The sequence below is a fragment of the Phascolarctos cinereus genome, unplaced genomic scaffold (assembly GCF_003287225.1).
Source record: "Phascolarctos cinereus isolate Bilbo 61053 unplaced genomic scaffold, phaCin_HiC Scaffold_726;HRSCAF=1367, whole genome shotgun sequence".
Classification (NCBI taxonomy): Eukaryota; Metazoa; Chordata; class Mammalia; order Diprotodontia; family Phascolarctidae; genus Phascolarctos; species Phascolarctos cinereus.
The window spans coordinates 412,504,596-412,609,969 of NW_027556098.1; the positions used below are offsets into that span (position 1 = coordinate 412,504,596).

Here is a 105,374-nt window from a genome sequence, read left to right on the forward strand (position 1 = left end):
CCAACCCACGCTTCTGTTGCTCACACGGCATAGAGTCATATGCGGTAAATAGCTTGGCCGCTGCGTTCCAGAGCCAAATCGAAAAGGCGCAAAAAGCAGGAGAGTGCCGCAACATTTTTTATGAACCAAATGAAACTAAATGAGGGAAAGAGGAAAAACATCTACGAATGTGCGGAATCGGACAGGCAGACAGATGGCCGCTGTCAGGGTCCTCCCACACCTCCCTTCCCGTTTCTCTGCATCTACAGCATCCGAATTCTCACTTTCAAGTGACGGGAACAAGTCAGCCTTTGTTAAGGCTTAATTTTAAAATGTCCAGAGAGAGGGAAGGTGCTCAGGAGTACTCAAATACATGAGAAGTGGAAAGGGGGGGTCCTGGAAGGGAAAAAAGGGAAAACCGTGTCGAATATGCGAGGTCGGATGGATAGATCGGCGGCCGGAGGATCCCTTCGGCGTTGAAACGGTGAGCCCCGCCCCATTTCGTGCTCACTCTTCACAACAAGCGCTGCATTCAGGGCTGGCTGGCCTTTTGACGCGACCGTGGAGCAGATTGACTTCGATTGGAGACGGCGGAAGCTGGGGACCTTCATACCGGGTAAACACGAGGGCAGAAAAATGGCGAAAGTGATGGAGCGAACAGGCACGTGCGAGAGGAGGCACGAGCCCCGCCCCCACGGGTGCCAAGCTTTTCGCCAGCGACGCCCAGCCCACCTCGCAGATAAAAGACTTAAAAAAAAAAATCATCGGTCCTCAAGGGCAGTCGTTCTTACCTTGAGGAATCGAGGCAGTCTCGGGTAGTTATTGAAAAGAAAAAGGGCGGCTTGGAGGGACGTGCGATTCCCGACAGGCCGCCGTAGATCTGCTTCCTTAAAGCCACATCACACCATGCTCTCCGCCCCCACCCACCCCGCAGTGCCTCTGATTGCGCTGCACCGCTTTCCTCTTCCTGAAGACATCCTCAGAGGTCTATCGTCCCCCGCCTCCCACCCAGCTCCTCCAGACCCCCTCCTCCTAGAAGCCCGCCCTGATCTCTCTTCCCTTCCCTTCTTCCAGCGCTTAGCCCAGTGGCTGGGCACATACTAGGCGCTTGATAAATGTTTACTGAATGAGTGAATAGGATTGCTGCCTTCCCATTCTTGGGGGAAACAATGAGATCCGTGGTGACCCTGCAAAGAATCAGGCAGTTTCCACGAGCGGCTAGGGAGGGGTTTATTGGTGGTGCCCTCCCCAGATGACCCTCGGTGAAGTCCAGGACCCCGAACGTTTGTGGCTGGCCTGGGAAGGTAGATGGATCCCAGCTCGCTCTCCCGAGCGCTCAGTCCAGTCACAGCATCCTTTTCGCACCAGCTGGACAAGGCTCCCCGCTGGTCCCCACCAGTATCTGAGCCACGGGCCACGGGGGCGCTGCTGTCCCTGCGCTTTGGGTTGGGCCACTCCCTCCCCAGTCCTAGGCTAGGCTGGCTGTCCAAGTCCTGGGGGCTGCCTGGAGAGGGAGGGCTCACAGCTGGAAGGAGTAGGAGATGATGTCAGCACAGCGGAGCAGGGCCTCGCCCTGCACCCCAAGGGGCGTCTGCAACTGGGACACGTGGAAGTTGGCCACATCGAGGTCGGTAGCCCCGAAGTGGGCGTCCACTTGGACGCGCTCGTGCAGGGTAAAGTGCACCGGTCGCCCCACCATGGCGAGGATGCTTCGGAGGTAGCGCTCCCGCAGGGCAGCCCGGGCCTGCTGCTCAGCCACCTCCTCGGCAGAGCCAGCCCCGTCCCGGCCCCGGGCAGCACTGAAACCCCGGCTGGTGCCATCTGGACCCCGGGGAAGGCGGATCACCGGGACAGGAATTGGGATCTGCCTGTCTTCGCCTGGGAGGGGGAAGAAGAAAGAGATGTCAGGGAGGGGAAATGCCAGGTTGTTATACACCCTTCACCTCGGCTCAGCGGAGAGCCCCTCTCCACATGAGAGAGCTTGGACCAGTCTAGTGATGGGTGAAAGGAGCCCGGAAGAAAACTGAGGCCTGGGCTGCTGACTGCTGGTGATCCTGGGCGAGCCCCTTCTAGCCCTCACTGCCTCTCTGGGCACCGGGGGGGGGAGGGGGGGCGGCACGGGGCGCCTGGACCAAGGCTTCTCTAGGCTCTCTCTCAGGTCTGAAATTCTCTGCCAGAATTCTATTTGTGAAGTCCTTAGCACAATGCCCCCCCCACCCAGGAGGCACTTCATAAAAGCTTGTTCCCCAGCCCCCTCCCCTTGATGGACCACAAACTCCAAGGTTCCATGGTGTGATCTGTAGTTAGCCAACAAGTTCGGGAAATTCCTCCTAAGTTCCAGGTGTCGGGGAGATGGGCAAGAGTGAAGAGGTTCCTTGGAACTTACATTGTCTAAGGGAGACTCCGTCAGGCATACAAAATGCAAACCATTCAGAACTGTCGCCCATAAGTAACTGAAGCAAAGGCTTTATACCCAGTGACATATCGGGGCCCACACCCCAAAGAGATGAAGGCAGGAGGAAGAGGACCCATCCCACAAGCACAAAAAATACATACAGCACCTCTTCTAGTAGTGGCCAAAAAAACAGGAAACTAAGGGAATGGGGGCAGGTGCCCACTTAAGGAGAAATGGCTAGATGGATTGGTAGGAAAAATTATGCCACGACTGGCACCTAGGTGGTGCAGTGAGTCCGGAGTCAGGAAGACGGGTGCAAATCCAGCCTCAGACAGCTGTGTGGCCCTGGGTTAAATGACTTTACCTCTGTTTGCCTCAGTCTCTTCAACTATAAAATGGGGATAATAAACAGGGTTTATTATCTCTCAGGGTTGATGTGAAGATCAAATGAGTTAATAGTTGTGAAGAGCTTGCCCAATGCCTGGCATATGGCAGGTTCTTAATAAATGCTTGTTTCCCTTCCCCATAGAAAAGGAAGAAACAATTTCAGACAAAACTGGGAAGCCCCGTATGAACAGAGAGAGAGCAGGCCCAGAAGAACAACTTCTACTGGACAGCATTATAGGGAGGGAAGAACACTCTGGCATCCTTCCAGGGCTTCTGCTGGATTTGGCCCCGGGGGCTCCAAGCCCCGGGGATTTCTGAGGAGGAGGATTCCTGGAATGTGTAATTAAAGGACAGCCAGAAGGAAGAGGAAGCAGCAGTGGCCAAGGCAGATTCAGCTCACTCCCCTTTGTGACCAGCGACTGCGCTGTTAGTGAAGCTCCTCTGGTCCTCCCCTGGAAGGAGGGCCCAAACGGTCATGGGGGTGAAGGCTTTCCTTACCGATAAAAGAAGCCCTCAGATGGCATCTGAAGTCCCTTTCTGCTCTGGGTATGGGACCCCAGGACCTTTGAGGGCCAGCAGGGCACAGTGAGCTGGCCTCCCAGCCAGAAAAACCCAGGATACCTACTGGAGGGGTGGCCCTAAATAAGTCACTTAACCTGATTCCACTTAGTTGGAATCTCCAAGTTATCCTACTTAGAGCTCACTCATACCTGTTGGTTTGCAGGTGATGCCCCCCATTAGACTGGGAGTCCCCTGAGGGCAGAGCCCAGCACTTAGCAGGTGCTTAATAAATAAGCACCTAAGTAAGTTAGGGCCCTGAGCAGAGAGGGCTGCCAAGCTACACTGGTCGATGGAGCTTCCTCATCCAGGGGTTCTTTAAGAAATGATTGCTCTAGTACCCATCCCTATCAGCATAATACCAGAAGGACTCTCATGGAGTGTCCCGAGGATCTCTGCTTGCTGTAGACTTCTAACCCTGATCTGGATGAAGGACCAGATAGCTTACACTAACTACAGGGGGAAGAGAGTCAGGTATCCCACTAGGCTGCCTAAGGATGGGAGAACCAGCCTGGCTCAGAAACAGCAGGGGAAAGTCTGTCTGAATCAGCAGTAGGTTTGGGCCTGGGAGTGGCCAGTGAAGTTCCAGGATAAGATAAGAAGGGAGGGAGGAGTAAACGAAGGGAGGGGAGGAGAAGGGAAAAAAGAGAAACTGGGAGATGAGAAGGTGGAGGAAGAGAGGGGAGAGAAAAAAGATCTGGTGTTTCTAGTGGCCTGCAAGCTCAGAGGGAGCAGTGTAATATGACAGCCACAATGTCCTCTGCTCTGGGTAGGCCACAGGGGGAGCACCATGTGCAGTTCTGGGCCCCAGGACTGAAGACCAAAGTATCAAATTTAAAATTTCAAGTATGGCCGGAAAAAGACAGATCTTTAGACCCCTCTAGGAATGTAAAGGGCTGCTGACAGCGGCTCAAGGCCTGAGGCTCACAGGCACCATTCTATCTCTCCCTTTCAAGGAGGCTCACGGCCAGGGCCCTGAATATAAATTGAAGACAGCAGCTAGGCAGCGAAGTGGATGGAGCACCAGCTCTGGAATCAGGAGGATCTGGGTTCCAGTGTAGCCTCAGACACTCAGACACTGTGTGACCCCGGTGAGTCACTTAACCTCAAAAAAAACCCCACAAATGGAAGGCTACTGGGGCAAGGTAGGCTATGGGGGCATCTCTGAGTTTGGGAAAGTGATTTCTGCTCTCACTTGAACCTCATAACAAGTCCAGGAGGTATACACCATTGCTATCCTCATTTGCAGATGGGGAAATGAGAGTGAGGTAGGATTTGAAACCAGGCCCTCCCCCCAATGCAAGGCAGCTGATGGAAACATGAGCTCAGATCCAGACTCAGATACTGGGTGATGCTGGACAAGTCACTTAACCTGTCTCCCTCAGTTTCCTCAACTGGGGATCATAACAGAACCTCCCTCGAAGAGCTGCAACAAGGATCCAAGTATGTTTGTAAAAAGGGCTTGGCACAGTGCTCACAGTGCCCGGCATACAGGAGGTGCCATAAAAATGCTTCTGCCCTTCCCTTCCCCAACTGGGCTCCCAGTCCAGTGCCCGTCGGCATGCTAGCTGCCGCCAGGGGGAAGATGTTGCCGGTTCCCCCTGCTTGAACACTCTCCAGGCGGGCAGGACCGCCCCCAGAGGCCTGCCCTTGAGAAACCCAGGGCTGTGCCCGCCTCAGGGAGGCGGCTGGCTGGGCACTAAAGGGAGGAGCCCACTGGTCAGTCGGGCTGGGATGAGAACGGGCCCCCAGGGCCCCAGCCTGCAAAGGGAGCTCCGCTCCAGGTCAAGGGATAAAGAGTTTCTCCGATCTAGATACAGGTGAGAAGCCTTTCTGTGAGAAGCAGGTCAAGTGAAGGCCTTCTCCCAAAATGAGAAGTTTGAACTTGGTGATCTGAACTCTCCCTTCTGGGCCTGAGCCCCCAGGGCCCCCCAACCAAAAGGTCATCTAGTCACCCCTCTCTCCTCTTTTTTTTTTTTTAACAGATGAGGAAACTGAGGCCCTGAGGTTATAAAAGTCAGAGTTTAAGGCTCAACATGGGACTCAAGACGGCAAATCCTAATGTCTTGTTTTTCTCTCCCTCCCTTCACCAGGGAACCCAATTCAGCCTGAAGTGTTGGATCAGTCTGTTGACTAGTCTAGGAATTCTCGGAATCTGCTTCAGTGTCTTCGGAGGACCAGAGCTCAAGGTCACAATGGGGGAGGGGGCAAGGAGTCCACTGGGAAGGGGTGGGGCAGTCCTGAACCTAGCAGGAAGAAGCCCTGCATTTGAAGCCAGAGGGATCTGGATTCAAATCCCAGCTCGGGCACTAATACCTTTGAGAATTTCTAAACCAATAGTTTCACCTCTAGTTCAGCCCTGAGGGTCTTGTCCAATGCTAACTAAATTCTATGACCTTGAGAATATCAAACTCCGTCTATTAGAACCCCAGTATTCAGAATGGGGAAGATCCTTGGGGCTGATCCAGTCTCTAGGATTGGCTGCAGGCACAGTATAAGAAGAGTCCCACACATGTGTGATCATGGACTTACACGTAGTAGGTGCTTAATACATACTAAAGGCAGGGGCAGCTAGGTGGTGCAGTGGATAGAGCACCGGCCCTTAAGTCAGGAGGACCTGAGTTCAAATCCGGCCTCAGACCAAGCACTTGACATTTACTAGCTGTGTGACACTGGGCAAGTCACTTAACCCCAATTGCCTAAAAAAAAAAATATATGTGTGTGTGTGTGTGTGTGTGTGTGTGTGTGTGTGTATATGTATGTATGTATGTATATGTATACACACACACACACACACACACACACACACTAAAAGCAGTATGGAATCAGGAAGGCTCGAGTTCAAATGTGACCTCTGCCACTTACTACCTGTGTGACCTTGGGCCAGTCACGTCACCCTGTTTGCCTCGGTTTCCTCATCTGTAAAATGGTAAACTAATTCCAGTATCTCTGCCAAGAAAAATCCCAATGGGGTCACAGAGAAGCGGACATGACTGAATACCACCACCAATAAATACTACAGGGCTGACTGACAAGCCCCTTCCTCTCTCTGGGCCTGGTGTCTCCATCCTCAAAGCGGGTGTACAATGCTTACTTCCTAAGGCTCCTGGGAGCTTATCAGGAAACTACTTAACGTGAGCCCCCACGAGGTACATCCCTCTAGATGCAGCCCATGATCATCAAGGAAACGGTGAGGGGAAATGACTGACGTGTAGCCCAGACAAATGGGGCTCCCAGGGAGTCCAGGTGCTGAATAAGAGTTCATGGACTTGAACTGGGCCAAGAGACTTGGGTTTGGAGGCAGAAGAATAAAAACAAAACTGACAGGGATGGATGAGAAGACCTCCAGGACCCCTTTCAGCCCCCTGGTACAGTATCCTAGGATAAAAGCACGAAAACACATTGATTAAGCATTTACTAGGAGTCCCGAGGAGGCAACTAATCGAGAATCCTCAGGGAGGGCCGACTGGATCGCCAGACCCTAAGGAAGTGGCGGGTGGGCTGGGCCAGGCACTGTGAAAGGGCCACCACAGGCCGCAAGGCAAGTCTGCTGCACTCAGCCCTGCATGTATAGCCCCCCCAGTTGAGTAGATTACCTCCATTTGTAATCTCAAGATCCTCTGTGTCCTTGGCTAAGTCCTTTCCCCACCAAACCAAGGACCTTCCTCTGGCCTCACTCACTTCTTTCCCCAGTTCTGCAGATGACCCCCAGGTTTGGGCCTGGCCTCTCTCTTCTCCTGGCGATCACAGATGACTCCCAGTCCAAGCTTCTTTCCTGAGCTCCAGGCCCAAGGCACCACACCACGAATAACCACTTAGTAAGCACCCACTGTGTGCCGGGCACTGTGCTAAGCGCTTAACAAAAACGATCCCACTTTCCAGAGTGAAGCGTGATTTTTTGGGGTTTTCTTTATTTTTCTCACCTTTTTTTCCAACATGGCTAATACAGAAATGTTTTGCATGATTCCACATGTATAATTGATATCACATTACTGGGGCAAGAGGAAGAAAGAGAATTCAGAATTCTAAGAAAAGAATGTTAAAAAGAAATGTTTATTTTAAAAAATAAATAGAACTCTAAAAAAAATCCCATTTGATACCTATGAGATATTTCTATTTCATTAGTGTCCTCCTCCCCCAAACGCTGGCATTTTTTGTCGAGGGCGCTCTCATCCTTCCAAGCTGCCCCCACCCCCGTATCCATACCCACTCCCAGAAGGAGACCACCTAGTTCAGGACTTCATGAAGTGAGATCCCCCAAGAGGTGGTGAATTCTATAGGATTCAAACTAAGATTCCTTTTGCCTGTGGCCCCGATCCCCACCATTTAACCTCCAGCTTACTTCAATAGCCTATCTGAAATAGTCCCTCCTCTTCTCCCATCCACCCTCCACACAACGACCAAAATACGTCTACAACCCAAGAGGGCCTGCTGCCACTCCCTCCCTGAGGAAGATGCAGTGGCTCCGTATGGCCCCTGGGATTCAATGGCAAACGGAGATTTTGTATTTTACGACCATCATAACTGACCGACCCTAAGTTTCCAGCTTTGTTCCAGGTTACACCTTGTTTTCCCGTTAGCATGAATGATGAATCCTTTGAGGCGGTCACACATATTCAAATTCTTGTGACTGGAAGCTATAATTATGTAAACTACAGTCACTGGTTCCAGCCCAAGGGAGCTATGGAGCGTGAATTCAAACACTACAAGCACTTCAGGGGGATTCATGACTTGCACTAATTTGGAGCTGGCTGCACTGGAAGCAGCTAGAGAGGCGGCTCAGTGGATAGAGAACTGGGCCTGGGATCAAAAGAAGTGAGCTCAAGTCCTTCCTCAGACTCTTGCTAGTTGTGTGACCCTGGGCAAGTCATCTCGCCTATCTGCCTCAGTTTCCTCATCTGTAAAATGGGGGCCATAACAACACCTACAAACATCCCAAGGATTGCTGTGGGACAAAATGTGAAAATAACTGTAAAGCACTTAGCACAGTGTCTGGCTCGTTGTAATTGCCATATAAAAGTTATTCTTATTACACAACTCTTAAACTGCTCTGTAAATGCCGGCTTACTCCCCTTCAAATGCTCGAGGTTCCAACCATGCCAGCCTACACGTTGGTCCCCCAACCTGGGGTTCTACTGCCCCAGCTGGAAGGCACCTCTCATCTCATAGAAGCCAGATGCAGGAAACCTGCCCAGAAGGGGGAGCTCCTTGAACCCCCTTTTCCTCCTCCTACACTCAGCAAATAAGTAACTACTTATTTTATCTGTAAGTGGAAACTTGAATTTATCAATTCCTTTAGGATTTACAAATGACAAACATTGTCTCAAGTTGCATCTCACTCACCCCTTCCCCCAACCCTTTTCATGGGTTTAGAGTTGGGATCCCAGGCAGGGCCAGCCCCACCCCCTCTTTTTTTTTTTTAAACAAATTCAGTCTGTTAAAAAGCATTTATTAAGTCCCTGTTATGTCCTAGGCACTGTGCTAAGTGCTAGGGATAAAACAGAAGGCAAAAGACAGTCCCTGCCCTCAAGGAGCTCACAGTCTAAGAGAGGAGACATCAGTAACAGCTGTGTACAAACAGGAGAGAGACCAGACAAACTGGAGATAAGATTAAGGGGAATATGGAAAGGCCTCCTGTGGAAAGTGGGATTTTAGTTGGGACCTGAAGGAAGCCAGGAGGTCAGTGGGCAGAGCAGAGAAGGGACAAGCATGGGGGACAGCCAGAGAGAATGCCCAGAGCCCAGATGGAGGGTCTTGCTCCTGGAACAGTCAAAAGGCCAGTGTCCTTGTATTGAGGAGGATATTTTGGGGAGTAAATTGTAAGAAGACTGGAAAGTTAGGAGGGGGCCAGGTGATGAAGGGCTTTGAATGCCAACCAGAATATTCTGTATTTGATACCAGAGGCGACAGAAAGTCAAGGGAATTTACTAAGTAGGGGGTGACATGATCAGGCCTGCATTTTAGGAAAATCTCTTTGGTGGCAGAATAAAGGATGGACAGGAGTGGGGAGAGACCTGGGGCAGGTAAATCCCCCCCAGTGGCTATTGCAGCAATCCAGGCAGGAGGTGATGAAGACCTGGACCCAGGTGGGGGAAGCCTCAGAGGAGAGAAGGACACTATGCAGGAGGAGATGAAATCCACAAGAGATGCTGCAGAGGTGAAATTGATGGGGGGGGGAGTCCAGGATGGAGGTACCCTGTCCAGTAACAGGGAAGATGGGGGGGGGTTAGGGTGAAAGATCATGAGGTCCGTTTGGGACATATTGAGTTCAAGATGTCTGAAAGGCAGCTGGAGATGTTAGACTGGAGGTCAGCAGAGAGGTTGGCTTAGGAAAGGCAGACTTGGGCATCACCAGCATAGAGATGGTAATAAATCCGTGGGTGCTGAGCTCAGCCAGTGAAGTGGATTGGAGGGAAGGAAGAGGATCCAGGACAGAACCCCGAGGGACAGCTGGGAGGCATGGCCTTGCTGAGGACCACAGGAAACAGAGATGGAGCAGTCAGAGAGGCAGGAGAACAGAAGGGGGAGGATGTCATGGAGGAGAGCATCCAAAGCTGCAGACAGGGTAAACTGAGGCAGAGAGGCTAAGTAAAATGTACCTAAAGGTCCCACAAGGCATAGGAAGGTGAGGGGTGCTGGAGAGGTTTACAGTCTGTATTTCTGGAGTAAACTTCCCGTTGGCAGGGATTGCTTCCTTCTTGGTACTTGGGTGCCAAGCGCCTGGCCCTGATTTGGGGTCCAGCCCTCAGAATGCAATCCCAGAGCTCCCTTCCACTCTCTTAATTCAGTTTGCAACAGAATGAAGAGGAGCCTTAGAAAGTAGACAGCAGAAATCACAATGTCTCTAATTAAAAGAGTCCGTTTGGGGCTCTCTGACTTTGAAGCCACCCTCCATCTGGCCCAGGGCCAGGCCTCTCCCCACTCCACTCCATCAGCAGACTGCTACATGACACTGTGGACCGAGAAGTGGGAAGACCTGAGTTCAAATCCAGCCTCAGACATTTACTAGCTGGGCAAGTCACTTCCCCTGTTTGCCTCAGTTTCCTCATCTGTAAAATGAGGGGTGATAATTACATCAACCTTTTAGAGTGGTTGTGACAATCAAATGAGATTTGTAAAGAACTCTCCATGGTAGGCATTCTATAAACCCTTATTCCCTTCCCCCACTCAGCTTCGGCAATTTTCTTCAATTTCAGGTCTAACCCCGTCAGGTCACCTCCCCTTCTCAATAAATTCCAGCAGCTCCAAGAAAAGGATGCTTTATCTCTGGCCTCCGGGCATTTTCCCTGGCTTAAATCTCTTTCCTCCCCTCGGCTGTTCATTTTAGCACCTGTTTATCCGGGCCCTGAATTTTTGTGCTTGCTGGTTCCCTCCCCCTTTAAACTGGGAGCTCCTTTGGAAGGCTGGGACTGGCTTGGGGGAAGCGGGGAAGAGGCTCTTTTGGGGCCTTCCTTTGTTATCTCCAGGCTTAGCACAGTGTCCAGGACACAGCGCTTAATAAATGCTTATTAACTGACACAAGCTCGGCATAACGCATGCAAAGTTAGACTGAACATCTCTCGGCCCCTTTCTTTGCTTGATAAGGAAACTGAGGCTCAGAGAAGGAAGACGCACACGATTAGTCGGTAAAGCAATAAGCATGAATTAATCACCTGCTGTGTGCGAGGGGCCGATAAAACTTCAGGAAAAAACAAAAGGAAACCCACCCCGCCCTCTAGGAACTCCCGGTCCAGGGGCAGGGCGTGTCTACTCTCTCCCAGTGTCCCTCCGGGGGAGAAGACAATCCCGGGGGTCGGAAAGGACCTCCGTGAAGCCCTCCTCCCCACCCTCTTTCTCTCCCGCTCCCGGGGCTCACCGGCGGGCTGCGGCGCTTCTCTCCGATAGCCGGCCATTCGACTCTTGGCGGTGGGCTCGGGGCCGGGCAGCTCCTTCTCGGGCATGGTCCCGGGCCACGGGCCTGGCGGGCGAGCGCACCAAGGCTCAGAACCCAAGCCAGGATTGAACGTTCGCTCCCGCGACGCTCCAAACCGCGTGCGCCTGCGCCGTCCGGGGAAGCCCGCCGGCCCGCGTGCGCCTGCGCCTGCGCCTGCGCCTGCGCCTGCGCCGTGCGGAGAAGCTCGCCGGGACGCGCGCGGGCAGTGGAGAACGTGCGCGCGCGCGCGCACTCCGGCGCCTCGGGCACCGCGCGCCCCGGGGCGGAGGGCGTGGGTTTGAGTGCGGGCGGACGGCAGAGCCCGGCGCCCTTATGGAGCGCTGTACCCTCGGCCCGCCCGGTGCCCGTCCGGCTTGGCTCCCGGCGGCGCGCCCTCCAAGCCCCTACCGCCCTCGGCCGCATGTCCTGTGCGCATCCCGTGGTCTGGACGCGGGCTCCCCTGCCCACCCCAGGCTCCCGGATGGCGGGGGTCACTTAGCCCAGGGCCTGGCGCCCACAGGCGCTTCACGAACGCTCCTAGTCGCAACCTGAACCTCCCAGCCGCCTCGGGCGAGCGGCGTCCCTCTCAGCCCCGCTTTACAGAAAGGGAAATTGAGGCGCAGAGGGGACGTGGGGCTGGCCAAGGGTCCCCCTAGAAGCCTCCGCCCTATGGGGGCGGGGCCTGAGAGCCGACAGGGGGCCCCTCCCCCATGGCCCTGGTCGCCGGGCAGCCGCCCGCCTGGTCCCCCACGGGGGGGGCGGGTCGCCGGCTCGGCCCCGCCCTGACTCCGCCCCGGGGGCGGGGCAGGCGCCCGCCGCCGGCCCCCACGTGTGGCCGTCCCGCCCCGCCAGGTGGCCAGGCCGGGTCACTTCACCTGCAGCGTCTCTCTCGGCCTCGCGGCGGTGGCGGCGGCGGCTCCGGCTGCGCGTCCAGCTCCGGCGTGCCCCATGTCCCGGAGGAAGCTGGGCAGCGTGCCCCGCCGGGGGCCCCGGTCCGACGAGGCCGAGCCGCGGACCCTCGACGAGCCCGATGGCCCGGGCGGCTCCGCGGCCTCGCCGGCTTCCTCCTCGTCGTCCTCGTCCTCCTCGTCCGCGCCGCCCCCGCCCCAGCTCCGGCCGGACGGCCCCGACGGCGGCCCAGCCCCGGCGTGCGCCACGTCCCGGAGGAAGCTGGGCAGCGCGCCCCGCCGGGGGCCCGGGGACCGGGCCGAGGACGACGTCCGGCCCCAAGCGCCCGATGGCCGGGGCGGCCCCGCAGCCTCGCCGGCCTCCTCCTCGTCCTTGTCGTCGTCGTCGTCGTCGTCGTCGCCGCCGTCCTCCTTGTCCGTGCCGCCCCGGGCCGCCCCGGATTTCCCCGACGCGGGCAGAGCCGGCGAGTGGCCCCCCGGCCGGCCGGGCTCCGGGTGCGCGCGGGCCCTCCGCGCCCCCCGGCCGGCGGCCCCGGGCGCCTCTTCCCCACAGCCCTCCGGAGCTGCCCCGACCTGCTGACGTGCGGCCGCTGCCTGCTCACCTTCCCGCTGAACCAGATCGTGGCCTTCATCGAGCACAAGCGGGGCCGCTGTCAGAGGCCCGCCTGGGGCCGGCGCCCCGACCCAGACGGGGACACGGGTGAGTGGGGGGCTGGGCGCGCCCCGGACTTCCCCTTTCGGCCTTGGCCCACACTTGGCCGCAAGGCGGGGGGGGGGGGGGAGGTGTCTGGGTGGCCCGGACTTGTGGGGAAGAGGGAGGGAGGGCGGGGGCGGGCGGCGGCGAGTCCCGCCCCGGCTGCCTGGGTTTCACTTCTCCGTGGGCCCCTGGGTCGGCCAGGTGCTGGCCTGGGGGAGGGGCTGGGCCGGCTTCCTGGACGGCCCCAGCCCACCCCACCCTACCCTGTTTTCTCGGCCTGGTGGGCTGAAAGAGGGGACCAACGGCCGCCCGGGGGAGGGAGGGAGGAGTGGATGCACACAGGGCAAGGGGAGCTCCTCTTGGAAACTCCCTCTCAGCGGCTTGGGAACCCCCTGGCTGGGCCGGGGCTTGGCACCGTCCCCCCCCCCCCGCCCCCACCCGGGGATGTCAGTTGAGTCAAGGCCCACCAAGTCCTCTGGCACACGCCCTTCCAAGAGCTGGGACCCGAGACCTTGGTGGCACCCAGTGCTTAGACCAGGATTGGAAATCAGGGCCTGCCACTGTTACAGTGAACTGTGCAAACAGCCCATTTTGCAGACGGGCCCACGAGCACTTCTATTAACAGTCTGCTCCTGCCTCTTCATCCAGGCTCCCGGGAGCCCTCGGCCTTCTCCTGCAGCAGCTGTGGCAGCTGGTTCATGGGTGCCTGGGCCCTCCTCCGCCATGCCCAGGAGAGCCACGGCCTAGCCATCTACCAGAGCCGGCCAAGCCCAGCCGAAGATGGAGAAGCCCCCCCACCGGCGGCAGCACCTTCCATCCGGACCCGGAGTCATGCTTGTGACTTCTGTGGCAAAGGCTTTCGCTCCCACAGCAACCTGACGGTGCACCGGCGCACCCACACCGGGGAGCGGCCCTACCACTGCCCCCGTTGTCCCTATTCCTGTGCCCAGAGCAGCAAGCTGACCCGCCACCTGCGTACTCACCAGCGGGCAGGGCCTGGCTCTGCCCCAGCCCCACCAGAGCCAGCCGACTATGCTGCTGCCCCCTCAGACCTGGTCCCACCCCCAGGGCCTAGCAGCGGCAGCAGTGAGGAAGGGGGTGGTCGAGAACCTGGCTCTCCTGGGGCTCCGCCAGCTGGCCCCGGGGAGGATGCAGGGGGAGGGGGCCGAGGGAGCCTGGGCCGGCGGAGGGGAGACACCTGTGAGTTCTGTGGCAAAGTCTTCAGAAACAGCAGCAACCTGACGGTCCATCGGCGCTCCCACACTGGGGAGAGGCCCTATGCCTGCCCCCTCTGCCCCTATGCCTGTGCACAGAGCAGCAAGCTGACCCGCCACCTGCGTACCCACGGTCCAGCCCCTGGCCCACCCCCTTTCCAGTGCCCCCACTGCTTCGTGCCCTTTGGCCTCCGAGCAACCCTGGACAAACACCTCAAGAGACAACATGGGGAGCTGGGAAACGGGCCTGGGCATGAGGCTGACCCCCAACCCCCACTCCATCCATGACTCAACTTGTTTTTATTTTTTGGTAATAAACATTTCTAGTTTTTGAAATAGACAGGCTCTTTGCTTTCTTATGGCAACTTAGTGAAGAAAGGTGGGATAGGGACAGTTCCTCCCACCCCCCCCCAAGAAACAGTGGCTGGCCAGACCGGTTTGGGGGGGGGGGAGGGCCAAAAAGAGCTCCCACCACCACTGCCGCTGCTGCCCAGGGCAGGGCCAGGCTGGCACAGAAAGTGGTGGGCCCGGTTCCGGCGTGGGCGAGGCTTGGGCAAGAGAAGAGGGAAGGGGCCTGGGCCTGCAAGGGCCCCCAGGGCAGAGGTCCCCCTTGCTCTCCACTAGATGTTATGGGGCCATGATTAAGGAGGCCCCGTCTCTGCCTCTCCCCAGACAAAAGACTGGGGGACCCAGGTGACCAGGCTCATCTGAGCCTAATATAGTAGTGGTAAGGATGACTCGGAGAGACATCTCCCCAGGGCCAGGCTAGCCCCAGCCTGTCATCCCAACATGCACTGGCAGAAATGGAGACAGTGCAGGGGCCCTCCAGGTTCCAGCTCAGGCCATTTTAGGATGGGTGCCTCCATGGGAATATGGCCAGATTCCTGGGCGTGCACAAGTGTCCCTGTTTTGGGAGGATACCCGACAACCTGAGCCTCTGCCCAGGCCTGGAGCAGCACCTGCCCAAGCCCAGAGAAGGGTAAACAGGCAGGCTCTCCCTGCCAAACACTGCTCTGGGCTGTGCCCACCCCAGCACAGATCCGCGTGCCTGCCGGGCCACAGCTCCCCAACATGCAGGCGCTGACCAGCCCCAGCACAAAAAGGCCACTGGAAAAAGTTCCAGGCCTTGGGCTCCAATTCTGGCTTTGTTACTCTCCTCTCTGCCTCAGTTTCCACTGGATCCCAAAATCTTCTGCCCTGCCTCATTTCTGGCCCCATCCTCATGTCTCAATGTCATTCCCCCCCTTTCTCCCCCCACCCTCCAACACACAGAACAGGCCATAGGAGGAATATTAAATACTCTTCTAATTTATTCCACAAACAAGTGGTAAAACCAGCAGCACTGACCCTGGACAGGGTCCAGCCCCTCCCCAATTCCCACCCCCCAATCCCACTAGTGGCGGTAATGAGGGCTTCGAGAACGGGACCGTGAGCGCCTAGGACAGAGGAAAAGAGACAGGACTTGAGTAGCACGGTGGGAGAACCCCAGGGACCCACTGGGGATGGGAGAGGGGGACAGGAGGGAGCCAAGAGCTGGCTACACTCGGGACAGGTCATGGCCCCGGGGCCACCCAGCGGGAGCTGAATGTTCGCCCAGCGGCCTTACCTCCGTGATGAGCTGTATTCACGACCTGGAAAGGAAGGCAGAGAGAATGGGTTGGGTGGGGGAGGGTGAGCTGAGTCCCCATCCACTGAGAAGCTGCTCCCCTCCCCCACCAGGCTCAGCCAAGGCACTCACTGTATCGGGGGGACGGGGACCGGCTCTGTCTGCTATACTGACGCTCCCACTCCTCTCTCTCCTTCTCTCTCCGCTCCCGTTCCCTAAAGGAGAAAGGAGGGGACAAAGGTGGGGGAACAGGCCTGGTATGAGGCTGGGGGGCAAGGCACTTGGAAGGGGGCAGTCTCGGGGGGGGGGAGACATGGGGAGGGAGCAGTCTAGGGGGGAGGGGGCAGGCTGGCCAGAAGGAGAAGCCAGGCAGAGAGAAGGGGAGGCCTTACTTCATGCGGATCTTGCGGGCCATGGCACGCAGTTCATCCTCTCGCTCCTGAAACACAGATCCCTCTCAGAGGGAGGCACCTGCCCGCCTGCCCATCACAAGCCTCACAGACCCCTGCCAAATGCAGGAGATCCCTCTCCCCAGCATCTTAGGGTTGCCACTCTGGAGGCAACCTTCACCCTCCGTGACCAACCACTGGCCACGTCCCCCCTTTCAGGAGAAACCCCCTTCCCATTTCCTGTTCTCTCAGCCCTGCCCACCCTGCCTCGATGGCCTGCCCTTGTTTCTCCCCAGCCCCAACGCCAGTCCCTGCCCTGGTGGGCACTGCCTCATCACTGCCGCTCCCTTCCAAGCACCGTCCAAAGAGCCCCTTCCGGGTGAGGCCTTCACCAACTGCCTCCCAACGGGACAGCTTTAGCATAGCCTTGGAGGCACACACGCTACGCCCCAGCCCTCCCTGTTCCTTCGCTGTCTGGGTAGTCCCAGTGCTTGGCAAACAGCAGGCGCTCCATAAATGCACTCTGCCTTCTCCCCCGAGGGTCCCGCGCCCAGGGGTCCTCACCTGCCGCTCATGCTCCTGTTGGATCATCTTCTCCTGCGCCGCCTTCTTATCCGCCTTGACTGTGGGAACAAAGGGGCACAGGGAGGGCCAGGGTTAGCGGCCAGCAGCCGGCGGCCACGGGCCAGCCTCCCCTCCCGCCAGGGACCTCACTCACACTGTCTGTTGAGCGCCTTCTGCATCCTCAGCTTCAGCTTCTCTTGGGGGGTCAGCTTGGGCTGTGGGAAAATGAGAGAGGGGAGGGGTGGTGGGTGCTCAGACCTCGTCCTCCAACCTCATCACAGAGCTCCTGGCTTTTGAAGGACGTAGGAGGAGAAGGGGAGGGGAGGCCCTCAGGAGAGGTGACCACCCGAGTGGGGCCAGGGCCCAAGTGTCTGCACCACCCTTTGTCCTAGAGGCGCTCACACTGCATGGGACCACCCCCAGCAACCCCTGGATTCCTGCCCTGGGGGTGCCCCCTCTTAGCCCCACCCCCCAAATGCCCTACCCCCACCCCATCCCCACTGTAGGCGCTTGGCTCTGGGTGGTGCCGCCGCTGGGAATTAGACGGGCGAGTTCCAAATTCTTACTGACTTTGGCAGCTCCTGTCTCTTTACCCGAAGCTGTGTCGGCCCTAGGTGGAGGGGGAAAGAAAGGGTGCAGGGTTGGCTTTGTCTAGGAGGCCCCTCTAGGGACCCCTGCACCCACCCCCACCTGCCACCTGCCTCACTTTTTCAACTTCTCCCCAACAGCCGGGGACGCCGCCGGCCTCATCAGCTTCTCCCTCAGGGGCGATGGGGAGTGGGTACGGCTTCGGCTACGGCTGCGGCTGCGGCTGCGTGGGCTGCGGCTGCGGCTGCGGCTGCGGCTGCGGCTGCGGCTGCGGCTGCGGGACAAGCTGGGGGACCAGCTACTGCGGCTACTGCTCCGATGACGAGGGGCCCGGACCCCTCGGCGGTAGCGTTCCCCCGACCGGGAGCGACTCCTGAGGGAGACAAATGCCTGGGATGCCACAGGGACCTGGCCTCGATTGGGCACCCCAGGCCCACCTGCCCACATCCCAAAGGTTTCCAGAGAAAATCGTTTCTGACCCGAAGGTCTGTCCAGCCAAAGCCCTTGCCCCAGGGCCCAGTTCCATCCTCGCCTCCAGGTGACTGACTAGCCGTCTTAGTGCCTTGTGCCTTTGTTCTTGGTAAGTATCTCAATGAAATCGATTTCCCTTGTAATCCTAGACATCTCACCACGACTGTGAGAAGGGTCAGAGGCTTCCCCAGACTCACTGCCCAAGGGGCCCACCACACAACAAAGTGTTTGAGGACAGTGCTCTCCTTGTGCAGCTGGGAACGTGAACATTATTCCTCATCCTGTGACTTGATATCATCAAATCACAAGCTGGTGAGCTGGAAGAGAGCTGAGAAAAGACCCCCTGGCCCAGCCCTGCCAAAGCCCAGAGGAGGCATCACTTGAGGGCCTACAAACAGGAGCTGTCTGGGCAGCAGGTGCTCGGCCTCCAAAGCCCACCTGTCTATTCCCTAGGCCACAAAGTCCCCTCCCGCTGTGACACTAGGACACCTCCTCCCATTCCCTGAGGCCTCTTCACCCCCAGCATGCCCAGCCCCCTACACCAAGAGCACATGTGTATGCGCACAAAACCAGCCCCAAGCCTTTCTGGACTCATCCAGTGCAGACAGGAACGCGAAGCTCCCGTTCGCACACCTGACCAGGGATTACCCACCTTGGCCGGAAGGCCGCCAGAGAGCGAGCCTGCTCCCCTCACACAACCCTCATCCTTAGGAATTGAGCGTGGCCTGGGGGACAGAGCACTGAGCCTGGCATCCAGAAGACCAAAGTTCAAATCCTGCCTTAGACATCTGCTAGCTGTGTGACGATCACCTGCCTCAGTTTCCTCATCTATAAACCAGAGGTCCTAAGAGCCCCTCTTTCCCATAACAGAGCCAAGTGCCCCCTCCCCCAGCACCTCTGACACCCCTGGTCTGGCTGCCCGTGGGGGATGCATCCTTCCCAAAGGTCTGACGCAAGCAGAGGGCAGCGGAGACACAATCCTCCCAGGCTGCCATGCTGCACGCCTCCGAGCTGCTCAAGATCGCCAACACCTGCCCTCCAGCTCAAGAGACCCTGCCTGTCCCGAGCTCTTGGGGCCCTGATGGGCAGTGGACCACACGCATGGACACAAACGCACACACACATGCATGTGCACAACACACACACATGCCGCAAGGCAGTCACACATGTCCACATTTATATATACACACACACACACTAATAAACGTAACTCACATGCATGTGTGGCCGTGCACATGTAGCCATGAAGCACAGACATATATGTGCAGTGTGCGTGTATACACACGACACGTGCACACACATATCAACACATATACCAATGCAGTCTTGCGCGCGCGCACGCACACACACACACCCCTACACCTTCAGCCAGGGTCAGTGATCAAAACGTCCCCCAGTAAAGGCCCAGGATGGCTGCCCAGAGACCAAACCCCTAGGCAAGACTTTTTGTGCCAGGTCCCCTCAAGAGCCCAGATTCCTGCACCTTAATGGCAGCAGCCTTTCCACTCTGGCAGCCTGCCTCCGGGAGACTGTCACGAGATATGGGGGACATCATCCCTGTGTGGGATGACCCTTCCACGAAGGCGCTAGCTGCCTGAAGGCACCCAAGAGCTGGAGGGACTTGCACAGGGTCACATGGTTACTGGTATCAGCAGGATTTGAACACAGGTCCTCTTGACTCCAAACCCAGCCCCCCATCTACTGTGCTACACTAGAGACTGGTCTAGCGACCAAGTCAAAAAGGAAACAAGGCTAGTCTGGCATGAGCCTCCCTCACGTGACGACCACTAACATTTCTACATGTTCATTAACCACCCCTTTAATAACTGATTCTATAAACTGTTGCCAAGAATCCATGGAAAATTCTCGGGCCCGTAGCCTGAAGACTCCCCCTACCTTCTCTGGAAATGGGGCCCCACAGCTCTTGGCCTGGTGGCCTCACTCCCTGTCTACTCCTTTTGGCCATGATCTTCCCCCACTGCCCCTCTGGAAATCCCAGCATGGATCAGACTGATGCAGCACAAGTCTCTCTCACAAGAACACAAGCTAAGAGGTCACCCAGGAGCAAGCCCAGGGTGAGAACTAAGGCTCGTCCTCTCTACTACAGCCCAAACACTGCCTTCTTCCATCCTAACTCAGACCCTGGCCATCTATCCCTTGCAACTGGGCCCTCAAAGGCAGTAAGGACATGCCTCAGAGACCGAGGGCCCTCAGGGCACTGTCCCATTTTGCAGATGAGGAATCAGGCCCAGAGGTAGGAAGAGAGGTGTCAAAGCCAGGACGTGAACATGGGTCATCACCCTCCCTGTCTGAGGTGCCACAGCTCTGGGCAGGCCCTCCCCAGGCTCAGGGCCTGGCTCACATGGCTCCCTACCTCAAGTGCCCTCCCCCTCCAGGAGTGGCCCTCGTTCACTACTCAGGCCTCAAATGGCTCTGCCACCGGACAGTGCTTTCTCTGGTTTCCTTTCCTTCTCAGACCCTCATCTATCCCCCCCAACAGTTTCTCTGGGATCCTAATCTCAGTTGCACCCTTGCTCTGGGTCTTTGAGGCTCCAAAGCCTCCAGAAGCCAGTGATTTCTCTCCTTTTCCTCTCAACTGTCCTGGGTCGCTCTTCCCCAGAGGATGGCCTCCCTTCTCTGCATCACCTTGCCTGCCCTGAGCCAAGGTTTTTGCCAAGCACAGAGATCCACCTATACACCCTTCTGGTTCAGACCAATTGCCCCCAAAGCAAGCTCAGCCCTGCCCTGTCTGAGACATCTCTGAGGCATGGCCCGAGACCCCCTGCTCAGAAGCACACCGCCGCCCCCCCCACCCCCGCCTGAATGTCACACAAGAACTACACTGTTAGGGCCTTGGTCTCTCTCCTCTCTCACCAGGGCAGAGATAGGATCTGCACCTGGGGCCTCCGTTGGGTCTCTGTGAATACATGAGGCTTAGTAAAGGAATCTGGCCGCACAATGACCCAAATGAGCAATCAGTCCTGTGGTCCTCAGCCCAAACTTGGAGCTGGCTGCCTGAAAATGAGCCAGCCTGCCTGACCCCCACCCCCACCCCGCCACCCAGAGAAGCCCATACCTGGATCGCCGCCGAGCCCCATAGCCACGGCGGGCAGGGGAGCGGGAGTAGCGGCGCCCATCTCGCGAGCCGCCTCCAGAATGCCGCCGGCCTCGACTCCGGGGAGCGTGAGTAGCGGCGGGAGCGTGAATGGGAGCGGGAGCGCACGTGTCGGCCTTGCCGGTAGTGGCCGCCCCGGCGAGAGCGGGAGCTTGACCGTGAGCTGGAGGTGGAAGTGCTGGAGGTGCTGGAGGAAGAGGAGCTGGAGCGGCGGCTGTGGGAGACGGAGCAGAGGGGAGGGACGGGCGCGGTCACTGACAGAGTGGCGGCCAGGGAGGCGGGGGGAGCTGGGGAAGAGCAGCCCTGTCCCCACCCACCGCGGCAGGGGCAGGGGCACAGGCACACAGACAGCGGGACACGGCAAAGGTCGGGCGAGAGTGAACGTTACCGACCGGGAGCCGGCGTTACGACCTGGCGCAGGGCCGCTGCCTGGCTGCGGGGCCACTGGGGGCTGGCCGGCCCGAGGCTTCCCCGGCGCAGCCCCCGCACCGGCGGCGGCTGCTGCTGCCGCTGCCGCCTCCTCATCACTGCCCCCAAAGCTGGTGATGAAGGTGATCTTCTCCTCTCGGCCTGGCGTTGGTGACCGGGAGCGGGAGCGAGATTCGGAGCTCGACTCGGAAGGCGACCTGGGGAGCCGGGGTTGGGGGAAGAAGGGGGCAGCCGGATGAGAAAGAGCTCATTAAGGACTCACCAAAGGGGCCCCAGGGCCCTCCGAGAACAAGCCCAACCCCGAGGCTGAAGATAACTGCATCTTCCCAAGACCTCAGGGCAGCCCCGGCCAAGCCCGGTGCGGAGGGCCTGTGGCCTCCTAGGACTCACCGCTTGTAAGGGTCGTAGGTGGGACTGTCTCTGCGTGCGTAGCTGCAGAGGGAGAACGGGGAGGGGACCGTGAGCCAAACATGCCAAGACCAGTCCCCCAGGCAACCACCCCCCCATGGGAAGGTACCGTGGGACACTGCAGACCCCAGCATTCTCTCCCTTCTGTTGCCTTGCCCAGACCCTGGGGGCTCCAAGATCACAGGGTCCTCTCCTAGACCCCCTGCCCTTGCTCAGGACATGAGACCCCTAATGAGCAGAGTCAAACCAGGGTCTTCAGACTGGCGCTCTGTGGCCCCCACCTAGCCCTTCTCTAGGGTCCAGCCCCAGCCCCATCAGCCCAGGAGGGATCCTGTCCCTCATCAGATCCTATGCACACACCCAGCCCAGGAAGGCACTGGAGGGGTGGGGGGCGGTCTGACACCCAACCACAATGACAGACGGCAGGGGCCCACCTTGGGGGGCTGATCTTACGGCCCTTCAGCCTCTTCTCCCGGAATTCCCTCCTTTGTCGCCGGGATCGGCGGCCCTGGGAGGAAGGCAAGTTTGAAGGGGCGGGGCCTGGGCCCCTCCCCATCAGCCCCACTCCTGCTGCAGCCGGGACCCCCTCCCTCACCGAATACATGGCCTTCTCCTCCTCCAGGGCCTTGGCGTGTTTGATGGCCTCAGCCTCCTCTTTGTCCTTCCGCAGCATCCTAGGAAAGGAGGAGGGCACGGGGGTTATGGGCAGGGCCCCCACTCACTGGGGTCTACACATGTGGCTCAGACACAGGGGAGGTCTGGCCACAGCCAGGAGAGGGGCTGCACGGGTCCAACGACATTCATTCTTCAGATGGGAACTGAGGGCGGCCCAGAGAGAGGCGAGCCACTGGCCTGAGGACACAGCGAGAGGAGGCAGTAACAGGACTGGAACCTCCTGGCACCACACGCCTACACTGCGGGCCCCTGTTCCGCATGTCCTCCTCCAAGGCAGCCTCCGCGCTCAGCATCCCAGGGGCCTTAACCGCCCAGGGCCCAAAGCTCCTTCAGAGCCCCCGTACCAGACAACCCCCGCGGTACAAAGATGAACCCGGGGAGGGGTGGAAGGGAGAGGCCGTAAGCCAGCTTCTCAGCCCAGCCGCACAGAAGGTGAGATGGGAGCCCACCCTCCGGGCTGCGGCCAAGACTGTCTGGGTTCTCGACCGCCTCATTCGGCTGAAGAAACTGAGGCCAGAGGGGCTAGGTCACCCAGAACAGGGGCTGAACCCAGTCCTTGGCTCCTTCCGCCTCCCCCCTGGCCCTCCACCCAGCCTCCTCTCCCTCTCCAATCCTCACAGCTCCAGAAGGACATGGGCTGTGGCTCATCAAAATGAGGGGTGGCTGGACCCTGGCGACCCGCCTCTGGCTACCAGGGAGGGGCTCTCACAGAAAAGGGAAGGGACTTCCCCAAAATGACCCGGACAAGACTGGCCTGGGGGAAGGCCTGGGAGCAGAGCATCACAAGGCCGACAGGTCAGCCTGGGGACACAGGGTCCTAAGATCACAGGTGTGGAGCTAGAAGGGACCGCTGGATCCTCAGCCACTTTCTAGATGCCTCCGGAGGGAGGCAGGGCACGGACCCGCTCTGATGGGGAGGTCCTCCCAGGCAGCTGGACAGCCAAGGGCAGAGGTCTGGGTCACTGGGTACAAGGTCACGGAGGGTCACGGCCAAGGCCACTGCAGAGCAGCTGCAGTAAGGCTAGAAATTACCCTGACCCTCGTTTTACAGACAAGGAGGCTCAGACCCAGAAGGAAGCAGCTCATCCAAGACCACAAAGGCGGGCATCTGGACCCGGTCCTTCCGCTGCCTCCAAAGCCAGGGTCCTTTCCTTAGCCCTTCGTGCCTCCGGGAGAGCTGCCAAGCCATCCCTGCGGGGGCCGTGTGCCTGAAGAACAGGCTAACCAGGCCCCTATGGCAAGGGGGGAGGAGGAGAGGGGAAGAGGGAAAAGGGGGAGGGGAAGAGTAAGGGGAGGGGGAAGGAGCGAAGGAGGCAAGGGACAGCAACAGGCTTCCGGGGCTCCTCTCTGTCCTCCCACCCCAGGCCTCACCTCACAAAGTCCCCGTCTGCCATGCCGTAGGTCGTGGCCTGCTTATTCAGATCGGCCACCTGCTCTTGGTTCAGCTCATCCACGTCCACTTCCACATCTGTGCCCAGAGAGTGCCCATCAGGGGGGAAGGGGGAGAGAGAGGCAGGAGAGGACAGGAAAGCCCGGGCCAAAGGGATGGCGGGAACGGCCAGAGGCGACGGAGAAGGCAGAAGGCAGGGCCACAGCGGCTGCCCCGGAGAGGGGACGGTGCCAAGGGGGCAGGGCTCCAGGGGCTCACATCAAAGCCGAGCGTCTGCAAGAGAGCCTGCCCGGGTCCCCCAGAACGGCCCGCCCGCAACGGCACAGGAATCCTGGTGTTCCTGCTGGATACGTGTGCGCGCGCCGAGAGCGTGCTGCGCGTACACGCATCTACACACGTATGCTGCGTGTGCGCTACACGTACGTCTATCTGCACGTGCACGTTCCAGGCGTGAGCAGCGCGTTACATGCACGGGGAGGCGCGTGAGAGCCCTGCCCTGCAGGTGGGGGGCCCGGCGCAGAAGAGGCCTTCGCCACTGACGGCAAGGCCCCCGGCGGGAAGGACGCGGCAGGGCAGACCCACCGATGTCAGGGATGACCTCGTCCTCATCCGAGTTGCTCTCCTCCTCCCCGGGCGACTCCTCGTCCTCGGGCTTCTCCAGCGCCTTCTCCACCTCAGCCACAGTGCTGTCCTCGTAGGTGTAGCCGATGGACGCCTTCTTCTCCGCCAGCCTGGGCCGTGCAGCGGAAGTGAGGCCCATCAGCCCCCCGCCCCCAGCCCGGCCCCGAACCCCGAGCCCCCTGCCTGCTCGCACTCACTTTTTCTTCTCTTCCTCGTTGGGTTTCTGCAGGCCCCCGTAGAGCTCGTCGATGTAGATCTGGTACAGACACTGCTCTTCAGAGACTGAGGCCGAGCGGGACAGAAGCGTGCCAGGCGTGACGGCCAAGGCAGAGGAAACACTGGGCGTGAGGGGGACGGTGGGGAAGGGGGGGGCCCTTGGACCCTCCCCCGGCCCCTCCCCCAGCCCCTCCCGGCCACTCACTGCCAGCAAAGTCGTTCTGCACCAAGCCTCGGTACCGCTCGTAGTTGCACTTGCGCTCATCAGACTCCTGCTCTGGAGAGCTGGGGAAGAAACCCCAAGGCCTCGGACATGACCATGGCAAAAGGGCTTACCCTCCCTGGGCCTCAGTTTCCCAGATCTGTCCAATGGGGATAACTCACAGAGAACAGCTAGACTCAGTGGGGCGCACTGACACAAAGGACCAGCCCAGAACCCCCCCTCTGATTCCCCCTGGTGGGGCGGGCAGGCAGAGACTCACACAGTCGTCAGCAGTGGGGGGGTGTATTCAGGGATGTAATCCAAGTGGGCGCGGACATCAAACCGGTCGATCATGGTATTGGTATCTCCCTGCCAAGGCATCCTGTGAGGCACCACGGGCTCAGCACCATCCACAGGCACCTCCCCCCAGACCCACCAGTCCCTCCCTGAGGCTCACGTGTCCAGGCCCCTCTGCCATCTCTCAGCCCTGAGAACCCAGACTTCCAAGGACACCTCGCCAGTCTACACCAAACTGAAGGTGACTCCTCCCCAGACCCACCCCCCAGAGTCTAGTCAAGTGTCCTGAGCACTGCTCAGAAATGGGTTCCCTGAAACCCTCCCAGCACTGGTCCCTCTCCTGGCCCAGGGCCCCAGCCTGACCTCCTCAAAGCTCTGGCCAAACCCAACTTCGCCTGGGTCTCATCAGGTCCCTCCTACACTTTCCCAATGCTCCCTCCTAGTGCCCCAAACTCCTCACAATTAACTACACCAACTCTGACCTCAAGTCTTGCCTCGGGTCTCACCCCATGCACCACAACCCTGAGCCGGCCACCTCAGCCCCACCCAGGCCTCACATGTTGACAGGGCTCTCAGCAGCCAGGGCCACCGCTGAGTCGAGATGCACCTTGCAGGCCCGGCCGTGCACCTGCAGGAACTGGGCAGGGTCCTTCTTCTGCAGGGACAGAGATGGCACAGGGCTAGAAAGGAACTCAGGATATCATAGTCCGTGCCCCTTATGCAAGGGCGGAAGAAACTGATGCCTGGCACAGGAGAGGCGGAGTCCAAGCTGAAAGCTAGGGCTCCTGACTCAAGGACAGCACCCCTTCTCCTCTGCCAGGCTGGCCCCCAGGCAGGGACTCCAGCATCTCAGGCCTGAAGGGAACTACAAAATCACCTTGTGCAACCAGCCCAATGAATGCCTAACCACAGGCCCTCCAGCGATAAGTAACTCACCTACTCACCAGGCCAAACAAGCCCACGGTGCTTAGGAAGCTGTTAGCTCTAACTGTTCTATCCGGCCAAAACCCGCCTGTGCCCGTCACCTGCTGCGGCCAGGCAGGGCAGGGCCAAGCCCTCTTGGGTGACAGTCTTTCAGACATCTAAGAATGGTTATCTCTTCTTCAGGACAAATTCCCGATTCTTACAAGAAATCTCACAGAAGGAATGTGTTCCAGCCCCTGACCGTCTTGCTGGCCTTTCTCTGGGTGGGTTCCAGTCAGTCAATTCTCTTCACGAAATACCATGCCCAGACAGATGGACACACACCCCCCCAGCCCATTCCTGCCTCTGAGCCGCAGGCTTCTGGGAAAACAGGCTCGCATCGCATCGGCTCCTCGGACAGTCAGGCCACACTGGAGGCTTACACTGGTATACAGTCAATTCAGACGGGAACATTTTCGTCAATGACTCTGATAAATACCCAGAGCTGAGGAGGCTGGCTAACACTCAAACGCAGAGGCAGGATCCAAAAGCTCCCGGCAGGCCAGAATGTTGGGGCAAATGTAACAGAATGAAATTGAGGACTGACAAAGAGCCAAGCCTTACACTTGGGCCCAAAACATCCACATTCACAAGACCAAGATGGGAGAGGGGCCTGTCTAAAGATGCCCCCAGGGTGGAGAAGGGCTCAAGGCGCCTGCCAGCGGTGGCAGAGGCAGCAAGCGCCTCCTGAAGATGCCCTGCGTCCAGGCCTGGGGAAGGAGCGGGTCTGCTCCCCTCCACCTGGTCCCAGGGCTGGGCTCTGAGTCCCCAGCCAGGAAGGACCCTGTGACCTCTGGGAGGATAGCAATGCCTAAAACTACATGCCTTTACTCTCCCTACTGTCTGTGGATTCCCAGCACCTAGCACAGAGCCTACACGTGGTGGGTGCTTTAAAAAGGCTTCCTGGATTTACTGATGTAGACTTAATGGCTTCTAGGGGGTGCCATAGTGCACAGGGCACTGGGCCTGAAGCCAGGAAGACTCATCTTCCAGAGTTAAAATCCAGCCTCAGACATCTACTAGCTGTGTGACCCTGGGCAAGTCATTTCACCTTTCACGCCTCCGTTTCCTCATCTGTAAAATGGCAAACCACTCTAATACCTCTGCCAAGAAAACCCCAAACGGGGTCATGAAGGGTGGACAAGACTGAACAACAAAACTTTAAGGGAAAAAAAGGAAAATTGAGGTGGGACAGGTTAGATAGCTTCAGGTACTCTGACAATTCCCATGACTGCCTCTCTCTGGTGCCAAAGGCAAGAGTTAGGAGCAGGCTGTAAAGACACAACTTTAGGCACTAGGCTGCCTCCACAAGGCCATTTGGCAGAAAGGGAGAAGGAGGGTGGCATCCTGGCATGCAGGGGTTAAAAGAGCCTCCTCCAGGTCCTTCTCCACCCACTGGGAGGATCCCAGAGGACAGGCTTGGGGCCAAAGAGCTCTGGGCAGGCTAGGATGTGCCGGGCTGAATCTACTGAGAGAAAAGACGCCTAGGCGAAGTTCAAAAACACCCCTTCAGCAGCCTAAGAGGGAGTCCACCAAGCCAAAGAGCGGAAGGGTGCCCGGTGGCCCCAGCCAGCCTCGGCATGCCTAGCTCAGGGTGACTTCGCCCAGAGCAGGGGGAGAAGCCCAGCAGGCCCCAGCCTGCCCTCCCAGGGATCCCCTTCTTCAGGCCTGGGCTGCACTCCATGGCCCCTGAGCGGCCTCCCCAACCTGGGTGCCTCTGCAGGGGCTGGAGCCCAGGCCCAGAGCCCACCCACCCTCCCCTCCTTTACCAGAAACCCTGGCCCACTAGGCCAGCTATTAACCACTTCCCATCTCCAATGGCCCCACAGCCCATTCTGCGCCTATCTAGCAGCAAGCTGTCTGTCAACAGGCTGACCAGGCCTAGTACGCTGGTGTCTCCTGGAGGACCAGGACTGTCTCCTCGATCGCTTTGCTTTCTTTTATTCCCAGCACCTAACACAGTCTTGGGCACCCAGTAGGGACTTCATACTCGTGGACTGCCTGTTGAACATGGAGCCCCTGTCAAGCCTCCCAAGCTAGCCCTCGTGTCTTAGGTCTATAACCTCAGGCCCCCCAGGCCCTTGCCTTCACTGGCTTCACCACAGCGGCTTGTACAAGCCCAAGTACTAGCCCCGTTCCTTCCATCTCTGGATCTCATGATCCTTCACTTGACAAAGAAGACAAAAACCCTTTCCCTTAATGGGGATCCACTCTTAACACTTCTCAGTCTGGTCCTTCAGCCACATCCTTCTCGAGCTCATTTTACAGATGAGGAAACTGAGGCAAACAGGGTGAAGTGACTCACCCAAGATCACACAGTAGGAAGTGTCTGAGGCCAAATTTGAACTCAGGTCTTCCTGACTCTAGGCCTATCACTTTGCCACCTAGCTGTCCCCTGCTCCCCAATCTGTCAAAAAGAGATCTACCAGGGGCAGCTAGGTGGCGCAGTGGACAGAGCACTGGCCCTGGAGTCAGGAGGACCTGAGTTCAAATTTGGTCTCAGACACATAAGACTTATTAGCTGTGTGACCCTGGGCAAGTCACTTAACCCCACTGCCTAGCCAAAAAAAAAAAAAAAGCTCTACCAGCAACCAAACTGCTCTCCCTCAGGCCCAGCTCCACCCATGGCCTCCCTCCCTCCTTGAGGTCTCCTCACAGCCCACAGGACAAAGTCCAGGCTTCCCAGCCCCTCCCCTCCAGCACCACTGCTGCTCCCGCCTCATCCCCCACACTCCCTATAAAAATCCAAATCCTGGCACACGCCTCCTCTGCCCCTTCCGCCAGCTCACTGCCCAGATCTTCCTCCTCCTCTGAGGCCAAGGTCTGCCCCCTGACCCTGTCCCTCCGCCTTCTTGTCCTGTAGTCCCAGACAAGTCCTTGGGGATCACAGAATCCAAATGCCTCCTTATGAAGATGAGAAAGAAGCTCAGGGGAAACGTCCTGCCCCCGAGCCAGGATGAATCCAAGTCTGATCTGCATCGTGGCACACCAAAGCACAGCTCATGGGCCACCTCTTCCCCTTCCCGCTTAAACAAAAGCCAACTGGGTCCTCCTCCTGGGGCTTCCCTTGCCCACCTTCTGTCCCTCTCACAAAGGCCTCACAAACTCACTCACCCCATATTCAAAGAATGCTTGAAGTGAAATGACCTAGGAGGTCACTTGAGGACACCATCCTTATTTCACACCTGGGGAAACTGAGGCCCAGGGGGCCAAAGGAACTCGCACCAGGTCCCCCAGGTATGAAGTGGCAGTCAGGATTTCCATCTGCTGCCCCATCCTCACTAATGCTCACTGCCCCAAGCCGCCTCTCAGTCCCTTGTCTGGGGCTCCCGGCCCACTACTCACAATCTTCTCGTAATACTCCCGGCGGCGTTCAGCACGCTTCTTGTAGTCCACCATCATGCCCCGAAGCTTCCGTTCATGTTTCCGGGCCTCATGCCACATGGTGGCGGCCAAGCCTGTGGCAGACAGGGAAAGTCCATGAGGGAAGGTCTAGGGAGAATGGGGGTGCCCCACTCACCTAGGACTGATGTCCCCTCAGAGCCAGAGCAGTCCCTGAGGATCTCAAATTCCCTCTAATTCCACAGCTGGGGAACGTGTGGCCCAAAGAAGGGGAGGAAGATCCTGGATGTGAGCAGAGAAAGGGTGGATGCCACGCCCCCAGACCCCCATGCATCGGCAGAAACAGCCAGCGCCAGGATCTCAGAGCCCAAAGGGGAGCTTCCCACCATCTCATTTAAACTCTTCTCCCTCAGTTTACAGGTGAGGGAACTGAGGTCCAGAGAGGGATTTCCCAAAGGCCAAAAGTGCTGGGATAAGAAGAACGTCGTCTAAGAGATCAGAAAAGCACAACAAGAACCCAACGACAGGAGCAAGGGCCTGGGCGCCGGCTCACCTGACTGGCCATCTCAGCACCCCAACTCTAAAAAGCAGGGTTGTCAAGGGTGTGGACTGAGCCCAAGCCATGCCAGGGAGGCAGGCAGAGGAGACTGGGGAAGAGAGTCCAGCTCCAGGGAGGAGCATCTCCCAGAAAGCAACTGGGAAGGAGCAAGGTCCTGAGGCAGTACCGTTAGGAGACTGGGGGGTGGAGGGTGGGGGAAGGTCTGAGAGGACACAGACAGTCCTGGAACCAGGGCTGGAGGAGGGATGGCCAGGAGGCAGGGGGGCAGGGAGGCTCGACAGAAGCTGGGGGGCCTTCAGTTCAGACCACGAAGAGGAACGACGATTTCCTAGTGGGGGAGGAGGAAAATGAAAGATGAGGGAGGAGCACTTCTGGGCTGCAATGGGAGGGAAGGGCTGCCTCAATGCAATAAACATTTAGTAAGTGCCCACTGTGTACAAGCATCATTCCAAAGACTCAAAAACCACAGACACAAGCAACCACAATTCCCTAAACTTAAGGAGACTCCATCTGAGAGGATACAAGGCTTGAGCAGGACCAGAAATTGAATACACGAAGAAACTGCTGGCTTTGGAAGCAGGGCACCCAGATTCGAATCCCACTCTTGTTATTTATTCCCCGTGGGAGCCTGACTGGGTTTGATGGTCATGAAGGTGCCTGCTAGCTCCAAATGCCAGGCTCCTCTGAGGCCCTCAAGGCAGACACTGAATAGTTACCAGAGGAAGTGCTCGTTCCCAGCGGGGGGGGGGGGGGGGGGAGTCAGGAAAGCCCTCAGCGAGGAGACAGTCAGTATCTGAGCTCAGGAAAATGAACATGATGAAGAGTCTACTATGTGCCATCCACAGAGCTAAGTGCTCTACCCTTACTCTGGGAGGTAGATACTATTATTATCCCCATTTTGCAGCTGAGGAAACTGAGGCAGGCAGTGCTTAAGTGACTGACCCAGGGCCACAGAGCCAGTAAGTGTCTGATGCTGAATTTGAACTCAGGCTTTCTGACTCCTGAGAGAGCTGGTGCTCTATCCACTGCACCAGGAGAGGTATAGGTGAGAGAGGTGCGCATGGCAGACATGGGAGACCACCTGTGCAAAGGGTCAAGAAAAGACTGTTTATGTGGGCGAAGGAGAGAAAGAAGTGGTCTATTTATTCTGGAAAGCAGTTCGAACTAGGCCAAAAAGCCAATTAAACTTTAACCCAGGAATACCACTACTGGGTCTATGCCCCAAAGAGATCAAAGAAAGAGGAAAAGGCTCCACCTTGATTTATAGCCACTTTTTTGTGGTGGCCAAGTACTGGAAACCGAGGGAATGTTCACCAATTGGGGAATGGCCAAACAAGTGATGGTATGAGACTGCAATAGAATAATATTGTGCTGTAAGAAATGATAACAGGGGTGACTTCAGAAAAACCTGGGAAGAACTGGATGAACTGATACAGAGTGATGGGAGAACCATGTGACAGGTGTCAGTTACACAGTAACATCAATACCACAAAAAACAGACAACTTTGAAAGATCTGGGAACTCAGCTCAACACAGTGACCCACTACAATCCCTCAGGACTGCTGTGGAGACACTGCCCCCCTCCCCCGCCTGGACTCAGGGTGCAGACTGAAGCTGAGCTTTGTTTTTGGTCTTTTTTGGACATGGCTAACCCAGGAAGGATCTGCTGTGCTAGACCATATGTATTTACCAGGGTTTGGTTTTTCTCACCTTCTCAAGGAGTCGAGGAGGGGGAGGGGGGGAGAGAGAGAATTTTGAAACTGAAAATAAAATTGAATTCAAAAAAAGAGAGAGAGAGAGAGAGAATAAGCTTCTTCCAAGGTGCACAAGAAGCCCCTGCTCTACTGGAAATAGAGCCCTTTGTCCTAGAACTGTCCTGCCTGTCACAGACTGAAACTTGACTTTGCCCTCAGTGCAATTCTGTCTGCTTCCTTCAGCAGCTCCCAGCTCCTCAGAAAGGAGTCAGCAAACTCCTGGATCATCCCTGAGCCCAGGGGCCTTGATTGGCTTGACTCACCCATGCCTCTTGCCATCTGACCTCCTGCTTTCCAGACACCCCGACTGGCACTGAGCCTGAAGTCAATAAGTCCTGAGTTCAAATTCCACCTCAGACACTTCCCAGCTATGTGACCCTGGGCAAGTCACCCAACTACTCATTCAGCCTTGGTTTGCCATCTATAAGATGGGAATAATAGCACCTACCTCTTGGGGTGGTTGTAAGGATCAAATGAGGTATTATTTGTAAAGCCCTTTACATACCTTAAAGCACTTGATCAACTCTATTATTTCCAGTTCCACCCACTTCCCTAAAGCTTCCCAAATGAAAAGGCTACTTCCCCAGCCCATGAGGTTCCCCCCAGGGCTCATGGCAACTTCCAGATACCATCTATGGTGGAACACACTCCATGAAAATAAACAGAAACAAAAACAGAACTGTCCTTGTCATCCGAGTACACTACAGACCACCTGGCCAGAAGGAAGAAACAGCCAGGGACAGGGAAGGGCACAGAGGCATAATTAGAAGATTCAGGGCGGGTTTGATCAACTATCTGGCCCTGTCCAAAGAATAATTCTGTTGTTCAAAAGACAGAGGAAGCCATGAGGGAAACTTTCTTGTTTGGTATCAAATTCTCCTCAACAAGAAGCATGTAACAGCTGAGAAAAAACCAAAGCCTGGTCTGACAGGCTCTGTAAACTGCATAAGAACAGACTTCAAAGGATCCCAAGATCTGAAGTTCTACAGGGGAAGTCAGCAGGGAGAAAGGGGAAGCCCTGAAAAATGAAATTTGGCAGACACAAAGAGCAGCTATTCCAACGAGGAGGGGAAAAAAAAGGTGGGGGAGAGAGGGGGGGGACGAGGAATGGGCATGGGGACGACCTAAAGAAACCAACTTGTTTGCACATGGAACTCCTCAACTAGCTTCATTTTTAAAAAGCATGCACAGAACAAAGTCGGGGCAGGAAACAGAACTCAAGCCTCAAAGCTGGCATTCTGGAGGAAAGCTCACAATAACAAGAAAGGTTATTCTTAGCTAAATTGGGGAGAAGAAGAGGCTCGGGGGAGATGGAACAGTGATGCTGGGAGAGAAGGCCTGACAGCCATGCCCAAACCCTTCACAGCGCAGGCAGATGACATCCAAGGTGAACTGTTCTCTGTCCAAAGAGCCATCTCTGGACCAGAACAGACCAAAGACACTAACAGGGAGTGGAAGACCAGGTCTCTGCCCCTCAAGGATCTGATGGGTCACATCCCAAGCCTCTGAAAGGACAGCTAGATGTGACTGCAGAGTCCCCACGGGGATTCCTGAAGGGCAAATGTCAAACGTCTTCCAAACAAGGGAACAGAACTGGCCAACTATGGGCCAGCCCCAGGAAAGTTCCAGGGCCTATTTAAGGGATTCCTGCAGAACAGGCTGTCAAAGGGCTGAGAAACAAGGGGAGGCAAAAACAGAAGACAATGACAAAATATCATGCTTTTAAGGACCAGTAGTACCAGACTAACCTGATTTCTTTTTTGGGCAGTGTAACTAAAGGGGTCAATTGGAAAACTGCTCCAGATGGAGCAGGGGCCTGGAGTCAGGAGGACCTGAGTTCAAGTCCAGCCTCAAACACTTACTAGCTGTGTAACCCTGAGCAAGTCACTTTACCTGTTTGCCTCAGTTTCCTCATCTATAAAATGGGGATAATAGCACCAACCTTCCAGGGTTCTTGTAAGGACCCAATGAGATAACAACACGCTTAGCACAGTGCCTGGCATACCGTAAGCACCATGTAAATGTTAGGAAGTATTATTGTCATTATTACTATATTAGGTGCAAGTTTACTTAGATTTTAGAAAACCATTTGACAACATTTCATGCTACTCTTGCAGAAAAGACAGAGAGATGGAAGTTTTTGGAACTGATGAAAGGCTAGACCCCCAAGCCAGTTTGAGGACAACCTGCAAGGACCCAAGGCTCCATGGGACAGCCCCCGAGGTCAGGGAAGGATGAAGGCTGAGACGACACAAAGCTGGGAGAGCTAACATGCCAGGGACAGTCAGTATCCAAAAAGGGCTTAACCAACCACGTGCTAAATTAATAGGGATGACTTTTTTCCTTTGATGAGGCCTAAGATTCCAATGGGAGTCTGCTCAGCAGCTTCCAGAGCTGCCTCACGAGTGAATTTTAAGAAGCAAACATGAACTCCTATAGCAGGGCAGCCACTCTCACAAACAAAAGACGAGGAGGAGTGGCTAGAGTTTCTTTGAAGAAGGCCTGGGCAGTAGAGGGGCCTGCAAGTTAAAAGAACAAAAGCAGCTCCCTCAGTAACCCTGTCAGGGAGGGTCTGAGTTCGGGGCCTAGGGAGCTGACGGTCACCGGCAATGATGCGGTCAGTCCTGGGAGTCACAGTGATTTAGGGGTGCACAGCCACAGATGTGGAGGACGACCAAGACCAGACCGTATGGGAACCTGAAGAAGAGAAGGCTTGGAGAAACATGCTAACCGTCTTCAAGGATGTGAAGGAATGCACCCAGAAGAGACTTCACCTCAGAAGACAGAAACAGAACAAAGGATGAAAACGGCAGGTAAGGCTTGGTGTCCGGGATCTAGCCAGAAGTGACAGGGCTACCTCGGGGGTCCCTCAAGAACAGGACAGCCCAGATGGCCATTTGTCAGGTATGTAATCAGGAAGGCCCTGTTCCAGCATGGCCCCAAGAGCCCTCCCCCTCCCATCCAGGGGCTCCCCCAAGCTCCTCTTCCATTTCTGGATGCTCACAGGCTCTTCGGCTTTCTGTTCTCTCTGGTCTCCCAGGCATGGCTATCTCATCTAGCTTTTTCTCTCATCCCTTTCCTCTGTGATCTCATCTCTTCCCATGACTTCACCATCATCTTAAATGCCTCCGAAATCTAAAGCTGCAGCTGTAAAGACCAACATCCAGCTGCAAGCATCCCTCTGCGACCCAACTGGATAAATCAAGGAGACCTAAAACTACACTTCCTCCCCTTTCTTGTCTCTGTGCCTGTGCTGACTCCCCTCCCCCATCCCCATCTGCTAAAGTCCTCCAAGGCCCAAGGCAGGGGCCACCTCCTCCACCAAGCTTGCCCAGGCCATCCCTCCCAATCTAATTTTCCAGGTACTTCTTTGTCTCCACACATACACTAATCACTGAATCACATTCCAACCGATAAACGTGTTTGTGTAAGTACATTTCTTCATCTTCCTACTGTTACCCTGAACAAACTTCTTCAATGTAGGGATTACTTTATTTATCCTGGTCTCCCCAACACAAAGTAAGTACTTCATAAGTATATATCAATTTAAAATGGATTGTTGAGGGTTAAGAGAAAGCTGAAGGAGCCAGGGTACGGTGTTTGCGTGAGGTCCAAATCAGGGATACAGCCACGAAGGCCAAGCAGGGGTTTGGGTGGGAACAAGTAGAGAAGGACATATCTAGTTTTTAAAAAAAGAGGAATGGAGTACTTGGCGGCCCAAGGAGATGAACAGTACCCGGTGAGCTTTTGGGAAAGGGGCATTTGATGGCTCAGGAACCAGTGAAGATACTGAGGAAGGGAAGGAAAGGATACTGGAGAAGAAGGGATGAAACAATGTTTACAGCCCCAGGAGAGACAGGGCTCACTGGGAAGCCCTCTGAGAGGAGGAAGGAAGGATCCAGTTAAACGAGAGGGAAGCTGAGGGATCCAGGTTAAGGGAACCAAGGAAGATGAGGTCAAAACTCAACAGAGGGAATAAGGAGAAGAGGTAGCTCCATACAAGGCCCCAGAGGAGGGCAGGGATTGGGGCAAAGAGGATCCAGCTTAATCTATGGGGAAAAAGGATGCAGAAAAGAGAATGGTCTACAGCTGTCAAATACGCATGGCCCCTGACACAGATGAAAATGTAACTGGGAAATATTTAACAAAATCAATACAAATATAACAACACATAGAGAAAATTACATTTCTTATGTCTGGACTACTGGCTCTGTTTCTATCTGAGTTTGACACCAGTGGTCTGGAGTGCCACGTGCCCCCCCCCCCAAAAAGCAATGACAAGGAGAGGCAGAGCAGAGCCTAGGCTATTTGGGGCAAAGTCTGGAATGGGGAAGGGGGTATAATGGATGGACCACACTGGACAAATTATGACAGAGAAGGGGAGGGGCCAATTTAATGGACGCAAGTCCTTGAGAGTATTTCAAGGGCGGAAAAGCATATTTGAAGACCAAGAGGGAAAAGAGCAGGACCTAAGGAATCCCTGGCAGGAGAAGGGAGTTATTGGGTCCAGGAAGTCTTAATGCGGCCAAGGAGAGCCGTGTAGGGGCAAGGACTCCTGGTGAGGAGCTCAGAGCAGGATTTCGGAACTCAGGAGAAGGGACAGGGCTCACGGATAGTAAGAGCTAGGCTTTCCAGGAAAAGGGGGGAGGGCTCTACGAAGACGGGATTTTAGCTTCCTGCCGAGTCTGAGGGGGAGTAACTTTGCTTAGAAAGCGTGTATAGGTCCGAGAATGGGGAAGGGGGGAAGGGTCTCCATAATTTTGGGAGGGGGAAGGGGAAGGGCAGGAAACAAGGTGGGGGTCTCAGTGAGGGCAGTGCTTTAGGGCATGGGGAAGAAGGTGCAGCAGAGTGGGAGGCTGATGGATGGGAGAACAAATGAGGGAGCTGGGGGGAGCACAGACCTGAGGTGGGGGCATGGAGGCACGGAGGGGGGGGATGGGAGAGGGGGCACGGCCCCGGGGGTGCGGGGGGGCTGGTAAGGAAGGGGGGGAATCCACCGCGGGGGGGGAGGGGGATGGGAGCGCGGGGGGGCTGGTGGGGGAGGGGTGCGGCCCTATCCTCGCTGGGGGAGGGGCCCGTAAGGGCGCGGCGACGACGCTTCCTCCTTCCCGGCCGTCCCCTGTCCCTCTCGGGCGGGGTCTCGGGCCTTTGGCCGCTCGGGGGGCGGGGGACACCACAACCCAGGCCCGGCTGCCTTCACTTACCGCGTCTCCGCTGCAGCCGCCGGTGCCGGAACCGGAAGCGGGGTGTACGCCTGCGCGCCGCGCCGGAAGGGGCGGGGCCGAGGCTGCCGGCGGGGCCCGGAACCGAGATTCCGCCTGGGCTGGGCCTCCTGCCAGATCGCGCTCGAGGCCCCGGGAGCGCGCAGGCGCACAGCCGGGGTGCATCCCCGGGGCGGACACCCAGGCGAGGAATGCGCAGACGCTGGGGCTCTACACGTGACTAGCGCCCCCGCCCTCCTACTCCTGGGGCTCCTGCCGCCGGGAGAGCGGCGGCCTGAGGACCGGAAGTGGGGGAGGGGAGAAAGAGGGGGAGGAGGGGCGGCCGGGGAGGGACGTGGTGGCCATGTGTTCGTTGGGCGGCGTGAGGCGCCCAGTGGGGCAGTGGATGAAAAGCGCGGCCTCCGGTTAGACAGGACCTGAAATTCACATGCGACCTCGGCTGCTGCTTAGCGCTAAGTCACTTAACCTCAGTTTTCCCCCACTATAAAATGGGCGCGACATCTTGCGGGGCTGTCGTGAGGACCACTTGTTGGCGTAGGAGGCTGCTAGGTGCAAAGTTCGGGAAGCCTGGCGTCAGGAAGACCTGAGTTCAAATCGGACCCACCTGTGTGACCCTGGGCCACCCTGTTTGCCTCAGTTTCCTCATCTGTCAAATGACCTGGAAAAGGAAATGGCAAAGCACGTCAGTGTCTCTGCCAAGAAAACCACCAGTGGAGTCGTGAAGGTTGGACACGACTCAACACCGACGTACAAATGTTTATTCCCCTCCTTCCCACTGAGGCACACAGGGTCTTAAACGATTTTATATGAAGTGCTGATCTAGGTCTCACGGGGCTTCAGGTCCCCGAAGTGGAGATCATATCCAGGACTTCCAATCAATTATTAAGCATTTAATAATGCGCCAAGCACCGTGCTAAATCCTAGAGGTACAAAAAGAGGGACGGGATGGTCCCTGCCCTCGAAGAGCTTACAATCTAATGGGGTTGCAATCTAATGCAAACAAGTATATACAAAACAAGCTATATACAGGATAAGGATTTCTGTATCCTATATGTAAACATACAGAATATTTATACAGAATAACTAGGAAATAATGAACAGAGAAGGCACTGGAATGAAGAGGGGGTGGGGAAGGCTTCCTGGAGAAGGTGGGATTTTAGTTGGGACTTGAAGTCCAGGAGGTCAGTGGTCCAAGGAGGGAGCTGACCCAGGCTCAGGAACAACCCAGAGCTGAGGGTGTCTCGCTCGTGGAACAGTGGGGAGGCCTCTGTCTCTAGCATCAAAGAGGACGTGGGAGGGGGTGGCAGGAGGGGGTCCTTGAAAGCCAAACAGAGGGGGGCAGCTAGGTGGTGCAGTGGATAGAGCACCAGTTCTGAAGTCGGGAGGACCTGAGTTCAAATGTGGCCTCAGACTAAACACTTGACACTTACTAGCTGTGTGACCCTGGGCAAGTCACTTAACCCCAATTGCCTAAAAAAAAAGAAGGCCAAACACAGCATTTTTTTCTAATTACATGTAAAGATAGTTTTCAACATTCATTTTTTATAAGATTTTGAGTTCCAAATTTTCCTTCTTTCCTTCCTCCCCTTTCCCCATCCCCAAGACAGCAAGCAATCTGATGTAGGTTATACATGTGCAATCATGTTAAACATATTTCCACATCAGTGAGGACAACTTATTATTCCTAGCAGCAAGTATCCAGACCTATATATGGCATTGAAAGTCTTTCACAATCTGGCCTCAACCTCCCTTTCCAGGCTGATTGTAGATTTTGTGTCCTACATACTGTGTGACTGAGTGACACCTCCTGGCTGTTCTTCAAGCAAAACACTCTATCTTCCAACTCAGGACTTTTTCATGGGCCATCCCCCCACCCCCACCCCATGCCTGGAATTCTCACTCCTCGAGGACACCTCCTGGCCTCACTCAAGCCCTCGAGAAAGTCCCACTACCTGAAAGCAGCCTTTCCTCCAGCTTCTCTCCTACTGAACCTGCCAATAGCAAGATCAGATGAGCTGTAGTTGTAAGTCACTCAGTAGTGTGGCTGTGGAATAAATGTTTGTTACCTTCTTTCCTATTGCTTGCTTAATCATGGTTGTTTGCGCCTAGTACGAGAAGCTTTCCCCACCCCCTCTTAATTCATGTATCCTCTCTAGAGCTTGCAGTGTGTATGTTTGTTTGCATGTTGTCTACCCTTTGCCTCTTTTTGAATCCCCAGTGCTTAGCACTGTGCCTGGCACATAGTAGGTGCTTAATAAATGTTTACTATTGATTGATGTCTCCTGGACTGGACAAAGGGCTCCTTGAGAACAAGGACTGTTTTTGTTTTTCTTTCTCTGCTTAGCACCTCTGACACACAGTAGGCTTTTAATGAATACTTGTCAACTTCACTAGTCCATGGAGCTCCCTCCTGAACAGAGACCTTCCCCCTATACTGACCTTACTCTGTTTCCCTACTCTCCTTTTCAACTCCTCTTAACATCTTCTCTTATTTTCCCCTTTACTCAGTGATTGTACTTTGTCTCCCTAGGACCAGCTCAGAATTAAATTTCCTTTTGCCAGCCAAACAGGCATTTTTGCTCTTGTTCCTATGAACATTAGCCCATGTTCCCTCTCCACTCTCCACGCCTTTGTCCAGCATGCCTGGAACAACAACCTTCCTCCTCCACCTTGTTTTCCTTCAGAGCTCAATGCCATCTCCTACTCAAAGCCTTTCCTGATCCCCCCAAGCTGCCACTTCCTCCTCCTCAAATTATCTTGAATTTATTTTATTTACTTATATAATAATTTATATTATATAATTATATTATACATACTTATGTAATAATTTATATATTATTTATATGTGTACATGGTGTCCCCCTATATAGAATGCAAGTTCCTTGAGTGCAGAAGTGGTTTCATTTTTGTCCTTGTTTTCCTAGCACTTGGTAGGTACTAAACAGATGCTTCTTAATTGATTAACCCTCTTCCCCTCCCATTTTCCTTCCATCCCCTCTCTAGTTTGTCCGTCATTTCCCTATCTAGTAGCTCCTTTGCGAAACCCTCACTCCATGTAATGTAAACACAGGAAGCCCAGACTCTTTGACCGAACCAATGAAGGATATAAATTAGATGTAAACAGATGTTTAATTTGGTAAGTTGGATAAGGACAGACAAGGGAAATATTTTGTGGTTGAAGAAAATCATTTGCTCCCAGTGGGGCAGTGGATATAACAACATGGTGGACCAGGAGTCAACCCCTAGTGATGCCATGATGAAGGACTCCTAGCAGTTGGGGGAACCATGAGCTTTCTGTCTCCTCCCCTTCCCCATTGACCAGGTGATAACCTTGTAAACTTCCAAAGATTGGAAGATCTGGAGTTCCCCCAGAGCTAGAAGCGGTGTCCCTAAGCAATAGAGGCTGGCAGCGTCCTTCAAAGCCAAGAGACACGTGGAGGACAAACCACATGCACTAAGGAAGGGCATCTCCAGGAGTCTACAAGGCCACTGAACAGAGAGCTACATCTCAGGAGGAACTGTGTGAGACTTTCAAGGAGGAGGAAGGAGAAAGAACTTCTAACAACCAGGAGCTGTGAGTTTGCTCTTTGGCCACATGTATGTCTAAGCATGAGCCCACTCTCCCCAGGAACCTTGTGTGTGCAAGGGAAGAGTATGAATCTTTTTTTTTTCTTTTTGGTGAGGCAGTCAGGGTTAAGTGACTTGCCCAAAGTCATACAGCTCATAAGTGTTAAGTGTCTGAACTCAGGTCCTCCTGCCTCCAAGGCCAGAGCCCTGTTCACTTCACCACCTAGTATGAATCTTAAGGTGATGTTTCTGTAACAGCTACCATTGCTGGAGCTACTTAGTATATACCCTTTCAAAAATCGAGTGAAGTCTGGCTGATAATCAGTGGGAAGCACACCAGAATAGGGGCTGATAAGCAACAGCACTAGAGATCTCAGCCCCTTAAGGTTACCCCTGGAAACCTGAGGGAAGAAGTAGCGGCCACCCAATCCATGTATAAGTCAGGATAGTGAACCCAGAAGGAAACACAAACATCCCCCAGTCCTCCCCATCCTTTAAAAAAAATACCTTAAATTGACCCTACAATTCCTGCAAGTGCCCTTTATTTGTCATTCTATATCTCTCGTCCCTTTCTCAGCCAAGCTCCTAGAAAAAGCTGTCTATTCTTGCCTTATTTCCTCTCCTAGCTTCTAACCTCACCACTCAACTGAAACTGCTCTCTCCAAAATGATCGACATTTTAAAAATTGCCAGATCTGGTGGAACGTTCGTCCTTCTTGATCTCTCTGCAGTACTTGACGCTGCCAACAACTTGGGGTTGTTACGCTGCTCTGCCCTGTCAAACGGCTACACTTCAGTCTCCTTTGCAGGATTTTCTTCTTTCTCCTATCCCCATGCATTGGTGTACCCTCTTCTCTTCTCTCTCGCCCCTTTCTCTGGTGATCTGATCTGTTCTCGTGGATTCACTCGTCATCTCTTTGCTGGTGACTCCCAGATCTGTCCGTCCCTCATCTCTAATTTGACATGTCCCAAACTGAATCCCCTTTTTTCTCAAAACCCTTGGTTCTTCATAACTTCTTTATTCCTGTACAGACCACCACCATCAAGGTGAAGAGATAGGATATTTTAGGGTTGTTCAACAGTAGAAAGTCACAGGTTGGTCTGCATCATATTTAACACCCTATGAATTCTTTTTTTTTTTTTTGTGAGGCAGAAGGGTGAAGTGACTTGCCCAGGTCACACAGCTGGTACGTGTCAAATGCCTGAGGATGAATTTGAATTTGAACTCGGGTCCTCCTGACTCCAGGGCCGGTGCTCTATCCACTGTGCCATCTAGCTGCTCCCAACCCTAAGAATTCTTAGAGATAGATCCCAGAGCCGATCAATGCCAATATATTTTTACAGTCACTATAAAGACAGTCCAACCCATTCTTCTTTTTCCCAACTCTAAACCCAACTCACTGCCCACCTCTATTGTCTATGGCAGACATATACACTGACAGAATTCCTGTAAATTATCCACCTGAATATACGCTGTAATCTTACAATACACATTTATTGGGGCAGCTAGGTGGCTCAATGGATAGAGCACTGGCCTTGGAGTCAGGAGGACTTGAGTTCAAATCCAGCCTCAGACACTTGACACCAGCTGAGTGACCTTGGGCAAGTCACTTTACCCTGTTGCCTACACCCAAAACAAACCCAAAAGAACCGATGGACATTCATCATCATCCAGTTGGTCTGTCACGGATAGATTGTTGGCCCAAACTCTTTTGAATGATCCCAGATCTCTTCTAGCAGATTCTGTAATGTTCTAGGACTTGATGCAATCAGTAAAATGGATAGTGGCCAGACCCGGAGTCAGGAAGACCTGACTTCAAACACAGCCTCTAGCTGTGTGACCCTGGGCAAGTCACTTAACCTTTGTTTGCCTCAGTTTCTGCAACTGTAAAATGGGAGTACTAAGAGCATCTACCTCCCAGTGTTGTTGTGAGGATTAAATGAGATAGTAATTATAAAGTACTTGGTCAGGATAGTACATGGCGTATAGTAGGTGCTTAGTAAGTGCTTATTCTCTCTTCTGGTAGTTAACCCTGAATGACTTTGCTGTGAGAATGAGAGACACCAGGGTCAGCTAGGTAGCTCAGCAGACAGAGCACCGGCTCTGAAGTCAGGACTGGACCTGAGTTCAAATCCGGCCTCAGACCAAACACTTGACACTCACTAGCTGTGTGACCCTGGGCAAGTCACTTAACCCCAATTGCCTGAAAAAAAAAAAAGAATGAGACTGTTGTAAATGAGCTTGGAAGGTTTCATTTTGCTCAGCAGCATCAAAAAAAATTTTTTTTTAAAGAACAAACACAAAACATAATGGGATCTTATAATCTCTCCTTCTTCCCATTAATTATGAAATGTGAAGTTGTGGTCTGTTGTTGAGGATTAGTTCATGAAAGCCTCCTTGTACACTGCTAATGCCCTCAATTCACATGTAAATACCCTTTCTGAACATTTTTGAGAGATGAGTAGGCATTAGGTTGGTAATTCCTAGTGTTTCCCCAATTGCTTTCCCCCCCAACATTCCCGAAGTCTGAGACTTTCCCCATGTCTTTGTTATCTCCCCCACGGCTGCCCTTCAGACATATGGTACGCCTGCCCCTCTCTGCACGCTCACACGCGTCACCTCCAGCACTGATCTCTTGCCTGCCCACGGCCCAATGTGGCTGCTCTTCCCATTTTTGTTCTCATCGGTGCTAATCTTGTCTCCTCTCTACGTACACCTGGGACTGTGATGCTAAGGTCCAGATAGACTGGTTCCCCTCAGCTTTCTTCATCAAGGATACTTCACAAACCTTCCATTTCTCTTCTGTTTTGATCTTCTCTTTCCATTTGCAGCCTTACATGCCCTTGGGATAACTTTGTTCAGTTGGGTATCTCCCCAAGTTTTCTTGAGGCTGACTGGATTCTCCAGTTTCTCCTTTCTTTAGGAGACAGAGCTCAGAATCATTCAGCAGCCTTCTTCATAAGATTCAGCAATTTTCCATCCCCAGCCCAGCCGCCATATTGATATCCCTAAAACATACCTCACCATGACACTCACTTGTTCAAGAATCTCCTTTGCTCTCAATGGCATCTATGCAAACTCCTCTGTTTGGCATTTCCAGCCCTTCCCAGACTGGCTTTAGCCTACTTTCCCAGACTTATTTAATATCCTTGGGTGGCCAAACTGGCCTGATTACTATTCTTCAAACATTATGCTGTCTCTCACCTCCGTGCCTTTGCCTCAAATGCCCTCCCTCCTTGAGTCCTCCTAGAATACCCAGGCTTTTTTTTTTTCAGTTCTTGTGCCAGCCAGTTCCGACTCACCATCCTTCCTGATCTTAGCTGCTGGAACCTCTCCTGGGAAATAACTTTTTATTTACTTAACCTTGTCCATATTGTTTCCTTTCCCCTGGATAGAATGTAATCTCTTTCAGGGAGGAGTGATTTCATTTTTTACTTTGTACCTACTCTAGCATCAAGCACAGTGTCTGGCATAACCTGAGATCCTTAATAAATGCTCATTGAGTGAATGAATGATTACATCACCCTGGGAGGAAAGGAGAGAAGGGAGGTTGGAACAAGGGGAGGGGATAGAGGGTGGAGGGGAGGAGAAGGGAGGGGCTGGAAGGGAAGGAAAGGCAACTGGATGGTAGAGTGGAGAGGCCTCTAGACTCAGAGGCAGGACATTGTTGGCCCTGAACCAGCCGCTTCAAGTCTCCTTATCTGTAAAATGGGGACAATTATTTCCATAGCACCTAATTCTCAGAGCTGTTGTGAGACTCAAACTAGATATATGAAGCACTATATAAAAGAAAAAAGAGGGGGACGGAGGGAAGAAAGGGAGGGAGGGAGAGGGGAAGGAAGAAGGAAGGGAAGGGAGAGAAGGAGAGAGGAAAGGGAAAGCAGGAAGAATGGGGAGAGAGGGAGAGGAGAGAGGGAAAAAGGAAGGGGAGGGAGGGAAGAAGGAAGAAGGCAGGGGAAGGGAAAGAAGGAAGGGAGATTATAGCTCTAACAATATAAACTAAATAACTACATAAAGGTGAGCTACTACTCATGGTCTACAGAAGTTTGCCATCCCAAAGAGAATCCAAGGCCCAGAGACAAATTCACACATCTTTATTGGAAAGGGAAAGGGAGGCAAGGGGTTCTGACCCCACTCTTAAAAGTCCAGGCCCAGCCCTGCTCCCTCCCTCCAGCCCTCCTGCACCTCTTCCTAGGTGAGCAGTGAGCAGGGGAAGAGGTACCAGGACCCTTTGTCCCCCTATGCCAGTGGGTTGGAGACAGGGCAGTACCCCTCAGAAAGGGCCTAGGCACAGGCAGACATTTCCTTAGACAAAATCAATGGGCCTGGGCCAATGGGCAAAGGCCTTATGCTGTCCATAACGGGATAGGGCTGGGTAGCCTAGGTGTGGGGTAGATTTTCTCAGCAGACCACACAATGCCTTACACAGGAGTAGGCACTTTAAAAAATGTTGAGTTGACTTGACAGGGCAATGGGAGAAGGCTCAGATGCCGGTCCTGAGTGGGGTGATAATCCTGGACTGGGGAGAAAAAGCTCCCTGCACTTTACAGATGACATGGCTAAGGTGGGGCAGGGTGCTCATTGTCTTGGGCTAAGGGCAGGATGAGCTATTACTCTAGGCCAAGGGGGGAGGACTTGGTAGCCTGTGCTAGCAAAGAGTCTGATCCAATCAGGTCCCGGCTTGGACCTTCTGGACATGACATGCCTGTTTGGCAGCTTCTCCACCACAGAGTGACTTAGAAGAGGTGAGGAAGCCCAGGGCAGTCCAGGTAGGAGCTGTTTAGGGCTGTTGCTGGGGACAACATCCGTTCTAGGGCAGCCTCATATCCAGAGCTTTGGACTCCCCTGAGGTCTCCACCAAGTGACCATAGGGCATATGAGCCCCACCATCCGCAGAGTCTGGGAGAAGAGGAGGAGCCATCACTCCCTGGGGAGAGTTGGGAGCTCCTCCATCACCCCAGTCCTGAGTGCTATGTGGCCTCAGGGCCTGGGGGGAGGAGGCCGCCCACCCCAAAGGCCCCCTCCCGGTACTGGTTGGGAAACATATTGCTGCCCACCAGGCTTGCGGTGCCCTCGTAGCCTGAGGCAGGGTACGAGTCCAGGGTTAGCAGCTCTGGGCTGTGGGGTTCTGGGGGGGCACCCCCATCCGCACTGCCCCCCACACCAGGCCCAGAGAACAGGTCCAACATAGTGAAGAGAGGTGAAGACTGCTCATAGGGAAAGCCATAGTCATCCATGGAATCAGGCCCACCAGGGGGCTCCAGGCCAGGCAGCGTCACAGGTGGCAAGAAATCCGGCTCAGGCATCAAAGAGGCTGCTGGGAGGAAAGGAAGAGCTGCCGAGTGACAGGGGGGAGGAAGGAGAGTTAGCTGAGGGAAGGCAGGCAGGCAAGGAGAGCCTGCCAGACAATCCCCTAAGCCACTGAGGAGTGATGGAAAGAAACAATCTTTTTAAAATCAGCAAAGCCCCCTCTCAATGGGGATGAGCCAAAATCTGATAGTTCTAAAATTAACCCTCCCAGTGTTTTGCACAACTGCACGTATACAAGCTATATTGAGTTGCTTGCCTTTTCAATGGGGGTGGGTGGGGAGGGAGGAAGAGAGAAAATTTGAAACCTAAAGTTTTAAAAACATATGTTTTTAAAAAAGTTTTGCATGCTACTGGGAAATAAGAAATACAGGAAATGGGGTACAGAAGTCTATCCTGCCCTATAGGAAAATAGAAGGGGAAGGGGATAAGAGAAGGGGGGAGAGATAGAAGAGAGGACAGACTAGGGGAAGGGATATTCAGCATGCATGCCATCTTGGGGTGGGGGAAGGGGGGAAATTTGGAGTTCAAAAACTTGTGGGAGTGAATGTTGAAAACTAAAAATAAATAAATTTATATAAAAAAATAATAAAATTAAATTAAATTAACCCTCCCAGCATATCCCAGCAGATCACAGAAAAAAGCCCCAAATTCTTCCCCACAAAACGAATTTAAAAAGCAGCTAATGGGATCATCAAATTGTTTTGTTTTAAGTCAGGATCTGAGGCTATCTCCTCTTAGCCAAGAAATTCTCTCTCTCAAAGCAGGCTAAGTCCCTCAGGATCTGAGGCTAAAGACTCTAAGCTCCCTGAGGGCAGGACTGGCTCGGCCTTTCTTGGAATCCCCAGTAGCATAGCCAAGGCTTTTAATCAGTGCTTGCTGACTAGACTGAGGGGGAGTCCAGCCTACCTTATTTAGGTCATTACTTACTATCTTGGTTTCAAAAAGTTGCTGGTTTTTTTTTTAAAGGAGAAGCCAAAAGAGCCTCCCATTTTCTGGAAAGATACATCTCAAAAAAGTGTTTCTGGGGGCATCTAGGTGGCACAATGGATACAGCACTGGTCCTGGAGTCAGGAGGACCTGGGTTCAAATTCGGACTCAGACACTTTCTACCTATGTGACCCTGGGCAAGTCACTTAACCCCCACTGAAAAAAAAAAGGTGTTTCTGGATCCTCATGACTACAGTTGTTATAGGATGCAATCATACAGCATACTATTAAAGAGATTATAACCTATTATTCCAGATGGGGAGACTGATATCATAATAAAGGATATGTTATCATATATAATCATATTGATCACATCATATAGTATAGATAAGGATCAGAGATCACATCATAATATGTGATATACCACTATATCATATAGTATAATCATACTGATTAAATAGATGGAGATTGTTGATTTTATCATGATTATAACATCATATCATACATCATAATCACATCAATTATATCACATATTATAGCTGAGGATTATTGATTATATCATGATTGTGTCATAATATGTTCTATGCCTGCATATCACATATCATAATCATGTTGATTAGATCATAATATATGCTATATTAAATCATAACCATACAATATAGATGATTGACTATTGTATTATGATTATAATATGTGATATATCACCGTATCAAATCATATTGACAATATTATGGATGAGTATTGATTATATGATTATATCATGTTACATCATATTAGCATTATTATATCAATCATGTTGAGGATTGATTAATTATGCTTATAATACTTATGTCACTATATAACATCATAATAATATTGACTACCATATATTATAGATTATATCATAATATATGTCATAATTATAGCAATCACGTTGATTATGTCCTATTATAGATGAGGATTGATTATGATTATAATAATATATGATATCACTGTATAACATCATAATATTGACTACCATGTATTATAGATTATATCACAATATATGTCATTATTATAGCAATCACGTTGATTATGTCCTATTATAGATGAGGACTGATTAATTATGCTTATAATGCCTGTCACTACATCAGATCATAATCATGTTGACTATAACATATTATAGATTGCACCATAATATATCATTATTATATCAAATGCTATAAATGAAAATTACTGATTATATCATGACGGTTGGAAATAGAAATAATATTGCTCCATCTCATATTGCCTATAGGGCAGCTAAGCAAAGCGCAGAGGGCAGGACCAGCATCAAGGAGACATGAATTTGAATCCTGCCCCAGACATGATTGAAGTGACTTTGAGAGAGCCCACTGACCTCTCTGTTTCTCCATCTGGAAAATAAGAGTTAATATGGGGCAGCTAGGTGGTGCAGTGGATAGAGCACCAGCCCTGGAGTCAGGAGGACCTGAGTTCAAATCCAGCCTCAGACACATAATACTTCCTAGCTGTGTGACTCTGGGCAAGTCACTTGACCCCAACTGCCTCACTAAAAAAAAAAAAGAAAAAGAAAAAAAAGACAAAAAAAGAAAATAAGAGTTAATAAGAACAGTACCTCCCTCATAGGATTGTTGTGAAGATCAAATGGGAAAACGTGTAAAAAGTGCTACCTACATGCATGCTATCACTAGTCACGTTATTACAGATTCAGCTGGATAGGGAGCTGGCCCTAGAGTCAAGAAGACCTGGGTTCAAGTCCTGCCCTACAGTCTTCCCCAGGGGAGCTGCTTGTCCCTCACTCCCCCCTTCCCCACAGTGTTACAGATCTACAGATGAGCTGCCATCTGCATTGGAGGAGAGAGTTTCCACACCAGAAGTTCCTCATAAGAATGATTACAGATTTGTGCCCAGAACTTCTAATATCGAGATATATCATACATGCTACATTGATTTATGATATGTTCCCATGTTACCGATTTGATATTGGACATATACTATATCTATAAGAAGAGGATAGAAGGGGTAGCATGAGGTAGTGGCATGAGCCCAGGGTCTGGGTTCAAATCCCCCCTTTGCTACTTATTACCTCTGTGACCTTGAAGAAGGCCCTTCCCTTCTCTTGGCCTCAGTTTCCTCATCTGTAAAATGAGGGAGCTGGATGACCTCAAAGGCCCTTTGCTGAAGCTTAGAAGACGGTATTCGTCTCTGACCCAAACCGCTAAGCAGGGTAATATCACTATACCAGTATTAGCAACTAGATGGCACAGTGGAGAGCACTGTGGGCCTGGAGTCAGGAAGACCTGATTTCAAATGCAGCCCGGGAAACGTGTTGCTGGTGACCCTGGGTAAGTCACTGAATCTCTGTCTGGGTCAGTGTCCTCATCTATAAAATGGGGACAATAAGAGCACCTACAAGGCTGTTGTGAGGGTCAAATGAGAGAATATTTGCAAAGTTGAAACAAACATTAAAGTTCTATGGAAGCCCTGGGCATCATTATTAGCATTAGATCCCTCTAGGAAACTGCCGAGTTTGCAGGATGGCTCCCAGCTTTCCCCTGAAAGAAATCCCCACCTTTTGTAACACTGACACTCTTCTAGGGAGGGCACACGGCTGTGAGGGAAGAAACTCATGGGGCCGAAGGGCCACAGAGGGGCCCATGGACAGGCCTGAGGGCCCAGGGATGGGGAACCATCATAAAGGAGGCTGATGGAAAGATATGTCAAGAAAAAATACCGAGTCAGGTACCAAGGAAGAGAAAGGGGTGATGGTCCATGCGCTCCACTGGGGTCTACACAAAGTCAACACAATGAGAGGAAGCTCCCGTCCTGTGGTGGACAGACCCTCGTGGCGGACAAGAGTGGTCTGAGCTCAGCACTGCTGGTCAGATTGCCCACAGCCATGGGATTCCAGGCCCCACTGGAGAAGGCAAAGGAATCCAAGGTCAATGACAAATTCCTTTTGTTTGGCATTTAAGGCCTTTCCCAATATGGCTCCCTTCCTCCCTCTTCAACCTTTCACATTCAGACACTTCACACACTAGATGTTCCGATCAGATGGGCTCACTTGCCATCCCTTACACTAAGTCAAGTCAAACCAGCATTTATTAAGCACTTACTGTGTGCCTAGAACTGTACTAAGCATTGGGGATATAAAAAAGGCAGTAAACAGTCCCTGCCCTCAGAGAGCTTATATTCCAAAGGGTGAAGACAACATACAAAGAACTATTCTCCAAAAACCTCTCTGCTCTTTTATCACAAATTCTTAAATGGAGCGATCCCTTCTTACCAAGTTAGACTGGTAACTAGGGTGGGTGGCTGGTGTTTTGCCACAAAAGCTTGAAATGTACAGGGCAATAAGTCAAATTAGCATTAAATTAATTAATTTCTATATATTATGTTTTTATATAATGCATATTATATATATATATATTTGTATACAATATACATTATATTACAATTTAATTTAATTAGCATTAAAATTGGAAACCTGAAGGTAGAGAGTCCCCTTCCTGATCTGTAGGGAGGGCCCCAGGGGAGCAACAAACCAGATACAGACAGAAGAAAATGGAGGCCAGCAGCAGAGGGAAAGTACCAGCATTGAGGGGAACCAGCAAAAGCTTCTTGCAGGAGGTGGCATTTTAGCTGAGACCAGAAGGAAGCATTCCAGGCGTGGGGACGGCTAGTGGAAAAACTTGCTGACCTGCCACCAGACAGTCCTCCTCCATCTCTGTGCCTTTCCCCACACCTGCAAAATTCTCTCTACCTCCTAGAAGCCCAACTTTCCCGCCCAAGAGCCACCTTTGGTAGGAAGGCTTTCCTGAGCCCCTCCGGCTACATTCCCTTTATTTCATTTGTATCACTGAGGACATACTGTTTCCCCTTAGAACGGAAACTCCTCGAAGGTAGCCGATTCACTGTTGTTCTTTGTATCTATAGTGTCTGACACACAGTATAAATATATGAATGGAAGAAATAGTTACTAAGTGTCTGCTGGGTGTCCTAATAGGTGCTAAATAAACAGGTGTTGATTGGCCTGTCAAATGACTGGTATTTCTTCGTGAACCCAGATCACTGCCCTTCTGCCCGTGGCAGCCTTGAAGAAAACTCTGGTTGAAAAATTCCTCCCCTGGGGGCAGCCAGGTGGCACAGTAGATAAAGTACTGGCCCTGGAGTCAGGAGGACCTGAATTCAAATCTGGCCTGACACATAATATTTTGGGCAAGTCACCTAACCCCAATTGCCTCACCCCCCCCAAAAAAAAGAAAAGAAAAGAAAAGAAAATTCATCCCCTGAGAGGTAGCATGTAGCAAAGCAGAGAGCTTATCTTCAAGTCAAGAGTCCCCAGGCTCTGACACCTTCTGGCTGTGTGACCCTGGGCCAGTCACCTGAGTGCTGAATGAGACCCCAGCTATTTTCCAAGACAACCAGGAGCAGAAGAGATGCCGATTTACGTTGGGGAAGGAAGTTCCTTGCACTGATGAATAAAGCTGGAAGGGACCTTAGAAGTCATTTGGTCTAATTTCATTTTACAGCTGAGGAAATTGAGATCCAAGGAAAGGCTTAGCCGAGGTCATCCAAGGCAAGTTAGGGGGCAGCTGGACAGTATAGTGGATAGGGTGCCAGCCTGTAATCAGGAAAACTCTTCTTCCTGAGTTCAAATGTGGCCTCAGACACTTAGCAGCCATGTGACCCTGTGCAACCCTATTTGCCTCAGTTTCCTCATCTGTAAAATGGGCTGGAGAAGGAAATGGTAAAGCACTCCAGTACCTCTGCCAAGAAAAGCCCAAATAGGATCACAGAGAGTTGGACGTTACTCAAAAACACCTGAACAGTGACAACAACAAAGTTCTACGGCTAGTAAGAGGGCTGGTAAGCTAGAAATAAAGAAAAGAAAGAAGACTCATCTTCCTGTAGCCAGCCTATAGGGCTAGGCCTGTCCAGATGGGGTTAAGACTAGTACTCAGACAACAGCCATGTGGTCCATCGCCAGGGCTGCACTCAAAGCCTTGCCAGCTCTTAGGACATTCTAGAGAGCCTATCCCATCCTGGGTGAATCAAGGCTTACCTCCACCTCACCTCCTTACTAAGACGAGGTAGCACACTAGGGTGTTACTATGAGACATCAAATAATACTAGGATAGTCTAGTTAATCCTTTTTTTTTTTTGGTGAGGCAATCTGGGTTAAGTGACTTGCCCAAGGTCATACAGCTAGTCTGTGTCAAGTGTCTGATGCTAGATTTGAACTCAGGTCCTCCTGACTCCAAGGCCAGAGCTCTATCTATCTGCCCCCCTATCTGCCCCTATTTAATCCTTTTTAAACAGCCTGTTCCCGGCTGGGCTTCTCTGACTGTCTTCCAGTCTACTGAACTGAAATCAGCATCACTTTCCCAGAATCCACCCCAGCCACACACATACACTGGCCCCAGTTCTGCTCTCAGGAGTCAACAAATCTCATTCTTCTTTCTCAGGTCCATCTACAAGACATTTAAACACTCTCTTGACTTGTCGTAACTATAAGAATGAAGAGGAGTATTTCCGTTCTCGATTTGACTGGCACTCATTAACAAGGAATCTTAGAGCAGAGGAGATGGACTTTTCTTGGGCTGGGATATCACCAGTTGCACACTCCTTGGGGTAGAGACCTAACTAGCAATTTCTGCACCTGGATCAGGGCAAGTAACCCCAAATACATCCATGGCCAGCACGAGAGATGTGACCTCAAGGCCCTCTGGATTCAGGGAGCCCAATGGGGTGGCTGGGAAAGGGAGGGAAACAGAGTGAGATTAGTTAGGAAGGATCAACTCATGTAGGGTAGTAGGGACTGCAGAAGGGACTGCCCACATAGGAACTCCAGAAGGGGAAGGGAGCTGTCCACCCTCAAGTTTCCAATTTGAATTAAAGTGCTAACCAGGCATTAATTTCATTTGCTTCAAAGACTGTCAGGGCCCCCTAAGTTTCATGGCCTTTGAGGCAAAGTACCAGCCTCCCCCTGGCTCCCCGTCCCCCGCAGTTAGCATTCTAACACGATAAGAAGGGATCATTCCATTTAAGAATTGATGACAGAAGAGCTGAGAGATTGCAGCATTATGTAATGTACACCTTAGGGTTCTGCAGAAGAGATTTCAAAGGATTAGGAAAATGGAAAGGTAGGGTTCCCTGCCTCAGAACTCCACGGCAGAATTAAACCTAGGAGAGATGGGAGCCCCTCGAGAATGAAATTCTGAAGACACAAAAACAAATGGAGGGGGAAGAGAGAGAGCTGTCCAACAGGACTGATATGGCTGCATAGTGAGCTGAGGACTCAGCTTTGATTTTAAAAAGACGCCGAAAAGGCAGGGAACAGAGTGAAAACAAATGCATGCCATGGTCCTCTAAGCTCAGTGCCTGGAATTCTACAGCTCTGAAGGGGCTGGGGCAAGCTAGCAAGAAAAGGATGACAAAGAGGCTTGGTTGTTTTTCTTTTTAAACTACACTGAGGAAAGGAGGTGGATCAGGGTGTGTGGGCTGCTTAAGAAAAAAACAAGAGAGCAGGCAGGGCTGTCAAGCTGAGTCTGTCAACGCTGTGGCAGCTTCTATTTTCTCTACCAAGGAGAATGATCTTTGGATTGGCAATGGGGGTTGGTGCCCAAGACAAGGAGGGAAGTGGTAGGACAAGCACCTGGCCACCCTTGACAGTATACCCTTGCGTAATAAAAGAAGCAGTGCATACCCCACTGCCAAGTCACCATCACTGAAAGATCACAGAGATTGGGAGACGTACCATAGAACTGGAGGAGAAATATTGCCCAGAAGCCACTAGGGGGCGCCATAGTGGCTAGAGCTCGGGGCCTGGATTCAGGAAGATTCATCTTCCTGAGTTCAAATGTGACCTCAAACGCTTCCTAGCTGTGCGACCCTGGGCAAGTCACTTCACCCTGTTTGCCTCAGTTTCCTCATCTGTAAAATGAGCTGGAGAAGGAAATGGCAAACCGCCCCAGCATCTTTGCCAAGAAAACCCCAAATGGGGTCAGGAGGAGTCAGACCATGGCTGAAAACCAACTAAACAACAAAATGTTGCCCAGATCTGCAAAAAATAAAAATAAAAAGAGAACACAGCCAGCAAATTAAAGGCCAGTGAGCTGGACTTCAAGTCTGGTAAATTAATATTATTATAAATATTATTAAATATTGTCATTATCATTAAATTATTATTAAAGGGATGGTGTATAAACATTTAGAAAAGGAAGCAGTGATTGCAAGAACAAGCGTGTCTTCATCAAGAACAGGTCATACCAACACACGAACCGACACAAGGTAGAACTAGAAAGAACTAGAAAGATAATAAACATAATGACTATAATAACGTAAATGGAAAGGATACTAAGAGCAGCTAGGTGGCCCAATGGAGAAAGCCAGGAGTCAGAGAGACCTGAGTTTGAATCCAGTCTCAGACACTTACTGGCTGTGTGACCTAGGCCAGTCACTTGACCTCCGTCTGCCTCAGTTTTCTCAACTGTAAAATGGAGATAATAGCAGCACCTACATCACAGGGCTGTCTTGGGGATCGAATGAGACAATATCTGTAAAACACTTAGCACGTCGCCTGGCACATAGCAGGCGCTATCTAAAAGCTTATTCCCTTCCTTAGCTTTCCGGGCTGGCTGGCCCCAGTTCCTTCTGAGCTTTAGAATCGCTGACACTGCTTAGGGTACCATGGCGAACTTCTGTTTTCATTCAGAGTTCTCTGCCTTTCCTTCTATCTCCTGTCTCTCTGCAACCTCGAGTCTCCAGAGGGTTCTCTGAGGCACTGAGGGGATCAGGCACTTGCCTAGAGTCACACAACCTTTAAGGATCACAGGTGGGACCTGAAACCGTGACCGACCGACTCAGGAACCGGACGGGTCAGACACAAAGCCCACTGCCTGCAGTTCAGCGGCCCTCACTACTCTTTGAGACTGATGGCCTCGGAGTCCGGAAAACCCAGGTTCAAGTCGTGACTCTGATGCATCTTAGCTGTCTGGCCCTGAGCGGGTCCCTTAACTTCTCAGGGGCCCGCAGGCAGCCTTCAAAGACTCTGAATTTCATAACTGATTACTCCCCAATGGGGTGGGGTTCCCAACCTCCATGAAGTCACAGGTCTGGACCAAAGGAAATATCTGTGCATATAAAAACACACATACACACTCATCCTTCATAATTACTAAGAAGAAAAGGGGAAAGGGAAGATAAGGAGCTAGAAGATCTTTGATGTTTTTTTTCCCTTTTTTATGAGACAATTGGGGTTAAGTGACTTGCCCAGGGTCACACAGCTAGTGTTATGTGTCTGAGGTCACATTTGAATTCAGATCCTCCTAAGCTTTATCCACTGCGCCACCTAGGGGCTGCGTGTCTTTGATACTCTTAATATGAAGCCTTTCCTGACGCCTCCACCCGTTAGCGTCCTCCCCGCCGAGCTGCCGTGTATAGTCTCTATAGCTTGTATTTGTTTCCCTTACAGTTTCTGCATATGCAAATAGAGGTCCTTTTGTCTCTCCCAGTAGAATGTAAGTGCCTTTTGAACAGGGATTGTCATCTATCATACATGTATCCCCATCACCTGATACATAATAGACCCTTGATTAATTACTGCCCACCGAGTGATTCTGGTCCTTTCATTCGTCCAAATGAATCTTGTTATGCTTTTGTCTAGCTCTGTTAGCTATCCTCTTGCCACTCTGATTAGGAGAACACTAAACCTATAAATTAATTTATGAAGCATCAACATTTTTATCCTAGTGACATGTCCCAGCCGTGTGTACTGAACACCCCTCCAGTCATCTAAGTCGTTCTCCATTTCTTTGAGTAGCACTTTGTAAATATGCCTCTACAGGGATTGGACGTCCTTAGGCAGACCGACTCCTAGATACATGTGTTCCATTTTGTGGTCATTTTGAACGGCTCTTCCTTTGCTAGAGCTGCCTTCTCCTCTGAGATAACCTTCCATCTACTCTATAGATCTTGTACGTATCCAGTTCTGTACTCCTCCCGTGAGAATGTGCGCTTCTTGAAAGGCGGGGATCGAGTCTCCTCAGCTGTTAGCATGGTGCGCTCTACATGGGGAGTACTTAATAAACGCTTGCCTCCTGGGTCTTATCACCGTTACCTGGAGACACTGTCAAAGTCGGTGGGTGCATTCTGTTCTCTGCTCCTGTCCTGAAGCTAGTCATTGTCTCAATTAGCCTGGGATTGGCATTGCTGGGCTGTTAAGTGAGGACTAGCTGGAACAGGAAGCTAGTCTAGTCTCCCTCTCTGCGCCTCAGTTTCCTCCTCTGTCAAATGGAACTGATAAGCCTGAGAGAGGCGAGACGTAGAGAGGGTTTTGCAAAGCCCGAGGGAGGTTGTCATGAGGGGCAGGGGCAGGGAAGGGTGTCCCTCGGGCCCTAGCCTCGCCCTGGAGGGGCCAAGCGCTCTCACTGTCCAGTGTTCCCCTCCCCCTCCATCCCTCAGACTCACGGGCGCTAGACGTGGGGCTGAAATGGTCCAAATAGCCCAGCTTCTTTTTCCGACGTTTGCTCTCGATGCCGTGAGGGTCTGCGGGAGGAATCAGCACCACCACCACCAATCATGATAATAATAACAGCAGCAGCAGCTCCCATTTCCTGGGCACTTTTCCACTTGGAAAGCTCTTTCGTCCCAGAACCCCACAAATAAGGCCATGAAACTACTCTCAAGTAATCCCATCTAACAGGGGAGGAAACTGAGGCTCAGAATCCTGAAGTCCCCTGCTAACAGTTTTGCTGCTAAACACCCAGCTTTCCAGTTCTCTGGCCCTTTAAGGCTGAGAAGGCAATTCTCCTGCCAACCATCCCAGGAGACCTGGGTTTGAAATGTGCTCTGCTGCCAGCTTTCCCTCTGTGGGCTCCAACGTCCCTTGTGTGGAAAATGAAGCAGCTGGGTCAGATCTTGTCTAAGCGGCCTTCGGTGCCTTACTCTCTCGCCCTCCTGCTCTACTTTACAAATGAGGACACTGAGGCTCTGGGAGGCACTAAGCGCTGCGCTCCGCATGCCAGTCGGTTTTCAGTGCCTGTTGAGGGGAAATGAACTACCCAGAAATCAGAACTGCTTCCAGGGGGAGTGCGCTGGCTCGGGAGGGAGCGAGCTCCCCATCACCGGAAGGTTCCAAGCTGAAGTTTGCCCAAGGTCAGCCATCGATCGATGGCAGAGTTGGGATTAGAATGGGGCTTCCTGACTCTAAGTTCAGAGGGTTTTCTACTCCTTGACACTACCACCCGTACTCCTTTCTCTAGGGTCCCAGCCCTGACATGGGAGTCCCAAGTGAGGCTTGGCCCAGCCCAGAATGTGTCTATCTAGGGCAACCCACCCCCTCTCAGGGGGCCGGAGACGGCTTATTTTTGGCAGAAAAATGGAGGGAGGGAAGGCAGGGGTGGTGAAGAGATGGGCTCCCCACCTGAGCTGCGCAGCTCTTCCAGGACATCTGGCATCCCTCGCTTTCTCTTCTTGTCCACACCATAGCTGTCTGCAGGAGGAAGAGACAAAGCTAGGTAGGAACTGGAGGGGTAGGGGCAGGATAGTGGGCTCGGGGTGGGTTCAACCTGGCAGCCCCCGAAAAAGAATGTGAGGGTAAGCTGAATGAAACAAAGAATGATATTTAGAAACAGGGAAGGGATGGTACTAGGGGTATCTCTTCTGATTAGGTCCCACCTAGAAGCCTGAGAGTCGTGGGCACCAAAGGGTAAGGACAATGCCAGGATGGCTCCTGCCAAGTGAATCACAAAATCACAGAATCTGAGAATTGGAAGGGACCTCTCAGAGAAAGAAATCTCTCTGAGAATCAGTGGAAGAAAGTAGGGCTGCTTAGCCCGGAGGAGACTGGGGAACCGGGCCATGACAGCTCCCTTCAGTTAGATGAGGGGAAAAGTCTTCTAGGAATGGCCAGAGGAAGTTGGGGCAGGGAGGCTGGTGGGGAGAGCTGGTCTGGGGTATGGGCTGAGCTGCTGTCCGCTTTAATGTTCTGTGGTTCTGCCACAGGCTGAAGGTGACCGGAATGGGGAGAGGACCGCAGATCACGGGACGTGAGGACGCGATGAGGAACTGGGGGTCATTAGCCAGGAGAAGAGGAGGGGCAGTTATAGCCTGCATCCTCCTCTGTTTGAAGGGTCATCGTGGCACGCAGAAGAGGAATTAGTTTTGTTCTCCTTGGCCCCAGAAGGCAGAACCTAGGAGCCAGAGGGAGGGAAGTCACAGGAAGGCAGATTTCAACTTGTATAGACCACGGAGATGGTGAGCCGGCCTCGGGGCTAGGAAGATAGTCGGAGCCAGCCTTTCGACGTGCTCCTGGTCGTACCATCTTAATGTGACCCATCATTCTAGGCAAACACCCTGAGACCAGACCTTACGGAGACCCGGTGCCAAGCACTGTGCCCTAGGCATGAGCTGTCCTTAGTAAGCGTCTGCTGAGAGGAAATGAGTCTCCCAAGATGGACTGCCTTAGAAAGGAGTGAGCTCCTCATCACAAAGAGAGGATTGAGGAGGGCTTGTTGAGGATTCAATAGTGGGATTTTTACTGGGGGGTAGGGGGGTGTTCATGACCACCTCTGAAATTCCAGAGGCCCCAGCTGGCCTTGAGAATAGGGGTCAAGGGAGGAGGTGGGAGGCAGGTGGGGAGGCTAGAAGGAGCTGAAGGCTGGAGGGGACAAAGCCGGGAAGAGGACGGGGATGGCGTTACCATGGTCAAGGGGCAGATACGTGAAGGGCAGGGGCTCACTGCACACGCCGTCCGTCAGGCGCTGCAGGTACACATTGACGGTGACTGGCTCAGGGATGGACAAGTCCTCATAGGGCGGAGTCTTGAACACGATGGCGATCTGCCTGTGTACGTCAGCCTGGGAGAAGTCGGCCCGGCCTTCCCAGGAGGCCGTACTGAACACCACGGAGATGTCCTCTGGTGGGGAGGGAAGGAGAGGGATGGCGAGAAGGGCGGACCAGGAGCAGTCCTCCCCCTTCCCCAGGCTTCTCGCTAGGCGGGCCATCCTCCACCCCAGTCCCCCCCCCCCACTCATCAAACTCACAACCGCGCTTTTCTGCTCTTTGCTCTGGCTTTGCTGCTGACTCAGCGAAGGGGCTGCAAACATTCTGCCCCGGCTCAGCCTCAGTCTCCTCAACTCATAACAGGAAGGGCTTGGACTAGGTCCAATCTCCAAGGCTCCTTCCCATGCTAGAGTTCTATGAGCCTAACGACTCTTTCAAGTCTAGAATTCCGTGAGCCCAAGCTCCCTTCCCACTCTAGAATTCCATGATCCTAAGGTCTCTGCCCACTCTAGAATTCTGTGAGTCTAAAGATCCTTCCCACTCTAGAACTCTGTGAGTCTAAAGACCCTTCCAATTCTAGAATTCTGTGAGCCCAAGCTCCCTTCCCACTCTAGAATTCCATGATTCTAAGCTCCCTTCCCACTCTAGAATTCCGTGAGTCTAAAGATCCTTCCCACTCTAGAACTCTAGAATTCCATGATTCTAAGCTCCCTTCCCACTCTAGAATTCTGTGAGTCTAAAGATCCTTCCCACTCTAGAACTCTGTGAGTCTAAAGACCCTTCCAATTCTAGAATTCTGTGAGTCTAAAGATCCTTCCCACTCTAGAACTCTGTGAGTCTAAAGACCCTTCCAATTCTAGAATTCTGTGAGCCCAAGCTCCCTTCCCACTCTAGAATTCCATGATTCTAAGCTCCCTTCCCACTCTAGAATTCCATGATTCTAAGGTCTCTGTCAACTTTAGAATTCTTGATTCTAAGGTTCCTTTCCACTCAAGAATTCTGTGAGCCCAAGCTCCCTTCCAACTCTAGAATTCCATGATCCTAAGGTCTCTGCCAACTCTAGAATTCTTTGATTCTAAGGTTCCTTTCCACTCTAGAATTCTGTGAGTCTAAAGATCCTTCCCACTCTAGAACTCTGTGAGTCTAAAGACCCTTCCAATTCTAGAATTCTGTGAGTTTAAGCTCCCTTCCCACTCTAGAATTCCATGATTCTAAGCTCCCTTCCCACTCTAGAATTCCATGATTCTAAGGTCTCTGTCAACTTTAGAATTCTTGATTCTAAGGTTCCTTTCCACTCAAGAATTCTGTGAGCCCAAGCTCCCTTCCAACTCTAGAATTCCATGATCCTAAGGTCTCTGCCAACTCTAGAATTCTTTGATTCTAAGGTTCCTTTCCACTCTAGAATTCTGTGAGTCTAAAGATCCTTCCCACTCTAGAACTCTGTGAGTCTAAAGACCCTTCCAATTCTAGAATTCTGTGAGTTTAAGCTCCCTTCCCACTCTAGAATTCCATGATTCTAAGCTCCCTTCCCACTATAGAATTCCATGATTCTAAGCTCCCTTCCCACTCTAGAATTCCATGATTCTAAGGTCTCTGTCAACTCTAGGATTCTTGATTCTAAGGTCTCTTCCCACTCTAGAATTCTATGAGCCCACGCTCCCTTCCCCCTCCAGAATTCCGTCGGTCTAGCATTCTGAATTCTGAGGTTCCTTCCCGCCATGCCCTCGCCTGGCTGCTCCTTGGCTGCCTCCGGGCCCCCCGTGTTGGCCTCTTAGCTGCCCCTCTGCTCACCCCTCCCGGCCCCCTCACCTTTCTGCACCTTGTCGCACAGCAGGTACAGCTCCTCTCCTCCTGTGCAGGGTCCGCTCTCCTTGTTAATACGGCAGATCCTCAGCTCTGATGTGTTTGTTGACTCTAGATGGAGGAAGAAGGAGAGAGGCAGCTGACAAATTCAGTGACCAAGAGAGCCTGGGCCCTTTCCTCGGAGAGACCATAGGCTGAATCCCTCCAGAGGCCTCGGATTCACACTGCTAATTCCATTTCATTAGGAATTACCTAGCATTTGTATAGTACTTTAAGATTAACAAAACAGTTTCCAGATACTGTCCCATTTGATCCCCACAGCAACCTGGAAGGTAGGTATTATTATTATCCACATTTTGCAATTCAGGAAACTGAGGCACAGAGCAGTTAAGTGATTTGCCCAGGGTTACACAGCTGGTAAGTATCAAGGCCACATTTTAACTCAGGTCTTCCTGACTTCAGGCCCATTATGCCATCCACTGAATCACTTAGCTGCCTTCTAATTCACTAATAATTCACTCTGCACCCATTAAGCCCTCCTTTGGCATATACAAGATGTCTTAGACCGAGTATGTTCTAGACCCCATAAAGGGTTCAGAAGGCCAAGGCCTAGGGAGCCTAGCATGGGAAGAGAGATTAAGAGGCTTGATCAGGGAGGAGAATTTATTGAGCAATCTGGGAACCCAAGCAATACCCCCGAAGTGAGACAAGAGCTTAGGGACAGAGGAGCCTCCTTTGGGAACTGTTGCCCAGAGAGCTTCCAAGAGGAGGACAGGGTTCCAACCCCCTGGGAGACAGGAAGGGAGGAAGTAGAGAGGGCTTCCTAGGCATGAGATGGGGAAGAAAGACTTGTGTTTGTGGGGTCAGGGAAGACTGGAGGGACAAGAGTGAGAGGAAGGAGTGAGTGTGTGGGGGGGGACACAGAAGGGCAAGGTCTGGAATGTCAGTGAGGACTAGGGAACCCATCCAAGGGACTCTACAGGGTCTGCCAGTTCATCTTGGCAAAGGGACAGGCAGGGGAATACGATGGTCTGGGTAGGGGAAGCCAGGGCGCAGAGTCTAGGCGAGAAGGAAGGAAACTGAGGCACAGACGGAGCCACAGGCTTGGAGAGAGACACGTAGCTGGAACACACCAGAGAAAGCCTTAGATTTAGAGTCAGAGGAGGTGGGTTAAAATTCTGACACTGAGTGGGGGAAGAGGAGGGAATAAGCCCTCATACAGCACCTACTGTATGCCAGGCATGATGCTCTGTGCTTTACAATGATCTCATTTGATCCTCACAACAACCCTGGCAGGAAGGTATTATTATTCTCCCCATTTTATAGTTAAGGAGACTGAGGAAAACAGAGATTAAATGACTTGCCCAAGGTCACACAGTTACTAAATGTCTGAGGCTAGATTTGAACTCAGGTCTTCCCAACTTCAGGCCATATATAAAATGCACACCACCTAGAGGCCTCAGAACTAAATGTCTTACGTTGGGCAAGACAATCAATCTTCTTGGATTTATTAATCCTCCTTTTGCATAAAATCAGAGTCATTGAGATTGCTCCCAGCCCTGACCTTCCCTCTTCTCAGGCCCCTCCCAGCTCTGACATTCCCTGTCCTCAGGCCCTTCCCAGCCCTGATATTGACTGTTCTAAGGGCCCTCCCAGCTCTGACATTTCTTATTCTCAGGCCCCTCCCAGTTCTGACATTCCCTGTTCTCAGGCCCCTCCCAGCTCTGACATTTCTTATTCTCAGGCCCCTTCCAGTTCTGACATTCCCTGTTCTCAGGCCCCTCCCAGCTCTGACATTCCTTATTCTCAGGCCCCTCCCAGTTCTGACATTCCCTGTTCTCAGGCCCCTCCCAGCTCTGACATTTCTTATTCTCAGGCCCCTCCCAGTTCTGACATTCCCTGTTCTCAGGCCCCTCCCAGCTCTGACATTCCTTATTCTCAGGCCCCTCCCAGTTCTGACATTCCCTGTTCTCAGGCCCCTCCCAGCTCTGACATTCCTTATTCTCAGGCTCCTCCCAGTTCTGACATTCCCTGTTCTAAGGGCCCTCCCAGTTCTGACATTCCCTGTTCTCAGGGCCCTCCCAGTTCCGACCTTCCCTGTTCTAAGGGCCCTCATAGTTCCAACCTCCTCGATCAAGCTCTTCCATGAACACCGCCTCCCCAGTCCCTAAAGGGTGCACTCACTCTTGTCATAAACAGGGTCAGAGAGCACGGGCTCCAGCCTCCTGAGCTGGCCCTGGGCATCCCGGTAGGAGGCCAGGAAGCAGATCCTCACAACGTTCATGTCCACTTCCTGATGGTTCTTAAGGGAACCGGCTGGGGTAGGGGGAGCCAAGCGAAGAAAGTCACGAAGGAGAGATCTCTGTGCCCCCAACCCCACTCCCCCGACGGGAGAATCTGATGAGAGAGGGAGGGAAGAAGGAAAGAAGCCCGGAGGCTGAGGGGCCAGCAGGGAGAGGCTGGGCTAGGGGCTGGAGGGGTCAGTGGAGGGCCCCCTCACCATTGTACGGGTCAATGCCGAGCTGAATCTTCCTTTCAATGGCAGCTTCAATCTCCCGCTTGCGGACACACTGAATCCCTAAATTGTTGAAGCTCCATTTGGGGGGAGGGGGGAGGAGTGGGGAAGTTACAGAATAGAGAAAGAGAGAAAAGTCACTATCTGTCCTCTTTCCCATCTTGCCCTTCCCTCTCCCCTGTTCCTCCATACTTCCTAGGAGAGGGGGCCCCTGACTTTCCCTCATCTCTTTGGATAGGAAGGCACCTTCTCCTCTCCTCTCTTGCCTTCAATGGGATGGCAGAGGGCAAGTACCAGGACCTGTAGTGGGGTCAGAATTAGGGATGGGACAACAGCCAACAGTGGGGTCCCAGGTGAAGATTCCTCATGGCCTTGTATGGAAAGAGAGGCTCTGAATTTGAGAACCCCAGGCCTGGTCACTAGCTGTGTCTATGAGTGAATCCCTTCTATTCTCTGGCTGTCAAATCAGATGCGGAGGGGGTCAACTCAATGATCTGGAAGGATTCTTCTACCTGGGATGGTCTGCTCTGAACCCGAGACCCTCAGACCCTCCTGTCCCTGGGCTGAGAAGCAGCCTCAGACCCTAGAGTATCATAGAGTTGGAGGGTCTGGGGTCTCAAGTTGTAAATGATTTTAACACCGAATAAATGGATGAACAAGTGAAAAGATACCTGTTGTGGACCTACTATGTGCCTGGCTCGGATTTTGCTTAATTATTTGTAGCTGAGTGATTCAGCTCTGGACAAACAGAGAAAAGCAAGAGCCCTGCCCTCAGGAAGCTTACGTTCTAATGGGGGAGGCAAGCCCCAGAGAGTAGGGCTGATGGGTCAGGGAAGCACAGCCTTGGTAGAATTGACTGGATGGGGCCTTTCCGGGAATGTGAACATCAAACACAATATTTAACAACACATCGTTTCTATTCATTTCTAAGTACCAAAGGCGGTCACCTCAGGGGGGAAGCCCAGACTCTTGGAGGCAAGAAGCCGGGATCAGATTCCACTCTGGACTCTCACTAGCCTGGTGTATCACTGTTGTCTGATGCTCTAGTCTCTTATAAAACGAGAGGCCAGATTTCTGGGGCCACTTCCAGCTCGCTATCTGATCCTGTGAAGTGCACTCTCCCCCGCCCACCACACACACACACACCAAAGTCGCATCTGTCCCGGGGTAGGTCCAACTCTGCTAAGTGCCCGGCACTCGTTCTAAGGCTCGGAAGGCTCAGCAGGGATCACGTCGGGTACCTGTGTCTCGGGCTGACGTGAGGCCGCAGTCGGACCCGGCAGACGCCATCAGCACAGTCCTTGCCCACGAGGCCATGGGGGTGAACGCGGTGGGGCCAGTCCTTCCACACCAAGCAGGCTGTGACCTCCACCTCCCGGATGCCCCCGCAGTCCCGGAGCTGTGGGGCAGCGGGTGATGCGAAGTGCTCTGCTGCCAGCTGTGCCCGCCGGCTCCCCATGCCCTGACCCCTCCCCCAGCACCCACCTCGATGGCTGGCAGGGTCTTGCTAGCCTCTGTACTGCTTTCTCCAAGGATGCTGCCAGCAGAGCGGCCCTCGCACTCATAGCGGAAGCGCATCCCCCGCTGCTTGGGCTGTTCCGTGATGACCAGGTGGGGCCGGGGGCCTGGCCAGGCTGGTGGGAGCGGGGGTGGGGGGGGTGGGCACCCCAGGGTCACAGTGCTCAAGGAGGCGGGGCCCCGAGGGACCAGCCGGAGGCCTCCCTCCCCAGAAGAGGCCCGCTCCAGAGGGAAGCCATTCTCCTTAATGTATTCATCAATGATGTCTGGGGTCCGGTAACATCAGCAAGTCAGTCATCCGCCTCTGAAGCCCCAGGCCTCCTTCTCCCCCAACCCCGCAAGGGTGGCCCCTCCTTTCTCATGTCTCTCCTGAGGTCACCACCTACTCCTCCCAGAGGCCCCCACCGATCCTCCCCTGGGGGCCCCCCCCCCACTTACCCAACTCATCTGTAGGGGAAAGAGAGAGGAGAGAAAGAGAGAGAGATCAGAGTCCTGCAATCACTAGGAAGTGCTCGCCAGTTCTACCCCTGGACCTGCCAGCAGATGATGTAATGGTAAAGCTAGAAGGAGCCCCCCCCTCCCCAGTTCTATGCACAGGGGAGCTGAGGCCCATAAAAATAACTCTTAAATGCTCTGAGTTTGGCAAGGTGCCTCAGGCACTTCGGTATCTTAATGCCCCTGGGGGGAGCTCTTTTAGAGACAGGGGAGCAGATGCTCAGGGCCAATGTCTCTCCTTTACTGGCACACAGAGACAAGATCTCTCCTGACTTTGTCCCAAGCCTTTTACTCGCCCTCCTCACCCCCCTCCCCCAATTTAATTCCATCATCTTCACCCTAGACCTCCCTCCTCCCATTCTGCATTCCCCCCACCCCCTTTTACACCTTAGGTGTCTTTCAGCCCATTTAACAGATGAGGAAACCGAGGTGCAAAGTAATAAAGTAACTTGCCCAAGGTCACACAGGTAGTAAGTGTTTGGGGGGTAGGATTTGAATCTAGGTCCTCAGCCTCAGAGAGGGAAACTGGAGCCCAGCTAGGCAAAGGGACTCATTCAGTCAAGATGTCAAGGTCACACAAATACTTTAGAGGTCACTTTATATTTGACAACTGAGGAAACTGAGGCCGAAGCTTGGAAAAGGACTTGTCTAAGCCAACAAATCAAGACAGCAGCAAACCTCACATCTCCTAACACTCAAGGCTGGGGTCCCGTCCTCATTTTGGGAAATGAGGGTCAGTCCTCAAATTCCATTTCCCCCATCCCCGCCACCAAGGCTCCAGGCCTAAGAGAGTCTAAAGAGACCCTTAGGGACCTCCCCTCCTCCTGGCCCTCTGTCCCCTGACTCTGTTCTCTCAGCCTTTCCCAGTCCTAGGTTTCCTTTCTTTCTTTCCCCAGGTATCTCTGCCCTTTGGGGCCCCACCTATGCATGGACACTGCCCCTCCCCTGCTCTGGGGACACTCCTAGCCCCCCAAGATTCCTGGACCATGCAAGAGAATGAGCCAGATCATGAAGGGAGAGATACAAGGGTAGAAAAAGAAAGCAGAGTGGAGGGATAGAGGAGGAGGAAGGGAGGCACCGAGCCCAAGGAGGGATCAGAGTTCTCATCCTGATATTTAGGGGCCTAGCCTCTTCCCAGGCCCGGAGAGGGGCTGGGGGTCAAAATAATATATAGCATGTTAAGAGTTGGAAGGGACTCTGGATTCCATGCAGCCCAGGCCCCTCGATGTACAGATGGGGAAACTGAGATAATCCTTAGCCCCAGAGAGGGAGAGGCAGAAGGCCAGCCAGCTGGAAGCTGGATGGTAACCCAGTTCTCCAAACCAGGCCAGGCTGCTCCCTCCTCACAGAAGGGACTTTGGGCAGGGCAGAAGCATCAAAGGGGAATCCCAGTCTTTTCTCCTCCACCTCCCAGCTGGCCCAGTGGCTACCTACAGGTACCTGCCCTGGGGCCACAGCACTTCCTGGTTCTTCAGTGACCTTTCCCCTCCCCCTCCCAGTCTGAGGCCAGGGAACTGTGTTTCCCTTCAATCAGAAAGACTGAAAAGGTAAATTCACTGCACTACAACAAAAAATGAAACCTCAGAAGGTCAGGGCTGGGAGGGAATTTAGAACATGAAATGTCAGAGCTGGGACAGACTGTAGAATTACAGACCAGCAAAACTGGTAGGGGGAGGGTCCTTAGAGCACAGGATGTCAGAGCTGAGAGGAAGCAGGTGATGGTACAGAGGGGAAAGACTTGGCTTGAGTCAGTAGGTCTGAGTTCAAATCCAAAGTCAGTCACTCACTACCTGTGTGACCTCGGGGAAGTTCCTCATCTGTTAAAATTGGCCTCTAAAGACCCTTGCGGCACAAAGCCTGTGAGGCTCTGACTCTTGGAGCACAATGTCAGAGCGAGCAGGGAAGTGAGAGACCATTTCAGAGATGAGGAAAACTGGGGCGCAAAGGAGTGCTCCAGGAGCCTGACAGTCAATGAGCATTTATTGAGCACCTGTGGTATGCCAGACACTGTGCTAAGTGCCAGAGGAAGGCCTGAGACAGAGCAGGGGAAGAGTGCGGTTTTACCTGTGGTCCGAGAGGTGGGCAGAGTCAAGGCTGGGAGGTCAGTGGGGCCTAGGAAGGAGAAGATTCATGGAAGATTCTGGGCTCTACTTACTGTCTCAGAGTGGGGCATGGCCCCTGTCCCTCCTCCCCTGTGTTCCCTAGGGTCATTCATCCTTCTGCATGGGATGTGGGGGGGTCCCCTTTCCCTTTCCTTCTCCCTCATTGCCTTGGTGCTCCCCCCTCCCCTGATCTCTGCCGGACTCGGGGCAGAGCATCTTTTTTTCTCCCTTTCTCATGCCCTCTTCCCAACTCTGCCAACTCCTTTTCCAGTACCTCCCCTTTCTTTTCCTTCCCTGTGCTCCCCCCGCCCCCATCCCTGTCCCTGTCCCCCTTCTCTTTGCCCTGGAAGAGGAGGGGTCTCCTTTAACTTCCCAGCTCCCTCTACAAGGACCCTTCGTATCTCTGGCCTGGGCGGGGGTCCCTTTCCCTTCTGAACTCTCCTACTTCTGCCTCTTCCTCTCCTTCCTCACATCTGTCTTCATGGGGTGTATGGGGGGTTGGGGTCTCCTTCTCCTTCCCAGCTCCTCTACCTTTACCTTCTCCATCTCTGCCTCACCTACGGGGTCCCCCCCTTTCCCTCCCCTGGACCCCCTGCTCTTTCTCCCTCTTCCCTCCTCTGTCCTTTTAGGGGTCCTCCCCTTTTCCTCTTCTGCTTCTCCACTTCTGCTCCCCTCCCCTCAGACTCATCTCTGTCCTCCTGAGACGGTTCCTTTTCTCTCTCCTCCTTTCCCACTTCCATCCCTGTCTCTTGACTGCCCTGCTCCCTCTTCTCCATCTCTGTTTCTTTGGGGCCTCCCTTCTCCCTCCTGCCTCCACTTTTGCCCCTCCAAATCTGCCCTTCTTAGCCGCTCTGACCCCCAACTTCTGCCCCTCTGGATCTGCCTCCCTTAGCAGCTCTGCTCCCTACCTCTGCCCCCTCCCATGAATTCCCCCATCTGCCCCCCTTAGCCGCACTGCCCCCCCACTTCGGCCCCTCCCGATCTACCCCCCCTTAGCTGCTCAGACTTCCACTTCTGCCCCCCTCCCCTGAATTTCCCAATCCGTCTCCCTTAGCCTCTCTGCCCCCCACTTGTTTCCTCCCCTGACGCTACTGATCTGCCCCCCCCTTTTCGTCCCCGCACCCACTTCTGACCCTCCTGATCTTTGTCCCACTGTCAGGGGCTGGGGGCTCTCACCCATGGCGGCCAGCACGGAGGCGGCGGCCGCGGCAGGGGCGGCGGGGGCCGGGCGGGCCGGGCGGCAGCTCCTCCGCATGGCAGGGGCCCGGGGCCCAGAGCCAGGGGCGCGGTGCGCTCTGAGCCGGGCAGGCTCCCCACGGGCCGCAGCAGAGCCGAGCTGGAGTCGGAGTCGGAGCCGGGAGCCGGGCCGGGCCGGGCCGGGCCGCAGGGGGGCGGGGGAGGCAGCGGGAGGCTGGGGGCGGGGCCGCGGAATTCCCCGGCGCTGCGCAGTCCGCCGCCCCCATTGGCCTAGCCTGGCCCATGACGTCACGGCGGGTGGAGCGGGGAAACCCCCGCGCACCACGTGACCTCACGCCGGCCCGCCTGGGCCGGGGGCGGAGCCGGCCGGGAAGTGGGGCGGGGCCTGACCCTGGGGATCCCGGTGCTGGAAATCCAACGCTGGAGCTCTTCCTTCTCTACTCTTGCTGGAGGAAGGGTAATTGGCGGTGGGGGACGACGATGCCAACGAGTGGTCTCGAGGGGAGATGGGAGCGAAAGCGTGGGTACAGGCACGGGCCCCTAAAGAATGGCAGGAGAGGAAACCTAGGATTCTAGGGGGACATAGTCATGGAAGGAGTTCTAGAAGGGTCACACTCGCCCAGGAACCAGGACCTATTTGGGGGAGCAGGGCTGGGGGTGGCCACTGCCCTTCCAGGAGAGGGGAGCCCCGGCCCTAAGCGGGTTCTGCCCCTCTGCCCCCCACCCCTCTGGAGGCACCCCTGTGGCCCAGGATGGCCCAAGCTCAGAATACGTGACCCGGCAGGAAGGGGAAGGCCGTGATAAAAGCCAGGGCCGGCGGGCAGAGGGGAGCTCCAGGGAACTGTCCTGCAGCCCCAGAGCCCGGGGCAACGGCCATCAGTGGAAGGAGGACCGACGATGTGCCAGGGCATAAGTTAAACACCCATATGAATTTATTAAATCCAGAGTCTGTGTTGGGGGAGGAGGGACGTGGGAAGGGATGAGAGATGGATCTAGGGGTTGAGAGGGAGAGCTCTGGGGCCTCAGCCCCCTCCCACCCCACCTCCCCGCCATGATGCGATGGCTTACAATGATTACAGATGGCGCTGGAACCCACATAGGGACAGACAGGCAGGGAGCGCCCTGCTTCCCACGCCCCCAACATTGGCCTTCCCAACCCTCCTCTGCCTTCTCCCCCCATATCACAACAGGGGAGCGTTCCCCCGCCCCCTGCCAGCTCCCTCCCTCCCCGTCTGTCCAGGGCAGGGGAGATGGGGGTCACAGTGAGCTGGGGGGGGGGGAACAGGAAGAATGTTGGTGGCCAGGGAAACCAGGGGAAAGAGACTAATCCTTCTTCTTGTCCTCTGCCGGTTTGGGGGCGGGCCCCTGGTCCCGTCCAGAGAGGGGGCCATCGCCACTGGGGGCTGCTGGCGGCGTCAGGGCTGCCACAGCTGTCTGCGCCTCCCCACTCATGCCAAACTCGTTCACCCGTGTGGGATCCACCCGATATATCCATCGCTGATAAAGGTAGATGAAGAAAACCACGTCTGGAAAAGCGGAGGAGAGAGACGAGTGAGGGGCTGAGCTGGTCAAGCTGGTCAAGCTGCCCTCCTTCCACCCTCAGCCACGACAGCTTCCTTAGTGGCCCGAGGCTACTCTTGGCTTCTTCATGAGGATCAGGGAGATGGAAGGACCTTCGGAGGCCTTCCTCATTTTACAGAGAAGGAAACTGAGACCCAGAAAAGTAACTTGAACGAGGTCACACCACTATGAAGTGACTAAGGCAGGATTTGAACCCAGGTGCTTGGCCATTGCCTTCGAGGTAGACCCCTCTCCTCGATGCCTTTAAGAGACCTTGGAGCTGTGGTTCCCAAGTACCTCAGAAGAGCAGGCTCCCCTGGGGAGGCCGCCCCCTCCAGAGGACGGCCTTTGCCTCATGAGGAGGCTGTTCTTCAGACTTGTTCCTAGTCCAGTGTTGGGGCACATCAGGTGTTTAGGAAATGTTTATTGAACTGAATTCCAGCTAAGCTATATGTGACCAGAATCCTGTTCCCTCAGGGGTCTTGGCTCCTCCTGGCTACCCACCCACCTTGCCTGTCTCTCCCTCCCTCCACCAGGACTCCTGTTAGTCTGAGGAGCTGCCCCAGGGCCTGGCCCAGGGCTGTGCCCCCACCTTCCCCATCCCTCCAGGCCCCACGGGGCTGTGCCCCGCCCCCCCACCCTTGGCTCACCATCCCGAAGACAGCCAATCCGGTACATCACGGGCATCTTGATGACAAAGGCAAACAAGTCATCAATGAAAGTGTTGAGGGCTTTGTAAGTCAGCATGCGCCAGGGCAGGTGGGCCACCGACTTCAGCTTATAATTGATAAAGAGCTGGGGAGTCATCGTGATGAAGCCTGGGGATGGATGCAAAGAGGGCAGGTGAAAGCACTGCCGGGGGAACTTGGGAAAGGGCCTCAGTTTCCTCATCTCTAGTATTCCTGGGTTAGACCAGACAGCCTCTGAAGGCCTTTCTAGATCTAAACAGGCGATTCTATGACCTCAGAGGCCAACAAGGCCAACGTCTACATTTTACAGATGGAGAAACTGAGGCTGGGGCCAATGTCTTGTCTGGTGGGCTGTATCAGGTGAGGGGCAAAACTGAGATTGTAGCAAGGGCTTCAGGACCCCTCCACCGCCCCCACAAAGTGCTCCGGCTATCACACTGGGGGGAAAGACACAGGGCTGGCTCGGTTGAGCGGATGTGGCCAGAGGGGTCCATACAAGGTCAGGAGGGACCCACGGTCTCCCCCATTCTCCTCCTTTAGCTGCAAGGCCCTTTCCCCATCCCTGGGTCCTTCCTCCAGCACAGTTCACCCCTCCAGCCTCTGATCTCGGGGGGACCCCAAAACTTCAGAGCTGCAAAAGGGAAAGTGTTTGGATCTAGGGCAGCAATTAGCAGCTGGGCCTCCTGTGCCTGGTCCTGGTGGGGCCTCAGATACCCCTCAGTGTGGGCAGGGCTGCCTGGGCCCTGCGTCCCCACGTGCACGTGTATGGACGGTGGTGGGGGAGAAGTCAGGCCTTCTCAGAGCTCTGTCCGCTCTGCCTTGTGGACAAAAGGATGACAGGCTCCAGAGGCCAGAGGGTCCGCAGAGGTCACTGGGTCTGAGCCCAAGAAAGGCCCGGGCCCGCCCAGAGCCCCTAGCAGGGTTGGCACATCCCCAGGGTCTCTCCTCCCTACTCTGGGAGAAGGGCTGCGAGCCCGTGCTGGCCGTGAGGAGGGGGGGACTGGAGGAGGCAGGATGGGGCCACCCACCACTCACCAAAGGTTAGCAAGAAGCCGTAGAGCATGCTGAGCACCCAGGAGTACCAGCCCTTGTGCTCCATGTACAGGAGGCTGTACACAGCATAGCAGCCCAGGAGGGGAAACAGGATCCAGGACAGGTACCTGAACGCCATCTGCAGAGGGGGCGAGGGCGGCTGCTGGGGGCCTGGCCTCAGCGCCCTCCTCTCTCACACCCACACTGCCTTCCTGGCTTTCTGGTCCTGCCCGAGGGACTTCCCAGGTAACACACAAGGACTTTGAGCTTCTTGGCACACCCCAATCTGCCCGCAGGTCTCCCCACAGTCTCTCACAGCCCTCCTCCTCCCCGCCCCCAACCTTGTCTTCACCCCAGGGCCCTGCACCCCACACTCACATCATCATAAATTTTGGTGGAGGACTCTATATATGTAGATTTATCCTTAAAGGTCAGGCGGGGGAATACACCAGCCACCTTGTGCTCTCGGTCCAGCTACAAGTGAGGGAAAGAGGACTGAGCAGAGGGAGGAGGGCTCTCCTCTCTGAGGATCAGTCCCAATGCCCCTCTGTTTGCCATACTCCAAGGGGCTCCTCTGGTACCAAAAAATCCCCAATCCTGGGGGGCGGGGTGTGGTGTGGTGTGGTTCTGGAAACTCCCTGGTCCTACACTGGGGGCTGGGAGTCGGGGGGGGGTCATCAGGGAGGGGGGAGGGCTAGGAGTCGGGGGTCAGCACTCTCCCCAGCAGGGCAGGGACCCTTACCCGGACATCCATGACCTTGGTTATCTTCCACAGGTCAATCAGGACGCCGATGAAGACGCTGACCTGGACCACAAAGTTGGTCTCATTGTCAAGGATATAGAGAAGTACCACGAGAGACTGGAACACACCAAAGAAGACCGAACGGACCGAGAGGCCCTCCAGGGACTGCCGGCTGTTCCAAAACTGGATGTCTGTGAGCCCAGGATGGAGGAGGGGGTTGGGGGGGGCACATCTCCAGCTCAGGGCCCTGTGTCCCCTCATACACTGGGCCCTCCTCCAGGATGGAAGCTCTGAGGCTCCCCCTGGTGCTGGGACCCTCTCCTGTCAGACCCAGGGCCCTGGAGTTCCCCTTGGCTCAGGCAGCTGATTCCCTGATCCCCTGAAGCCTGGGTAGGGGCGGAGCCTTGTCTGCTCTCTGCCTGGAAGTGCCCGCCTGTTGCCCCACCCTCTGGGGACTGCCCTGACCAACCTCCAGCCGGCCGGGAAGCCACCCCACTACTCTTTTTGGGGGGTCGTGTAGGCAGCGGCTTCCTCCAGGCTGGAGGGTCTCTGGTCTCCAGCCCCGTCCCAACCCAAAGGACTCCTACCATTCTTGAAGGCCAGGAACTCGAAGACGCTATGTACGATGGAGACAATGATGGTGAGGGCCAGCAGGTAGGGGTTGGTCTCCAGCAGGGCCACCTAGGAGGGTAGTGACACACAGGGTCAATGGGATTGAGGACTCTTCCCATTTCTTCCTCTCTGGGGCTCCAAGACTGTCTCGTGGGCTCCTCATCAGCAACAGACGGGCCCTTGCCCCACAGGGACTGTCAGGAAGGAATCTGAGGCGCTACCCCTGCTTCTGCTCCCCTGGGACCCAGGTCCCGAGCCCAGAAGACACACACTGACAAGACAAAAATCAGGGAGGGATGAGAGGAAACCTGAGGAGGGGGACATCAAGGCAGCAGGCCCGACCCAAGCGCCTCGGGCTGCGTTCCCCTAGGCTGTGTCCGCCAGGCCCAGCCCTCCAGTCAGAGGCTTAACAGAAGGACTCTCAGCTTCGGGATCAGGTCACCCTAACCCCTCTCATTTGGTAGAGGACGAGAGGGAGGGAAGAAGGGAAGGAAACAAGCATTTCTTAAGTGCCAGGCACTGTGCTGAGCACTTTATAAACATGTCATTTAATCTTCACAACAACCCTGTTATCCCCATTTTACATGGGGGAAACTGAGGCAAACAGAGGCGAGGCGAGGTGACTTGCCCAGCGTCACGCAGCCTCACCGTGGTGGAGGTGGCCCGGGCGGTCGTCCGGCCTCATCCTCCTCCCCTCCCCTGGCCCTGCGCGCTCACCTTGACCGAGTCCTGCTCCTCATCCGACTGCTCGTACAGGTCCTCTCCCAGGAAGTTCCAGGGCGAGCGGGTGCTCTGGGCCGCATAGAGCTGCCAGCGCCACAGGGACAGGGGGCAGAAGGAGAGGCGCAGGGGCAGGCTGGCCAGCGTCTCGTTAATGGGGTAATAGTCCCTCTGCAGGTTCCAGTAGTCGTTGAAGTAGATGATGGGGTAGTAATCCCCACTCACTGCGTCAAACTGCACATCTGCAGGGGGGCAGGGCAGGACAGGGCCGGTCAGGGAAGGCCCGGGCCTGCGGCAACAAGGGCAGCCTGAGGTGGCCAAAAGGGCAGGTGAGTGGTGAGGTGGCCTGAGGATAAAATGAAGAGGCCTCACCAACAAAAAGGGGGAGGCTGGGGACCTGCAATTTCACTGGCAGCTATAACCAAGTCCCGACTAACACATGGCTGGGCACCTTCTCCAGGGAGCTGCCTGGAGTGCCGAGGGGAGCAGCGACTTGCTCAGGGTCACACCGGCAGTATGGGTCGGAGACAGGCTCTGAGACCAGTGATCTATCCATGAGACCACAGCGCCCCTCTGCAGACGACCATCCATCTTATTCCAATATCAAAGTTTCAAGGTTCTGATGAGGGGCACAAAGAGGGGAGGAGAGACCCGGGGGGCCTCCGAGGCAGGCTCCTGAGGCCCCCCGAGCAGCCCCCAGGGAAATGACAGGGGCAGCAGAAGGGACCCGCCGACGTGGAAACGGAAACCACAGAGGTGGCAAAGGGAATGTCAACTTTGGGGCTGGCTGCCTCAGGGAGGACAGGCAGAGAGAGGGGAGACAGAGGGAGGCTGTGGGTCCAGGGGAGGAGGGATGCTTACACTGGTCCAGTGGTGGAGGCACGCTGCCCTTCACCCAGGGCGTGTGGTCATCCACAATGTTGATGGTGAGGTTGGGGTGCCAATGGGAGATGACCTCCACTGGGCCAAAGTCTTCTGCTCGCTGGGGGGGCAAGAGTACAGGGAAGGCTGAGCTGGAGGAAGGCCCAGGCTGCACAGCCGCTCCGAACTCTCTGGGCCCTTCCTACTGGGCAGAGCCCAAGCGCACCACGTGCTTCCTAGTCCACAAAGCCCTCGTGAGAGAAATGCGAGCGGCCGGTGCTATCATTCGTGAGCTCTGGCCGCTGCCCGGGAGGCCTTTCCTCCTCTGTCGCCTCCGACAAACTCCCGTCCAGGGCCTGCCCGGCGGTCACTGCAAACCTCTCTCCTCGAGCCTCCAATCACCACCTGGGCAGATAATAACTGACTCCTCTGTCCTGCCCCTCAAAATCTATTGCCCCTTTCCCCATCCCTGCCCCCAGCTTCAGCCTCTGAGGAGGCAGTGGACTTTCTTGTGGTCACAATTAACTGAGTGGGGAGGGGGGCCAGAGAGCAGGCTCCTGAAATGGTCCAGGCGTGGTGTGAGGAGGAGTGGTCAGGGAGGTGGGGGGAGAGCCAGGAGAGAGGGACGGGGGACAGCAAAAGGCCGCTGACTGGACAACCAAGAACCCATTGCTCAGTTTGGAGGGAGCAGCTCCTGTGGGATGATGGGATCAGGAGCTGGACGGCAGAGAAGAGGGGAGAGGGCAGCAGGTGGAGGCTCTGACTGTAGGCACCTGGTGAAGGGAGTGAGAGACACAGGCCCTGGGTGTGTCTGGGAGCAGGAGGCAGGAGCCAGCGGGCAGATGAGTGGGCCTTTTCCCTCCAAGTCTCTCTGCACCCAACAGCTCCCAATCACACCCTCACCGGCCCCCTGGCTAGCCCTTCTCAGCATCTGATCGTTCCTTCCCTGTGGCCCCTTGTGCGGGTCTGTTCCCCTCGTCCCCAGGGGTGTCAGGGCCCCTAGGGCTCTGTGCTGAGCCTCTGTCTCTACATCTTCTCTCCTGGTTCCCCTGGGTTAAGCCAGACTCCCTGGGCCATAATCCAACTGTCCAGTTCCCTCCCTCCAGCGCCTGTCTCGGGTTCCCCTTGGCTTTCCCCTGCAGCTGCCCCTCTCACGGCCTCCCTGGTCATCCACATTTCTATCTCAGAGCTGTCTCTGACCCCTCCCTCTCCCCAGGGACTCCCAAGTCCCACTGATGCTATCTCCAGAGCAGGGCCACTTCACCTGAGAGAGGAGGATGCAAGTCTTACTGGGAATTTCAGAGGGTCCATGCGCTTAGATAGGAAAAAAAACCTTGTCTATTCCTACTAACCTCTAGGTGAAATTCAGAGTTTTCTTCATTGTTAATGTAAACCACAAAGCCTAGTGGTGCCAGCTATCCTCCTGACAGACCTCACAGCCATTTATCTCACTGTTCTTCCAAGTTCTGCACTGACCTGCTCCTTGACTGCACCCTCTGCCCTCTCCAATCCGGGGCCATTCTGAAAGCCTGTCACCTCCCTGTTCCAGAGCTTTCAGTGGCTCCCCAGTGCCCCAGTAACAACTGTAATACTAACTACTAACACTTGTATAGCAGTGGTAGTATCCAGCATGGAAGGCAGAGTAGGCCTCAGGGCCAGGAAGAGGGCAAGTCTCCCCCCCCAGCAGGCAATGAACCTTGGTGTGCCCAGGTCACTCTCTTAAGAATAAGGGGCAGAAAAGGGCCCACATATACAGAGACATTTAGAGCAGCTCTTTGTGTGGGGGCCAAGAATTGGAAATCGGGGGGGATGCCCATCCAGTGGGGAATGGCTGAGCAAGCTGTGGTATATGAATGTGATGGAATACTATTGTGCTATGAGAAATGATGAGCAGGGGGACTTCAGAAACACCTGGGAAGACTTGTATGGACTGATACTGAGTGAAGTGAGCAGAACCAGGAGAACGTTGTACACAGTAACAGCCACGTTGTACAATGACTGACTTTGACAGACTTAATCTCTCTCAGCAATGCAAGGATCTCAGACATCTCCAAAAGCCTCATGACGGAAAATGCTATCCACATCCAAAGAAAGAACTACTACGGAGTCTGAATGCAGATCAAAGCACACATTTTGCTATTTTTTTTTTGTGGTTTTTCCTATTGGTCCTAATTCTTCCTTACAACATCACTAATGTGAAAATATACCTAATAGGATTCTATCTGTAAAGCCTATATCAGATTGCGCACCATCTTGGGGACGGCGGGGGAGAAAAATTTTAAACTCAAAAGCTTATGGAAGTGATTGTTGATAAATTAAAATAAACTAATAAAAAATTAAAAAACAAAAGAATAAGGGGCAGGCTCAGATTCCTTAAGAACCTAGCCGATAGCCCACAAATGTTCAGATTCCTTATGAGTCTGGCCAATATGGTGGATCTTTAATAAATAAACCTTGTCTCTGGCTGAAAGGAGGCTTGGGTCGAATTCTTTCAGGCAGGACCTGAGTCTCTTGCTCTTGATATTTTGGAGTCCCAGCACCCCTAAACCTCTAGACCTCAACATATGGCTCCCTGAGCAAGAAAAACTGCCTAGTCCCAAGCTCTTCTCCAGTTAAGACTGGAAGCTTTGGAGCCATCAACTTCCAGAGGAAACATACCAACCTCTGATCGAGTCCAAGGTCTCTAGTCTACTGCACCTGGCGTCAGCTGTGTTCTGAAGTATGACCCCTTGAACGGGACCCTTTGCCAGCAGGAAGCAGTTTCAGAAGCCAAGACCTTTGCCCTTTACCCCAAAAAGAATTTGGGTTCCACTCGTTTGAGGCGGGGGAATGATGAGGTATAGGCCCAGTCAGAGATGTTTGTTCTAATTTGGCCCCCATTTGTCTACAGGCCCTACAAAACCCTTGGACTGTCCTTGACTTCTCTTACTTGATCAAGGAAGCCTCTGAAGGTATAATCCTATCAACAGGCTGTTCCTACACCCAATCTCCCAATTCTGGGCTCCTAGCCCACCAATGTCTTACCTCCCTATAGCCCCAGCCACTTCCCATCTTTAATCCTATCTAGGCTCCATTCTCCCTTGGCCTGGTGGTCTAGGTCCTGGGCAATCTATGACTTCACAGTCCCCTCAGACTACCTGGCCACTCCTAGATCCCTTCCTTAGCCTTTCTGTACATAAGGTCCATCTTATCTCCACTAAGGTGCTCAGTGGAGCCACCTCCTCAGTGGCAGCTGCCTGCTCAGGCTGAGAAGCCGAGAGCCCCAGGCCTTCAAGGGAGAGAGGAGGGGGAGAAGAATGCTAGGGACTCTACCAGCTCCTGGGGCCCAGAGGCTGGAGCAGATGCCATGGCCTCCAACTCCAAAGGAAGGTCAGCCAGCAGGGATGAAAGTTCCAGAGACCAGGACTGACCAGAGCCACACTGGGAGACTGAGCTCAGTTCTGGGCAGCAGACATACTCAAGACTGTCTCGGATGAGAAAGATTTGCTTTGTCCTGCATGGGCCAGAGGACTGAAGGAAGAGCAAAGGCTGCAAGTGACAAAGAGGGACACCAAGGCGCAGAGGAGGCAGGAGAGGGGGCAGTGCTTTGTTCAACCACGGGCCTGGCTGCCCCTGCTCCATCCTCCTGCCTCCCCTCGGCAAGGCTGGGTGGCATGACTTCACAGTGTCACCTCCCCCCATTGCACAGAAAGAACCAAATGAGCCCCTTCTCCTCAGGGATTCTGTGAGGACGCCCCTGGGGAGCGAGAGGCGCCATCTTGCGCCATGCTCCTGGCCTGCCCTCAGACCACAAGAGGTCAGGGCCTGGAGAGGGCGGGAGCCGCGGAGAGTGGACTCCCGCATCCTCACTGTCCCTGGGGGAGGCCCGGGAGCAGAAGCTGGACCCCCCACATGTCCCTCCTCCCTGGATCACCTTGATCATCTCAGGGTCAGCTTCCGTCTCGCCCGTCAGCAGGTTCTTCGTCTTCTGAAATCGTCTCCGTTTATACTTGTTGATCACTGAGAGGCAGAGAGGGAGGAGGAAGCGGAGCGTGAGGGCGGCAGGACGTCTGGGTCTGCCGCGTGGCACGCTGCCCGCTGCATCCCCAGGGCAGATCTGCCCACCAACACCGCGAATCCCGAGGCCCACGGATTTGGCGCCAGCCTTCTCCTTCCTGTCCTCGTCAGGAGGGGAGGAGCCTTCAGAAGCTGTCTTGTGACCCCAGCTGGACCCCAGCCTCCTGCCCTCCTCCCCCGTCAGCCTGGCTCCTCGTCATGCATAGGGCATTCTCCTAACTCCTCGGCGTGACTGACATTCGAGGCCGCCGGTGCCTGACATCAGCATCCACCCCAGCCGACTGCTTCGCAGACATCGGCTGAACTGCGCTGTGCCCCATGGTCTTTCCCTCAAGTAGCAGAGCCACCCTCTGGCAGCCTTCTCAGATGGGGGCCCGCTGGCCCACTTCCCCTTGGGCTCCCCAACACTGGGCAGGGCTGTGCTAGAGGTTTCTGGGGCTCATCTCCCCTCCCAGGACACAGCCAGGGCTCTCTTTGGATGGAGGAGGAAGGCATTTGTCCTGATGGCTAGGGGGCTTGGCCCCAACCCAGGCTGGAGCCGATGGGGACTGGGGTCCAGGACAGCATCCCCCGCCCCCCGTATTCCCTCAGCTTGGCTGTCAGGAGCTTGGGGGCCGGGTCACATGGAGCCTTACTTCGTGACGTATGCACAGTGGCCAGCCGCCTGTACAAAGCCTTCTGTTTGGGGTCTGGGTGGAAGCCACTCTTGGTGAAGTACACATGGATGTACATGGAGCCGTTCTGCTGCACACTCTGGAAAACGGATGGACAGAGGGCAGGTGATGAGGACCCCCAGAACCACCTCCTCCCACTCGCACACTGTGGACTCTTCTTTCAGGTCCTACTAGACTGGATGTCAGCAGCTCCGGGTCAGGGTCCCAGTCCCTTGCTGGGTGACACGAGGCAAGCCCCTTGACCTATCTGAGCTTGTGTCTTCACCTATAAAACAGGGACAATAAGCATGGCCGGACTCTGTGGCTTGGTCTGGGGATGAGAGATGGACAGTACACGCCGGGCACCCTGCAAGGCTCTGCAGCCACGGCCTACCCACAGGACAAATGGGGGCACACTGCCCCCCAAGGCTCAGCAGCCTCCGCAGCCTCTTCAGGCCGGCCAGGCCAACCTGACTGGTGTTATTCACAGGAGCCCGAGTGGCCCCCTTGGCACGGCCAAGCAGAGAGACCGCTGGCTTGAATGCTGATCGCCCACCGCGCTGGGCCTCCTCCAGAGCACCACATGCTCAGTGTGACTTGCGTGACCAAGCGGGCCCGTGGGCTCGGGAGGAGCACGGGACTCGGGGGGCCCCACTCAAGCTGAGCTTTCTCATCTTCCCTGCAAACCCTCCCCTGTTTCTAAAGGGCCTGACGTGGCTCCTGATGACGAGAGCCATCTTTTACATGCTCCCACTCTCACCTCCCCTGCAGCCAGGGTTCTCTCCATTGGCTCAACGCCCATGCCCGCCCCTTGGGTCAGCGCCCCCCCCCTCCAGAATCACAGGCTGGGCTGGAAAGAACCCTTGAGGGCACTGAGTCCACGTCCACCCTTTTCCAGGAGGGCAGAGAGGGGAAGGAGCTTGTCCCCGGTCAGAGGCAGGATCCCCTCAGGTCCCCAGCTTCCAGGGATCCCGCCACTCCTGATTCACAAACGCCCCTCCCTTTCTCCAGGCGTACACGCTGAGGCCTCTGAGGAGCCCCCAATGTCCCCACACCAAAGCACTATTGTCCCCTATATGGCGCCCTCTCCTTAGCCCCGCTGTTTGCTTTCCTGAGTCCCAGGGATCCAGGACCAATTGACTAAAAACCTCCCGGAGGCAGAAACGGTCCTGGGTACTGCATCAGAGCAGGCACCCCTCAACACTCCGCCTGGACCCTGTTATCTGATCACAACGTCTGTCAATCCACAGCTCCCTCACACACTCAAAACCAAACCTGAAGGCAGGAAGTCCTGAGTTCAAATCTAGCCCCACACACTTACTAGTTATGTGCCCCTGGGCAAGTCCCTTAACTTCAGCTGGCCTCAGCTGCCTCATCTGTAAAATGAAGATCACAACAGCACCTACTCCCTTGCAGGGTGTTCTGGTGGACCACATCAGGGAAGATTTGTAAAATGCTTTGAAAACCTGAAAGTGCCTGGGCCTCCAGCCCCCAGGGGCCTCACCCCGCCCCTGCTACGCTCTTCTCTCTGCCCCATCTTGACCTCTCAGTGAACCAGCTCCACTCTAGCCTGGCCTGGCAACTGAGACCCTCACCCAGCCAACACCCAGCCTGGGATCCAGTCCAAATTCGGCTCCCTCCCTCCTACACGCACAGCTAAACAAAGGTGGAGGAGAGCACGCAGCCGTCCTGACGGGGTCCAGACCTAAGTCGTGGTGCTGTGGCCTCGTGCCCCAGCCTTGCTGCCTCGCCCCCTTGCTTCCTTGGCACCCCTGCCCTCAGCTGAGAAGCTGCCTCAGCCCCTCTTCCACTCACCTGCCCGCTGGCTCCTGCCTCCTGCTCCCAGACACACCCAGGGCCTGTGTCTCTCACTCCCTTCACCAGGTGCCTACAGTCAGAGCCTCCACCTGCTGCCCTCTCCCCTCTTCTCTGCCGTCCAGCTCCTGATCCCATCATCCCACAGGAGCTGCTCCCTCCAAACTGAGCAATGGGCTCTTGGTTGTCCAGTCAGCGGCCTTTTGCTGTCCCCGTCCCTCTCTCCTGGCTCTCCCCCACCTCCCTGACCACTCCTCCTCACACCACGCCTGGACCATTTCAGGAGACTGCTCTCTGTTGTCCCTGTCCGAGGCTCTCCAGACTCTGGCCCACCCCCGACTCAGCTGTCATTTGACCTTCCTAAAGTGGAGGTCCGACCCCTCCCCTGTTACCCCCAGTCTTATTCTATCAACTGCCGTGGCTCCCTACTACCCTGCGACCAAGGACCTACTACCCTTTGGCTCCGAGGGAGCCTTTATGCCCCTTCCCCTACTTTTCCAATCTTCTTACACCTTACATCCCCAACGTACCATGGGATTGAGCGGCTCCAACCTCCTCCGGCTGTTCCAGCCACCACCTACCCCCTCCTTGCCTTTGCCCTGGCTGTGCCCCCTTCCTGGACCTCCCTGGCTCCCTTCTACAAGAAGCCTCTCCTCCCTCCGCTAATGACCCTATCTGTAGACGCTGCCCCTCCATCAGGGAAGGCACTCCTTTCTGTTACTTCTGCTTAGTCATGTAGCCGTGAGCCTCTCTGGGGTTTTCTTGGCAGAGATGCTGGAGTGCGTTGCCATTTCTTCTCCAGCTCATTTTCAGATGAGGAAACTGAGGCAAACAGGGTACAGTGACTTGCCCAGGGTCACCCAGCTAGTGAGTGTCTGAGGCCAGATTTGAACTGAGAGATGAGCTTTCCTGACTCTGGGCCCAGGGCCCTGTGCACTATGGCGCCCTTGCTGCCCCAGGCACTACACTTCTGCCTATTTATAATCCCCAGCCCTTAGCATGATGCCTGGCACACAGTAGGTGCTTCATCAATGCTCCTAACTTGGCCAAACCCAACCATGTCCATGTACTCACAGGGCTTGGCCACTTTTAAGTGTTCTATCGAGGTAGAGACTGGGTCTCCAATGTGACTAGTGGAGTCTGTCCTTCCAATGCAGGCTGGCCCCTTCTCTGCCCCAACTAGGCAAGTGTCTACTGAGCTGAACTGAGGGACCAGGCCCCCTCTCACCGGCGGGATGTCCAGCTCGGCATAATGCTCGTAGCAGCCGTCCGCGTTCTCACCGCTGGTCCAGTCCCCGTAGACGAGGTCTTGCTGCTCCCAGAACAGCGCTGAGGTTGTATTGAAGTCTGTAAAGTGCTCATGCTCGGAGATGTAAACGTGCAGGTTCTGTGGGGAGAGGGGCCTCAGTGCAGCCTCTCTGCCCCCCACGACGCCGAGGAGGAGCTCGAGGGCTCGCCCAGGCTGGCTGTGGACGGGAGGATGGAGGGGGCAAAGGCCTCCCCTTCCCCCCAGTGCTGTCCGCAGCCCCCCGGGCTCCTGTGTCTTCCTGACTCTCAGGGAGTGCCCCAGGCCTCCTCTCCACTCCCAGGCTCCCACCTTGCTCAGGCTGGGCCCTCCTCACCTCTCCCAGGGGCCGGTCTGAGCCCCTGCAGACTCTGCAGCATGGCCTCCCTTCCCAGGCCACAGGGCTCTGGTCCCCTGGCCCACCTGCTGGGAGCCTTCTCCGCCTAACCCCCCTGAAGCTTCCCACTCTTACTACCATTCTCCCTCCTGTATTTGCCAATCCATGGGAATGGCGCTGCCCACCCAAGGACAGAGACTGTACTTCTGACCCCAAGGCCCGGCACAATGAGGATGAGGATTTGCTGAACTGAACTCAATCTCTAGGTTCCTTCACAACCTTCTGAGAGCCACCTTCGAGGGAGATGGAGAGGGGAATGGAGCCTGATCCCTCCCCTGAGCCTCCCCAGCGGGCGAGGGGGCCTTCCAGCCAAGGTAACTGCGCCAAGCAGGCATGAGGCCCCACCATCCTGCAGCCTGTCCACGCCCACCACAGGCTTGTCCCAGCCTGGCCCCCGCTGCCTTCCCACTCCCCACACTCTTACCATTAAAGTGTCTTTTGGGAAGAGGTTTCGGCTGGGCACCCGGGGGGCTCCCCCAGGGCTGGCTGGGTCCTGCGGTGCCGGCCCACGACGAAACCAACAGCTGATGGCCCAGATGATGAAGATCCTGCAGGTGTGAGAGAGGAGAAGAGGGGATGAACGGCTGTGAATGCCAGGAGGGCCTGTTGTGTCAGGCAGAGCATTGGGAGTCACGTGCCAGCTATAAGGGGCAGGGGGGCCAGCAAGGCCTGGATTAGTCACTTCTGTCCCACCTTCACGGTGCCACAGGCTCTCACCAGTAGGGTGAGGAGAGGTCACTGACAGAGAGAGGGGGTGTGGAGGGCAGCCGCCTGGAGGCATAGCCACTGAGTGGCCCAACATCCACTCTCCCGGCACTATCCCACACTACCTGGCAAAGTGCTACCATCAATCACCACCTCTGCACTGTGTGACCACAGGCAATCACTCAGCATCTCTGGGCCTCAGAGGGTCAGACAAGACAATCTCTTCCACCTCTCACCCTCTGAATCTGAGAATCTGGAGTCAGGTCACCAAAACCCCAGGGGCCCATCTCAGCCAAAAGGCCAAGGGTGCACGAGGCCTCGAAATGACCCTGGAGCTCCCGGTGTTGGCCTCAGTTCCTCCCGGCAGCCCTCACCCCCTCCATTCCCCTCCCTTTCTCCCTCAGCGGACGGCCACCACAGTCTCCCTGCTCCTGTCCCCCTGGAGGCCTGGCTCCTCCAAACTCTGCCCAAGCACCATGTCTGCCTGAGGCCTTCCCCGCCAAGGCTCCTTTGGCTCTGCTGGTCTGGGTCCCACACAGTCTGTCTGTCTGCCTCCCTCTCTCCCTAGCCAGGCATGATGCTTCCCCCATCAGAACACAAGCTCTGAACATGACTAACCTGTTTTGCACAACTATACGTATTTGTGATAGAGTTTGCTTTCTTGTCTTCTCATTGGGGTGGGAGAGGGGGAGGGAAAGAATTTGGAACTGAAAAGAATGAAAAAGTCTCTGTGCTTTAAAGAAATAAACAACTTTTAGGAGTTTTGAAATGATCCTGCCATTCTGGAGAGCAATCTGGGGCTTTGTCCAAAGGGCTGTAAAATGTGCACACCCTTTGACCCAGCAGTAGCACTTCTAAGTCTGTAACCCAAAGAGATCATACAAATGGGAAAAGGACCCACATGTACAAAAATTCATAGCAGCTCTTTCTGTGGTGGCCAAGAATTGGAAATTGAGAGGATGCCCGTCAATTGGGGAACGGCTGAGCAAGTTGTGATATATGAATGTAATGAAATACTATTGTGCTATGAGAAATGACGAGCAGGGGGCAGCTAGGTGGTGCAGTGGATAGAGCACAGGCTCTGGATTCAGGAGGCCTTGAGTTCAAATTCGGCATCAGACACATAACACTCACTAGCTGTGTGACCCTGGGCAAGTCACCTAACTCTACTGCCTAGCCAAAAAAAAAAAAAGTAATAAACAAAAAAAAGAAAAGATGAGCAGGCAGACTTCAGAAAAACCTGGAAAGACTTACATGAACTGATGTTGAGTGAAGTGAGCAGAACCAGGAGAACACTGCACACAGTAACAGCAACACTGTTCCATGACTAACTTGGATAGACTTAGCTCTTCTCAGCAATGCAAGGATCTAAGACATCTCCAAAAGACACACAATGGAAAATGCTATCCACATTCAAAGAAAGAACCCCAGAGTCTGAATGCAGATGGAGCGGACTATTTGCTCCTCTTTTCTCTTATTGTTTTGTTTTGTTTCTTTTTTCTTATGGTTTCTCTCATTGGTTCTAATTCTTCTTTACGTCATGACTAATGTGAAAACAGGCTTAATGTGCATGTATAAGTACAGCCTATATCAGATTGCACGCTGTCTTGAGGAGGGGGAAGGGAAGGGAGGGGGAGAAAATTCAAAACTCAAAATCTTATGGAACTGGGTGTTGAAAACTAAACATTAATTATTGAAAAAAAAAGTGTGAAGAACAAACAACACCGAGAAGCCTTAACCTGAATCGCTCTGGCTCTCACTGTCTGGCCAACAACAAGGCCATTCTCTGCCTTAATCACTGAATGGGTATTGCGTCAGTCAGACTGGGACCTGTTAAAGGCCTTAACTTAAAAAAGCCAAGGTCCCCACTGCATCTCCAGTTGTCCTCATCTATTTCTCGCCACTGGACCCAGATGGCTCTGGAGGGGAGAGTGAGGCTGGTGACCCTGCACAGCCCTGCCTCACTTAACTCCAATACACTTACAAGTCATGGCATCACCTCCCTGACGTCATGGTCCTCTTCGAGATGGAAAGACAAACAACAATGCCCAATGGGAAGCCACAGAAGGGAGCAGGAGCAACAGAAGCAGTGTGATGGCATTGACCGAAGATGTCATCATCTCTTTAGCATTAGTGGGCGTGCACCCTGCCTCATGTGCTTCCTACACGTGTGCCCTGGCCCTGTGGTATGCCTCTCTGCAAGTGCAGATCCTCTTTGGGATACAGACTTAGAAGTGCTACTGCTGGGTCAAAGGGTGTGCACATTTTACAGCCCTTTGGGCATAGCCCCAGATTGCTCTCCAGAATGGCAGGATCATTCCAAAACTCCTAAAAACCATTTATTTCTGTAAAGCACAGAGACCTTCTCGATCTTTTCAGTTCCAAATTCTTTCCCTCCCCCTCTCCCACCCCAATGAGAAAGAAAACAAACTCCATTGCGTGCTCCTCCAGAAGCGTTCTTGTTCACTACCCCTGCATGTGTCTGCTCTTTCTGCTGAGGGCGTATCTGTGAGAGAGGATGTCCCAGTTTGGGGGGGGGATGTCGTATTGTTACATTTCTTACTATGCTATTTCATTAAATGCCTTTGCTTTGGGAAAAAAAGAGAAAGAATTGTTTAAAAAAAGAATGTAGACTTGAGGGCAGGGAGGAAGTCAGTGTGGGGGCTGGAGCAGCGTGCTGGGTTCTGATCCTGCCTCGGCTCCCCAGGGCCCGGTACTAAACAAGGGAAAGCAATGGCTGGTTGACTGCAGAGGCCACAGGCAGTGCTGGCCACAGCCCAGGACCTCCCTGCAGAGTGACAAGATACCTGGCCTCAAACCCTGACTCTGCTGCCACCTACCAGCTTGCTGGGGGCCCAGGGGCCTCAAGAGAACCAGTCCAGAGATGGTCTCCCTGCCTCGCCTCACGCCTCATCCCCACAGGCCTTACGAGGTGCTCTACCGCTCAGGGGGAGCTTTCTGGTGACCGTGGCCTCAGGAGGGCCCAGCCTGGCAGCTGGCCGATCCTGGGGGAGGCCCTAACTGCCTCACTCTGCACGGTAGCCTCACCCAGTCCTCTGGGGCGGTGCCCCAACCACCCCTCCAATCTGAGGAGGTGTACAGGTCAAAGAGCTGTGAGGGCCTGAGTGCAAATCCTGCCTCTGCCATTTATGGGTGAGATAACCTCAGGCAAATCACTTAACCTTCCTTCTCTATAAAACGAGAAGCTGGATGAGTCTGTTCCATTGTGGATGGCTGACCCTGAAAGTAGAGAGAGGAGGAAAGAGAAAGTTGAGGAGAGGAGGGAAGGAGAAAGATGGGGAGAGGAAGACAGTGACATCTCCCCCAGTACTTTTCCCTAAACACCCATAAGGTCCAGAGAAACCAGGCCCTGCCAAGGGCTGGGCCCCAGAGCATCCTCTTAAAGACCGAGGGTGGCCAAGGGACAGGGGGCAGATGGAAAAACCTGAGGTGTGGTGGGTGAGAGGACCCTCCAGGGTTACAGGCAGAGATGGGAAAAGCCAGAAGCCCAGGACACTGGAGCCTGGAGACAGTGCAGGCCAAGCCCTGGGGGGGATGGTCCCCAGGGGAGCATGTCTTTTTAACCTTTTCAGCCTTCACGCCCATCACTTTTTGTCAGGTACTAGATTCCTCACCACCCTGGGCCCCCCCCCAGTCTCCTCCTTCCTTCACGGCCCAGCTCTGATGCTTTCCCATTTGGGCAGCCTTTCTTAACCCACCCTCTACTCCAAGCAAGAGGGATCTCTCGCCCCTCAAATTCCCCACAGCACTGGCTTTTCAATTTGTCCACAACTTTGCCCCTAAGTGGGGCTCTCCTCTGTATCATGGGTGCCCATCACAGGGCTCGGCTGAATTTCCCCTCTGCCCCCTCTGTCCTGCCTGCTAGACTATTGTAATGACTGCTCACAAGGCTTTCCAGCTGCCCTGCTGACCACCCCCCCTTGCCCCACCCCCATCCCCAGCTGTCCAGCCTGGCAGCCTCTGAGGGCATCTCTCACGTGATCCAAGGTGACATGGCATGGGATGCTAGCTCTGACCCTTATCCCTGTCTGTCTTCTCCCCCCATTAGATGTAAGCTCCCGGAGGACAGGAACCATGAGCCACTGCCAAAAGCATGGGGCCCCACACCCTGCGGGCCCCCCACGCCGGAGGCTCTCCCTGCTAGAGGCCTTGCACACTGAGGGCTCTCCACTGGGGCCTCTCAGTAAGTACTGACTGAATCTGACAACTGAGAACTTCACCGGGAATCTGGAAGCAGGACCCGCCCAAGATTTTACAGAAAGAAGCGGGGGCACCTGCTCACTCTTCAGGCTGGCGATGGAGGCCAGCCCAGGACTGCCCCTGCCCATCACAGGCTGCTCCCTTTGCGTTCAAGAGGAGGAAAGAGGTGCAGGTGGGCCTGAGCTACCTCTGCTCCTCGGCCATGGCATCATGGAAGGCGATGGAGAGAGCCAAGGCCCCACTGGAGCTGCCACGAGCCTCCAAGTCTTTTCCCTGAGTCCTCATGCCCTTGTCAGAGTGCCAGGCCTGGGATCAAGAAGCCCTGAGTCCAAAACCAGCCTCCCACACTTGCAAGCTGTGTGACCCTGGGCAAGTCACTTCACAGCCGCCTGCCTCAGTTTCCTCATCTGTTAAACAGGAATCATTTCACCCCCTCCCTCTCAGGGCTGAGGATTAAATGAGGAGGTGCTCTATAAATCTTCTGTACCATGTGAGAACTGCACCAGGGGCTCCTTTTTTTTTCTTTTTGGTGAGGCAATCAGGGTTAAGTGACTTGCCCAGGGTCACACAGCTAGTAAGTGTCAAGTGTTTGGTCTGAGGCCGGACTTGAACTCAGGTCCTCCTGATTTCAGGGCTGGTGCTCTATCCACTGTGCCACCTAGCTGCCCCTTCAGGTGTTCCTTAAGAAACCACGCTCTCCCCTCTGCGATCCCCAGCTGCCCCAAATGAGGGGGCTGGTTCCGAAAGTCACCTGGAACCTTGGCACTCCTTGCGTGCTCCACAAACGCTCCCTCTGGCCTGGTGGCATGCACAGGGCAGTGCCCAGTAAGAGGCGGGAGGCAGCTCCAGGAGGAGGTCCTGCCCACTCCAAGGAACAGGGCGTAGAGCTGGCCAAGCCCAGCCCTCGCATGTGACAGAAGAGGAAAGACCCTAGGGGAGGGCTGACCCGGAGTCTGGGCCTGTGCTGCCCCTCGGGCTCTCCTGGCCTGTCCGAGGGGATGGAGCCAGACCCCAAGGCAGCTGCAGACTGCGCCTGGCGCGACCGTCCTACATAAGGCCCCTGCTCTGGTCAAGGGATGTGGGCAATCCCAGATCGGGCCAGGGCCGTGCTCCAGGCCTCAGCTTCCAAAAACCCCCAAAGGGGGCCAGGGCAAGGTGTTCCCTAAGGACCCATCTGGAGCCCAGGATCCGCCTGTTTCCAACACTTTGTGACTCAACACACTAGGTCCTCTCCAAGCCTGGCTTTGACACTCTTTGCAGATGAGTGCACACACGTTGCCTTAGCTCCTTTTAGAGATCTGGGCTAACCTGGCCTCACCCAAAGACACCCAGTCTTGTTTTCCCAAGAGCTCCTGGGGGCCCCCCCATCCCTCCCTCAACCTTGAGGATGGCGGCCTTGGGGGCATCGGCCAGAGACCCCCCACGCGGGCAGGTCTTGGCCCTGGTCTCCACACCACACCACGCAGGCTGCCTGTCTGCTCCTCCTCCACCCAGGGTCATGCCTTAACATGGGTCCTCATGCCCTCCCACCAGGACTGATACACTCCTGCGCGCCTCCTGGTCTCTGGGTCAGGGATTCTGGCCCTGCCCCAGCCTCTCTTCCTTCAGTTCTTCACGAGGTTATTTATTCTGAGAAGAAGCCCACAGCACAACTTGGAACTGCAATGGCTCCCTATCACCTCCAGGACCAACAGCACCACCACAGGCTCCTCACCAGCTGGGCCCTGGCCACCCTCCCAGTCAGAGGAGGCTTCTCCATCTCTCTCCTCACAAGGAATCCAGCCTTTCCTTCAGGCCTGGGCCCTGGCACCACCTCCTACAAGAAGCCCTTCTGGACTCCCTGCGAGCTCCGTGAGAGCAGGGGCTGCTCTGGCACAGAGCAGGCACCAGTAACACCCTTGCTGACTGGCTAGACCATGCGAGGTGGGCGAATGCCTAGACAAGGACACTAAAGACTGCAAACAGCCCATCAAGATGGGGACGAGGTGTTAAAAATGCTAGGCCCCTTGGGCCAGCGCTAATCCAGGCCAAGCACCTGAAGCAATGGAGGCGGAGTCGCCCTGGGCACTGCGCAGCCAAAGCACCAGCTGGAAGCCCATGTGCAGCTTGGCCCCACCTCTGGTGAGGGAAGCTGAGGGGCCATAGCACCGCTATGGGCATGACGCAGGCCAGCTGCCTGGAGGTGGTCACAGGGAGGAGAGGTGAGACCAGCTTTGTGGGGGGGCGGTGGGACCCCACAAGAGGGCGCGAGGTCCTGTCACACCGTTCCAGACAATCACTGCTGAGGCAGCTGCTGGGCTCCGGGAAGCTGGCTCAAGCAGCCAGGGGGCTCCTTACCTGAACAGCACGCCTTTGATGACCTGCCAGGCATTCGGAGCGGCCTGCGGGGCTCGGTTCTGTTGCTGGGTCTCTGTGGGTGTGTCTCCTCCAACACTGCCATTGCTGGTCACCTGTGGGGATCAGGATGGAAAGGCAGCTTTGGCCTGAGGTGCCCCAGCCAGCCTCCCCATGGGCCCTGGCCAAGGGCTGTGATCCTCTATCTGTCCTTCTCTAGACAACCCCCTGCATTAGCAAGCAGAGGCCTAAGAAAGGCCTGCCAGCGTGGGTCAGTGCCTGCGTGCTCTCCAAGAGGACCAGAGTGCTGAGAGGGGAAGCACCTCGTTGGGGCTGCATGTGTTGGGGCGTTCCTGCCTCTGCCTCTGGTTAGGAGGGCAGCGAACAGAACAGAACCAGAAGCTTAAGGACAAAACCTCCGGACCAGAGTTATCTGCAGGGAAGCTATTTACCTCTCATTATCACTATCTGCATCTTACAGCTAAGGAAACTGAGGCACCAGGAGCACAGAAGACTCGCCTGGGTCTTCTTCAGCTGGGTGGCTGAAGCCTGAGCTCTCTAGGGCCAGGTGGGGCCCCCCCTTCCACTGGCCAGCACTGCTTCCACCCCTCCCCCAGCTCTCGTCTGCCAGAGGGGAGGGGCCCCAGGCATCTCCCAAGGCTCTGTAGCTCGGGGACAATCAATCACCACCACCTTGGGCCCTTTTCATTAATGCAATTCATGGGAAGGCGGCAGATCTGTCTCTGCCCTACTCCCCCAGTGACCTGGAGGGAGCCCCTGCCCCTTCCGCCCCAGCCCCATGGACATTCTGGCGGCCCAGCAGGGTGACCTTGACCAGTTCCTTTCTGTGGTCTCAGGCTCACAGGATTTAGAGAGCCTCTAGCCTCTCATTTTACAGATGTAAAAACTGAGGCCTAGGGCGGGGAAGGGCCTCAAAGCCCTGCCAATACCACTGCCACTGCTGCGCTACCACAGTGCCCTGCCATGTAAAGTGGAAGGGCTGACCTGTGCGCCATGACACCCAGCCACTTCTTGTGACCTTGAACACGTCCCAGAGGCTCCCTCCCCGGCTGGACCAATGCTGCTCCAGGTGGCATCCCCACCACAAGCAGGCCCAAAGCAGGCTCACCGCTCCAGGAGCCTGGGGCAGGGCCAGTGGCCACCCAGAGCCACAGCATGGTGGGGAGGAACATGGCTGGGCTCCTGGGAGAGAGATCAGTCAGCCTGCCTCTCCCTTAACCCAGAGGGCCAAAGCCAAGTGTGAAGGGAAATGACTTTCTCAAGGTCACCCAGCCAGGACGTGAATTCGAGACTAAGGAGCCCAAGACGTGCTGAGGCCTCCCCAGGCTAGCCTGGTGTCTGGGCTGCACAAGCTGGGTGATCATGATCTTCATGCTTACAACAGGTCGAAGCTGTCCTTTGTCGGTCAGACCCACTGAGGCCCAGAGGAAGGTGGGGATTGGTGCAAGGTTACCCACCCAGTCATCAGTACAGCCTGGGACTGAATCCTGGCTTCCTAACCCTCATCTGCTCTTTCTCTTATTCAGTGACATTTGAAAAACTGTTCCCAAACTGAAATTTCAAAAACAAAATTGTCCAGAAGAAAATCCTTTCCCGTTGTCCAGAGAAACCTGAGGGAGGGCATTCCCTTGCAGACCAGCTGGGGAGGGGCAGGAGCACAGCCCCTCTCAGACCCTCGGGCCCAGCCCTCTTCCTCCTCCTGCCCCCGCCTGACACACCCACAGCTGTCACCACCCTGCATTCTGCTCCCATGATGCTTTGTTATTTCTGGGCTGGAGGGAAGGCTGTGGTCTTAAACAGGCCAGGGTACCCACCTCCTCCCAGGCCCCCCCAGGCCCCAGGATTGTCTCCCTGGAGCTTTTGCCAGATTTGAGATCGCAGCCCATTCAGAAAGTGATGTCTACCTGTCCCAGCCTCCAGGGCTCTTCTCTCCCCCCAGATCCCTCAGCACTGGCCCTGGGCACCTCACTGTCTGCCTGTTGTCTGAGTCTACCTCCCCACAAAAGCAAGAGTCCCGGTCACCTTTGCCCATAGGGCAGGTCCTTGGGGCTTCCCGCTTCCCCTCCTGCGTGTCAGAACAGAGAAAGGCAGATGATTCACACTCTCCAGGTCACTGCTAGAGCCACCAGGAATGGAGGGGAGAGCCTGCGTTCAGGACCAACTCACTCACTTGCGGACCCTGGGCAGGGCACTCTCTAGGCCTCAGTCTCCCTATGGGTAGAGTGAGGTGCCTGGCCTAGAGGTGGGGGCAGCATGAGGCTTATGACCTTGGGCAAGTCCCTCCAGCTTTCGGGGCCTGCTTCCCCACGTGTCACACGCCAAGGCTGGACTGCAGGCAGCTGGGGGAGGGGGAGGAACATCTCCTTTCTCCAGCTCCTTCCTCCTTCCCAGCCCCCTGGGAGCACCGCAGGACCCCCCTGCCTTTGCAGCACAAGCAGTTGCAACCCCAGCATGTCACTGACTCATTTGTCCACAACCACCCAGCTCAGTCCAGGGCCATGTCCACTCCACCACACCTGGCCCAGGCTTTTCCGTCAAAGAGCACTCCACACAGAGGCATCTCAAGGCATCTTCTAAGGCATGACTGCTGGTTTCTGGGACTGGGGTGGCAGGTGCCTTGGATGCCAAGAAGAGAGCCCTGACCAGTCCAGGCCATGGCAGCTCCAAACCAGCACCCTCCTGATGCCCCATGTTAGTCCCCCTGCCCTTCCCAAGGCCCCTGATAATAACCCAACTTCTGCCCTGCTTCAGGAAGCTGCCCTGGCTGATCTGAACCCACACGATTCCGATGACATTCATCAACCTGGCATTCGAGGATTCCAAAGCCTTGCTCCTCCCCTTGACAAGGCTTGACCCCAAGGTCCCCCTTCTTCCCGACACCAGTATCCTCCCCCCTCTTCCAAGGCCCAACTCAGGCCCTAGGAGATCTGTGTTCTCCCTCCTGTCTCCCCTTGTCTCTCTCCATCCATCCCTCCCCACATCCCCACCCCCAGTCTCTGTCTCTCCAGACAGGCAACTGCGCCCTCCTGTTTGGGCATGGACTGAGCCCTCCTGCACAGAGCTGGACCCACAGGGCTTAGGGTCAGCTAAGCTTGGCTGGCTGTCACAAGGCAGAACAACATGAGCAAACACACAGGACCTGAGATCGGAAAAAGTCACTGATACCAGAGATGCCCTTAGCCAAGTGTGCTCTTCACTCTAGACCTCAGTTTCCCCCAACTGTAAATCGAGGGGGCAGAAAAATACCAAAAGTCCCCCCCAGTTCTAAATGCAGCCAGGGCCTCAGCCCTAGGGACCCTCCATCCCCACGTGGCTGGGAACCACGATGGAGCAGCCTGTCTTCACTAGGGCAGGACCTCACTCACCAGGGAGAAAGGGGGAAGCGGGGGAATCCCCAGCCTTTAAAATAGGGGCAAAAAGTCTCGGCAAAGGGGGGAGCTGGGCTCCTACAGATGAGGGTGCGAGTGTGGTGGGGTGGGAGCAGCTGCAAAACTGTGTTACTTGGAGGGGGCATCACAGAGAGTACTTCAGGAAGGCCTCCCAGGGCCGGGATCAAGATTGGCTTTCGGTAGGAACCCCGCAACCAGGGAAGATACCCCAGGACGATGGTCCAGCAGGAGGGCGAGTGGGAGAGAAAGGCAGGGATCTGAGAAGGGGCCCAGGGTGCCCCCAGGGCATCTATCCCACCTGGGAAGCCTGTGGGGGGGGGCAGAGAAGACCCCGTGGAAGACATGGGGGATGGGAAGGAGGCAAGCCTCAGCCGCAGCGGGCCGGGGCAGAGTCTAGTAGGAGACGCCGGGCAGAGGGAGGGAGCCACGGGGAGGAATGCTGGACTTTGAACCAGGGCGAGCCCGGAGCTACCCTCACCGCTGACCCCTCCGGGCCTCAGTTTCTTCATCTGTGAACGCCTGCAGTACGGGGCAAACAGGCTCGCAGGGAGCTCTGTCCGTCCCTCAGTCCGTCTGTCCACCTATCTGCCGGCCACTGTCGCCCTCCCCGTGTGTCCAGTCATCACACGTGCTCCGGGGGCGGCGCAGACACAAGGCCGGACCCGCCGGGATAAATCAGCAGATCGGGAGGGGGACGGCGGAGGGAGATCGAGGGAGGGCTGGGGGCTTTCTTGGGGTCAGGGGCTGCCTAGGCCTGAGGAGACGAAGGGACGGAGAAATTTTTCGAGAAAAGGAGCCCCCTCCCCTAGTGGGCAGCAGCACCCTGGGAGGGGGAGGGGACCGCGAGGCAAATGGGGGGCGGCGGGGGCGGAAAGCCACGGAAACCCTCGGGCAGGACGGCTCGGGACGATCAGGAGCCGGCCTGGGGCGGGAAGCAGGTGGGAGCCGCAGCCGGGCGGGAGGGAGGGACCCCGCGGCGCAGCGGGGGAGTGGGGGGCCCGCCCCGGGAGGGGGTCGGAGGGGCCTCCGCGGGAAGGGTCCCGCCGGGGAGGCCGCGCTGAGCCGCGCCGGGCCGAGCCGCCGCTGCCAGGACCGTCTGCTCTCCTCCCGTCCGCTGGCCCGGCCGCCTACCTGCCCGGAGCCGCCTCCGGTTACTGTCGCCGCGGCAGCCACTTCGCTCCGGCTCCCGTCTGCCTCCTGCGCAGCCGCCATCTTCCTGCTCCGTGTCCCCGCCCCCACACAGGCCCCGCCCCGCCCCGCCCGCTCTCGCGAGAACAGCCCGGGGACTGCCGGCACCCGTAGTGAGCTCCAACGGGCCACCGTACCCGGCTCCGAGTCCCGCCGCCCAACGCGAGCGCGTTCTCTTCGCAGGCCACTCCCCGGCACCCGGGGCCAAGGCCGCTGCCGGCCGCCACCCGAGTCCCCCGTTGTCAGGCGCCCTTGCGCCGACCCCTCATTTCCGACACCCGGTTTTCTCTCGTCCTGCCAACGGCTCCTCACCCTACCCGGCCACCGTCCGCGGCCTCCCCCCCCGCCACGCCCCCGACCGTTGCCAGTCGCGCTCCCCGCCTCCTTCCCCGCCCCCGGGAAGGGGGCAGATCCTTTCCCGGGCCCCAGCCTCTAACCTGCCCATCTGCCGCACCCCCGCTCCCTTCCTGCGAGAACCGCGGCCCACCCTCCCGATGGCCAGGTCCCTCCTCAGCCACCGTCCAACTCGTCCTGAGCTACGCCCCCGCCGTTGGTCACGACCATTTTCCCTCGTCGCGATTCCTCTCCCATACCCCAGACGTTTAGTCCCTTCGCGGCCACCGTCGAATCTCACCTTTGGCCACGCCCCCGTCCGATGAGCCCTGCAAACTGTGCGCGGTCCCTTCCCGGCCACCGTATCCACTGCGATCGCCAAATTCGTTTCACTTGTTCTGTTACCTCTCCCCCATCCCCATTCGCTACCGTCCCGGCCACCGCCCGCCTCTTCTCGTGCTGGTCCTGGGCGAAGCGCACGTGCGTGGGGGGCCGGGCCACGGTCTAAAGCCGACCGTGTAGCTTTCCGTTGTCTACGTCCCTGAGAGAGGACGGTCGGTCGCCCTTCCTCACGGACGATCCTGGCCAGCTTCTTGGAGGAAGCGGCCTTTCTTTCTTTCCTTCTAATTCCACGTGGAGAGCTCCTCGGACGCGGCGCCGAGAAGGAAACGCCCCCCCCGGCCCCCCCAGAGCCCAGGCTCATGCCAAGCCCCTTCCCTCGTCCAGTGTTGGATCAGCTCCAAATGCACCGCTTCTGCACCAGGGCTCGTACAGAAGAGGGAGGGATTCGTTTTCTTTGCACCCCCCTCGTCCATCTGCCTTGAACAGAGATTGTCTTGGAAGCGTATGGGGGCCACTCCCTCTTCCTCCCTCTCATTCCTCCAGCCCCTGAATCCACAACGCTCCTTTGCCGAGGTGCGCCAGGCCCTCCCTCCCTTTGGAAGCTCGGGTTACTACTCTAAATGGGAGTAACTGAGGGGTCCTCAATGGACAAGGAAGCGAGGGATCAGGATCTAGGGGCACAGAGCCAAAATCAGCCAAGAATTACGAACGATGTTTGTTGTACCCGCGGGTAGAACGTGGGTAATGCGGGCCTGGCCGGCTGAGCTTCGGCTGCCCCCTGGTGGTCAAAAATGTCCTGTGACGGGGGGGGCACCTAGACTTCCTCGGTGCTCTATGATTTCTTGTTGTTGACTAGTTTCAGCCCCGTGCGACTCTCCCTCACCCTGTTTGGGGTTTTCTTGGAGAGATGCTGGACTGGTTGGTCATCCGGACGAAGAAACTGAGGCAAAGGGGGTCACATAACTAGGGAGTGTCTGAGGTCGGATTTGAACTCGGATTCCTGACCCAGTGCTCTATCCACTGCCACTCGGCTGCCCCCACGCTGCTCTGTGATAGCACTTTGAAACAGCCATACCTGCCAGTGCTAAAAGTGCTTCCAACACTGCCCTGCCTGGAAAGCCCAGTGAGGTTTAACAAGTGGGAATAATCCCTTAGGGATTCACAGGTTTTCGAATTTGGAGACTTTAAAATGTTTCCTTCTATGTGAATTTTAAATTTTCTTTTACCTTTCTTTTTCACATTTCTGTACCAGAATTCCCACCCCCAGTTTAGGATCCACAGGCTGCATGTGAGGAAAGATAGGTTATGCCATTGGAAGCTGAGAATTCACCTTCCCAGTCTTGAGGGAGTCAAAACCTGCTGGATCATAAACAGAAAGTGAGCTCACACAGGAAAATCCAATTTCAGAATGTTCAGGACATCTCATGCATGGGCCCCAGAAGAAAGACAAGCCCAGACTCAGAAGGAACAGTATACTGAAAATCTGCTTAGAAATAGAACCATGGAACCATTCATTCCACTTGGGAAGAAGATGAGCAGACCAGAGATCCCAGTGAGCTGGTACTAAAAGACCACCAGCCAGAGGTCAACCTTTCTTCTGCTCCAGCGATGGGTTAGATGGCCGCTCATCATGGATGATCTCAAGATAGGAATGCAGACTTGGTTCAGCAGAAGCTGTTTTATCTTCAGGAAGTAGGAGTAGAGGTCATTGAAAACTTTTTTTTTAATGTATAACCATGAATCTGTTTCCTACAGTATTTTTTTAAAGTATGTATTAAATTGAATGTGGTATTACTAACACTGTTCTGTTTATCTGTGTCCCTTTCTGAATTTCCTTCTCTCTTTCCTGTGTTTAAATGTTTTCACTACTCTCTCTCTCTCCCTCTCCCTCCACTATCCCCTAAATTCTTCCCTCCCCACCAAAGAAAACTGCCAGCCCTCACAACAAATGAGTTGAGCAAGTCAGGGCCACACACTGGCTGTGCCTGGTGATATATTCTCCAACTCTGCCAAGAGGGGGGAGATGCAGCATCAGTCTTGTGGAGTTGTGCCCACTCACTGCTATTCACTCCAATTCTTAGAGAAGAACCCCCTCTAACACTTGCCAGATGGGTCATTCAGCTTCACCTTAAAGACCTCCCCAAGGAGGGAGAACATGCTACCGGTCCATGCTTTGCATTCCACTTTGGCCAGCTAATTATTAGGAAGTTTTCTTTGCCATCAAGCATCAGTCTGTCTCTTTGTAACTTGTGGCTGTTACTTCCAGTTCTGCCTTCTAGGACCAAACGGAACAAATCTTATCTGCTCTTCTCCGTGACAGGCCTTCAAATACCCTAACATAGCCATCATTTCCTCTCCCTGATTCTTTTCTAAAGGCTAAACCAACCTATATCCCTCAAATGACTTTTCTGCCCCTTGGGCTCAAGGCCCTTCTTCCTCCTGGTTGTCCTTTGGACACCCTACCTTCACCCCAGCTTATCAGCATCCTTAGATTGTGGTATGCAGGACTGAGCACTGTACTTGGGGTGAGGTGTGATGAGAACGGAGGACAGTTGAGGTCTGTGGATCACCTTCCTCTTCCCAGAAGCCATGGTCTTCCACACAGCCCAAGATTTCATCACCTTTTTTTTTTTTTGGCTACCACATCATGCTGCTGATGTATTGAGTATTCTTTCCTCTAGGACCTCCAGATCTTTTTCAAAGGATTGCTGTTCTTACTTGATTTTTTTTAAATACTAAAGTGCAAGACTTTACATCTATCCCAATTGAATTTTATCTTACTAGATTCAGTCCAATGTTAGCCCATTGAGATCCTTTTATCCCATCATCAACTGTATTAGTTTCCCATCTCAACTTTGTGTTATCTGTGAATTTGAGTAGACAGACCATTCATGGCTTCATCCATCTTCTGTCACTTTGACATTGAATTATAATGACAATAGATTCTCCTCACACAATCACGTCTGAATAATCTGGTTATACTGAGGCAGTGATTGAGTGCCAGAACTGGATTCAGGAAGACTTGGGTTCAAATCTGGACTCAGACACTTACTAGCTAGCTGTGTGATCCTGGGCTAGTCACTTAACTTTTCCTCATCTGTAAAATAAGGATAATAATAGCACCTACCTCCGAGGGCTGTTGTGAGGATAGCATGAGGAAGATATTCCTCAAGTACTATGAAAACCTTAAAGCATTATATAAATGTTAACTCTTATAATTATGGTCTAATTAAGAAGTGTCAAACCCAGAACTACTAGTCACATGTGCCCACCAGACTCCCCAGTGCTGCCCAACCCAGATTAAACTATAATTGGGAAATACCAAATAAAAATACAATAAAACAGAAAAAATTACATTTTTAAACTAAGTTGATATATGGCCTGCAGGGCTCCTTATGTTTGGTTTATTGATTCCTGTTTTTTTCATACTTTTAATTTATGTCATTGTTTCCTAATTACATGCAAAATGTTTTTAACATTTTTAAAAATTGAGTTCCTGGGGCAGCTAGGTGGTGCAGTGGATAGAGCACTTAACACTTACTAGCTGTGTGACCCTGGGCAAGTCACTTAACCCCAACTGCCTAAATAAAATAAAATTAAATTAAAAAAACAGCAAAAATTGTGAGTTCCAAATTCCCTCCCTCCTACCCCTCCTCCATCCTTGACAAGGCAAGCAATTTGATATTGATTATGCATATTTCTATGTTAGCCATGTTGCAAAAGAAAACACAGATTAAAACCTGAAAATATGCTTCTATCTGCACTGAGTTCTTCAGTTCTCCCTCTGGAGGTGGAGACCATTTTTCATCATGAATCCTTTGGAATCCTCTGGGATCATTGTCTTCATCAGAGGAGCTAAGTCCTTCCCAGCTGATCATAGTACAATATTGCTGTTAGTATGTACAATGTTCTCCTGGTTCTGCTCACTTCACTTTGCATCAGACCATACAAGTCTTTCCAGGTTTTTCTGAAATCTGCCTGCTGATCATTTCTTATACCACAGTAGTATTCCATTACATTCATATACCACAGCTTGCTCAGCCATTCCCCAGTGGATGGGGTTCCCATCGATTTCCAATTCTTTGCCGCCATTAACGAGCTGCTATAAATGTTTGTGTGCATGTAGAATCTTTTCTTTTTGTGATTCCTATTTCTTTACATCATCTGCACAACAAGGGTCTCAAACACCCTATCAAAAGCTTTGCTAAAATCTATGTAAACTATGTCAACATTTCTCTTGTCTACCTGTCTAGTTTAGTAATCCTACAGAAAAAGGAAAATGAGGTGGGTCTGGTGTGACCTGTTCTTGTTGAAACCATGGTGTTTTTGGTAATTGCTGCAAACCCAATGGAGCGAGCTGGGGTAGCCTGATCCTAGAGCACCACCTGGTGGATTGCCCAGTCATAGCATCCAAAGTAGTTACCTCAAAGCCCAGCTAAGAGATGCAACAGTCGGCCCAGAAATGGTGTGATAGCTGAGCAGAGTTTTTCATTGATACTTGCAATCATGGAAGGAATGCAGGGAAAATGGTCTTTACCTTTGTCCCCTCTGCCACAAGGAGTCATTGGTTGGAAGGGGGCTGCCATCCTCTGATTCTCCCCCTTGGGGAATCCCTTCCCCTATCTGGTCCTCAGTTTTCTCACTTGTAAGAGGTGACTCCTCAGGAATCTCAAAGTTGCTGACTTCTGGCTCTCGGTCTTTTCAGTGTGCTCCTTATTCATTCAGTGCACTCTCTTGTTACTTCCACGCTCCCTTTCATTTCACGGGTCCCTTTCCCTGTGATGCTACAGGTATGTGTGTTTTGTGCCATTTCACATACCCTTTGTAGGAGAGAGCCCTAGGCAGGAAGTCAGGGGAGCAGTGCTCCGCTCTCAGCTCTGCTTTCCTTGTCCCCGTTCCCCAACCCTCAACACCCGCTGTGACTTTTTGGACCCCCTGGGCCTCAGTATCCCTAACCGGTTACGCTGATGATGTCTAGGATCCCAAGGAATTAGAGAATGTGAAGCTTGGGAGTGGAACATGAGCCTCTTTCATTAGAAAAAGGGGCTGAGTCACCACATATTATAATTGGAAGTTATTGAAACTGTGGGTGGATAAGTCCCGTGCTTCTGTTCCTTAGTCCATGCCTACACTAGCCATTCCTACATCTACATTCTGTGAAGTAGGAGATGATGGATACTTCTCTAACCCGGTAAGGTTTGGAAAGTGTTTGCTATACGTCTGATTCTTTGTGACCCTATTTGGAGTTTTCTTGGCAAAGATACTGGGATGGTTTGCCATTGTCTTCTCCAGCTCTGCCTCGATTAAATCCAATTCACTTGCACCCTTCTGATATCGTTGGTCCAGCTCATTTTACAGATGAAGAACTGAGGCAAGCAGGGTTGAGTGACTTGGCCAGGGTCATACAGCTAGTAAATGTCTGAGGCCAGATTTGAGCTCGAGAAGAGGAGTCTTCCTGATTCTGAGGCCAGTGTTCTCTCCACTGTACCGTGTAGCTGCCCAAACTCAGGAAGACGAGTTCAAATATGACTTCATACACTTCCCTAGCTGTGTAACCCTGGCCAAACCACCTCTGTCTGCCTCAGCTTCCTCCTCTGTAAAATAGGGATAATAATACCTGCTTCCAGGGTGGCTGTAAGGATAAAATTAGATAGTATTTGTAAAGTACTTGACAAGCCTTGAGGCACCATGGGAATGCTAGCTATCACTATTCTTACCCAATCCCTGAAGCCATCAAGTATACCTGACACATGATTATTGTGCCTCTCAGGTCAAGTCAGCAAGCATTTACTAAGTACCTACCATGTGCTGGGCACTGTACTCAACTCTGGGGATACAAAAAAGTCAAAGGTCAGTCACTGTTCTTAAGGAGCTCATAGTGGAAAAGGGGGAGACAAGATGCAAACAACTGTGTTAGAAGCAAGATATAGACAGTGTCCATTGGAGATAATCTCAGTAGCATTAGGGGGATTAGAAAAGGTTCCTTGTTGAAGGTTGGGTTTTAGCCGGGACTTAAAGGAAGCCAGCTGCTAGGGATGAGGAGGGAGAGAGTTCCAGACTTTTGTTGCCGTTGAGGATTTTAGTGAAGTAATATCAATAATGTGAATATGTTTGACATTTGACAGGCCTGGAAAGGTGTTGCTCAGTTATTTCAGTCCTGTCTGGCTCTTCTATGGCCCCATTTGGGGTTTTCTTGGCAAAGACACTAGGCAAAGCGGTTGGCCATTTCCTTCTCCAGCTCATTTTATAGATGAGGAAACTAAGGCAAACAGGGTGAAGTGACCTGCCCAAGGTCACACAGCTAGTAAGTGTCTGAGGCTGGATTTGAACTTAGGTCTTTGTGACTCCAGGCCTGGCACTCTATCCACTATGGCACCCCCTAGCAGCCCCTAGCTGTCCAGACATGGTAGACAGCAAGTGAAAATGCAGGGAGCAGGGATGGATTATTTTGTTCAAGGTACAGCACGAAAGCCATTCACTGGACGGCAGAGGATGTGAAGGTTGGGAATGAGTTTAAGAAAATGGGAAAGGTAGAGGAAATGAGCAGGTTATGAAGGACTTTCAAAGCCCTTTGAGATTTGATCTTGGGGTCAACAGGGACCCTCTGAAGGTTATTGAATGAGGGAGAAGGTGGATGTGGTCAGATGTGGGCTTTAGGAAGATCACTCTGACAACTGAGTGGAGGGTAGACACTTGAAGCAGGGAGACCCACCAGCCGGCCGGCCATCAGTCCAGGCATGAGATGACTAGAGGAGAGAAGAGGGCACATAGGAGTGATGTTGTGGAGGGAGCAACGACACTACTTGGCAGGAGACTGGATTGGGGGTGGGGTGATAGTGAGCCTGGGTGCCTGGGCCATGCCCCCAAGGAAATGGCCAACCACTTTGCTTTCTTTGCCAAGAAAACCCCAGATGGGGCCAATAGCAATAGGGAAGTTAGGGATGGAGGAAGGTTTGAGGTGGGGGAAGATAATAAGTTCAACCTTGGATCTGTTGAGTTCAAGATCTGATGGGACATCCCACTTCCACTTTTAGACTAATTTAATTGTCAAGAAGTTTTCTCCCACATCGGTCTTAACTCCACCTCTTTGCCACCTGTACTCCTCCAACCCCTTCATGCCCTTCAAATACTTGAAGAAAGCAATCATATCTTCATGCATCATCCCCGGTGCCATCCTGTCCCTAGCCTAAATGATCATAGCTACATTCTTCCAGCATCCCTGGTAGGTAAAAATAATAGGTAGCATTTTTAAGTTCCATTGAGCATACTCATTTGTTCCTATCAATAACTCAGTCGCCATTTTACCGATGAAACTGAAGCACAGAGAGATTGACTTGCTCAGGGAAACAGAGCTAATAAGTATCTGAAGGAGAATTCGAACTCAGGTTTTCAGGACTCCAGGTCCCCGACCCTACCCACTGTTATCCTGTGGATATTATTATCCCCCTTTTCCCACCACACCCTGTTCAGGGAGGGGTTAACAAATTCTTTTACTTTTATAGAGGCTCCCTGGAAGAGAATGCCTTATTTTTAACTCCCTCTCATTTTTTTTTAGACATTCTATTATTACATTTTACAAATGAGTAAATGGAGGTTCAAAATAGCTTTCCCTGCGTCATAAGGACAGGAAGTGTCAGAAACTGGATTCGAACCTACGTCTACCCTACCCTAAGCCCAGGGCTTAAGGTGCAGCACAGGCAACCAAGTGACTCCAGAGTGTGCAGGGAGAAGGAAAGTAATGTAGGTTTCTTCCCAGGCTCCTCCTTTTTTTTTCCATATTTTAAAATTTTACTTTGATTTATCAATAATCACTTCCACATGCTTTTGAGTTTTAAAATTTTCTCCCCCTCCCTCCCCATCACCTTCCCCAAGTCAGCGCACCATCTGATATAGGCTATACATATACATTCCTATTAAACATTTTCACATTAGTGATGTTGTAAGTAAGAATTAGAACCAATAGGAGGAACCACCAGAAAGAGGAAACAAAACTCAACAGAAAAAAAAATAGCAAATAGTATGCTTCGATGTGCATTCAAACTCCATAGTTCTTTCTTTGGATGTGGATAGCATTTTCCATCATGGAGAGGTCTTAGATCCTTGCATTGCTGAGAAGGGCTCAGTCTATCAATATTAGTCATCACACAACGTGGCTGTTACTTTGTACAACGTTCTCCTGGTTCTGCTCACTTCACTCAGCATCAACCATACAAGTCTTTCCAGGTTTTTCTGAAGTCTGCCTGCTCATCATTTCTTACAGCACAATAGCATTCCATTACATTCATATACCACAACTTGCTCAGCCATTCCCCAATTGATGGGCATCCTCTCAATTGCGGGCTCCCCCTTCTGACTATCTCGGGAATGACCTCGCTGGATTCAGTTTTCTGGTCACGTGTAGGCGAGGAACCGGCTCTAGCCAGACAAGCCGTCCCTTTTCACTCAAGGTAGGTGCACCCTTCTCCCACCCCACCCCACCCCACCCCTGCCTGCCCCGGGCCGCATCTTGGTGGCTCCATAGAGCGAGGACGAGACCAGATTAGTTGGTGCCTTGACCAATCAGAGAAAAGACTAGGAAGGCGTTGTTTCCTCCACCCACTTCTCCCTCCTAAGCTCCTGACCAATCGGTGAGCGTCGAGGGGCAGTGACCAATCAGCGGAGAGGGGAGTGGCTTTCCCCCAGGCCCCTTTCAGAAATTCTGGTAAAGGGCTTAAGGCGAGGCGGGAGATGGAGGGGGATAAAGAGAGATGGGGGGGATGGGGTGAGCTAGGGAATGGACAGTTCGAATCCGTTCTCCCTTCTCCTTGCTGTGTGCCCCCCCCAGAATCGTTTCCCCTCTTTGGGGACTCCCTTCTCCCCATCTGTAAAATCAGGGGGTCTGACTGAAGTCCCTTCCGAGCTGTGCCTTACTGCGGTCCACTCTTGCGCAGGAACGTTCTGTGGTGCCCCATCAGCCGCAGCATTCCTCCAGGCCCTTCCGCCTTCACCCGTTCCCCGAAGCCCTCTTCGCCCCAGCAAGAGAGAACAATTCTTAGCATGGAGTATGTGCACTTGCTTTTAGAAGATATTTCAATAACTGCAGCTCAGTGTAACTGGTTCCTTTGGTAATCCTATGTATGTATTTAAGACAGGTCTAAGAAGGGCCGACAACAGCAGGCAGCCAAAGAATACCAACAAGGTTAAGGACTCCTGGTCTAGAAGAGCCTGCGTTAGAGCTGGGTAGGATTCCAGAGGCTAGCTCCTAGTTTTACTAGCAAAGCACCTTATTAAATATTATCTCCTCCTCACCACAACTCCCAGAGGTAGGCTCTGTCAGTATCCCCAATTTACAGATTAGGAAACTGAGTGCTGTCCAGGGTCACACCGCTACTTAACGTCTGAGGTACGTCCCGCCCTCCAGCTACTGCGCTACGTAGCTACCCAGATCAGGAAACTGAAACCCACGGGCACTGTGGCTTGACCCAGGACCCCAGGTTTGACTCCAGAGCCAATACTCTCATTCCATGGGCCTCCCCCTTTTCCCATTCCCTAGCTCCTCCCCACCTTGCTTCCTTCCTTTGCCCCCCTCTGGGAAGCCTTCCTGGCCCCTTCCTACAAATTAATTCACAGGTTTTCTCTAGACCTTTACGTGCACCTGTTTGTGTCTAGGCTCCAACGTGAGTCCTCGGAAGGCAGGGGCTTTCTCAGGTTTGCCTTTGTCTCCCCTGGATCCAGCCCCGTGGCAAGAACACTGGCTTGTGGTGTGATTTACTGCTGGGTTGTGAGCTCTCTCAGAGCACAGGCTGTTTTTGCCTCTTTTTTTAGTCTCTCCAGCCCTTAACCCGGTGCCTGACACATAGTAGCCGCTTAAGGAACGTCGGTGGTCTGACTGACCGAGCACAGGGTCCCGACCAATTGAAGCTCAGGAGTGTGAGCGTCTCTTCCGAGGGAGAAAGAAGCACCAGACTGAGCAGTCCCTGCAGGCTCCCAGCGTCTTCCTTCTCCGTCTTCCCTCCATCAGAGGGGTACACAGAGGATGGGGCATGGCGAGTGGGGTGCGGGAGAGGACGGAATGAGACCTTCGGGGCTCCTGGAGTGGACAAGAGCTCTCTGAAGCCTCCTCTCTAGCTCGTCCCCCGTGCCTAGAATGGTCTCCCTTCTCCCCTCCCCTCCCAGGGTCCTTGGCTAATCCCCCCTTCCCCAGGAAGCCCTTTCCCATCCCCGTTAATTCGGGCGCCTTCCCTCTGAGATCATCTCCAGTTTATCCAGATTAGTTCTTGTTCGCACCTAATTGTTCGCATGTCATCTCTCCCTTTAGACTGTGAGCCCCTTGAGGGCAAGGACTGCCTTTTGCCTTGTCTTTGCCTAGCACATAGTAG

At 54.0% G+C, this 105,374-nt stretch overlaps 5 protein-coding genes and 2 long non-coding RNA genes across 11 annotated transcripts; 3 read left to right on the top strand and 4 right to left on the bottom strand.

Annotated features, from left to right (window-relative positions):
• Positions 1–1,195: 1,195 nt before the first annotated feature.
• Positions 1,196–12,087, bottom strand: GEMIN7 (gem nuclear organelle associated protein 7). 2 transcript variants are annotated; one of them, XM_021004214.2, is made up of 2 exons: positions 11,175–11,965; positions 1,196–1,857 (listed from the first exon to the last, which is right to left on the bottom strand). In XM_021004214.2, the coding sequence occupies exons 1-2, from the start codon at positions 11,257–11,259 to the stop codon at positions 1,499–1,501; spliced, it is 444 nt and encodes a 147-aa protein (XP_020859873.1). In that variant the 5' UTR covers positions 11,260–11,965; the 3' UTR covers positions 1,196–1,498. The 2 variants fall into 2 exon arrangements, with proteins under 2 accessions (XP_020859873.1, XP_078002005.1); XM_078145879.1 differs by lacking the exon at positions 1,196–1,857 and adding an exon at positions 8,753–9,787 and having other exon boundaries at positions 11,175–12,087.
• On the top strand, positions 1,857–4,685 carry LOC110220246 (uncharacterized). Its single transcript, XR_002327816.2, has 2 exons — positions 1,857–3,307; positions 4,276–4,685. It is a non-coding gene; the product is annotated as an uncharacterized LOC110220246 (long non-coding RNA).
• An 8-nt stretch (positions 12,088–12,095) lies between the features above and the next one.
• On the top strand, positions 12,096–14,388 carry ZNF296 (zinc finger protein 296). The gene is given in 3 exon segments (XM_021004213.2): positions 12,096–12,620; positions 12,623–12,839; positions 13,485–14,388. Coding segments are annotated over 3 exon segments (1,512 nt in total). The 5' UTR covers positions 12,096–12,179; the 3' UTR covers positions 14,339–14,388.
• Positions 14,389–15,337: 949 nt separating this feature from the next.
• On the bottom strand, positions 15,338–36,952 carry CLASRP (CLK4 associating serine/arginine rich protein). Its single transcript, XM_021004212.2, is given in 22 exon segments — positions 15,338–15,486; positions 15,657–15,681; positions 15,789–15,871; positions 16,049–16,095; positions 16,610–16,668; positions 16,764–16,824; positions 17,180–17,219; positions 17,316–17,570; positions 20,745–20,845; positions 20,847–20,997; positions 21,176–21,409; positions 21,603–21,644; positions 22,055–22,128; positions 22,216–22,294; positions 23,667–23,763; positions 24,268–24,416; positions 24,504–24,588; positions 24,728–24,807; positions 25,005–25,106; positions 25,579–25,676; positions 29,330–29,442; positions 36,844–36,952. Coding segments are annotated over 21 exon segments (2,004 nt in total). The 5' UTR covers positions 29,429–29,442; positions 36,844–36,952; the 3' UTR covers positions 15,338–15,443.
• A 7,553-nt stretch (positions 36,953–44,505) lies between these two features.
• On the bottom strand, positions 44,506–68,275 carry RELB (RELB proto-oncogene, NF-kB subunit). Of its 2 annotated transcripts, XM_021003337.2 has the most exons (12): positions 68,041–68,275; positions 66,827–66,874; positions 64,706–64,714; positions 64,235–64,533; positions 63,991–64,148; positions 62,735–62,826; positions 62,419–62,550; positions 60,241–60,345; positions 58,349–58,564; positions 57,071–57,139; positions 56,116–56,193; positions 44,506–45,763 (listed from the first exon to the last, which is right to left on the bottom strand). In XM_021003337.2, exons 1-12 carry the CDS (start codon positions 68,117–68,119, stop codon positions 45,399–45,401), a joined length of 1,650 nt encoding a protein of 549 aa, XP_020858996.1. In that variant the 5' UTR covers positions 68,120–68,275; the 3' UTR covers positions 44,506–45,398. The 2 variants fall into 2 exon arrangements, with proteins under 2 accessions (XP_020858996.1, XP_078002004.1); XM_078145878.1 differs by lacking the exons at positions 63,991–64,148; positions 64,235–64,533; positions 64,706–64,714; positions 66,827–66,874; positions 68,041–68,275 and adding an exon at positions 48,023–48,193 and having other exon boundaries at positions 62,735–63,984.
• A 63-nt stretch (positions 68,276–68,338) lies between these two features.
• On the top strand, positions 68,339–76,747 carry LOC144454265 (uncharacterized). The gene is made up of 2 exons (XR_013482613.1): positions 68,339–68,518; positions 72,118–76,747. It is a non-coding gene; the product is annotated as an uncharacterized LOC144454265 (long non-coding RNA).
• On the bottom strand, positions 68,972–94,962 carry CLPTM1 (CLPTM1 regulator of GABA type A receptor forward trafficking). 3 transcript variants are annotated; one of them, XM_078145876.1, is made up of 16 exons: positions 94,935–94,962; positions 92,281–92,380; positions 91,787–91,829; positions 89,747–89,859; positions 82,908–83,031; positions 82,030–82,188; positions 78,969–79,086; positions 78,191–78,276; positions 74,278–74,398; positions 73,414–73,658; positions 72,672–72,765; positions 72,085–72,275; positions 71,721–71,816; positions 71,346–71,481; positions 70,272–70,439; positions 68,972–69,587 (listed from the first exon to the last, which is right to left on the bottom strand). In XM_078145876.1, the coding sequence occupies exons 2-16, from the start codon at positions 92,322–92,324 to the stop codon at positions 69,385–69,387; spliced, it is 1,941 nt and encodes a 646-aa protein (XP_078002002.1). In that variant the 5' UTR covers positions 92,325–92,380; positions 94,935–94,962; the 3' UTR covers positions 68,972–69,384. The 3 variants fall into 3 exon arrangements, with proteins under 3 accessions (XP_078002002.1, XP_020858991.1, XP_020858995.1); XM_021003332.2 differs by lacking the exon at positions 94,935–94,962 and having other exon boundaries at positions 92,281–92,435; XM_021003336.2 differs by lacking the exons at positions 91,787–91,829; positions 92,281–92,380; positions 94,935–94,962 and adding an exon at positions 94,285–94,398.
• Between the last annotated feature and the right edge of the window lie 10,412 nt (positions 94,963–105,374).

What these genes read in the sequence shown, in the direction of transcription:
- CLPTM1 (XM_021003332.2), bottom strand. Translation starts at nt 92,420, where the DNA reads ATGGCCTGGACTGGTCAGGGCTCTCTTCTTGGCATCCAAGGCACCTGC. An exon ending in CCGAGCTGGACATCCCGCCG is followed by an intron (nt 79,087 to 82,029) that starts GTGAGAGGGGGC and finishes TCCGTTTTCCAG; the next exon opens with AGTGTGCAGCAGAACGGCTC. An exon ending in CGGCTTCTTGCTAACCTTTG is followed by an intron (nt 70,440 to 71,345) that starts GTGAGTGGTGGG and finishes ATCCATCCCCAG; the next exon opens with GCTTCATCACGATGACTCCC.
- GEMIN7 (XM_078145879.1), bottom strand. Translation starts at nt 11,654, where the DNA reads ATGCGGCCGAGGGCGGTAGGGGCTTGGAGGGCGCGCCGCCGGGAGCCA. An exon ending in AGAAGCGCCGCAGCCCGCCG is followed by an intron (nt 9,788 to 11,174) that starts GTGAGCCCCGGG and finishes TGTGGTCCTCAG; the next exon opens with CAAGGCCATGCCTCCCAGCT.
- RELB (XM_021003337.2), bottom strand. Translation starts at nt 68,119, where the DNA reads ATGCGGAGGAGCTGCCGCCCGGCCCGCCCGGCCCCCGCCGCCCCTGCC. An exon ending in AGACCCTGCCAGCCATCGAG is followed by an intron (nt 64,149 to 64,234) that starts GTGGGTGCTGGG and finishes GCTGCCCCACAG; the next exon opens with CTCCGGGACTGCGGGGGCAT. An exon ending in CAGCCCCACGTCTAGCGCCC is followed by an intron (nt 45,764 to 56,115) that starts GTGAGTCTGAGG and finishes GTCACTCGGCAG; the next exon opens with CTCTTCCTTTCCTCCCAGCA.